This window comes from Bos grunniens, chromosome 1 (genome assembly GCF_055505025.1).
Source record: "Bos grunniens cultivar Pamir isolate PY7600 chromosome 1, Bosgru_T2T1.0, whole genome shotgun sequence".
Classification (NCBI taxonomy): Eukaryota; Metazoa; Chordata; class Mammalia; order Artiodactyla; family Bovidae; genus Bos; species Bos grunniens.
In genome coordinates, this window is record NC_141165.1 from 22549501 (window position 1) to 22693257 (window position 143757).

A 143757-nucleotide genomic window follows, 5' to 3' on the forward strand; every position below is an offset into this window, starting at 1 on the left:
GAATAGAATTCACTTTTGGAAAGTACACAACGCATGCACTTAACACGATCAGCTCTCCCTCACTTCACTCCCTCAGGGATCTAACTGTGATAAGGAAGAACAAATCCGACTCCATATTGGATCTATTTCTTTTACTTTAATCTTTGTATTCTACTGCTTTCCCCACAAGTTAAGGATGTTGCCTATAGCCTGAAACATACAGGATAGCCCATCCTCAAGGCTCTGACTTTCAAAGGTGTAACATGTTTCCATTAGTAGAGAGATAAAAAGTTGCAGAACAGAAAATAACATTAGTTTTGTTGCAGGTTTACATAAACATCATGACTTGACTTAGGCAGACAGCAACAAGAACAAAGGATTCCAGCACCAAGGAGTTTGTAACAACCAACCACACCTCCCCCCCTTTTAAAATAAGGTGAAGTGAAAGTGAAAGTTTCTCAGTCTGTCTGTGTCTTTGTGACCCAGTGGATTATGTAGTCTCCAGGCCAGAATACTGGAGTGGGTAGCGTCCCCTTCTCCAGGAGATCTTCCCAACCCATGGATCGAACCCAGGTCTCCCACATTGCTTGCGGATTCTTTACCAGCTGAGCTATCAGGGAAGCTCTTTTAATATAAAAGAAATCTGAATTCTAACTTGAGTAAGATGGTCATTTGGGACACTAGTCCACCATCTTTTCAGTCTGCTGGCTTTCTGGAAAGTCACTATTCCTTGCCCTAACAACTTCTGTATTTATTGACCTGTCGTGAAGTGAAGAGTAGGAGCTTGGACTCCCTAACATAGCCAGTACCTTGTTGATGAACATTTAGATAATCTCAAGTTTTATATCTATACAGACAATGCTATAATAAACACTGGATGACTAAAAGTATCTTGACATTCTTTAATGACTATATGCAAGGGATAAGTTCCTAGTAGTGATATTGCTAGAATAATGAATATGGGCATTTTATTTTTTGATCTTTTTTTTTGGTGCCAATTTGCCCTGTAAAAAATTTGTACATTTCATTCTCAATAGCAGGTTATCAGAGTGTTTCATTCTTTGCTAGCTTTTTAATAGTAGGCATTATCAGGCTCTCTGAGTACTGCCAGTCTGGATAGGTGACAGTATCGTTGCTTTCACATGAGTTTCTTCAGCTGAGTGTATGGCTTAGTATCATTTCCTGTGTTTACTGGCCCTCTGAATGTCTTTTTCCTGGTTCCCTATCTATGTCCTTGGCTTCAGGTGACCTGCGTCCTTCTGTGCCTTCTCCAGTTGTCTCCTCTCTCCTGCGTCCTCTGCCTTTCCCCTGTATACTCACATCTACACTCGTCCTTGTGGCATTTTATTTTTATCTCACATTTTCCAACTGTTGGTCTTTTCACTCTGCCTTCAAGAAAATGTTTTCCACCATTATCTCGCCAACATTCAGCTTGCTTTTAAAAAAAAATGTATAAACAAAATGTGGTTTATCCAGTTTATAGATAGCACTGTCCTGCAATTTCTTACTCCTGATACCCTTTCCTGAACATTTTAGCAGTGTTTTTTTTGGTATGTACCTCTGTATTTTTTAACTCTTTGTATTTCTCAATCCAGACATTTATCTTGATTTCCTGTCATGGAAGATGAAGAGTTAACCGTACTACCATCTCCCCCATTCTCTCCATCCTGCTGCAACAGTTGTGCCCGACTTTTGGTTAATATATTAGTTGCTTTTTGAGATAAATATGTGAGTGTAGTTCATGGCTGAGTTAAAGTGTACATTATTATTATATTTCTTTTGTTGCTTCCCCTGGAATTAATAATTACCTTAAAAATCTTTTTCTTGACTTTAGTTTTACATGCATCTTTAATTAATGAGTTTTATTTTTAGCTGCACTGGATCCTTACTGCTATGCACAGGTTTTCTCTAGCTGTGGTGAGTGGAGGCTACTCCCTAGTTGCAGTGAGCAGGCTTCTCATTGCAGTGGCTTCTCTTGCTGTGGAACTTGGACTCTGGAGAACAGGCTCAGTACTTGTGGAGCCTGGGCTTAGTGGCCCTGTGGCATCTTCCCAGACCAGGGGTTGAACCTGTGTCCCCTGCATTGGCAGGCAGATTCTCAAGCACTGGAGCACCAGGGAAGCCCTACATTCATGTCATTTTAAAATTTATTTTTAGTTTAAGGATAATTACAATATTGTGTTGGTTTCTGCCATACATCAACATGGATCAGCCATAGGTATACATATGTCTCCTCCCTCTTGAGCCTACCTCCCACCCCTCTAGGTTGTCACAGAGCACTCATAGAGCTCTCTGAGCCTACATACATCTTTAACCAAAGCCTTCTAAACCCTCCAAAAAAAAAAAAAAAAAAAAACTGCAAATGCCTTCTGAATTTGGAAGAGCCCTTTTCCATGGAATGGCTCCTTCCTTTGTTTCTCTCCCTCTTGAGGTTTGAGGACAGAACCAGGAAAGACAGGATCAGGGCTCTCGGGGAGGAATGAGAGTCAGGAAAGAAACAGATTTCTGGTTTTTCTTCCTGGGGCCTAGGAAGGGGAAAACAGATCCACAGCAATCTGGAACTGGAGCTTCAGGGGTCAGCTGTCTGAACTCAAAGTGTCTCTACAGACATGGTACTTTCAATGGTGGGTGGTTCCCGATCCATCTCCCACACCAGCCCATGCCCAAGCTGAATAGCCGTGCTGGACCTTTACAGGAGGGCTTGTAACCCTATAGCAGTGTCAGTGTTTCATATTAGCTCCAGCGAGGTTGCATTTATCTAAGAATGGTATGTTGAGGGTAGAGGGGTATGTGATGAGTCATGCTTGGTGGAGGCAGACGTGAACCAAAGGCAGCCCTTAATGTCTCCAGCTGGGCAAATGGGATGGGACAAGTGGAGCAGAGAGAGACCAAGTCATGATGAGGGGGAAGTTTAACCTGGGCAAAGCACTTCCCTGACCACAGCACCTTCCTTTCCTACCCCTGCTCAGCACAGAACAGGTGTTTAATAAGTAATATAAATCCTAAGCAATGTGAGCTCAGGGCACCTCTCAAGGCTGTTGGCATGTTAGAAGTTTGTAATTTGGAGGCAGGATGGGGAGCACAGTAACAAGCGGTCCATGAATTTTGATATAATTTTATTCAATGAGTTGTAGGAGGACCAAGAGGGGCCCAGAAGGGCTCACTAGGACTTGGCGATCTCTTTTGGGACACCAGCCCCTCCTTTCTCCACCAGCAAACCCTTCTTTCTGCAGGTGGGCAGGGGGACTCTCAGAAGTTGCTAGTTTTGAACAGAACCAAATTTTAGCTGAATGCAATCCCAGAGATGAGGTAGGGGTAATTGAAAGACTGCACCTCAGAATTTCCCCTGGCTTTATCTGGATTGTGCAGGCCCCAGCACTTTCCAAAAATGCTGGGCAGTGACACACTTCTGGCAGGGCACCTGAGCAGAGAAGTCTTTACTCTGCCTGGTCTGGCTTTGTGCACTTTACAGGATTCTGTCCTGATGGCTGCAGGGAATGCAATCATTAGTCCCCAGGCCACCAGTCTAGACTGACCCACTGACATCCCTGTTGTTTGGCCCTGATCTCTATCTGAAAGTGTCCTGTGTCTCGTCCTGTGTCCTGGCTCATTTAGATAACCTTGCCCAGCTCATAGTAGGTGATCAATAAGTAATTGTTGTGTGACTCAATACTCCCCATCCTCTCTCAGAGCTGAGCTTACAGTGTGATTAGAGGAATAGGTGACACTGGCTTCCCCTTTGCCAGCACTGCTCCCCCACACACTGCCCCCCGCCGCCCCAGAAGGAACCCTGAGCATCTTCCAGAGCTCTCTGCCTTTCTACTGCAGCTGTGCTTGCACACACACACACACACACACACACACACACATACACACACAGAAGCTGATGCTCACCATCACTGCCCAGGACAGTCACTGCTCATTTGTGTCTCTTAGCACAGAAACACAAGAGTTCCTGCTCATGGTTTCCCATCTCCCTCCAGGGCTTCCCCCAGAGATATTTTCCAAGTGTTTTTAAATGTCTAGAGGCATTCACATCAATCAATGATATTACAGCACAGTTCTTCCTATGTGCTCAGTATTTTTCCCTACTTTTCACTCAGCATCTCATTTACTCCTAGCAACAACTCCAATACTCAGAGAAGTTAATTTGCCTGGGACACAGAGGAACACAGAGAGAGAGCCAGGTCTTCCCTGCCCGTGTCTGTGCGATTAACTACACCACAAGACTTGAATACCGCAGCCGGGGTTCAGCAAGTGTTAACAGCAGGAGGTATGCTGAGGTTCTAAGGCACTCGTGTCCCAACCACCAGGGGCCGCTGTTTCCCCGTGCTCCGGTCAGGAACCCGGCCGCAGTTCCAGACTCATCCAGTTCGTCCTCTATAGAACACACACCGGGCTTGGACTTGTGAGCCCAAGGGCGTCCCCCAGACTCTCAGAGACCAGCCCTCAGCACAAACTTCAGGCTGCATGCAACCCAGGTAGACAAAGGGAGCGCCGTGGAGGTTAACCATTGCGGATGGTACAGCAGATGTCTAAACTGGAGAATGTGATGCCTCTGCTCTCTTGCGATTTCTTGCCAGTGGTTTCAAGGGGCATGGCTAGTGTCAGGTTCTCTTCCAGAGAGAGGAAGGTTGGCTTTCAGAGATGTGGGCCCCTGGGGTGGGAGAATCCACAGTTAGACCCCTGGTCTCCAAATTGGGGTATTCATGGTGATCTGTTGGAGGTCCAGGGAGAAAATACTAGTTTATGTATTTATTTATACTTTTAATCTAAAAGAAAGAATGTAGTTTCACTAACATTTGATATCCAAATTGGTGGTGGGTCTCTCACTTGGATGGATGTCAAATAGCCCTTTGTCAGCAAAGCATGTGTGACAGGGGTTATGTGTCCCTGTTAGGCTGAACTTATAGAGTGTATTATGTACTTTACCCAAAGTCTTTATAGTATGGACAAGTAGCTTTTAATAATTCCCTAGAAAGAAACCAGAGTCTGAAGGTAACACAAATGATACCTGTACAGGTGACCCAGAGAAAGAGAAATGACTGAGCTGTCACTCAGCTCCTCGTATGAGGCCTTAGATGTATGTGACATAAAAACAAGGACAAACCATTCAGATCTGACAAGACATCATTCTCCCAAACCCAAACCTGTCAAAACCATTTAAATGATGTCTATTATAATTTATAGGGAGCTCTGCTATAATAGCAAACATACCTGGGCCTTGATGTCAGTAGTATTAGGGGTGGGAGTACAGCCACATGGCATATCAAGGGTACAGGCAAAAGCATGTTTGGAGGCTGAGGACCAGATCAAAAGGGCCTAGAGATCCCCAGTGTGTGCCACTTGCTGAGAGTGCCACATTCCTGGCCTCACGGTTCTCAGGGTTTGCTGTGGACCAAGGGCCTAAGCACTGGGTTTTGTAAGACTGTTGCTGACATTGCTCAAGGCCACTCATTGGAACGATGACACTTTGGGGTTTGGTTCTGATTCCTGCTGAGGCATTTCAAATCAGGTGGGTTTTGTTTGTTCTTGGTCTGCTTCACGAGTGCCCAATTCCTGTAACAGAAGGAGGAGGAAGGGGAAATGGGAGCCTTCTGTGGGTGACCCTCTTCTGGGCTCACTGGAGTAGACCTACTTTCTGGGACACCGTGCACAGTGGAGAGGCTTCCCCCTCAGTCCCAGACCACATGTACTTCCTTTCAAGGCCATAAGATTTAAAAAAAAAAAAAAAAATCAAGGGATTTGTCCAAATCTTGACATAGGGAGAGTTCATTCTAAGTGGACTCATGGATGCATGGTCACCTGTATCAGTTATTATCAGGGTGAACTTCCCTGGTGATCCAGTGGTTAAGAATCTGCCTTGCAATGCAGAGGATACGGGTTCGATCTCTGGTCAGGGAACTAAGATCCCACATGCTGTGGAGAAACCAAGCCCATGTGCTACAACTAAGACCCAGCCCAGCCAAGTGCAGTTCAAGGACTGATGACATCAGGATTCTTTAGGATGACTTGGAAACATGGAGATCCAGTGTCCCACCTGAGGCCTCCTGACTCAGAATCTGTGAGTGGACTGGAAAAAAAAGCATTTAAAATATACCCTCGTCCCCACTCCCACCAAGTGATGATTCTAAAGCACACTCATATTTTAAAAACTTTACTCCACATAATAATATTTTTGAAAACTGTAGTTTTCCAAAGGGCTTATGATCTGAATTCATTTTTCTCAATATGGGATAGGTAGGACCTGGTAGCCTTCTGTTGATTTTAAGCCCAAGGGTGGAATGAGGCTCACAGGAGGTCAATCACCCACCTAAATGTACAGGATGGGAACTGCCCAGTTCTGCTGCACACATTAAACTCACAGGGTGGAGAGGAGTGAGATGACAGTCCACACATCAGTGAAGGGGATGCTGGCTTCAAGTAATTCCATGGGAAGCAGAAAATTCTGGGGGCAAATTCAGTCCTAAAACCATATCCCATTACAGGTCCAGAGGGAAATACAAAGTCACTCATCTTTAGAAAGTGACCTCAGAACTCAAGCTTTAAAGTCTGGCCGATCTAACCGTGTGACCAGCAAAATCCATGGAGATTCTTTAGCAAAATCTAGCACAACGCAACCCACTCCAGTACTCTTGCCTGGAAAATCCCATGGACGGAGGAGCCTGCTGGGCTGCAGTCCGTGGGGTCGCAAAGAGTCGGGCACGACTGAGCGACTTCACTTTCACTTTGCACTTACATGCCTTGGAGAAGGAAATGGCAACCCACTCCAGTATTCTTGCCTGGAAAATCCCAGGGACAGAGGAGCCTAGTGGGCTGCCGTCTATGGGGTCACACAGAGTCTGACATGACTGAAGCGACTTAGCAGCAGCAGCAGCACAATGCATGATGGCCTCACAATACTGAGTCTAGAGTAGAGGCAAGAATTAGAGCTCCCTCTGAGGTTCGTGACATTGTACAAGAGACAGGGATCAAGACCATCCCCATGGAAAAGAAATGCAAAAAAGCAAAATGGCTGTCTGGGGAGGCCTTACAAATAGCTGTGAAAAGAAGAGAAACGAAAAGCAAAGGAGAAAGGAAAGATATAAGCATCTGAATGCAGAGTTCCAAAGCATAGCAAGAAGAGATAAGAAAGCCTTCCTCAGTGGTCAATGCAAAGAAATAGAGGAAAACAACAGAATGGGAAAGACTAGAGATCTCTTCAAGAAAATTAGAGCTACCAAGGGAACATTTCATGCAAAGATGGGCTTGATAAAGGACAGAAATGGTATGGACCTAACAGAAGCAGAAGATATTAAGAAGAGGTGGCAAGAATACACAGAAGAACTGTACAAAAAAGATCTTCATGACCCAGATAATCACGATGGTGTGATCACTCACCTAGAGCCAGATATCCTGGAATGTGAAGTCAAGTGGGCCTTAGAAAGCATCACTACAAACAAAGCTAGTGGAGGTGATAGAATTCCTGTTGAGCTATTTCAAATCCTGAAAGATGATGCTGTGAAAGTGCTGCACTCAATATGCCAGCCAATTTGGAAAACTCAGCAGTGGCCACAGGACTGGAAAAGGTCAGTTTTCATTCCAATCCCAAAGAAAGGCAATGCCAAAGAATGCTCAAACTACCACACAATTGCACTCATCTCACACGCTAGTAAAGTCATGCTCAAAATTCTCCAAGCCAGGCTTCAGCAATACGTGAACTGTGAACTTCCTGATGTTCAAGCTGGTTTTAGAAAAGGCAGAGGAACCAGAGACCAAATTGCCAACATCCGCTGGATCATGGAAAAAGCAAGAGAGTTCCAGAAAAACATCTATTTCTGCTTTATTGACTATGCCAAAGCCTTTGACTATGTGGATCACAATAAACTGTGGAAAATTCTGAAGGAGATGGGAATACCAGACCACCTGACCTGCCTCTTGAGAAATCTGTATGCAGGTCAAGAAGCAACAGTTAGAACTGGACATGGAACAACAGACTTGTTCCAAATAGTAAAAGGAGTACATCAAGGCTGTATATTGTCACCCTGCTTATTTAACTTATATGCAGAGTACATCATGAGCAATGCTGGGCTGGAAGAAGCACAAGCTGGAATCAAGATTGCCGGGGGAAATATCAATAACCTCAGATATGCAGATGACACCACCCTTATGGCAGAAAGTGAAGAAAAACTAAAAAGCCTCTTGATGAAGGTGAAAGAGGAGAGTGAAAAAGTTGGCTTAAAACTCAACATTCAGAAAACAAAGATCATGGCATCTGGTCCCGTAACTTCATGGGAAATAGATGGGGAAACAGTGGAAACACTGTCAGACTTTATTTTGGGGGGCTCCAAAATCATTGCAGATGGTGACTGCAGCCATGAAATTAAAAGACACTTACTCCTTGGAAGAAAAGTTATGACCAACCTAGATAGCATATTGAAAAGCAGAGACATTACTTTGCCAACAAAGGTTCGTCTAGTCAAGGCCATGGTTTTTCCAGTGGTCATGTATGGATGTGAGAGTTGGACTGTGAAGAAAGCTGAGCGCCGAAGAATTGATGCTTTTGAACTGTGGTGTTAGAGAAGACTCTTGAGAATCCCTTGGACAGCAAGGAGATCCAACCAGTCCATTCTGAAGGAGATCAGCCCTGGGATTTCTTTGGAAGGAATGATGCTAAAGCTGAAACTCCAGTACTTTGGCCACCTCATGCGAAGAGTTGACTCATTGGAAAAGACTCTGATGCTAGGAGGGATTGGGGGCAGGAGGAGAAGGGGACGACAGAGGATGAGATGGCTGGATGGCATCACTGACTCGATGGACGTGAGTCTGAGTGAACTCCGGGAGTTGGTGATGAACAGGGTGGCCGGTGTGCTGCGATTCAGGGGGTCGCAAAGAGTTGGACACGACTGGGCGACTGAACTGAACTGAACTTCTGGCAGAGCCTCCCTCCAACCCCCTCACCTCCCCACCATCCATCCCTTCCACCTCCCACTCCCACAAATAAGACCCTCCTGCCCATGCTCTGCCCAGCCTTCCTCTGCTTTGCTGCTCATCACATTGCACTGTACTGGATGGATTGGCATCTCTCTCCCTCAGTGGACAGTAAGTCTCCTGGGGTAGGTCCTGAGTCAGTTTGTGAAGAACAGAGCATTCTTCACAGGTTTGTGAAGTGAATAGACTCATCACTGGGTCTTTTGCATCCTTCAGGAATACCTCAAGCTCCTCACACTCCACCGAGACAGAACTCTGGCACTGCCATTCAAGGAACTGCTGGGGTGTTGTGACAGTCTGGAACATCCATTTTCTGTGTCAGGGGAAGAGGCAGACCTGGAGCTGGGGCTGCCATCTCAAACCAGAGCTGCAGGGCCACCAGCCACCTTGTCTACCACTCTGGGCCTACCTCCTGGCCAGGTAAAAAGGGACCACAGTGTTTTCCTCCCTTGAGAGGCTGAGAAAACAACTGAGCAAGGTAAGCCAGCTCTCAAGGTCAAGGTAAGCTAGCAATCAAGGCCAAGCTCCAATCCAGTGCCCCTGTGCCCTGCCCTTTCTTACAGCTGAGGTGCTGGCCAACGAGAGTTTGGTTTCCGCTTTCCCATCTTTCCTGGCAACATTCACAACCCTCTCTGATGGTGAGCAATGCAAGTTCCAGGCATGCCTTCTTTCATTACTGGCTGCTCAGGTGTCACTTTAACTACAGGGTGAGTGCCTAACCGGTAATGGGCTGATAAACATGCAAATTTCCATATGCAAACAATGTGAGGGTGCAGCTTCTTTCCCACTAAGAAGGATACCTACAACAAGCTGAGAAAGTTGGGTGTGAGCCCATGCCTTCCTGGCATTGTCCAGCATTCCATTGACCAGGTATCTGGGGAAACAAGCTGCCTGTCCCCTCAGGCAGAAGTGAGTAAACAGCACACACTTCTCTTCTTCAAGACCCTGGAGGGTGACTTAAACAGGTATAGCCCAGTCCTGGTTCTGGGTATAAGCCCTTTTTTTGCTTACCTGTTTCAGTCATGTTTTGAGGTTACTGCAGTTTGTGTGTGTGTTAGGTTCCTACACCATCGTGGAAACCCTCAGCCCAGTGGCTTTCCACTTTCTTGGGGCCTCGGCTCCCAGGGATCCTTCTTATGAGGCAGTGGTGCTTTTTCCAGTAGAGGCCAAGGTACAGACCTACAGACCCAGGCCCATTTTCTCACAGCTTTCAACTTAGGGCCACCTTTTCTTTCCCCAAGCCCTTAGTGGAGCAGTGGGAGGTGACTCGGCAGGGGTGAGGCCCTTCATCTTGGTCTCTGGCCCTGATGGTGCCAGTTGGGCCAGCTGGGAGGAGACCGCACACACGGGTGGGAAATTCCCACAGAGGCACCCATCAGACGCAGGTCAAGACGGGCTCCCTGGGGACAGGATGGGAAGCCAGGAGAGGAAGCCACCCCGGAGTTAGGATTTTGCGAAGGCTCTGGGGAGCCATTCCTTTCTTCTGATTTGACTGGCAGCACAAACAAAAACCAAAAGCGCTTTGGAGTCCTAATCAGTTTCCGGAAGCAGGCAGCTTCCCGGGGAAGATAAAGGAGGGGATTCTAGGATCCAAAGGGCGGGCTGGGTTCAGGCCTGGAGAACCGGGGAGGAGGCGGGGAGGACGGGCAGGGGGCCGGGAATAGAGGGCAGGGCCCCGGGTCCCGCCTCTGGCCGCCGGCACCGCCAGGGGGCGCCCTCTCAGGCTGTGGTCCAGTGTCCAGCAGGCAGGGCCTGGGGGCGGGGCCGGGGCTGGTGAGGCGGGGCCCGGGCCGTGTTCCCGCCCAACCCGAGGAATGCGGCCTTTGTCTTGTCCCGCGTCCGCATTCCTGTCTGCGCAGAAATGTGAACAGGGTGTACACTGCGCGCCCTAAACGCAGAAGTTCGGTCCCCTCCCGTTGGAGAACGCTTGGCAGCGGCTTCGGGGGAGGGCCCCCTCTCTGCCATCCCCCAGAACCTGTAACACGTCCGGCTGGAGGACAGGGTACTGACGGCTGCCAGGCCAGCGGGGACTCAACACCAGCCCCAGGGTAGCGTGCTTTGAGACCAGATGTGGTTTAGAAAAGAAGGGAAACCCGATGTAGTCCACTGTGGCACGGAGAAGGCAGGGGAAGGGGTGGAAGGGAAGATGGAATCCACCAGCCTCAAGGGACAGAGTTCAGACCCTAGATTTGCCAACTTTAGGGCATACTGTGGCTGGTAAGGGTTGAAGAGAGGAAGGGAAAAGCAGATCTAGTTTGGGATCAGGTGCTCTTTGACAAGCCAGGGAGGGACTAAATATCCAAGAGTCAAGGCTATTGTTTTTCCAGTGGTCATGTTGGACTATAAAGAAAGAGTTGGACTATAAAGAAAGCTGAGCACCGAAGAATTGATGCTTTTGAACTGTGGTGTTGGAGAAGACTCTTGAGAGTCCCTTGGACTGCAAGGAGATCCAACCAGTCCATCCTAAAGATCAGTCCTGGGTGGTCATTGGAAGGACTGATGTTGAAGCTGAAACTCCAATACTTTGGCCACCTGATGCGAAGAGCTGACTCATTGGAAAAGACCCTGATGCTGGGAAAGATTGAGGGCAGGAGGAGAAGGAGACAACAGAGGATGAGATGGTTGGATGGCATCACCAGCTCGATGGACATGGGTTTGGGTGAACTCTGAGAGTTGGTGATGGACAGGGAGGCCTGGCGTGCTGTGGTTCATGGAGTCACAAAGAGTCGGACACGACTGAGCGGCTGAACTGAAGCATTTAATTCATTCACCAAATATTTACTGAGCTGTGACAGTCCCTGAGCTAAATTTTGGGGGCACAGAGGTGAACAAGGCACCTCCTGTCCTTTAGGAGCTGACATTCAGATTCTAGAGACAGTTGCTGAAACACCCAGAGAGGGAAGAAGCCAAGGGTGTTGGGAAACATAAAAGAATAACCCAGATTGGGAGATCTTGGAAGGCTTCCAGGAGGAAGCTGCCAAGTGACCTGAAACGCCAATAGGAGTTAGCCCAAAAGATGGGTGAACCGCGTTCTAGAAAGAGGGAGCCTTGTGTTTGGAGGGTTTAGGGAAGAGCATGCGTGCTTAGTTGCTTCAGTCACATCTGACTCTTTGTGACCCCATGGACCACAGCCCACCAGACTCCTTTGTCCATGGGGTTCTCCCAGTAAAAATATCGGAGTGGGTTACCATGTCCTCCTCCAGGGAATCTTCCAGACCCAGGCATCAAACCTGCGTCTCTTGCATTGCAGGTGGATTCTTCACTTCTTGAGCCACCGGGGAAACCCCTGAAGGAAAAGCATGTGATCCAAACAGCCCCCTGAGCCTGCCTACCAGACCACCATCAGCAGCTGCCAGACTACCAGCTGAGTCACAACAAGGATCCGGGTTACACCTCCGTTGAACTCATGACATTGGTTGGTATATGGAGCCCCCGTTTTACAGAAGGCACAGTAGTGGGCCTGTATAGACTCAACATGATGCTTTGGAGTATTGTGAGATAAAGCCCAGAAAGGGTCTAGATGGCACCTAGTACCTGGTAGGTACTCAGTAAATACTGGCTGGTTTTCAGCGCCCTCCCTGATTCACCGGGAGATGAGCCTGGTGTGGTTGGTCATCACAAAGTTCCTTGGAAACATCTAAGGCACCTGGTGCTGTGGGTGCAGAGGACTGGGAGCAGAGAAGGGCCTCGCCTGGAGGTGTGTTGTGGGAACATGGCCTATGAGTGAGGATAGGAAGGTCAGGGCCAGGAAGGCTGCACTTGGGCAGGAGTCCAGAAAAGGAGTGATAAGAGCCAGATAAGAGCTGAAGGGGGAGAGAACAGAAAGCAGTGCTGGGAGATAGAGACTAAAGAGGCCAATGACCAGACTCAAGCTGATAGGCTGCAGGGTGGGCCCAAGGCCCCAAACCCACGGTTAGATCCCCACCTAGTATGGGTCAGAATGGAGCTGAGTACCGAAGGCCAACTGGGATCATAGCCAGTGCATCCCCAATGTCCCTGAGTGATGGAACAAGAACATTTATTCAGAAATTCCTGAGCCTCCCTCCCAGGAATCCTCCAGGACCTAAATTCTTCTGTACAGAGGAAAAGTGCAGGCCTTGGAATGGCCTCTCCAGCATTGTTCCTTGGCAAACGCCGGAAGATGGGTTTCCTGTAGCTTTGTTGTGCTGACATCCGAATCCGGACCCCTTCCCCAGTCTTTGCGGTGGGGGAAGGGAGGCAGAGGCTCAAGCAGTCGATGGAAAATAAACACGCACCTTTGCTCTTCTGACTTACTTCACGTTCTTAGAATTTCCTCTCTGAGCTCTGGTTTTGTTAGTTTAAAACTCCACACATTGGTCAGGGCTGGGAAAATCCCTTGTTGCCTTGGAGAGATAGCTCCACACCAGGGGCAGAGCACAGTTCCAGCGCCTCGGGAGAAGGGCCAGCAGGCCTTCATCCTGGTGTCAGCGAGCTCCTGGTTCTCCTGGTTCAGCGAGGGAGACGCTCACAGCTGGGTGTAGAGTTTCCTTTTGCCACCAACTCATTCATTCATTCTTTCAATATTTATTGAGCACTACGATGTGTCCTGCACTGTGGTGGATACTGGATGAACTGGAAACATTGAAAATAATCTTAGGGGAAGATGCCATAATCAAGATGAGTAATATTAGGGGACTTCCCTGGTGGTTCAGTGGTTAGCAACCTGCTTGCCAGTGCAGGGGACATGGGTTTGATCCCTGGTCCAGGAGATACCACATGCTGCAGAGCAGCTAAGCCCATGAACTGCAACCACTGAGCCCACACTCTGCAGTAACTGAAGTCACCACACTGAGACGCTTGCATACAGCAATGAAGATGCGTTGCAGCCAAAAATAAATAAGATGAATAATGTTTTAATGCGATATTTTTAAAAAATAAAAATCAATCCGTGGTGAACAAAATAGTAGAATTTTAAATAAAGACAGAATTAGTAACATTTTAAATAAAGACAGAATTAGTAACATTTTTGTGTTGGGCTACATTGGAATTTGGGCCATGTGGGAAAGGAAGAATCAGTAATAGTGATCACAGGTTCAGAACTGAATACAGCAATGGCAGAATATCATACAAGTATTGAAATATCTCATGAAGTTTGCTTGTCAACATAGAAAAAACTCATGATATATTGTTGAGTGAAAAATAAGTTACAGAACCATATATAAAATATAAAGTATGGAGAAGGAAACGGCAACCCACTCCAGTACTCTTGCCTGGAAAATTCCATGGATGGAGGAACCTTGTAGGCTACAGTCCATGGGGTCGCAAAGAGTCGGACACATTGGAGTGACTTCACTTTCACTTTTCGTATAAAGTATGGTCCTGTTAAAAATATATCCAGGACAGGAAACTATAGTCAGAACTATGGTTTTTCCAGTAGTCATGTATAGTTTTTCCAGGATATGAGAGTTGGACCATAAAGAAGGCTGAGCGCTGAAGAATCGATGCTTTTGAATTGTGGTGTTGAAGAAGACTCTTGACAGTCCCTTGAACTGCAAGGAGATCAAACCAGTCAATTTTAAAAGAAATCAACACTGAATATTCATTGGAAGGACTGATGCTGAAGCTCTAATTCTTTGGCCACATGATGCCAAGAGCCGACTCATTGGAAAAGAGCCTGATGCTGGGAAAGATTGAAGGCAAAAGGAGAAAGGGGTGGCAGAGGATGTAATGGTTAGATAGAATCACTGACTTGATGGTCATGAATTTGAACAAACTTTGGGATATAGTAGAGGACAGAGGAGTCTGGTGTGCTGTAGTCCATGGGGTCGGAAAGAGTTGGACATGATTTAGCGATTGAACAACAAATGGAAACTCTAAGTGCATATGTCAAGATGTTAATTGCTTTCTCTTTTATTTTCTCTCTTATGGCCTTCTTTTTGTTTGTCTGTGCTTTTGTTTTTGGTTAACAGTAATACTTATATAATTAAAGATATTTCAAAAAACAAAAGAATTGTAGCAGAGCACAGGCTGTACAGTCAGCCCCTTTCTCGATGCTGGCAAGAGGGCTGAGCCAGGATTACCACTCCCACTTTCTAGATGAGGAGGCTGAGGCTCAGTGAGGTGGGGGGACTCGAAGAAAAGTACCCACTGGGGCCTGGTGGAACCAGCCCTTGCATGCTGCCCTCCTGGGATTTTAATCACCCACAGCCCTGTGTGCTGGGTCTCTTGCCTCCCAGCTTCTTCCAAACAGAAACCTCTTAGCCTTTCTTCTTCTTGGCCAGCCGTTCCTGCATTGACCTACCTCTTCCACTGACGCTTTCTCAACTGAGAGCATAACTGTAGGAAGAAAACCTGCAAGAAATATCTGGGTGGATATGGCTGGCCCTCTCTGGGCTTGTGAGGGACTGAGTAAGGGAATGAGAAAGTATTTCCAGTGTCATGTTTTTCTCTCTGGCACAGACACACCCCACAGATTGGCATGAATCATAAGTAATTCTCTGAGGCCCCCGTCTGTCTGGAAATGCCTGGTGGTATTTCCCAGAGTTCAGAAGCCATCAGTCCTTCATGCCAGCAAACTTGCTTATTCCTCACGCAGCCGCAAACCTCTGACCGCCCCCTGGGGAGGGCACTGAGGGGCGAGGGCCCTGGGGCAGAGGTGTCACTTCTGGAGCCTGTGGCCACCCTGGAGTTATGCTTGCACAAGCCTCAGAGCCGAGACCTTCCTGACTCAGTAGTCTGACTGTGTTACGCATGGTACCTGTGGAGCCAAAAGAGAGGCGCGCTCTCTCTCTGCTAAGAAACAGGTTTCTAGGCTCTAGGCTACTCTTAGCAGTGTGTGGTCTCTGCTTGTCTATTGAATGCCATGAAAAAAGGGCACCCTTGCTTCTCAGTGTGGGTGTGCCAGATTGCATTTCTCAAAGATGGCTGTGACAACGCTCCCCTTGAAGCTAACTATGGCTATGTCGCTAAGTTATGGCAATAACGTGTAAGTGGAATTATGGTGTAGAAATTTCTGGAAAATTTCTTTCAACGAGAGATGGAATGCCCTTCTGGTCTCTTTTTCCATACTGCAGCCTGTGCTATGGGATAGGGTGGCTGGAGCTCTAGCAGCCTTCTTCGACCATGAAGAGTTAGGGTAGGGGAAAGCTTTATCAAATGCAAGAAACCCAGAAGTTATGAAAGAAAAGATGAACATGTTTGACTTGATTACAACTTTGCGTGGCAAAAGATAACACAAAGACAACAGATAGATTTGTCCTGGTTTATAAACCAGAACAAAGGGAGCAAAGAGTTTTTACAAACTGACAAGAAAAAGATAAATGATCAAATAGAAATATTAGCAATTTATTCAAGAGCAATTCTAAAGAGTCAAAAGATATGAAAAATCACTAGTAGTTAGCAAAGTAGTTAAATCAGCCCAAAAATAAAAATGAAAATTATTATTAATAGCTACTGCTTGTGGACCTGCAGAGAAAGAGTATTCACATACATCATTAGTAGAAATGTTCATTTTTATACCATTTCTAAAAGATCAATCTGTCAGTATCAATTAAAAATTATTATATAAAATTAGCAATTTGATATATTATGACTTATATAAATTATATGTGTATAAATATATTTTGACTGCCAATCTATTCTTTATCATCTGTCTTCAAATATCTGCACAAGATGATGATAATTATTGTAGCACTTATCAAGTTATTCCATAGTCCATGGAATCAAAGTGAATGCCTATTTGTAGGTTGAGTAAGTACATCCACATCTAAGAAAGCTGTGCAGCCATTTAAAAGAATGAAATAGAGAAACGCCATGATGAATTTTCATTCAGTTCAATTCAGTTCAGTCGCTCAGTCATGTCCGACTCTCTGCGATCCCATGAATCACAGCACGCCAGGCCTCCCTGTCCATCACCAACTCCTGGAGTTCACTCAGACTCAAGTCCATCGAGTCAGTGATGCCATCCAGCCATCTCATCCTCTGTCATCCCCTTCTCCTCTTGCTCCCAATTCCCCCCAGCATCAGAGTCTTTTCCAATGAGTCAACTCTTCGCATGAGGTGGCCAAAGTACTGAAGTTTCAACTTTAGCATCATTCCTTCCAAAGAAATCCCAGGGCTGATCTCCTTCAGAATGGACTGGTTGGATCTCCTTGCAGTCCAAGGGACTCTCGAGTCTTCTCCAACACTACAGTTCAAAATCATCAATTCTTCGGCACTCAGCCTTCTTTACAGTTCAACTCTCACATCCATACATGACCACAGGAAAAACCATAGCCTTGACTAGACGAACCTTTGTTGGCATTGATAAATAAGAAAGGCAAGATGAAGAAAAGCATTTACAGCATTTAGGGGAAACAACAACTTAAAAAAAAAAATATATATATATATATATATGTGTGTGTGCTTATATGTTATATAACCAGGTTGGGCTTCCCTAGTGGCTCAGAGGTTAAAGCGTCTGCCTCCAATGTGGGAGACCCGGGTTCAATCCCTGGGTTGGGAAGGTCCCCTGGAGAAGGAAATGGCAACCCACTCCAGTATTCTTGCCTGGAGAATCCCATGGACTGAGGAGCCTGGTAGGCTACAGTCCGCGGGTTTCCAAAGAGTCAGACATGACTGAGCGACTTCACTCTCACTTTTCACTTTCATGCTTATATGTTATATGTATGCTTTGTTTGGGTCCTTCAAGAGTCAGTCCCCAAAACAGTATTAGACTTCAAGTTTATTGGGAAAAACTCCTGTGAGTGAAAATTGGGGAGTTTACTGAAGGAGACTGGTAAGGTGCATTTTAAAGAAAGATTTGGCAACTCAGATGGGTGTCCTTGAGTCAAAGTCCCAAGTTCCTGGAGTACGGAATCCTGAGAATAGGTCTGCCTCAGTGTCCCTGCCTTGACAGTTCAGCAACTGGGGAAGCCTGGCCTCAGTGCAAACACTACAGTCAGAGGTCTGAAGGCACAGTCCTCTGCTGTCACTTGTTCACACATGTGGATATGCTTGTGTATGTGTGTGTCTACATATGGATATCTGTGCATGTATGTATACATGTAGATGTGTGTGTATATATACATGTATATACACTTTGTAGATGTGTGTACACCTAGGCATAGAGACAAGTATGGCATAGAAACAAGATATGTAATAGGTTGTTATAAAGGTTATGGGAAGGTATCCTACCAAAAAAAAAAGAAAGAAAGAAAAGAAAAAATTGCACTATGCGACATCTGAAGAAGCATCTCAGTTTCAACCTGTTTAAAAAATGAATTCCTGAGCTAGCCCTCCTCCACTGATCAAACCTGGCTCTTCCTGAAGCCCTCCTCCATTTCTGACTCTTGTTTGTCTGTAGTTGACCTGTTTTCTTCCTGCAGGAAGCCTTTAGAATCTTCTCTTGCCCCTTATTCTGAAATCTCAGCACCGCTTGTCTTGCTGTGAGCCTGTCCTCATTTACTGCACCGGGTACTTGACAGCACTTAACACGCATCCTTCCGCTCAAGGAAATTCTCCTGTGATATTTTTACCCATCATTTCCTTCTCTCCATTTCCTCTGTACTTCCTTTGCTCATTGGTCTCTGAGCCTCCAAATTTTCTCGTCTTTTTCTCTCCTGTCCTTTTTCTTTAGTCTCTCTGGATGATTTTCTCATCTCCAAATCTTCCTATTAAATCTTATCTGTTTTTATTTAGAATCACAGTTTTAATTTCTAAGATGTTTCTTCTCTGTCTTTAAAAAATATTCTGATCTAATTTAGCAGAAGCCATTTTCTCATCACTTTCACTTTATTATTTTTATTGACGTTTTCTTCTTCTCTGTGCCTTATCTGTTGTCTGCTTTACTCTGCCTTTTTTTACATTTAATTAATTAATTAACTTTTGTCAGCTGTGTCTTCCCTGCTGTGCGAGAGCTTTCTCTCATTGCAGCAAGCAGGGTCTATTTTTGCTGTGGTGCATGAGCTTCTCACTGGGTGCTTAGCTGGAGCTTTGCGTCACTGGAGAGTGATGGGGGATTCAAGGGTCTGTTGGGGGAGCCCCAGAAGTCAGTTTCTGTGGGTCTTTCCTCTAAGGCTTTTTAGTCCCTTTTGAGAATGATATAATCTGCCTTTGGTGGTAGTGGTTGGGGATATAGAGGAAAGGGGTTGTGGGCTCCTCCTTCACACTTGGACTCTCATCCAATGCCCTGTTTAAGTGCTGGATCCCCCTTTGCCCTCTGTCATGCCCTGGTGCCCCCTGAATCTGGAGTCCCTAGGGTTTAACTTCCCAGTTTGCTCTGGGTGAGAGAGAAGCTAGCCTGCTGCTAGTGGGGAGGGAGGCAGGGTCTCACTGCTGGTTCCCTGCTTTCCACTCCAGTCCCTCCTGCAGTGCCCGTGTTCTGAGAAACCAGGAAGCTTCTGGTGGGCAGGTCTCTCCGGACTGGCACTCGGCTTTTACTTTGCTCATCTGGCACTTACTTTTCCTCTTTTATAAACACACTAACATCTTTGCTCTGTTAGTTTCTCCCCTCTCCCTTCTTCCATCTACGGGTGGGACTATATATATGATTTTATATTTAGATATATATGTATACATATACCATGTATATATATATGGGATAGATCATACACTATATATGTGGGATACACACACATATGTGGGATATACCACACACACACATATATAGATGGGATATATCATATCCTATATATATGGGATATCCATCAGTTTAGCTCAGTTCAGTTCAGTCACTCAATTGTGTCCAACTCTTTGCAACCCCATGAAACACAGCATGCCAGGCCTCCCTGTCCATCACCAGCTCCTGGAGTCCACCCAAACCCATGTCCATCAAGTTGATGATGCCATCCAACCGTCTCATCCTCTGTTGTCTCCTTCTCCTCCTGCCCTCAATCTTTCCCAGCATCAGGGTCTTTTCCAATGAGTCAGCTCTTCGCGTCAGGTGGCCAAAGTATTGTAGTTTCAGCTTCAACATCAGTCCTTCCAATGAACACCCAGGACTGATCTCCTTTAGGATGGACTGGTTGGATCTCCTTGCAGTCCAAGGGACTCTCAAGAGTCTTCTCCAACACCACAGTTCAAAAGCATCAATTCTTCATAGTCAGCTTTCTTCATAGTCCAACTCTCACATCCATACATGACCACAGGAAAAACCATAGCCTGACTAGACAGACCTTTGTTGGCAAAGTAATGTCTCTGCTTTTTAATATGCTGTCTAGGTTGGTCATAACTTTCCTTCCAAGGAGTAAGTGTCTTTTAATTTCATGGCTGCAATCGCCATCTTCAGTGATTTTGGAGCCCAGAAAAATAAAGTCAGCCACTGTTTCCACTGTTTCCCCATCTACCTGCCATGAAGTGATGGGACCGGATGCCATGAACTTAGTTTTCTGAATGCTGAGCTTTAAGCCAACTTTTTCACTCTCCTCTTTCACTTTCATCAAGAGGCTCTTTAGTTCTTCTTCACTTTCTACCTTAAGCGTGGTGTCATCTGCATATCTGAGGTTATTGATATTTCTCCCAGCAACCTTGATTCCAGCTTGTGCTTCCTCCAGCCCAGCGGTTCTCATGATGTACTCTGCATAGAAGTTAAATAAGCAGGATGACAATATACAGCCTTGACGTACTCCTTTTCCTATTTGGAACCAGTCTGTTGTTCCGTGTCCAGTTCTAACTGTTGCTTCCTGACCTGCATACAAATTTCTCAAGAGGCAGCTCAGGTGGTCTGGTATGGCCATCTCTTTAAGAATTTTCCACAGTTTATTGTGATCCACACAGTCAAAGGCTTTGGCGTAGTCAATAAAGCAGAAATAGATGTTTTTCTGGAACTCTCTTGCTTTTTACATGATCCAGCGGATGTTGGCAATTTGATCTCTGGTTCCTCTGCTTTTTCTAAAACCAGCTTGAACATCTGGAAGTTCATGGTTCACATATTACTGAAGCCTGGCTTGGAGACTTTTGAGCATGACTTTACTAGCGTATGAGATGAATGCAACTGTGCGGTAGTTTGAGCATTTTTTGGCATTGCCTTTCTTTGGGATTGGAATGAACACTGGCCCTATCCATACACATGTATAGTCCTGCAGTCTGCATCTTCACTCATTGCCAGGCCATGGGCATTGTCCTGTGCTGCACGCTCAGGTCTTGGATGTATTAAACTATCCCCTTACCACGTCCACATGCAGGATCTTGTTCAGAATCTTCAGCCCTGAACCAGGGCTGCTGGGAGCTTCCTGTGTGTCTGGGGTGGTGTTCTTGAGCCTCAGTTTTCAGGACCCTGCTGCTCCCAGCTGGGTTGGAGGCCTTCATACCATGTCTCTGCTAGGAAGTGTTCGATGGAGTTGGAGAGTGGCTCTTGCCCTTCTGGGAGAGCATAGGTGTGCAGCAGGGTGCTGGTGAAGGACCTGGCTTCCCTGCCAATCGGCCCATCACAGTGCCTGATGCTGAGTCACTCCCATTATCTCCACTTTTCTAGGGAGGAGGCCTCGCCACCTGCCTAGGGCAGCACCCTGAGTCAGAGATGAGGCTCCTGTCCCACCTGCCTCCACTCTCCAGCCCCGATTCCCAGGTCTGAGTTCTGGGCAGGCTGCCACAGACATGCCAGAGAAAGGGCAGGCAGGCTGTAAGGTGGCCTGACAGCCTGGGCTGAGAAGGTCTTCAATGGCATTTATTTGTTTCTTGAATAAGTAGGATATCCATAGACTCTTCACATTCTTGGATTTGAACATGGTGAGATGTCCCTCACATTTCTGTAGCACAGCCAAGAAGCTCTTCATTAGAGCAAACTGGTGCTAGTTTCTTGTGTATTCTTAAAGAGATACTTCAAAGAGGAAAAAGGGTTGGAGAAAATCCACACTTCCTTCTCTGGAACCCCTGGGGGCAGATGAGTTTGAGATTTCGGAATTCAGAATTTACAAAGGTAATGTGTATATGTCACATCCCCAGCAGAGTCTGTGATAAAACACATGAAGATTTTAATAAAAGAGATGTTATCAGCCTTAAGTCAGTTCAAATTTTGCTACCAAATGTATTTGTGCCAAATTTCCTAAAACGAACAGAAGCTTATTTTTTTTTAGAGAGTTTTGAATTTCAAAATTGTGGATAAGTGTATTTGGACTTGTGCTTATACAACTCATTTAAAAGCTTATGGTAGTATCCTACACACACGGGATCAGTACAAAGGAGCTTCTTTGCATCTGCATGGTATTCCATTCTACACATGCACCAATCAGTTTAGTCTTTTAAAGGACATTTGGGTTGTTTGCAGTTTTCTTCCCAGCTGCACCAATACTGCAGTGAATACACTGTGTACTCATTTAGCACATGTGCAAGCATATCTGTAGGATAATTTCCTAGCAGTGAAATTGCTGGGTCAATAAATAATAGTGTTAGTTAACATTTGCATGGCAGTTACTAAGAGTGGGGCACTAGAGTGGGTGCTTTACAGTTACTAATATATTTTAATTCTCTTGAGCATCTCCAAAGGTAGGTACTATTATCATCCCATTTTACAGATGAGAAAAACTGAGGCACAGAAAAGTAGGCTACCTGAACAGCTAAGATTCAAACCAAATTTCTGGGACTCCAGTTCATTCTCTTAATTGTTCTGTTCTACTGCCTTTTGAAGATCATGGGAATTTGCCACTTAGGAGGGTGTTGCCAAATCACCTTCCGAACAGTGTGACCAATCTCCATTCTCACCAGCAGGGTGAGTGCCCTATCTCCACGCCAACGCTGTGCTGAATCAGATGTTTTGATCTTTGCCAATCTGATAGGTGAAAATGGTGTCTCTGTATAGTCATAATTTGAATTTCTTTTACTGTGAGTCAGGTTGAGCATCTCTTCATCTAAGGGCCATTCATACTTATTTTCCTATGAGCCATCCATTCATATCTTTTGCTCATTTTTCTGTTTGGTTATGTCTATGACTTTTGTTGAGTTTTTTTATGTCTTGGGAGGATGAATTTCTCGGTGATTCCAGTTACACAGAGCATTTCCCAGGTACTTGTTCATCTTTTGATTTTGCATGTGGCAAATTTGGGGCAGAATATTGTGAGGAGGTGAATGAAGGAAAAGCCTTCGGTGCTGAGAAGTGGAGGGAGGGGGAAGACAAAACAGATTCTCGGAGGAGGGGAGGAAGGTGATGGCGAGACTGAATGGACTGCTTGTGGAGACTGAAGCCAGGCCTCAGGTATGATCCACTCAGACCAGCAGATGGGAGGAAGAGGGACTCCATGGCAGATGCAGAGATGTCTCTTCAAGAAAGGACTGTCTGATGGCAAGGCTATGGTCAGCTCAAAGCTGTAGAACTGTGGACTTCTCCTGGGTTCACCCAATTTTCAGAACAAGTTTAAGGTCTCCTTGGGGTGGCCTTGGCAAACGACTGAGCGAGGTGGTGGTACAAGGGCCCAGGCATTTTCAAGCTTCCCCCACCAACCCTGGACAACCCTGGGCTCTTCTGGCCCCTGGTGGGCTGGCAGAGAATGCTAGGTCTGCCCTGAAGTCTGGAAGCTCCGATCGTGTTTCTCTCCCTTCTTTTAGAGGCTTTATCTCCTCTGCCACACTTCCCCTATAAATCACCTTGCATTCCTAACTCTATCTCAGCATCAGCTCCCTGGAAAACATTTGCAGTCCAGACTCCTGAAATTTTCTGGTAAAAATTGACGTAAAACTTTAGAATTCAAGACCTATTCCTCAGTTTAAAAAATTTCACTGAAATGCATTTCATACCTAAGTCTAAAGATTTGTTTGTTTTCTATTTGGTGGTGACTTGTAAGTGTCCTTCGGATTGGACATAAAGCAAACATCTTGGCCTGTGGTTGAAGACAGTTGGGTCTGCCAACACCTGGGTGGGGGTTTCTGACCTCAGCTCAAAGGCTGGAGAGGCAGTGTGGAGTGGCTGGCAGACCAGAGGTCTGGGGTGACTGACCAGGTAGGCCAGGACCTCTGGACAGGTCTTTGGAGTAAGGAATGTGGGAGCACCTCCATCACTGGCCCCAGGTCTGAGAACACATCATGCAGGATGTGGGGCTCAGAACAGGCTTCCCCAGCAGCCACAGGAGGACCTGAGCGTGCTGCCCTCATGGGCAGCCTCTCTCTGGCCCAGCCATCTCTCCTGGGCCTGCTGTCATGTCCTGACTGGCGTCCTACCCTCTGCATGGTGCCAGAGTGACCCATTATACTACATCTTGGCCTTAAACTTTGGATGTTAAAACCTGGAGTTCATCTGCCTGACCTGCAATTCAAGGCCCTTCATACACTGGCCATGCTCCTCCTTTCCAGTCACTTTTTAACCACCCCCATCCTTCATTCCACAGTCACAGGACCACTGGCCAGTCTGAAAAACCCAATTAGTCTCTCTGCCTGAAACACCCTCTCCTTCTGTCTCTACCCTTTAAGGCCAAGCTGATATATCAGCTCCTCAGATGTGAATTCCAGGGAAAGAGATAAAGGAGATAGAAAAGTGTGGCTTCCATTTGCATGTTCAAATTTCCTTAAGAGACTGCAGTAAATATTCACAGAGCTCTCAATTAGAAAACCTCTCTCCCCTACCTACTAACCCACAGAACTGCCACGTCTTCTCAGTGTGGAGCCTGGACCACATGCGAGTTGGGTTATATGGATTACACATTCATTCCTGGAAGACAGTCTAACAGGCAGTTCTTGGCCATTCTTCCCATTTTCATTGGCTGTGGGCCACCCCTGTTTCCTCCTTAGCCACAATCATTGATCAACATTAAAACCACTAATTTGTGTCAAATTTCGCCACCAAGATTGCCTGAAATGTTACAATGCAATAGCATATAAGTCAGCCTGAAAACACTTGCTGAGCATGTAATATGGGTGATGAACGGTGGTAGGTGGAAGGTCAGTGGGTTACCAGGAAGCATAATATGCAACCAATGACCTGCTCCTGTGGTAACAGATTGCCCCATTTGTGGGCATAGCAAATATCAGTCAACCAATGGCTATGTGTGGTAGGTGACACAGGTCCTGAGGGACAGTGGAGGCAGCCGGGGAGCACCTCCCACAGGAGGGGGGGTGTTGAGATGGTTTTGAAGAGTGACTGTCTTCTCACTCTTAGCGAGGAGGGCCTCTCAGGAGACAGTGGCTCCATGAATGACTCAGGAAGATCCCTGCTTATTTTGTTTGATGAGCCTGGGATGCATCAGATATCTCTATAAAGCACTGGTTGTCAACCATGGCTAATATTTTAATTACTTGGAAGCTTGAAAAAATGCTGGTATCTGGGTCTCACCTCCAAGGAGCTTGGCTGAATTGGCCTGGGGTGTGGCCCAGGTGTTGGGAATTTAGAAAGCTATCGTGGTGATGTATGGTGTGTAAAGCAGGGAAGCATCCTGAAAATGTGATGCAGGCTGAGCACCTGGGCTGCACAGCAGTTCAGGCAGTGCAGGCTGTCAGCCCTTCAACCCGCAGGCACACACCTGTTGCTGGCACTTCTGAGGCATGCCGCTCATTTCAGCCTCCTGGACAGTGGCCACTCCAGGGAGGGGCCCGGGGCTTAAATCCAACTCACACACCTGGTTCCCAGAAATATTTCTCTACCAGCTTCACGGTAAGCAGTCACGGTTGTCGAACAGGCTGTGAGCTGCTGGGCTTTCCCTCTGCCCTCAGTGCCTCTCCCCTGGAGGCTTCCTGAAGCCCTGAAGCTGCAGCCGTCGGGGACTCAGCTCCCAGGACAGCCCTCCTGAAAGGTTTCCCACAGACACGTCTACGTTCACAGGCTGGGCAGGGGTCTGGCTTGGACCACGGAGGTGGTGCCAGAGCGGGTTTCTCTCCCTGTGTTTCCTGGCACGGAGCAGGGCCTGAATAAACTCCAGCTTGCCGTTTGAGGCTCTCTCCACTCAGTGGTCTCAAGAATGCTGTTCCTCATTTCAGAGAATTCTGTAGGTGTGGCTGGTGGCCGCCAGTCAGCATGCCAGGTGAGGACCGGGCGCCAGTCCCAGGTTCGAGCCAAGGAGGCCACTGCCCTGCTTCCTTTCAGCAGCTCATCCGCGTGTCCAAGCAACCGCAGGAAAGGGCGCAGAGGGGTGACGTCATGACTTTCTGATAAGAGAGATTGCTATATGCTGGGGTTTACAATCAAGGTGAGAGATGAAATGCCTTAGCTCAGAAGCCTTTTTATCTAGTTATTTATTTTAAAGTAACCTTGATTTTGTTTTTAAATGATACATGTTCCTTGTTAAAAGAAAAAAATGCAAAGGGCAACACACCCAGAACACATTGAAATCCCACTGGCTCAAGCCAGTCTTTTTTAACACTTGGTGAGCAACTTCGAAGGTCAGTGCTGCTGGTACTGGTGTATGCGCTGGGCAGGGGCATGAAGAACTTGACCTCTGAAAGCCCTCTCAGTCCTGGGTCTGCTTCAGTGATGGCGATAGCCACGTAGCCCCCCTAGAGACCTCCCACTACCCTGCCTTCTTGGGAAGAATGTCCAGCGTGCCCAAACCGGAACCAGTCCAGGCAGAGAGGATGCCGAGCTGGTGGCTCATCTTCCTCGGGTCTGGTCGGAGCAGCCTCCTGGCAGTCATATGCAGTCAGCTCCCTTGCCTCACAGTCCTCCAGCTATGCTAAGAATGCGAGCCATTTCCCATGGGGCTGGCAACTGAGAAGCAGTTCTGAGCCCAACCTCCCCAAGTATCTGCTTTGCAAACAGATAAAGCAGGGAAGCATCCTGAAAATGTGATCTTAGGCCCTTCACCTTAGGCAGTGTGCACATCTGCTTGCCTGCCAAGAGTGTTTCTGCTTTGAGAGTCCATCATGGAGTTGTTAGGGAGCCAGCTTGGGATGTGGTGTGTTCTCCAAGGGGTCAGAGAACAGAGAACTTTCTGGACAGAGCCTCTCAGGAAAATGAGGACCAAGTAATGACCCAGGCTTTTTGCAGAGGTCTGGCTTCTGTTCCTATTTTGGGGTAATTCAGGTGCCTTTTCGGAGAAGGCAATGGCACCCACTGCAGTACTCTTGCCTGGAAAATCCCATGGATGGAGGAGCCTGGTAGGCTGCAGTCCATGGGGTCATGAAGAGTCGGACATGACTGAGCGACTTCACTTTCACGCATTGGAAAAGGAAATGGTAACCCACTCCAGTGTTCTTGCCTAGAGAATCCCAGGGATGTCTGAGCTGCCTTCACTGCATTAAGAAGCCACCTGGAACAGCCTTTGGCCTGCCCAGTTCACAGCACCCTCTTTTGTGACCTGATGGGGTGGGGCAGTGGCAGGGCTTGGCAGATTGTGAGGGGGGCAGAAGACTTGACTTTCTGAGTTGCTCTCACCTTCTGAGAGGCTCTAGCATGCCTTGCTGCACCACTGCAGGTATGACTGGACCCCAGTGACCTACATAACCTTCCAGACGTAGGGCAGGGGGGAGTCCTGACTCATTCCAGGGGAGTCTGACTTGGGAAGGGTAAAGGGTGGGGAGAATTGATAATTCTGAGATGTTGAAACAACCTCAGTGTTCAGGGATGGCTCAGAATCATGATATGTCCACAGGTTGGACAGATCATGTAAAAATCATTATTGTAAATACTATTTAACAACATTGCAAATGTTCATGATACAATGCTAGGTGAATAAAAGGAAGAGATGCATATTTTTGACACACCAAAAAGAAGAGACTAAAAAGGGATTAAATAAATAACAGTGACTACCATGGCTATTATGGATATCATTCTTTTAAAAGAAGGGAGTGGCTTTAAAGTCAGACAGATCTGAACTATTGGCTTAGTTATAGTTCTCATTAGAAGTGACCTTGGCAGTTAGCTTATTATCTCTGAGACTGGTTCCTCATCTGTAAAATGGGCATAAAAATTCCTGCCTTACAAGATTCCTGTGAAGATAAATCAGATGATGCATTTCCTTCCTTCTTGCCTTCTTTCCTCCTCTCCCTCTCTCCCTCCCCCTGCATATTTCTCACTAACACAGCACCCTGCAATTACCCACAAAGAATTCCACCACTGAGTCATCGTTAGATCTGCCTGGTGCTCTCTCTCTTAGAGAAGTGCATCTGCCTGTTTGTGCTCAAGCAGAGCTGGAGCCCACATGCTCTGATAAGGAAGGACTAGAGTCCAGACCACCAGGGACTGGGGAGGTCTGTTTTGTCTTTGCTTTCAGAGCTGCAACCCTACCTCTGGCCCCCAAGTAAAGTTATAAAGGCCGTAGGGTTTGAAACAGGGGTTTGGGACCAATCTCTTGCAGCTCGGCTGACACCATACACTGAAATGATCCCGTTCCCTTCTCTTCTGTTGGGCTGTAGCCAGATTCATGGTTCCCAAAGCAGGTGCCCCGGAGGGCAAAGACTATTTCCAGTGGCAAGTGGACATTCATGTTTCATTTCAAGCAGTAATATAATGGTATAACAGAAGTGACAGAAAACTGAACTAACACAAAGGGAAACATTGCATTAATAATAGTTGGGGTTGTACCCAGATATGTCAAATACCAAGAAGGAGCCAGGGAATGACTGAAGCTTGGGGGCCACTCCCTGCCCTCTTGCATCTATCTTCCAATTCTGACTCAGCTTTGTCTCTTCCAGTATCTGCCCTGACTCCCTCTCACTACAGCAGAGAGATCTTCCTAGAAGGAAACCTTTGCTACAAGGCGGTACCCTCAGGAAGAAGTCTGGACTGCTCCTTGGCAAGGCCTCCGAGGCCTTCTAGGATGGTTTCTACCTGTCCTGTGAGTTTCTCTGCCCATCTCATGACCTCCTCTGCCACCGTCATCCTTTTCCACTTTAGATTCCTATACATGGATCTCCAAACCCAGCCTTCCAGCTGCATCTCTGAGTCTTGGGATGTGTTGACTCCCCTTCCTGTAACATCCTTTCTTTCTGTCTTAAGAGCTACTATTCAATCTTCCAAGCCTTTTCAATGGTCTCTTTCCTCTGTGAAACTGGTCTATTGCAAAGGGTTAAGCCCACTTCTATCTTGAAAACCATTTTATGACAGGGAGCCCAGAGCTGCTGCTTCCCTGACTGTCTCCTCAAAGAGGAGGGCTCTGTGGGCCCTGAACTTTTAGTTCAGGGTTCTGGAACTTTGTACATTAGTGGGTATATGACAGGTGCTCCTGTACAATGTCACATGACAATGTACATGACATTGTACAGGAGGCAGTGATCAAAACCATCCCCAAGAAAAAGAAATGCAAAAAGGCAAATTGGTTGTCTGAGGAGGCCTGAAAAATAGCTGAGAAAAAAGAGAAGCAAAAGACAAAGGAGAAATAGAAAGATATGCCCATCTGAATGCAGAGTTCCAAAGAATAGCAAGGAGAGATAAGAAAGCCTTCCTCAGTGATCAATGCAAAGAAATAGAGGAAAACAATAGGATGGGAAAGACTAGAGATCTCTTCAAGAAAATTAGAGATACCAAGAGAATATTTCATGCAAAGATGGGCACAGTAAAGGACAGAAATGGTATGGACCTAACCGAAGCAGAAGATATTAAGAAGAGGTGGCAAGAATACACAGAAGAACTATACAAAAAAGACCTTCATGACACAGATAATCACGATGGTGTGATCACTCACCTAGAGCCAGACATCCTGGAAAGCGAAGTCAAGTGGTCCTTAGGAAGCATCACTACGAACAAAGCTGGGGAGGTGAGGGAATTCCAGTTGAGCTGTTTCTAATCCTACAAGATGATGCTGTGAAAGTGCTGCACTCAATATGCCAGCAAATTTAGAAAACTCAGCAGTGGCCATCAGCCTGGAAAAGGTCAGTTTTCATGCCAATCCCAAAAAATGGCAATGCCAAAGAATGTTCAAACTACTGCACAATTGCACTCATCTCACACACTAGCAAAGTAATATTCAAAGTTCTCCTAGCCAGGCTTCAACAGTACATGAACCGTGAACTTCCAGATGTTCAAGCTGGTTTTAGAAAAGGCAGAGGAACCAGAGATCAAATTGCCAACATGTATTGGATTATCGAAAAAGCAAGAGAGTTCCAGAAAAACATCTATTTCTGCTTTATTGACTATGCCAAAGCCTTTGACTGTGTGGATCACAACAAACTGTGAAAAATTCTTCAAGAGATGGGAATATCAGACCATCTGACCTGCCTCCTGAGAAATCTGTATGCAGGCCAAGAAGCAACAATTTGAATTGGACATAGAGCAACAGAGTGGTTCCAAATTGAGAAATGAGTATGTCAAAGCTGTATATTGTCACCCTACTTATTTAACTTATATGCAGAGTACATCATGAGAAATACCAGGCTGAGTGAAGCACAAGCTGGAATCAAGATTGCTGGGAGAAATATCAATAAGCTCAGATATGCAGATGACACCACCCTTATAGTAGAAAGCGAGGAAGAACTAAAGAGCCTCTTGATGAAAGTGAAAGAGGAGAGTGAAAAGTTGGCTTAAAACTCAACATTTAGAAAACTAAGATCATGGCATCCGGTCTCATCACTTCATGGCAAATAGATGGGGAAACAATGGAAACAGTGAAAGACTTTATTTTTGGGGGCTCCGAAATCACTGCAGATGGTGACTGCAGCCATGAAATTAAAAGACGCTTGCTCCTTGGAAGAAAAGCTATGACCAACCTAGACAGCATATTATTTTGCCAATAAAGATCTGTCTAGTAAAAGCTATGGTTTTTCCAATAGTCATGTATGGATATGAGAGTTGGACTTTAAAAAAGTTGAGTGCTGAAGAACTGATACTTTTGAACTGTGGTGTTGGAGAAGACTCTTGAGAGTCCCTTGGACTGCAAGGAGATCCAACCAGTCCATCGTAAAGGAGATCAGTCCTGGGTGTTCATTGGAAGGACTGATGCTGAAGCTGAAACTCCAACACTTTGGCCACCTGGTGCAAAGAACGGACTCATTTGAAAAGACCCTGATGCTGGGCAGGACTGAAGGCGGGAGGAGAAGGGGACAACAGAGGATGAGATGGTTGGATGGCATACTGACTCGACGGACATGAGTTTGAGTAAGCTCTGGGAGCTGGTGATGGACAGGGAAGCCTAGAGTGCTGTGATCCATGGGGTCACAAACAGTCGGACAGGACCGAGTGACTGAACTGAACTGAACTGAGCTGACAGGTGCTCAATATTAAAAATATACAATAATTCAGCTACTACTTATGAAGTGTTCTCCATGTATTATCTCATTTAATCCTCACAGCCTCCTTCAGAGAAAGAAACTATTGACACATCCATCTTAGACATGAATCTCAGAGATGTAACTCATTTGTTGCAAAGCTGAGAAGTGGCAGGATTCGAGCCCAGGCTGCCTGACTTTTGTGCTGGGCCCTTAGCTCATCACCATCTGCAGTCAGAGCTGCCCCTTGGTGGGGTGCACCAGGCAGGTCTCTGGCCCTACTTGGGTCATGGGGCTCCTTCTGGCCACCAGGTGTGGCCACAGCCCCCAGGGCTGGAACACTCAGGCTCTTGGGCTACTCTATAAACAGCACTAGGAAAAGCAAGAGAAAGGAGAAAACAGAGTTGAGTCAGATGCCTTGTGGAATTTCTAACCTTTTTTGAATTCTGGGAAGAGAAAATAAATGGCCATGCTTATTCCAAGTATGTGAAACTAATAAGGGGCTACCTACTGTTCACATGTAAAAATTTCTGCCAGTTGACACCTGCAAGCTAGAGGCCAGGAATCTGAGACCCAGATGCTCTGATCTGGGGCACCAGGATCCCGGGGCTGGCAGCTGGCCAAGAGGGAGGAAGCAAGAAGGGAAAGGAGTGGACAGGACAGTCCTCCCAGCCCTGGCATTTCCTGCCGGAAGAATGTGGTCCTTGTCTCTGGAATGTGTGTGGCCCCTCCTGCAAGGAAGGGGAAGTGAATGGCCACCTCCCTCCAAGCCTCCACTCTGGCTGGGCTCCCTTGCTCTTGGGGGCACTGGGGTGTCTAGTCCAGCCCCGCTCCTCAGCAACCCTCTCTGAGAAGAGGTCCCGCCAGTCAGAGCTCCAGAGAAACACTGGGAAGGGCAGTTCATTAGCTATCTTCAAGCACGTGCACATCCATGAGTTCAGTCAATGAACATTTATTCCTTCATTTGATGTGTGTCCTGGGGCTGGATGTAATGACAGATATTGAGGAGTTGGAGGCATCTGGGAAGGTCTAGATTGAAGGTTTTCACATGCACGTGCTGGGCCCCACCTAATCTAGGAATTGGGACTTTTGGAGAGAGGTCTGGGCCTGAAGAATTTGAAAAACTCCTCAAATAATATGGAGCAGAATGTCTGGCTCAGATACAATGACCAGATTGGAAGCATTTCTGTTCACATTCCTATCTCTCTGGAAAGGTGGAGGCATGATCTCAGGCTTGAATTCATTCATTCATTCATTCCACTGGTATTTAGTTTAGTTTTTTTTTTTTTTTTTAACTTAAGCTTATTTATTTTTAAGTAATGTAAGTAATATATAAATCCATTCTTATTGTTAAAAAACCAATCCAGAGTGCCAAAGAACTCAAATAGAAAATTTCCAGGACTTCCCCGGTGCTCCAGTTGCTGACTCTGAGGTCCCAATGGAGGCGGCCCAGGTTCAAGCCCTGGTCAGGGAGCTAGACCTCACACACTGCACCTGAGAGTTCGCATGCTCCAACTAAAGCTCCCGCATGCCACAACTAAGACCCAGCACAGCCACATAAATAAAATATTTTTTAAAAAGAAAATTCCCTTTTTACTCCGTCACAACCATACTCCCCTCCCTGGAGATACTGTCATCAGTACACTGAGCACCTTTTAGACACATCTCTAAGCTTGGAGAGGTATGTCACACACACATGTCTGTGTGTATAGATAGTACATATACCAACACCTCGTGTTCTTATGTTTTTATTTATTTATTTATTTGGCCATGCCACCCTGCCTGTGGGATCTTAGTTCCCTGACCAGGGATCGAACCTGAGCCCTCGGCAGTGAGGCCCCAACCACCGGGCCACCAGGGAATTCTCTATTTGTATATACCTGGAATAAGGTGCTTTTTCTATAAAACAGGATATTCACTGGTGTTTACTATTTATTGAACGCTAGGCCTGGGGTCGCAGATTGATCCTGGTTCTCTGGGGCTCTCACAGTGTGAGGGCCCATTGAGCCACCCCTCTCCTCTGCAGAGCTCCCTACTTCGTTCTCATAAAAGCCAAAATCCTTACAGTGAGCTGGTGATCGAGACCCATAGAGTGTCTTCCTTTGTACCTCCCCCACTGCCCCAGCCCTGCTCAGGCCTTTGTTCTAGTGGCACCTTCCACTGCCAAGCTCCTCCCTGAGGTCGCCTCTGCTGACTACCCAAGGCTACCGCTTGCCCCCACCCGAGCACTGCTCTCCCGGCTCTTCAGCTTCTGCTTGCCTTAGCACAGACCACCTCCTAATGTCTTCTGTTGTTCGCTTACTTATTGTGAATAGTACTCTTGGTGTAAGTCTCTCTCCCGCCCTGATGGAATGCAAGCACCCAGAGGGCAGTGTCTTTGCTTTTCAAGGATCCAGACTAGTACCTGGCATAGAATGGGTGTTCAGTAAATATTTGTTGAGTGAATTAAGCAAATAATAACACAGATAAGTATAAAATTACTAATGTGGTAAGTGCTGGCTAGAAAGAATGAGCAAAATTATCTCTGAGCTTGTCTCCACTCTATAATTTTACTTCTGTATTTCTTTGAAATGTCATTCCGTGTTTACAATTATCCCATGTGGTCCAGACTGCTCTTTTCTATTTTTGTTATCGCTGTGTTTTTCCCATAGCTCAGGCCGCAGGCAGGGGAAGTATGTGAAGACTCAAAGGTCTCTCCGCTGCCCCAGGGTTCCTGGGAGCGAGGGCAGCAGGGGACCGGTGGGTGGCCAGCGGCCAGTCACGTATTCAGGCGGAACCAGTCACAGAGGCTGTCTAGAGGGAAGAGATAATGGGATTTTAGAACAATTGTAAAAATACCTAACATGCCAGCAGGGAATGGCTCAGTGGGTTCAAGAGGTGCTAAGGCTTCTGAGCCCCTCTTGGAAGCCAAGGAAGCCAAGGGAAGGAGAATTCCAAAGAAAGTGCTCCAGGGTGTCAGTTATTACGTGTGTCTGTGTGCATGTACTTGTGAAACAGAAGCTGACCCCATGACCCCACTCCTAGAACCCAGCAGAAATCAGAAAAGCCACCCCTCTGTAACAGAGGGAGAATCACATCCAAGGCCTAAACCATCAGAGAAAGGATGTCATGCAGAGCCCTGGAGGGAGCTAGCCCCGCCCCTGTTCTGGCACAGAGAGTAGAGGGGACAGCAGCCTTAGCTCAGCCACATGGACACCTAACCGTCCTAGGGATGGGGTGCGGGCAGCAGGGCAGTGAATTCTGAGTCTCTCAGGCCCCTATCTTCTGTCTCCCCCATCTCTGCAGGTGGCCTTTGGCATTTGCCTGTTATGAGTGAAGCAAGTGCTAGGCATCCTGGTCAGGGTGCCAGTACATGAGGGCCAGTCTTTGGTCTGGTTGATGTGCCCCTTTCCCAGAGAGGCAGAGACAGGCTCCAGGAAAGCTGGGATGAAGAGCGGGCTGGCCCATAGAGAGCACGCCTTCCTGTGTGCTCTGGAGCAGGGGCCATCCCCAGCCTTCTCTCCATGCCCACATGCCGTGGTGTCCCAGAGCTGTTGTGTGCTGTGCTCAGTCACTTCAGTCACGTCTGACTCTTTGCGACCCCATGGACTGCAGCCCACCAGGCTCCTCTGTCCATGGGATTCTCCAGGCAAGAATACTGGAGTGGGCTGCCATGCCCTCCTCCAGGGGATCTTGCCAACCCAGGGATCAAACCCTCATCTGCATTGCAGGTGGATTCTTTACCTGCTGAGCCACCAGGGAAACTTACCCCATCCCCATGTCATCTGAACAAAGAGCCGCCTTCCAGGAAGCAGGCGTTTCCTGGGGTCCGAGCTGTCCTGGCCACCCTCTTTCCAGGCCACCTAGTACCCCTTGGCCCTCTGCTCTCTAGGGCAGGAACCTTGGGAAAGCCAAGCACACAGTTCTCTGCCAGGGCGATGGGAGGCCACCTCTGGTCCATGGGGGCTTATGGAGACCAAGACACCAGGCCAAGGAGGCTGTAGGAGGGGGCCAAGGTCAGAGGTGACATGACTGGGTCACAGCTGACATACTCCAGCAGGTGTGGGATGGGGGTCAAAGACAGTGACTGAGGTCACATGGTGGGGATGATGGGGGTGCAGATCCCAGGAGCCCATGGAAGGAAGAAAAGCTGGACATCCTTCTGCTGGGAACGATTCCAGGCCGGAATTGTGTGTGGATCCATCGAGTCAGCCCTAGCTCAAGCCCCTTCTGTGGTTCTGATACCCCCAGATCCAAGTCCAGGTCCCTCATGACAGCCTTCAAAACCCAAGCACAGGCACGCACTCTCTCTCCTAGCCTCCCCCCCGCTTCTCATCACCGCAGCTTCTTCCTTGGCACTTCCTCTCCTGTCACTCATCCCTCATTGTAAAGTGTCGCCGCTTCCCAGAAACCTTTCCCGAACATGCCAGTGTCCTCGGTGACCTGGAATGGCTCTTCCATCTGGGAGTGTCCCTTCTCTAACCAGAGATAGGCCGTGCGCACAGAGTGGAAGGCTGGGCCCAGGGAGCCCGGCTTTCCCATTCTCCTCTGCCCAAGTTCATGTACCAAGTCTCTCAAACACAAGGACAACACCAGAGTGAAAATGAGTGCAAACAAATCATAAGGCAGGGAGACTTCCAGAGCCCAGTCCCTGACTGTACCGTCCAGACCAGCAGGCCCCAGGGTGGCCCCTTGGAGACAGCGGCTCTGGCAGGGACAAAAGGATTCCGTGCCAAATGCATTTCAGAATCTCTCCATGCTCTACATCCCTTATGCCCATTAGCACATTAAAGGCTCTGAAAAGTCCTGCAAGAAAGTGCCTGTTGTTGTTGAAGTCCATGCTTCTCAAGTTGATGAGACCAGGGGCTCTGCTGTGTGCCTGCGAGAACCAAAGGGTGAGGCCCATTAACATTGCCCAGGGTTCCTTCCACCACCTGCCTGATGCCACCACCTGACTTCAGGCAAGTTCCTTGGATGCTCTGAGCCTCAGGTGTCTATTAGCAGAATAAGTTTTCCTCATGTGGTCAGTGAGAGTGAGTCCAGGTTTGGCTGGGAGTTCCAGGAGGATGCACTGTGGGCTCCTGTGGGTCTAGCCTTGTTATGGTCTAGGACTCACAGGGAAGAAGCAGGGGTCTGGAGTGCTCTGGAGGGCATGGTCCTCAGGATTAGGTCCAGGAACCCCCTTCTGACCCACCCAGTGGGTATCTGAACAAAGAGCCCCCTTCTAGGCAGCCAGCATTTCCCTTTCTCCAGGCCATCTAGTACCCCTTTGCCCTCTGCTCTCTGGCCATGTAGAATGGCTGCTGGCCCCCCCATACACAGCTCTCCCCTCTCACCCCAGCCACCCACCTTCTGCTCTCACACCCCTTCTCTTACTGGCCAGTCCAACCTACAGGCCTCAGCTGAGCCACTCTTCCTCTGTGAGATTTTCCTGCTTCCCCCAGATCATGGGTCTCTGCCTTGGGTTCCTGTAGAATCTCTGCTTCCCTTCACCAGCTTCATGAATGCTTGCTCCACCTGTTGTGTTTTTTTTTAATCAGCTGCCTCCAGCCGGCTTGAACTCCTCTGAGGCAGGTCTGCCACACCATCTGTGGCCAGCACAACAGTAGAGGAGGTGCTGAAATGCTGCTTGGACTGGTGAATCCCTCTCACCCACTCTGGGCCTGTTCTCGAATTCTCCTCCTTCCTCCGGCAGGAGCTGGAGACCATGTCAGCCTGCTTCTGCTGAAAGTGATGACTCACCTGTCCCCGTGTCAGCAGCAGGTGGTGAGAAGCCCCTCCCAGGAGCATGGAGGAAGTGCCGCAGACTGTGGCTGGGCCTGTCATGGGGAGCAAGGGGGCGCTGGGTGGGAGGTGCCTGTGTAGAGGGGAAAGGGTGGGAGCCCACCTCTGCCCTGAGCATCTCCTTGGTTTCTGCCAGCAGGGGCTGTGCAGAGGGGCAGTGGGGGTGGCTTTCATCTGAGATGGGGCCTGGGCATCCCTGGCAGATCATGGAGGAGGAAGCTCAGCCCAGACTGCCCGACACGCATGGGATCAGTGAGCCACTGGAAGTTGGTGAGGAGCCAAGGCCCAGTCATCCCCTCCTTAAGCCGGGGTGGGTGGCAAAGTTGATGCAGGACAGGGCCCTGGGGCCTTCTAGCTATGCCAGGTGGGCCCAATGGGCAGTCAAGGCAGGAAGGCAGGGCAGGATGGGCAGGCATGCAGGCCAGGCCCAGTGCCTTGGGGAGTCAGTGACCTGCTAAGAGCCTCCTTTCTGGGTGAGGCCTGAGGGCTACGCTTCCCCCCATGCCTGGGGATCCTAGGTCCGTGTGACCCTGGGCTTGGTGGCCCCCACGGTCAGTGTCTAGCAGGGAATCTCCCATGGGTAACTTGCCCGCTGGGGCCCCTGGCTGTCTTTCCCAGCCCTCTGGTAGGTCAGTGTTGGGAACTTAGGGACAGAGCTGCCAAAGAAATACCAGGGTGACCAGCACTGTGGACCTTGAAGTGGGGATGGCCGGGCTGCAGAATGGGTCTCTAGCTCCTCCTAAGATGCAATCTGACCCCGCCATCCTCTGCCTTGCGTCCTTCCCTGTGCCCTCTAGGCGGGCAGGGTGACAGGAAACCCTTGCCCTCTGTGATGCAGTCTTGACACTGTCTAGCCTCACTTCCAGGAAAGAGCCCTCTTCCTAGGATCTGCTCTTCACACTGCTCGCCTCTCACTTTTCTTCACCTGTGAACCACTTCTGTATTCCTCTGCCCTGAAGGCTAGGCGCCGGCACTCAGTTCAGTCCTGTGTGCACTGCACTTGCTGCTCCAGGACCATGACTCTGATTCCCATCTGGTTCCTCCATGCAGCCCCACAGCTCCCACCGGCCGCCAGCTCAGTGCACCGCTAAGGGGGCCCACAGGTCACACTCTTGACCAAAGTGGTAAGGATCCCCCAGGAGGTTCTCCACAATATCTTCTCAGCCTGCAGGCACGTGTGCCCATTCACCTACTTGAGCAACTGGCTCTACTTGGGCCAGGGACCACCTGGCTCCACAAGGAGCCACTTACCCAACCTTCCTAAGTGTGGAATTCTCACTCCTGCTCCCGGGGGCTCCCTGAGTCTAGCTGTGGGTTCTTGTTCATGATGTCCAGGCAAGATCGTGTGGTTTATATTAGGGCAACTGAACAACAACAACAACAGGGGGCCTAGGTTGAAGAAGGTTGAAAAGTAGACCCTAGGAGGAGAGTTCTTCCTTGGACAGACAAAGTTAAACACTGCATCCGTGAGTGAATGAATAAATGAATGAGCCAAGAGCAACACACGTTTCTGAAGATGATGGTGAAACTTGCAAATCAATGGTTTTGCTCAGGGAGTGCTGGCTGGCTACTCAGAGAAGCTGAGACACTGAGAAGCTGAGAAGCAGAGAAGTCATCCACGTGGAAACCTCTTCTCCACACTGGCTGCAGTCACTGCACAGCTGGGTCACTGCCACCTGGGACGCAGACACTCACATCTCCTGCTCAGCCATCTAGGGATGGCTCCAGGTCTGCCAGGCATGTTGCTTACGGCTTTCGTTGAAATGAAGATGCAGGGTGTGTGTGTGTGTGTGTGTGTGTGTGTGTGTGTGTTCTGGTGCACATAGAAGTAGTTACATATGCTTAGAAAATATAATAAAGTAAAAAGAAGAAAATAAAAATTACCTGTAACTTTATCTTCTAGAGATGGCCACAGTCAACATTGGTTTGTAAATCCTTAGTCTCCTTGTTTATACACATTTTGACATACTCTACGGGCTGCTGTGTGTCCTATGTATTCCACTCAAGAATATGCCATGGACTTTTTCTGTCAGTAACCATAGGTCTGTTTATTCAGCATGTGTTTATTGAATACCCTCTGCGTGTCAGACACATGCAACTGTGCAGTGACGAAAATGCCAGTGTTCTCAGTCCCTGTCCTCGTGAAGTTTGCAGCCTAGCAGGGGACACAGGCCTCAAGAAAGTAAATACACAAATACTTTTTTGATTTTCTATTTCGGGACCATTTTAGAATTACAGAGGACTTGCAAAATGAAGCAGAGTTCTCAAATATCCATCACCCAGCTCAGCTTCCCCTGATATTGACATCTCCCACAACTATTATTATAGTTTTGAAGACCAAGAAGTTAATATTGGTTCAGTTCAGTTCAGTTCAGTTCAGTTGCTCAGTCGTGTCCAACTCTTTGCGACCCCATAAATCGCAGCACACCAGGCCTCCCTGTCCATCACCAACTCCCAGAGTTCACTCAGACTCACGTCCATCAAGTCAGTGATGCCATCCAGCCATCTCATCCTCTGTTGTCCCCTTCTCCTCCTGCCCCCAATCCCTCCCAGCATCAGAGTCTTTTCCAATGAGTCAACTCTTCACATGAGGTGGCCAAAGTACTGGAGTTTCAGCTTTAGCATCATTCCTTCCAAAGAAATCTCAGGGCTGATCTCCTTCAGAATGGACTGGTTGGATCTCCTTGCAGTCCAAGGGACTCTCAAGAGTCTTCTCTAACACCACAGTCCAAAAGCATCAATTCTTCGGTGCTCAGCTTTCTTCACAGTCCAACTCTCACAACCATACATGACCACAAAAAAAACCATAGCCTTGACTAGACGGATCTTTGTTGGCAAAATAATGTCTCTGCTTTTCAATATGCTATCTAGGTTGGTCATAACTTTTCTTCCAAGGAATAAATGCCTTTTAATTTCCTGGCTGCAGCCACCATCTGCAGTGATTTTGGAGCCCAGAAAAAATAAGTCTGACACTGTTTCCACTGTTTCCCCATCTATTTCCCATGAAGTGATGGGACCAGATGCCATGATCTTCGTTTTCTGAATGTTGAGCTTTAAGCCAACTTTTTCACTCTTCTCTTTCACTTTCATCAAGAGGCTTTTTAGTTCCTCTTCACTTTCTGCCATAAGGGTGGTGTCACCTGCATATTGGTTCAGTACCTATTAAAAAGCAGAGATATTACTTTGCTGACAAAGGTCTGTCTAGTAAAAGCTATGGTTTTTCCAGTAGTTGTGTATGGATGTGAGAGTTGGACTATAAAGAAAGCTGAGCATGGAAGAATTGATGCTTTTGAACTGTGGTGTTGGAGAAGACTCTTGAGAGTCCCTTGGACTACAAGGAGATCCAATCAGCCAATCTGAAAGGAAATCAGTTCTGAATATTCATTGGAAGGATGGATGCTGGAGCTGAAGCTCCAATCCTTTGACCACCTGATGCAAAGAACTGACTCATTTGAAAAGATCCTCATGCTGAGCAAGATTGAAGGCAGGAGGAGAAGGGGACAACAGAGGATGCGATGGTTGGATACCATCACCGACTGATGGACATGAGTTTGAGCAACTGGGAGCTGGTGATGGACAGGGAAGCCTGGTGTGCTTCAGTCCATGGGATTGCAAAGAGTTGGACACGACTGAGCGACTGAACTGAACTGAACTGAACTATCTAGTACATACATTCTTATTCTGTTTTTTTTCTGTTTCAGGATTTAACCCAGTGTCTCATGTTATATTTAGTTGTCATTTTTCCTTAATCACCTCCAATCTGCGACAGTTTTTAGTCCTTCCTGATCTTGAGACTTTTTAAGACTACTGGTTACTTTTTGAAGGTCTCTTAATTTGGGTTTGTCTGATACTTTCTGACAATTAGATTGAATTTATGTGATCATAAAGGATGCCACAGGGGTGGCGTGTCCTTCTCTGTGCGTGGTATCAGGAGGTGCATGATCACAGTGTCTTATTACTAAGGATGTCAATCTTTTTTTTTCACTTAGATACATTAAAAATCTGCCAGGTTTCTCCACTCCAATTTTTCTATTTCTCCTTTGTCATTCATAAAAATTTGGTTTTGGAAGAGAATTTTGAAACTATGTTAATAACATGTTTCTTCTTTTAACTTTTGCCCACTAAGGTTAATATCTAGGGGTGGATCTTGCCTATGGAGATCTGGTGTTCTAATAGTAGTTTTGTATTTCCTCATTCCTTCTATATTTAGCAAGTAGAATTCTTCTGTAAGGGAGAGTTGTCACAAATACTTCTTCTATGACAGCAGTGAAGAGTTTTACAAGAACGCAATGAGAATAGAAGAGAGTGACTTAACTTAGTCGGGGGCAGTCAGTGAAGTCTGCCCTGGGGAGGTGATATTTGAGAAATTCCTGCAGGATCAAAACAACTTACCAGGGCTCACGGGATGTTTCAGGCACAGGGAATAGCATGAACAAGCGATTTACTCCCAAAGCTGAAGGAGACTATATATATTGCCTGATTAACTTTGGCCAGATAGGAACCTTGGCCAAATTGCCTGATTAACTTTGGCCAGATAGGAACCTTGGCCAAATTGCCTGATTAACTTTGGCCAGATAGGAACCTTGGCCGTCTGGAGATGCTTCCTCAGTTGAGGGGAGCACTACTCTTTACTCCAGCAAAGCCTTCCCAGGTGGAAATGAGGGCCTAGAATCGCCAGAATTTCTGGTATTCAAGAGAAGCTAGACATTGGGACTTTTTTTTTTCCATAAAAATTTTCTTTTTAATGTTGGCAAGTAATCCCATTCTCCTTAAAAGTCAAATGAAACCTATGAGCTATCAGAGTTTTGGACTTTTTTTATAAGACTTTATTATTTTACAGCAATGTTTGGCTCACAGCAATATTGAGGGGAAGGTACAGAGATGTCCCATATGCACCCTGCCCCCACCCCCACACACAGCTTCCTCATTATCAGTGCCCCTCACCACAGAGGTATGCCTGTTTTTATCTGTTGAACATACACTGATACGTCATGACCACCCTAAGTCTCAGTTGTACATTAGGGTCCACTCTTGGTGTTGTACACTCTATGGGTTTTGACAAGTATAAGATAATCCATATTCACCGTACGGAGTAGTGTCATTGCCCTAAAAATCCTGTGTTCTGTCTCTTTACCCCTTCCCTCTCCCTTCCCTTCCAGCCCCAGCTGTCAGTTTTCACCCTTACATGGCTGAATCATAATTTACTTATCTCTATCCTATGGCTGGACCTTGAACTTATTTTCACTTTTTCACCGTTGACAACCTTGGCACCTTCTCTAGCTATGAAGGTTTGCTCTAAATAGTCACCTGTAGCCTCTTCATTCCCACACCCATGGCTTTTCTAGGCCTGTTCTCCTCCAACCCTCCATGCCTGAGACTTCTGTCCTAACTCTATGGTACTTTCATTCAAGCCAGAGTTGACTGAGACCACCCCGGAGTTCACACCATTAGTAGAATCTGTGAGGTGATCTGGGATGTGGTCCTTAGAAGGTCCTTAGCTCTCACCTGGGTAGAGGGGCACTACTGGTCCTGTCTTGGGGGCATTTCAGGCTGGAGCTCTGGCCTGGCTAATTATGCTGCTCTGCTTCCTGGAAGAGCAGGGCCCAAGGCCAGCTCTGCAAGTGTTCTGGTTGTTGAAAGGGCAGCAAATACATTCCTGGTAGATTCACCGAATTGCTTTGATAAGACTGGTATGGGGGAGATAAGGAGTTTAGGCCTGATGCCAGAATCCAGAGAAGAATTCCCAGCACACAAGAAGGAAGAACTTGGGGTCCACTCTTTGAGCTGGCAGGCAGGGCCCATTGCCCCAGCTTTCTGGACATGCCCTGCTTTCTTCCACTGGTGCCCTCCTGAGCCTTGGTGTTGTGCCTGGGCTGTTCTTATGGTGTGTGTCAAAAGCCAGCCAATACAGGTAAGGGGGTGGCAAAAAGAAGGGCACCTTTCCTTTCCCCTAAAACTCCTAGTGAGACAGGAAAAAAAACTTTCTTTCCTGCTTGTTTTGAAGAAGGCTTCATCTGTGTCCAGGTAAGAGGTGAGAGTGGAGCCCTGATGACAGCTCCTATGTGGTGAGGTGGGGGATACATCATTTTCTTTGGTCTTAGATTGGTCCAAGTGGCACCTACTGGAGGATTTTTGAAATTATGAATAGAATAAAGCTACAAGATAGTCTGGCTGTCAGTGGACTTCCTTCTAGAATAAATTTTAAAGTTTAAAAAATGACCATAGAAATAACAATGTCCCCATTTACCAAACGCCTATTCTATGCCAGAACTAAGAGCTCTTCATGCATTATCTCATTTAACCCACATGCCAGCCCTGTGTTCAGGATGAGTTTAAAAACCTACTCAGAAGCTGTACTAAAGCCAGATCTGTGAGTGGTGACAGGCTTGGCTGCCACAGCATCCAGAAATACCCACCTGGATCACAGTGGATAAGACCCCACTGTCCACTGCATACCCATTCATCTGCCTTGCATATGCTCTTGGCAGCCCTAGGACATATGCCACCACCCTGGGTCCTCGCCATGTTTCCCTTCTTTGAGAAGGGACTTCCCATGGAGGGAGGATTCTGGAATAAGTTTCTAGAAGCTTCTGCCCCCCCTAAGTCTGGGCCCCCAGGTGAGGTACTCTTGACTGATGGACCAAGCCACCCAATGGGAAGGGCTTCATTCTAGGTTTTGATTTTTCATAGTCTCCACTGCCTCTGTTATTTGTAAGGATAATGCATATTCAGACATTTGTAATAATATAATGGTCGCTATTTCTAACAAGAGCCTTCATGCTTTTCAGATCCTATGCTTTATAGATTCATTTCTTGGGGCTCAGTAGGTACTCACTGCACCTGGCCCTGCTTGAGGGACTGGGAATACTGCAATGATATGGCCCCAGCCTTGCTGCTAAGTCACTTCAGTCGTGTCCGACTCTGTGCGACCCCATAGACGGCAGCCCACCAGGGTCCCCCGTCCCTGGGATTCTCCAGGCAAGAACACTGGAGTGGGTTGCCATTTCCTTCTCCAATACATGAAAGTGAAAAGTGAAAGTGAAGTCGATCAGTCATGTCTGACTCTTCACGACCCCATGGACTACAGCCTACCAGGCTCTTCTGTCCATGGGATTTTCCAGGCAAGAGTACTGGAGTGGGATGCCATCACCTTCTCCGCCTTGCTGGACATATATTCCTGAGGGGAAAATCCTCAATGAAATACTAACAAAATGAATCCATATAAAAAGATTGTATACTATGAACAAGTGGGATTTATCCCAGGAATGCAAGCTTAGTTTAGGATCTAGAAATCAATGTCATTCTCCATATCAATAGATTTCATGACAAAAATTGTATGATCATTTCAATATTTGCAGAAAATGCCTTTGATAAAATTTAACACTCTCTTATGATAAAAGCACACAACAAACCAGAAATAGAAAGGAACTTCCTGAACTTGATAAAAGGCATCTCCAAAACCTCATACCTAGTATCATACTTAATGGTAAAAAATTAAATGCTTTCCCCCTAAGATCAAGAGAAGGATATCTACTCTCATTGCTTCTAGTCAGTATTGTGCTGGAAGTTGTAGCCAGAGCAATTAGGCAAGAAAATTAAATGCAAGGCATCCAGATTGGAAAGGAAAACGTGAAAATATCTCTATTATAAATGATATAATCTTGTATATAGACAATTCTAAGGAATCCACTAAAAATGCATAATAATAAATTACTGTATACAACCAGGGTGCCAGTCCCCTGACACACAATCTCCAGGGCTGCATGAAAGTGAAAGTGAAGTCGCTCAGTCGTGTCCGACTCTTTGCGACCCCGTGGACTGTAGCCTACCAGGCTCCTCTCTCCATGGGATTCTCCAACCAAGAGTACTGGAGTGGGTTGTCCTTTCCTTCTCCAGGGGGTCTTCCCGACCCAGGGATCGAACCTGGGTCTCCCACATTCCAGGCAGACGTTTTAACCTCTGAGCCACCAGGGAAGCCCAAAACCTAACCAAAGGGTTGGAATAAAAGGAAACATCTACTTAACACCTTCTTCCCCATGACAACTGGGTTTTCCCTAGGTCTGTTCCAGTCGACCTTCGGCTCCAGAATGTAGGCTGGCACTTCACATCATGGTGACCTGCATGTTGGGAATGCATAGGCTGTCTGCTCTTGGCTTTGAGTCGGCTCCTGGGAGCTCTGACATACTCCTGCCCAAACCTGACCCCACTTTGGCCTTGTCCTCCTGAAGGCCAGGTGGTAAGGGGACAGGCTTGCTGTTTGCTCCTGTGGAGCTGTGTTGGCAGGGCCACCTGAACACATGGATGATCTTTGTCCCATCTGTCTGTCTGCCACTCACTGCAGACTCCAGGTGTTTGCTCCTAGTAGAAATTCTCTTGGAGAAGAGTGGGTCTGGGTTCAGGGAGCATGTGTGCGTTTCTGGAAGTGTGTCTGTGGTGTGCATGTTGGTATGGATGTGGGCCCACAAGACTGTGCATGTGTGTGTGTCTTCAAGTGTGTGTAAAAGTGTGCATGCTCACATTAGTGTACCTGAAGGTTTATGCAGGATGTTGGTGGGCACAGGTGCATGTGGCTAAGCCTGTGAGTATACTTCAAATCTGGGTGTGTATTTGGTGTGGAAGTGTGTATATATGACTGGGTGAGCATTTATGGGTGTGAAAGTGTGTTCACCAAGAGAACACATATCCACATGTCTCCACGTGTTCACTGCCACATACCCTGAGCTCAGATGCAGAAACAAATCAGAAGAACCTTTCCTGCAGTCATGGCCCTGCACTTTTGTGGACGCAGGAGTGGGGCTCAGATCACCTCCTAGGCTGGAAGCACCTCTTTTGTAGGCTACAGTCCATGGGGTCGCAAAGAGTCGGACATGACTGAGCGACTTCACTTTCACTTTCATGCAGCCCTGGAGATTGCAAAGCTGGAAGTGGATGCACTGAGCCTGGCCAAAAGAATGTCCTGTGGCTGGTGTGGAGAGCTGGCTCGTGGAGGAAGAGAGTCCTAAAAAAGGAGAGGAGATCATTTACAGGGAAACTGTGCTCCATTAGGATCACAGTGGCTTCAGGGAGGCTCCTCCTGGGCTCAAGATGGATGCTGAGAGGGTGTGGATCACCCCAGGCCTACCTTAGGGGAGACACTACTCGTGGAGCTATAGATCCTGTGAGGATTCAGGGTCATCTGTGGGGATCCCCATTTTCCTCCCTTATAATGCCCCCTCACTTCCTGCCCTCTACCCCTTACCCCTCAAGAAGGCTTCAACCAAAGTCCAGACTTCAGACACATGTGTGGCTCTCCCCCTCACCTCCTTCAAATCTTTGCTCAGATATTAGTTTCTCAATAGCCACCCCTTTGGGGCTTCCCTTGTGGCTCAGCTGACAAAGAATCTGCCTGCGACATGGGAGACCTGGGTTAGATCCCGGGGTTGTGAAGATCCCCTGGAGAAGGAAAAGGCTACCCCCTCCAGTATTTTGGCTTGGATAATTCCGTGGACTGTATCGTCCATGGGGTCACAAAGACTCAGACACGACTGAGCGATTTTCACTCAAATTAGTCAACTGCCCTACTTTCAGCTACTCATCTCTCTTGCCCTCCTGTTTTTCCCAAAGCTTTGTCAGCTTCTCATACAGTGTGACCAGCAGCAGGAGCAGATGTGAGTGTAGACATGGAAAGTAAACATTTAGAGACGTCTATAGATACTTCAGAATCTGTAGCAATTTGACATTGTCTAGAAATCAAAATGCAGATTGAAAAAAAAATAAACTAGCTTTTTGCACAGAGGATTTAAGAATCATTGTTCTAACACACTCTATAAAATGTATTCAGTTTTCTGTTCGTCTTCCTCTCAGCCCATCCCTGCTTCAACGAGAGCTTTCAACAAAGCACAGGGCAGGTGCTTTGTCTGCTTCCTTCCCCACTTTCTCCCAGGACCTAGAATAGTGTCTGGCACATAGTGGGGGCTTGATGGATATGTGTTGAATAAGTGAATGTGGCAGAGTTGGAATGAGCGGGTGAAGCGTCATCAGCTAAACATGGGCGGGAGGGCAGCAATGCTCCCTGAGCCCCATCCCTACCTGCTGGCCATGAGCACAGGGCTATGGTCTGATCTCTTGTGAGTTTTATTGGGACTTCAGTATCACAGGGCATGGCTGGGAGCTGCCATCCTGATCAGAAGATTTCCACCCTGCCCTTACCCAGAAGAAGCCTGGGGCTGGCAGGGCCAGGCAGGAGCAGTTCTCTTGGAGGTGGGCGAGGTTCAGTTCTACCAGCTGTTCCCACGGCTGGGCTCGTGGCCTGCAGTGCCTGGGCCTGCCTCATGGGCCAGCCATCCTGCAGGGCTGGTTCTGGGCTCACACACCCATAGCTGCCTGCCTAGCTACTCCCCTCCACCTTGGCCTGAGCCCTCAGGCTCAACCTCTCCTTCTCTGACCCCGAGACTCCACCCACAGAATCTTTTTCGTCCTCCTCTAGCTCCAGAATGGTGGTGGTGGGTAGGGACGGAGGGGGGGTGACTGTCTACAGTCATACCTCCCTGAACGCACCCAATCTCATCAGAATGGTGGTGGGTCTGGCCCAGGAGGAGGGGGCATGGGTCCTCTGGCCAAAACATCTTGGGGATGTCCAGGCAGTGTTCAGGGCCACTTGTGACCTCAGCACGGGAACAGGAGGAACCTCTGTGTAGTTAAAAACATCAGTTAAACCTTCTTACCTGCTCCCTCTTGACCAGCAGAGCCACAGACTAATGTCTGCTAGCAAGGGTCCCACAGTCTGCAGGTTTCACCTCTCTTCCCTTTCCTTGTCCTGGGAAACACACAGGATGCTGTGGAGGGGGAGGCTACAGGAATAAGTGATGCTCAAGCTTGGTTTTGATGTTTAGCTTTTGAGCTAAACAGTCCAAGGGAAGAGAAAGGAAATGAGAAAGGCATTCCAGAGAAATGGAATAGGGTGGGCCAAGGCCCGTTGCTGAGAGAGACCACAGTGCCCTCGGAACCACAGAGCCATTGCTTGTATGGCTGGGTGTGCAAGGAAAATGGTGGAATCCAGAGCCAGGAAGGTAGACTGGAGCCAGTTCTCATTTAGTCAACATCTTTGACCATCCCTGTGTTCAGCTCAGGATGGGATATAATGATAAAAGAGGTGCTGGGAGCATAAGGATGTTTGGACACACAATTTGCCTTGTTCATCCCTGGATCCCCAGTGCCCACCCCAGTGCTGGGAACAAGGAGGGCACTCAGTAAACATCTGTAACATGAATGAATGAACCAATGAAGTGATGGCCAGGTCACTCACCGTGAAATAGGTTAAAGAAAAGTCAGTTTTGCTGAGGCAGAGAACCCAAGCCTTAGAGAAGATTCTCTGGGAAGGAGGATCATTTTTATTTTCGAGAAGGTTGCTGTAGTTTTTCACAGTGAACCTCAACTGTGGCTTATGCAGTTAAGTCACTCCACGGTTACGATTTTGGTGTTTTTGCCACTGATGCAACAAGCTGTGAGGATTTCCACAGAACATTGCGTCAAGCAAGCGAAGCCTGCAGAGGAGGGATGGGGCAGGGCCTTCTGGAGCTGGAAAAGAAGCCACATTGAGGCAGGGAACTGTCTATTGTTGCCCAACCACACCTGGAATGTGGCCCCAGGTAGGAGCCTTTGGACTCAACAAGAGGAGTTTATCGGAGGACAGCTCGTGACTTTTGGCCAGCTCAGAATCGAAAGCGGATAGTCAGGCCCTGCACCGTCAAGTCTCGTGGCTCTCCAACCAACTGCAGATGTCCATGTGTCCCCACCCCACCCCATAGCGACACCAACTCTGGCAGGAGGCTGGAGCTCTGCTTGGTGGGTGAGAGCAGCAGGTGGACATGGACCAGCCATGGGTCTGGTCTTCTGCACGCTGGTCAGCCCTGTTGTACAGGAGCTATGGTGACATCTCCCCACTGGAACTCCAGGCCCCTTGGTAGTGGTCACCTTTGCCCCAGCGGGAGGGATGCAGTAAGAAAGGGGACCCAAAAGCAGCCATTCCTTGTGCCCTGGGGTTGGAATAACTGCAGCTTCATTGATCCCCAGCTCCAAGCTTTGTCAGGGAGAACAAGGATGAGCCCAAATTGAATCATGGCACCTCCCAGAGCACTATTTCTTTGAGGTGATGATGCTCAGATGCAGATTGATTGGGAAGTTAATGAAGCCTATGCCTTGAGGTGCTCACTTGAACAAGCCCCTTCGAAGACTCTAGACCTCTCTTTCTCTTTGCCATTTTTCATTCTTCTTCCTAAAGAGGATCTCCCCAAATTATATAAACTTCAGGTCCCACAAAACTGGACCTACCCCTGCCAGTGCTCCTTGACTCTGGAAAACCTTAAGCAGACAGCGGGTGCCTGGGGGCTCGGGCTCACAGGTCTTCTGCCCGAATCTCAGGCCAGGAGGTCTGTCACGCAGCCTGGGTGTCAGATGGCCGAGGGCTCCAGCTCAGAGCAGGTAGTGACTTCTTTGTAGCCCAGGGAAGGTGTGTTGGAATCACCGGGCCAGCCCAGTGGAAGGAGACTGTCAGCTATAGAAAGATCAAAGTGTCGTCTTGAGAAGAAGGAACCGACAAGTATGAATGCACCAGATCAAACAGCACTTCTCTTTGCGTCCATATGGTCCCCTGCTGGGGCATTTGGTGTTGACCCATGGCTGACTGCTGGTTTAGAACAGATGCTGTGATATAAGATACCCTGAACTGTATGCTTTGAAAGGGTGGATTTTACGGCATGTGAATTATATCTTCATATTAATAATAACAAAGAATACTGAGAGCTCAGTGGCTGTGGAGCTTTCCTGCTGGCTTGGCCCTAGAGGGCACAGCTTGGTGCTGGGGCTTTCTGGGCTGCTTCCTGAGGCATCACACACAAGGACAAGTGTTCAGGGACTGCGACATCCTAGCCGGGTCCTCACTGAGCTGGGGGACAAGAAGCTGGTACCGCAGACAAGGTTCCTGTCCGGCTTGGGTCCCTGGGGCTGGTGGAGGGGCTTCAGCCACTTCTGGGCTCCTGGGGTCCCCTTTTGCTGCCCCCATCTTGGCATATTAACCAAGCCCTCTAAGCCTGCTGCCGACACTGCTGGGGACGGGGAAGAGTTAACCATTAACTCGGAGGTGAGAGAAAGGAGAGGGTTGGGACAGCACCCATAGGCAGCCTTCCGGCCCTCTGGGGCGGTGGGGGCCCCTCCTGAGCTCCCAGCCCTGTTGGCCAAGGTGCTGAGTGGGGGCTGGGCGGGCAGAGCAGAGCTGTCCCTCAGAGAGGAACTGGGCCTCTAAGAGCTCAGCAGAGACACCAGTGGGACTCAGGGACTGGCCTCATCATGGCCCAGGCCCCCTTGTCACTGGTGCCCAGGCACGTGGGCAGACACTCCCCTCCCCAGGGCAAGCCCCCCTTCCCCCCACCCACACCAGCCCATGGCTCACCTGTTCCACAGCTTTGCCAGGCTGCCTTTCTTTCTATCTTTCTTTCCTCTTTTTTTTTTTTTTAAACTTTATTTGGCTGCTCTGGGTCTTAGTTGCAGCACATAAGATCTTTGATCTTTGTTGAAGCAGGTGGGATCCAGTTCCCTGACCAGGGATCGAACCCAGGTCCCCTGTATTGGGAGCTTAGAGCTCTAGCGACTGGACCATCAGGGAAATCCCTAGGCTGTATTTAAATGGCAGTGAGAAGTTCGCCCAAACCCTTTCCTGAGAAGACATGGCTCTTCACCCCATCTGGTGACCCTGTCACTGGACACTGTGGTGACCCAGGAAGGACACCAGCCAGAAATAGATGTCCTTCATGTCTTTCTCTGTGGGACAGACTCAGGCACTTACATGCATAGACTCATATACACACACATGTATGTATGCCAGGTACACTGGTTTCTTTGACCGCCTGGTCTATGCAGAGGAAAAACTAAAGTGACTCTTGATGGACTGAATTCTTGCAAAAGGCCCTAAAGATGCTTTGCAAGCCCCTGACCAAGGTGCTGGGGATGGGATGGTGCCCTCATCAGGCCTTACTGCACTGGGTCTGAGGTGCCCTTCAGGGCTCTTTTGGGGGCAGGTGGAGGTGGACAGGAACCTCGTTGCCAGGCTGTTATTTGCACACAGGTGCAGCTGTTTTGCCTGGATACACCTTAGCAAATGTTTCTGTGGGCTGGTGTGGCCAGAAGCAGATGGGAGCAGCGGCTCTGCTCTTCAGGCCACCTCCAAGGACCAGGCCTGCATCTGAGGAGGGCAACCTACTCACACTCCACACAGCAAATCCTAATCTAGGGAGAGACGGGCATCTGTGCTGCCTGCCTGGTGGGAGGTGGCCTCGGGGGCTGGGGTGGAAGCATGGACATGCGGTGCCTTGTGTTGGGCCATGCTATCAGAAAAGTTGCTAAAAAGTCCTTGGATGTTCCCAATTCCTCTATCTGTTTGGTTCCATCACTTTTTGGCAGGTAAGGCTGGCTCAGGAGGTCAATCTCTAGGATCCTGCCTCAGATACTCATCAATGAATGCTGAGGGCAGGAAGAGAGATGCAGATGTAAAGAACAGACATGGACACAGTGGCGGGAGAGGGTGGGATGAACTGAGAGAGTAGGGTTGACATATATGTACTATGTGCACGCTCAGTCGCGTCCGACTCTGCAGCCCCACAGACCATAGCCTGCCAGTCTCCTTTAGCCATGGAATTTTCCAGGTAAAAATATTGGAGTGGATTGCCATGCCCTTCTCCAGGGGATCTTCTCAACCCAGGGACTGAACTTGTATCTCTTGTGTCTCCTGCATTGGCAGGTGGACTTTTTTACCACTGTGCCATCTGGGAAGCCCCCACATATACATTACCATGTATAAAATATATAACTAGTGGGAAGCCGCTGTATAGCACAGGGAGCTCAGCTTGGTGGTCTGTGATGACATAGAGGGGTGGGGTCGGGGGGCTGGGAGAGGATGTATATATATAGCTTATGTGCAGAGTACATAAGCTATGTGTACTTATGTGCAGAGTACATCATGAGAAATGCCGGGCCGGATGAAGCTTATGTGCAGAGTACATCATGCGAAATGACAGGCTGGATGAAGCACAAGCTGGACTCAAGATTGCCAAGAGAAATATTAATAACCTCAGATATGCAGATGACACCACCCTTATGGCAGAAAGTGAAGAGGAACTGAAGAGCCTCTTGATGAAAGTGAAAGAGGAGAGTGAAAAAGCTGGCTTAAAACTCAACATTCAGAAAACTAAGATCATGGCATCTGGTCCCATCACTTCATGGCAAATAGATGGGAAACAATGGAAACAGTGAGAGACTTTAATTCTCTTGGGCTCCAAAATCACTGCCGATGGTCACTGCAGCCATGAAATTAAAAGACGCTTGCTCCTTGGAAGAAAAGCTGTGACAAACCTAGACAGCATGTTAAAAAGCAGAGCCATCACTTTGTCAACAAAGGTCTATCTAGTCAAAACTTTTTCCAATAGTCATGTGTGGATGTGAGAGTTGGATGATAAAGAAAGCTGAATGCCTAAGAATTGATGCTTTTTGAACTATGGTGCAGAAGATTCTTGAGAGTCCCTTGGACAGTAAGGAGATCAAACCAGTTGATCCTAAAGGAAATCAGTCCTAAATACTCATTGGAAGGACTGATGCTGAAGCTGAAGCTCCAATACTTTGGCCACCTGATGCGAAGAACTGAGTCATTGGAAAAGACCCTATGCTGGGAAAGATTGAAGGCAGAAGGGGATGACAGAGGATGACATGGTTGGATGGCATCACCAAGTTGACAGACATGAGTTTGAGCAAGCTCCGAGAGTTGGTGATAGAGAGGAAAGCCTGGCGTGCTGCAGTCCATGGGGTCGCAAAGAGTTGTACACAACTGAGCGACTGAACCGGAGAAGGCAATGGCACCCCACTCCAGTACTCTTGCCTGGAAAATCCCATGGACAGAGGAGCCTGGTAGGCTACAGTCCATGGGGTCGCTAAGAGTCGTACACGACTGAGCGACTTCACTTTCACTTTTCACTTTCATGCATTAGAGAAGGAAATGGCAACCCACTCCAGTGTTCTTGCCTGGAGAATCCCAAAGACGGGGAAGCCTGGTGGGCTGCCGTCCATTAGGTCACACAGAGTCAGACACGACTGAAGCGACTTAGCAGCAGCAGCAGAGCGACTGAACTAAAGTGAACTGAAAGCTGATTCGTGTTGTATGGCAGAAACTAGCACAACATGGTAAAGCAATTATCCTCCAATTAAAAAAAAAAAAAACAAAAACCAAAAACAACATGGCTGCCGAGTCCCTACACCTACCCTGAAAATACTTCACTCATGGCCATGGCAGTGACTGTTCCCATCACTGGCCTGTCTGGCTGCCCATTGCCTGCCAGCCCACATCCTGGTGGGGAACCTTAGTGTGCCAACCGGCCCACAGAGGAAGGGGCTTTGTTTCTGATACAAGGATGGTTTTCTTTTGTGGATTGGAGTGGTATGCTTTGCTGGGCCTGGGGCAGGAGTGGTAATGCCACAGCTTGGGAAGGAGGCAGTGCCCCAAACTATGTCATGCACATGAAGACCCTCTGCCAGTGTACACACAGCAAAGAATGCTGTCTCTTCACTGGTCCTAGACAAGGACTCTGTGCTGGGTGGGGGGAGGGAAGGATACAGCCACCTTCGGACACCTTGGCCTACTGTGGAGTAACCACAGCATATGGCCAAACAAAGCTGTTTAGGACAAAGCTACCTGAGGAGGGTGCCCCTCTGCCGGACCCTCCCAGACTGAAAGAAATGTTCTCTGGAAAGTGGAAAGCCAACCATACCCTCATTCCAACCCTCCTCTTCATGCAGCCTCACAAAATTTACAGGAATTTTGGATCCTTGAAGAGATTACACTGTGTATCCTCCAAGCTTTGCAATTAAGGAGGGACCTGCCTTGCCCCAAGGTTTCCCACTACCAGAAAATGGAAACCAGCACCCTTCACTCCTCTCTTATGAGAGACAGCAGTTACTGAGCTGGCGGCCTATGGACATACTCTGGTCAGGTTAAGAACCAAGGCACCCAGGAGCACAGCGTGGACGAGTAGGGGGTGCAGCTCGATGTTGAGAGTGGTCCAGTGACTGACATGGGAGCCCCCTCCCGAAGTCCCTTCCCTCTCTCCTTTACCCCTCAGTGCAGTCTCTCACTTGTACAAACACAGTGCTTTTAATTAAAAAAAAAAAAAAATTTTTAATTAAAATACTGTTATACCCAGTGGAATGCAGCAGCAATCCTGGTACAGGGTGGCATAACGAAACAGCCATGTTTACATTTTAAATATTCACGATAACTTAAACATACAGACACACATCATGGTCTTTGGCAGAAAATGTTCACAGCACAAAAAAATACTTTAAAAAGAAATACCAAATATTAATCCAAAATATATTAAGTTGTTTTTTTTTTCTTTCACAATATTTTTTTGCCTTTTTCTCTCTTTTTTTCTTTTTGTTTTGTAAACAATGCACATGAACCAAATGCATTTTTCAGTTTTACAGAGGGGTAGGGGGATTTTAAAAAAATATGCAATTGTCCAGCAAATGCGAATGTTTAAAAAGGAAACTTGAGGAACCATAGCAATAAAATAACACATACAAAAACCTAAAAACAGTAAAAGAAAAACAAAAACAAAGACTCAAGGAGAACTAAAAACAGCCGAGACAAACCACTAAAACCCACCAGTCACTCATGGGGCTGAGTTGGGAGACTCTTTAAGACCAGAAGTAAAAGTCACTGCTACTGGCAGGCTGCCCTCGGACACTTCACTCCAGTTCCCAAGCGCTGGCCCTGTTTCAGGGTGCTGCGCACTGGCGCTTGAGGAGCCAGCCTCAGGGCGCCATGCTGTGACAGGGGCTCCATTCAGAGGACCATCTGAGTCATGTCTTACAGCTCATGGACTAGTTTTCACCAGCATAGCTCCCTCTCCCAGTGCCTCCAGGGGGAACAAAGACTCTGATGAGAACAAGGCCATCTCTCCAGTTTCCTTTCAGAGAACTGGTGCTGGGAAGCCCACCATGCAGATCTGTGGTGGCGGACTTCATCTAGCTCAGGGTTCATAACCAAACTGACGAGATGTCCCAGGGACAGGAGCTGTGGAGCCGTTTCAAGAGGCTGGTGGTGGTGAGGCCCCTTGGGCATTTCAAACAGGGCTCAAGATGGGGAAAAAGCAGCCAGTATCCCGTGGATCAAGCAGTAACAAAATCCATGGACCAAGGACTTGAGAAGGGGAGATAGCTGGGAGGAACCGAGGCAGCAGGGCTGGGAGCACGGAATGAGGGGTGAATCTGAAGCAGCCCACTTCAATCTTCTGTTTCACAAGAAAGGGAATTATGTACAAACTGCACGGCACATCCCAGTCCTCTCCACAGTGCGGGTGACGCTGTGGCCTCTGCAGGACTCACACGCTCAACAGGCCGCCAAGATTCAGGTCTGGGTGATCCCCAGGAGGCAGTGAGGAGCTGAGGAGCAGATGGAGTTGGAGGGACCACACTGAGCCAGGCCTATTAAACCAGTCCACCTGGAGTCCATGGGCAGCCATCCTGGGAAATCAGCCGCCAAATCAACACATCCCCTCCCTCCCTGCCCAAGTGCGCAGTGTGGGTGCACTACTCCCTTCTGAGCTTTCAATTGCTACCCTGGCAGCAAGCCAGGTAAAGGCCCAGTCCTCATGCTGCATAGGCCCAGGAGGAGCATGGGGCTAAGGAACAGGGTCTTCTGGGGGGACGGGTGCTCACAGTTCCCCTCTCCCATGCAGCATCCTGATGGAATGGCCGTGTGGCAGAGGGCAGCAGGAAATGGTTCAGAGTCCCCACGGCACCACCTCCTTCAGATCAATATCTCCACCATGTCGGAAAAGTCCTGGACTCTGGATGTAGCAATAGAATCTGGAGAGATAAGAGGCCAGGCACAGGGCAACGAGGGTTACTAGACTGCCCTTTTAAATCTGGTAACATTTTAAAGATAGGCTCTGTCTTCACCAGCTTTTAACATTTTAAAGATAGGTTCTGTCTTCACCAGCTTTTCCCACCTCCGCTGCCCAGGTCCCCATAACTTGCCCAACCAGTCCCCAGCTCTCCATCCAGACCACCAGCCTCCCCAGTGGAAGACGCAAATATTTAAAACTAGGAACTGGTTGGAGGGCTTGGAGGGAGGGTGGAGAGCCCTGAGGGAGGGAGGCTGCCACATTCTTTTCATGCCTGTGGTTTTCTGAGCCAGTGAGGGATAGGCAACTATGCAAAGGTTAATGTGAAAGAGAGCAAACACATTCAATGGCATCTTCTTAAATTTCTCCTTCCGGGACTCTTAAAACAAAGTCTTCTAATTTGGGAGTGCCAAGCTCCACTATCTTAATTGCTCAGATTGGCCATTAAAGATGTTTAAGGAAGACTTCTTAAGAGGAGATAAAGGGCTTCCCAGGTAGATCTGTTTGTAATTAGGGTTTCCAGTTCTCCTACTCCTATATCCACCAGCTCTCCCCCCGGTACTGAGGTAGGTCCCACATTCTGCTCACCCTCCCTGTGCAGGGACCCCGTGGAGTGTGGGCAATGAGTCGGGGTGGGATTCACACCCCAGGGTGCCCTCAGTGCCCCACAAAAGTTGGAGGAGACTTACCCAGTGAAGCTGTTCTCTGGCCACTGCTGCACCCCAAAAGGCTGTCAGGCTCCAGGCTGTCCGGGGGGCCATCAGTCTGGGTGCTCCCATCCCTGCTCCCATGTTTGGTATGGGCAGCGAGGGGAGCCACAGCCACAGGCTCCTCCAGCGGGGCCCTGTCTGCTAGGAAGGCAGGAGTTTCAGTTGCTGCCCTGTCCACAATTTGTAGCCCCCATGAAGAATACCCTAACTTAACGACAGACACCTCCTGGGGATGCTAGTTGCTCTTGATTTGCAAGAACTTTGATTACACTCCTGTTTCCAAACAGGATTGGGTTCCAAAAGCTTGGAGTGGAAGAAGCTTTCTTAAAAGGTTGTAGATTAAATAAATCTTAAAACAGTAAGGATTCCTCTATTTCTGTGGCGTCTGCTTAGGAGGAGAAGTGGAAGTGCTGGCCCAGAAGGTACCTCTGCAGGGGAAGCTTATTTTAACTTTGATAGTGAGTGGCTGGGACCAGGGTGGTGGAATTTCCAGAAACGGGGGCTAAAGCCTGCCTTGTCACACCAGGGGACAGCTGCGGGCTACAAGGTCACTAGAGCCAGAGTGTAAGCCGGCTCCCCTGGGTGAGGAGTTGGGACGCCTAGCTCCTCCAAGCTTCAGTTCTGGAAGGAAAGGCCTGAGAACAACCTAGGCTCTGCTGCCCACCCACCTCCTCTCACCTGCAGCCAGTTGGGCAGAGGCATCCACCTGCCGCTCGCTGGAGGAGTGTCCTTGCCAGCCCTGGGTCCCCGCTGCTGCAGCCACGAAGATAGATGGCACTGACTTGGCAGGCCTCAGGGAGCCCGGGGTGACCTTGCCAGGGTCTTTCCTGGAGCGCTGCTGAAGGACCTTGATCACGGCATCCTTCTCCAGGATCTGAGCATGGAGCACCTTTAACCTGAGGGGTGAGAGGCCATGTTTACATCTTCAGACCCACAGATCCTGTGGCCTCTGCCCTCCCCGCCTCGTGGAAGTTGGAGGGAAAGCCTTCCTTAAAGCCAGGCTGGGGTCTCCTGGCCTTGCAGTAGGGGCCAGGATGGGGCCTTCAGAAGTGCCATCAGAGCTCTGCAATGGGATGCTTTGAAAACTACCAGTGCATGAGAGGCTGGGCCGCTCCCACACTGGCAAACCCAGGGGTAGGTTCTGGGTTCATGTGATGACGGTAGTGGCACAAACCCTGTCCTGGAGGGCCATCCCCAGGGCTGTTGATCAAGGGAGCTAAGTCGATTGCTTGTGTTTTTGAGCCAGGAAGAAGTCAAATGGAAATCTTGTGGGGCCTCTGAGTTGTCTCTGGAGAGAAAATACCAGCTCCCCGCAGGCCAGGGGCCTAGGCCACATTCATTCTGGGGTGGTACCTGGCATGTACGGTAGGAAAGTCTAATTCTCTGATTTACATGGTGGGAGTGAGGGAGCAGGTAGACTCCTGGAGCCTTGGGTATCATCCAAGAGTGGAGTCTCCTGGGCAAACCAACGACTCAGTTGGCACCTCTGAGAAAGAATAGCCTGTAATGCCAGCTGGGCCGAAAGCAGGGGGTCAGCTCAGAAGTAGGAGGGATTGTTAGGCTGGGCGGAGTGAGGGGTGTTTATCATGGATTAAGGACCAGGCAAAGAAAAGAAATGAAGGCACTCAGTCGTGTCCAACTCTGTGACCCCATGGACTGTAGCCTGCCAGGCTCCTCTGTCCATGGAATTCTCTAGGCCAGAATACCAGAGTGGGTTGCCATTTCCTTCTTTCTCCAGGGGATCTTCAAAACCCAGGGATTGAACCCCAGTCTCCTGCACTGCAGGCAGACTCTTAACCGTCTGAGCCACCAGGGAAGACCTAAGGCCCAGGCAAGGGCTGGACAAATCCCACCCTACTCCCACCCCCTGCCCCAGGTACCCGGCCTGCAGTGTCCAACCTGCTTTCCATCTCCTGATGCCTGTGGCCGCCGGTGAGCAGGCCCTCATTGAAGCTGCTGCTGGGCGAGGGCTGGGGCGAGTGCCGGATGAGAGTGGTGTCACGCTGGGCGGCGGCCGTGGCGGCCGCATCCATGGCGAACTGCCTCATGGCACGTTCCTCCAAGTACTTCTGTTCCCACTTGGTCATGTCAGCTTCCAGTGCCAGCACCTGCTCCTCCTTCTCCCGCAACTGCTCTGACAGCCGCAGTGCGCTGAGCTCTGGGGTCCCACCACTGCCACCGCCACCTCCGGGGGTGCCTGCCTGTCTCTGCAGAGAGAGGGGTATCGTGATCAGGGGTGGAGGGTGGCGTGTGTTGGCCGCAGATCCTCACTGCCATGTGAGGAATCTCACTGAGGCCAGTGCTTGGTCAGCTGGCATCACGCACTCTGCATAGCCTGCTTCCAGCCGGAGACAAAGGGGAGCCACAGGGCCCCACAGCCTTGCCCCAAATCCTGTGGCCAAGGGTGCAGAGGAGATTGGGTTTGCTTTTGCATAGTGACCATATACATTGTCCTCCAAACTGGGGAAGGGGTGACTTAATGACACGGGAAAACTGGTATAAACTAGGACGGACGCCGGCAATCCAGGAGCTCTGGTCACCCTACCTCTGTGGGAAGGGTGAGGCTAGGAGTGGAGACAGAACTCTATCTGGTCTGTAAACACGAGAGCTATTTACACAGACCAAAGTGAGGATAAAGGCCCAGGATCTGGGCGACTATCTTCCCCACCCCCGATCTCAGGGAGACATGTAAGAGCTGGCTAGTCCCCTCCATCACAGCTCCTAAGAGACTTTCTCCAGAGAAAGGGACAAAGTCCAAGGGCGCCAATCCCGGCTGCTGCTGAGGATAGAGGCCCAAGGCTTGAGTCCCTGAGGTCGGCACCTGGCCAAGAGGCAAGGCCTCTGCTGAGACTGATGGGCCAGGAGGGGACTTCCGCAAGATTGGCCCAGGTGGTCCTAACTTTCCAAGAGGGCTTGGCCTGGATCTCAACAGGGGCTCCTGGGGTCTTCCCAGCTCACCTGCTGTGCACGAAGGGCCTTGAGTTCTTGCTCCAGGCGCGTCCGCAGACGTAGCTCCAGCTGCTCACGCTTCTCGCAGGCAGCCTGCAGCTGCCCCAGGGCCTGCTGTAGCCGCTCCACCTTCTCCACGTAGGCCTGCTTCTTCCGCAGCTCCTCCTCAGCTCTTGCCGCACGGCCCTGCGCATTGCTCAGGGCCTGCTCCAGCAGCTCGGCCCGCCGCCGCTGGTCCTCGATGGCTCCGCGCAGCAGTGCCATCTCCCGCTCTAGCTTCTCCTGCTCCTGCTGCTGCTCATAGCCTGCAGCGAGAGAGGGAGGGGCCCGGTCAGGGACGGCAGCTCCCTCACTGCCCCACAGAGCATCCACCATGTGCCACGCTCTGTGCTGACCGCTGCTCAAGCTTGACCGCATCTTCTCAGTAACACAGGAGTTAGGTACCCTTATTAACCCCATTGTATGGGCCAGGAAACTGAAGTTCAGGCTAAGGCCTGAGCAAACGGGAATGTCAGACCGGGGCCCTTGCAGTGATGACTGGGCCACACTGCTCCTCTGCTGGGACACGGCCTTGCCAGGAGAGAGCCCGAGATACTGTCCACCTGCGCTGGGTGTCACCGTCTCCAAAACACATTCACAACTTCCCTCCAGGCTCATAGTGATACTAGAGACTGGGCAGGCAGGAACCGCAATGCCCATCTCCAGATGAGAAAACAGAGGCGCAGGTGGACTGTCACGTGGTCATCATCCAAGTGGAAGAAGCACCGTGTGCTGCCCCAGGCGTCAGGCATCTACACATCTGATTCCCCTGAAGCCTCCAATGACAGTCCGGGATCTGTGATCCCCACCTTAAAGAGGAGGAATCATAGGAGGTGAATGGTGCTACCAGGCGGGGATCAAAGTTAGCCTGCCTCTGAAGAACCAGGCTGCTTGGCTATGGCGTGAGGCCCTTGTAGTCAGAGGCCTCAGAGCTTATTCTGTGAAACCAGGCACCCCCACCCCCACCCCTAGTGTGCAGGCTGCCTGCCTTGCTGGAAGGCAGAGGGGGACCTGTCATGGGGCCTGCCCGATGGACTCAAAGGCACCATCTCTAGAGCAGCACTGTCAGAGCAGAGTGGAATTTTCTGCTGTAACGGACTTGCTCTACACTGTGCCAAGCAGGGCAGCAGCCACTAGGCACATGTGGCCAGTGAGCACTTGCAATGTGGCTAGTGCCAGGGAGGAGTCAAAGTTTTCATTTTATTTCATTTTAATTAATTTTAATCTTTGGGCCACGTGTGGCTAAATACCTATCAGAGAGGACAGTATAGACTCTGGAACAGAAGAGAATTACAGGCCCTGGGGCAGAGAAGGAGGCCCACCCAGGTCAGCTCTGGTTCACTGTGAATTTTTGAAGGCTGGGCCCAGGCCCACCTCATTCTTTGGGGTGAAGGGAAAAGTTAGTGAAACTCAGTAACACTGGGCCTCTCATCCTGAGCTGGCCTGACACCTGAATGGGGTGGAGGGGGCAGGCAGGAGTGCTGACTGGGACTTTGGACCCAGAGACAATGGCCCTGTCCTGAGAGGCTTCACAGAGATGGACAGCTTATAGAGTTAGCCGGAGGCTGGCAGCTCATCCCAGTCTTAGATGGTCCCATCTTACAGCCTCAGAATCTGGGGTTCGGGTGAGAAGAAACTGCCCAAGGGGGACTCGGCTGGGAGAACCAGGCCTCAGGACTCATGGCCAGATGCCCAGGGTGGGCAGGGCCTGACCAGAGCTGGGAGTCTGTACTGCTTGCCTAGTAGGAAAGCAAACAGCACTGGTGATAGGGGCCACGCTCTCCTACAAGCACTGACTCTGGAAAAAAGGTGAGCTCAACCACAGACATTTTCTCTGAGGATTCTGGTTTCCTGAGGATTCTTGCTTCTGGATGTCAGGAGCAAGGAAGGGTAGTTTGGCTTTCCTCAGCCCTTGGGGAGGGTATCAAGGACCCAGCCTTTGGTTTCCAGAAGGTTCCTGCTGCTTTGCACACCTCTAATGCCCTGGTGGCTTCCCTGGTGGTTCGGACAGTAAAGAATCAGCCTAAAATGCAGGAGACTCAAGTTTGATCCCTGAGTCAGGAAGGTGCCCTGGAGAAGGAATGGCAACCCACTCCATTATTCTTGCCTGGGAAATCCCATGGACAGAAGAGCCTGGCTGGCTACAGTCTATGGGATCGCAAATAGTCATAAGCGACTGAGCAACTAACACTTTGACTTTGAAGGCCCTGGTAGAGCTCGGAGGCTTGAGACCTTGGCCATCCCCAGCCACCAAGATAAAACTCTGGGGGTTGGGTGCCGCCGCCTCCAGGCTGGGGTGGGGGCAGATTCGGGAGACACAGAGTGGGGCCATGTGCTGGGGAGCAGTGGAGGGAGCAGGAGGCCTTCCATGGGGGAAGCGAGGCCCCACCAGCAAGTCCCAGTCCCTTTGTCCCACTGTCCCTCCTCCCGCAGCGTGGCGGGCGGGGCGCAGGCAGGAGTGTGGGGGGAGGGGGAGGCGCGCGCAGCGGAACAGCCCGGGCTCAGGAATGCCCGGCATCCAGGTCACCCGCCGCTACGAGATTAATGGCTCCAGCCCAGAGCCAAGAACAGCCTCACTCCCCAGGGAGCGGAAACGCCTCCAGGCTGGCCAGCCCCGGGCCCCTCCCCTGCCTGCTCCCAGGAACCCGCCGTGACTTCCTTTCTTTGGCAAAGCCTGGCCCCATTCTGCCCCTTTCCTGCAACCCATCCTCTCCCGACAATGAGGAGACCCCCCCAGGGCTATCCCCACTCCCCAGCCCTTACCACCATCTCCTCTCTCCCAGAGACCTCAGTCATCTTCTGCTACCTCCTGCCCATCCTCAACCCTCAGCCCTTCACCACTGGGGGCCACCCTGTCCAGGCCTGAGCCCTGCTTGAACGAGGTAGGTGCTGCTAGCCAGAGCAGCTTCAAGTTGCTTCTCTGCTTCCAGACACCTCCAACCATCTAGCTTAGGCTCAGTAAGCTTTTGGAGGGGTTCCTCCTTCCTAGAAGGCACCCTTGCCCAGACACCAGCTGGCCCAGTGCACTCCTTGCAAACACTCAAACATCACTATAGCAGGCAGTAAGCGCATACAGGAGGAGCTTATCAATAACCGCCTCTCTGATAGCTACAGCTTCTTCCTACTATTGAGTTGGTGGCTTCCTTTGTTCCCCCTTCCTTCAAACTGCTTCCACCTCCACTGGAACTATCCTGCTGCTGCTTCACCTACCACCCCACAAAACCTCTCTCTTAGGGTGCTGGGGAACCCCGCCCCCCCCCATCACTGTCCTCCAGGGCCAGGCCATGCTTGCTCCCTGGAATCCATGGTGGGAAGACCCTGCTCCTTCCTCAAGCTCCCCACCTCTCTTGACCTCATCCTGGCACCTTCCTGACCTGTTCCTGCTCTGCTGCACACCTGCCAGGGGCTCGGCACGGCTGTGCTAGGGAACAAATGAGTGAGTGCATGGGCCAGTCAACAATGAACTCATCCGCTCTTCAAGAAGCCTTTGACTATCCTTTTTAGGGGATCCTCCTGACCTCCTTCTTTAGGCTGCCCTGTTCATGAAGCTCCATTTTCGGCTGGTGCCAACACTTGTTATGGCCCAGCCTCACCATGCTCCCCAGCTTTCCACATGTCCACCCCCCGGGAGACTCAGACTCTACCTTCTCTCTCATCCCACCTGTTTCCAGAGTGCTCAGCTCTCCTCAACTGCTTCTAAAGGACACCAAACTGATGGTCAGCACATCTCCCCAGCTGTCCCTCTACCCACTGATCTTCCCAGTACACAGGGAACCAGATCCCGCTCCCCTTGGGAAGCCGCCCCTCCCCCGAGTCCAGTCCAGGGATGGGTGCATAGTGGGCATTCAGTAAACCCACACTCCAAGCCCTGCTTTGGCAGAAGAGGAGCTGTCCTGGTTCCACCAGCCACACCTCTGCTTGGGCTCCTGAGTGGGCCCTCTACTTACTCTGAGCCAGCAGCTTGGCCACCATGTCCTGACTGCCTGCCTGGGCCTCTTGCGACTTGCTTGCCAGGCGGCGGTTTGCAGATTCTAATCTTTCTGTTTCAAATGAAGAAAAGACGTTTTAAGGAAAAAGGTTTGAGTACAGGTGGTGCACCCCCCCCCCCAACCAGGGAACTATCTGTCAGGCTGCATTCTCCAAGCTGGGGGTGGGCTCATAGGGAAGCCCCGAGTCACCCTGGGCCACATGGGTGAGAGCTCCAGGAGGGGCCCCAAGGTCTAGAACACAGAGACAAGCATCTCTCTATCAAGGTGGCCCCCAAGGAGTCTCAGCCTAGTCCCCTTTGAATTGATTTGTACTGTTTTTGCAAAGGCAAGAGACTCTGAGTGATGTCCTACAACAGTGGAATCAAGCTGTCCATAGGTGGTCCCTGCCCCTCCACCTGCATGAGCGGTCCTCACCTCTAAGATCCCGGTTGAAGTCCTGCAGCCGCCTCATCTCACTGTCCATCTTGTTCCTCATGGTCTTCTCCAGGGCCTCTCTCTTGGAAGAGGCCCTTGTTAGGCTCTCGTGGGCCTCGGAGAGCCTCTGGATTTCGCTCTCCAGCTGCAAGAGGCAGAGAGAAGAGCTGGAGAAAAGGAAGAGCTCCCGGGGTGGCAATGGCATCAAAGTCCCCTCCTTAGGCCAGGGCTGATCGCTGACTCTCCATCAGAAAGGGTGAGAGAGAAGATACAAAGCCACAGCAGAAAACCCACCTAGCCTGAGTGGGACAGGCTGCAGCCTGTAGCCTCCAGAGAGGGACCAAACTGCTGGAACAGGCAACCCAGGGTCCCTTCAACTGTCCCAAGGTCCTGAGTGAACACAAGGCCACGTTCTCTGGAAGGGGCTGCCTCCAGGGTGACCGAGGGCAGCTTCCTGGTGCCTAGTGTCCAGAAAGAAGCATTTTCCTTTTGTTTGGCTTCTAGTGAGAAATTTGAGCACAATGGACCAGGATCAGGCACTGAGGCTCCAACCATGGTCTGGGCGGTGGGGAGGGGGGGGAGGTGGGGGGTGGGGGGGGTAGTGGACCTATCTTGGAGACCATGGGACAGTCACAGAAAGCCTAAGGCTACCTGCTAAGGCTGAGTGCACAGCTGGTGCCCCTTCACTAAGAAGGGAGCACCAGATCCAGCCTGAGCTGCCTGGAGTATGTGCCTCTCCAGCCATCCCCCCACAGGGCCAGCCTGGCCCCTGATGCCCCACCCACTTGGCAGCTGGCAGGTTCCGCACGTGCTCCTAGCTGGCCTGTGATTCCAATAAGTCGCTCGTTTTTTGCCAAGAGGAGGGGCTTTCCCTGTGACCAGGGCTGGCCTGGAACAGACTTGCTGTTGTGTGGGGGATACAAAGGGCTCTCTGTGGGAGGTGTCCACGGGAGGGGGCGTGTGCAGGGAAAGGGTGCGACCATGAGGGAGTCGGTGAATGGGCTCTTTCTAACCACCACTGGGCAGCAACTGCTCGTGCTCTGGGCCTGCTCTGCCGGCTGCTCCCCAGCTGTCTGGAGTCAGCCAGGGAGGGGTGTAGGAGGGATGAGGGAGGCCCCGAGGGGCAGCTGAGAAGCCCAGCCAGACCAGCCTTCAGACTCCTCTGCCTCCCTTCTGACAGCCCCCTCCCTGGTCAGCCCTGTTGGGGTTCCCTTCTTGCCCACCCTGCTTCTCTGAGGCCTCAGCAGGGCCTACCTTCTCGATGCGGCCAGCCTTCTCCGCCGTGCTCTCCAGCTCCCTCTGCAATCTCTCATTGTCCCTCTGCAGCCTGGCGTTCTCCCTTAGCACAGTCTCCATCTGAGCCAGATGGGTGCTGCCCGAGGTGGCCAAAGAGGCCTGGGTGCTTGCCGGGCCCTCCACCCCAGGAGGGCTGAGGGCGGCCAGGTGTGGGGGCGGGTGGCGCTCCTGAGGCTGCTGCAAGTATTGGTACTGCTGCTGCTGCTGCGGGAGGAACACAGGGGGCACCTGGGCCTGCAGGATCCTAGGGGACAGAAGAGACGGTCCTCAGAGCCCACGGAGCCACAGAGAATTGCCCCAGCCCTCCCGGGCAGACAGCTTTCCTGCAGCATTAGGCAGTGACCTCTGGGGAAGGCCTTTCCACGTGGTGTCCCCAAGACCCTCAAGGGCCAGGGAAGCAGGGCTGCAGGGCATTACCATCAGCACACTTATTTCATGCCCAGCCTCCTGTGGCCCATGCTTTGGGGATCAGCCTGAATAGTCCCAGCCATAGGCAGCTCTTTTTGAATCTGGAGGTCACACTCATCATGACTGAAACTCACAACCTTCCAGGCCCCCTACCCTGTGTCTGTTCCCACTGCTGGTGTCAGGCCCTCTGTGCACACCTGCCCACGCAGCACACTTGCTTTTTCTCCCTCTTATTTTGAGTCCCATCACCCCTTGAAGAAACATTTTTAGAAGACTGTGGCTAAGGTTAGAGTGGTGAGACAGATGTCAGGCTGAGTCTGGGCTCCAGAGTCTGACAGATCAGGCATTCAAATTCTGGCTCCAGTGTTTGAGTCCGTGGTGCATGGGACCATGCTCAGTCAGGAGGGTGAGAGTCTCTAGCCTCAGGCACGTTGTCAGGGCCACATCTGCCTGGCAGATTGCTGGGCCTGCAGTGGGCATCTCCACAGTGACAGCCCACCCTCTGTCTCTTCTAGTGGAGACCACAGCCTATTCTCTGCTTAAAGAGTAAATGTGACCCAAAGAGTGGATTATCCAGGGTGAAGGAGCCACCTGTGAACTATTACAATAGCCTGAGGTTAGGGACAGTGCTCTCCTGGCTTCTGGTACTGGGGTCCCATGTCATGGTCTTCACCCTCAAGGTCCCACGTCAAGGGAAGGAGCATGTGAGGTCACACAGCTTTTCTGGGGCCCTGTGGCTCCAGATGTAAGAGAACTAGACTGCCTCAGTTTCACCAGGAGCTTTCCAAAGTCCCAGAAGCCGCAGACGAATCCATCGCCTCAGAACCCATGCCTGCCCTTCCCCTCATCCCTCCCCTTCATCCTTCCCCCTCCTGACTCCAGCTCCCCTGCTCTTCTTAGACCCAAAGCTAAGTCCCGCCCAGCAAACAATCTTCACCAGATTAGCTGAAGGAGAAGCTGGCAGATGTATTTCTTTTCCTGCCCAAGGTAGAGCTTCCAGTGAGAGCTGAGAGGGCACCCCACTGCAATTTGCAAACTCTCCCTGTGCTGCTCAGTGTGGCACCTCGGGGTGGTTCCCTCCAACTCGCTCCCCTGCTCCGGGCCAGGCAGACACAAATGGCATTCTTTGGGGATGACTGGGCTCTCAGAAAGAATAGAGCCTCCTTTCCTTCACACTTGCTCCCCCCCAACACACACACACTTTTTTTGTTCTCCTGCAAACAGTCGACTTCCTTTCCACGACATTATCTTTTCCTGACAGGGCTCAATAAGCATGGTCCAAAGAAGAAACCACGACTCAGCTTCTGAAACTCTTCCAGGACCAAGCCCTGAGAAGGGAGGTGAGGCAGGGGGGCCTTGAGGCTGGCAAAACCCCACAGGCTCAGTCCTCTGGCACCTCCATTCCAGAGCCATCACGTCACTCATTTCTCGAGAGCAGAGAAAGGCATCTTTCCCGGGCAAGGCTGCACGGTTGCAAAGCAGGTGACTAAACGAGGACTCAGCAGGCATGAAGAAAACCGGATTTGAACCTTGGGGCACCAGAGGAAGGGGGTCTAAGAGGCTTCAGGCCCCTCCACTGGGGTTTCCTGGACCCCTGTGTGTGGGGTGGGGGGCGGGGGGAATTAAGGGCGTGTGAAAAGGGTGTGTGCCAGCTTCTCAGGAGAAGACCCTGGGCCAAACGAGAGCCTCATTTCTAGGAACCTTATTTCTGAAAACTCTCTGGGCTTCCTGCCCCTCCTGGGCATCCCTGCTTCCATTCATGCCCCTAGAATCCATTCTCTACAAGCAACAGAGGAACCTTTTTGAAAAGGGACTCCAAATCACATCCTCTAAAGGCTTCCCTTCGCTCTCAGCATTAAAAGCTGAGTTCCCTACTCCCGCAGCTACTCTGGAGCCTCCACATAAAGGGGCTCACCTGGAACAAGAACCTTCTCCCAGGCTCCTGCCCCATGGACCACACAAAAGAACATGAACTGAAATGAATGGCAGTGCCAGGGTAGCTCCTGCCCCTGGGTAGGAGAGGCGCGATCTCTACGGAGGCCATCTGGTCCTTTCTTCCTTGCCTCCACTTAGGAATGCCTCCCCAAAATCACGGACAGCAAAGAAGAAAAGACTTCTTCTGTTTTTAGAAGCCTCCAGAGGAGGTCCCACCTTCTTCCCACTTAACTTGAGAAAGATTCCCAACTCTAGTCCTTGCAAGTTCTTTCTGAAATCTAACCTTTAGCCCCCTGCTCTAATTGACAGCCTCTGAGGACCCTAGTTACTTTAAGGCTACAGCCAATTAAGCAATGGTGTCTGTCTCCAAATTAAAGCAAGGGATGCTGCTAAGTTCTCACGTGACCCTGGCTAAATCCCTCTTTCCTTCCAGCATTAGCTCCCATCTTGGGAGGGAGAGGGTATCATCGGCCTTCCTCTGGAGCTCACCAGCCTCCTGGAGGCTCTTCACCCTGGGAAAACTACACTGGAAGGAAGTCAAGAGCCTAAAGACCAAGGTGGGCAGTTACCTGACTTCTGCATGCTGGAAGTGTGGACTGCCACGGGCACGGTACCGCGGGTCAGTGACGGCAGAGGTGGTCTCGTGAGCTAGCATGACGTGTGGGTACTGAGGTGGAGGTCCTCGCGGCTCCGGGCCCTCGGCAGTGGGGGCGCCCCTGGCTGGGGGGCCCTGCTGGTTGCGGGCCAGCTGGGGGAAGCTGTGAGAGGCACTCATGTGGCTGGGGGTGCGGGCCCCGTTCCTCTCCAGGGACAGCTGCAGGAGTCGCTCGCTCAGGGAGCGCACGTGCCCGTGCCTCAGCTCGCGCAGGGCCTCATCCTGCCTCCGGCTGCCTCCCGGGGGCCCACGGGGATCCCGGTCCCCCACGTGTGGCCAGGGCCCCGCCTGCTGGGAGGCATAGTACTGTGAGTGGGCTTTGGCCTCCTCATAGGTGGGCAGCTCCTCGCCCTTGCCTGGCTGCGGGCACAGGCGGTAGAGGCCGTTCTCTGCCAGGTGGGTCTCGGTGCCCTGGTGCTCCTGGCCCTGGGGTTCCTGTCTCGTGGCCTGCTGCAGCACCTGACTGTCCTCTGGTGCCATGATCTCCATGGGGGCCTGGGGGCTTCCTGTGCCCCCAGCCCCGGCCCCACCGCGCAGGGCCTGTTGCTGGATGGCCAGCAGCGTGCGGGTCTCAGTCAGGTTGCCATAGCGCAGCTGTTCCTGGATGAGGCGGTGCAGGACCGTACCTGAGGAGTCTTCCAGCGTCCTCATGCTCCCTGGGCTTGCACACACCCACCTGGACAAAGGCCAGTGGCACCTGGCCCCAGAGCACCTGAGGAGGAGAGAAAGAAGAGCACTCAGTGGGAGGACATGGGAAAGACGGGGACTTTCCATTGCTGTCTGGTTAAGGGAAAGGCGATGGAGGGGCACACATGCCCGTCAGACTGCCAATGCTGCAACCTACTGATTAAGGCAAGTCACCTAACTTCTGAGCCTCAGTTTCTCCATCGGAAACACAGAAACAATGCTAGCTTCATGGAGTTGAGAATTAAGAGGCAATGGCTATTGAGCTCCCACTGAGCTGTAAATCCTTGGCAAAAGACTGCCATTATAATCACATTCATGGAGACTTACTGTGCTTAGAGATAGATACCAGGAACCTAGATACCAGGAACCTCAGGCTCCTGTAGTCAGCTTCCCATCAGAGAGCCTGATAAGTAAGTCCAGGGCAGGCCTAGTTCATCTTTAAACACTAAGCTCTTGTGTCTCCTGCATTAGCAGGCAGATATTTTACCACTGCACCACCTCTACTTTATCACAGGCGATAAAGCATGAGTCCCGCCCAGTAGAGGTGGTAAAGAGGTGTCCATATCTGTCTGCTAATGCAGGAGACACAAGAGACGTGGGATGGATCCCTGAGTTAGGAAGATTCCCTGGAGTAGGAAATGGCAACCCACTCCAGTATTCTTGCCTGAAAAATCCCAGGGACAGAGGAGCCTGGTGGGCTACAATCCACAGGGTTGCAAAGAATTGGACACAACTGAGCATGCATGCATGCACGCACCAGCCCGGTAGAAGCCCTAGGCAAACAGCCCCCACAGCATGAAGCATGCCTGAACCATGGCGTTGGCACAGCTAACTCACAACCCTTTACCCTGCTGAGCCCTCTCTGTCATGGGATAACCTTGGCAGTCACTCTGCAAGGTGAACAGGAAGGAGAAAATGCATCTGGATTGGTGAATAAGGGATGAGAGATGAGACAGACTACACTAAGAGTGGTTTTGCAAAAGGAGGGGAAAAGGTGCCACCCATCAAGGTTTGTGGGCCAGGCACAGAGTCTGTGCACTGACAGCGCGCACGTGCTCCAGGAGAAAGAAAGGGTGGCACGGTGTTTGTCCCTGATTTTATGATCACCACCCCAGCCACACACACACTTGCTCCTTGGAAGTGCCTGATGGTCCTCTAGGTACGAGAGGATGGGCACTCAGCATCTTGACATGGGTAAGACTGCTTGAGTTGACTGAAGGAGTGCGGGAGCTGCAGGCACCTGGGGCTGGTGACTCTTCCTAAGCTGCAGGGAGACTGTCTCCTGAGGGAGGTGTTCCCTTCTGAGCCTGCGCTCCCAGTGGCTCATGGCCTGGAAGGCTGCCCGCCTCACCTGGCTTCCTTTCCACAGCCTTCTCCAACACAAACCTCCAAACTGGGATTCAGGGAAGACCAAACAAAACCCACACCTCCACAGGTCCTGTGTATATAGGAGGACAGTGGGAGGAGTGTGGCCCCTCCTCTGCCACAGAGCTAGCCCCAATGCCCGGCTCCAGTTAGGGCTTGGCTGGCTGGCAGAGCAGCCATTCCCAACCCACTCCCTCCTCCCAGCTGCCCAGAACTGGGGAGAGGGAGATGGGTCTGGAGGACATCTCGGTGTTCAGACTTCCCGGGACCCCATCATCCCTCCCCACCCCACCCCCACACACACATGCACAGGGGGCACACACATACACGGGGCGCACGCGCGCGCGCACACACACACACTCACAGAGAAGATGCAAGACTCTAGAGTTACCCGAGGCAAAACAAACAGGAATCAGTTGGCCCTAGCGTTTCATCCACGGGGCATTTCCTAACTTAAACACTGTCTGGGCTGACTCCAGCCGAGAAGGACCGGAGAATGCAGTTTTCCGGACAGATTCCAGCCCTCCTCCTCCCCCAACAGTGTGCCTGGGAGCAGGGAACACTTTCCGCGCCTTTCATTCCTCGTTTGTCTCAGTCAAATCTCTCAGATGCACACAGCTAAGCCGTCACTAAAATCCGCGCCCCCGACCCGGATCGTGCATCCCTGCTGCGCTAGCGCGCGGGGCTCTCCGAAACACCCGCTTCGAAGCAACCACACAACTCCGGCCTTTACCTTGGCTCACTCTGGCCCAAGGAACCAAATCGAGGGTCTTTAAGTCAGATCGCACCCCAGCCAGGGATCCCGCCCTACCCGGACTCCTGGCTGACCACGAGCACCCTGCGGCCGCCGCAGCGCCTGGAGCGTACGACGGTAACCGTGGTCCGGAGAGGTCTTTAAGCGTCGTGGATCCGCCTCCCCCCTCCCTCCCGAGCCCTCTTTGTTTTCCAAATGCCCCAGCGCTGACGTCACCGGGCTGGACGGCAGGCTGCATTCTTTCTAAGTGAGAGCCAGACCGTGGCTCCGGAGAGGATTTTCCAAGGAAGACAAAGAGGAATTCTTGGGCTAGTTAGGGAGGAAAGACACCTGTAACACCCCCCACCCCCCGCCCCAACACACACACCAAACCAAATTAGCCCCCAGGCCCTGCAACTTGAGCTCCAAGCGGCGCCTCCTTCCCAGATCCGCGCTCCCAGACACCCACTCCTATCTGCCCACGGGCTGTCCCCTCCTTCAGCCCCAGCGGACCCGCGCCGCCTGCGAGAGCTCCCAGGGGACCTGCAAGGCGCCCCCGGACGGAGCTGTCCTCGCCCCGCCGGTTGCGGGCAAAGGCGCACCGCTCCTGGAGGACTCAGGGTCCGCTCTGCTTCTGCTCCCTCTCCCGGAAAAGGCCGGGCTGGAGCGCGTCTCTGCGGCCCCGTGCGCTCCCCGAAGCGCCAAGAGGCCTTTCTTACCGCTGCGACCCGCGAGTGCTCCGAGCGGTCAAATCCGACGGCCCGGCCCGGCTCAGCTCAGCTCGGCGGCAGAGGTGTGCTCTCGGCTGAGGCGCCGACGCTCTGGCGGCTCAGCCCCAGCGCGCAGCCCCAGGGTCGGCCCGCGCCGGAGGCGGCTGCTATGCCAGGAATGTGAGAGTTTCAGGTTCCCCCTCGGGATCAAAGCGAACCACAAATAACCTCGTAGCGCGCCGCCCTCCTCCGCTCTCCGCCTCCTCCAGCTCCCTCCTCCCCGCCCCCGCCTTCCTCCGGGAAGGCGGCGCTGTGGACCTGGCCGTCCCGGCCTCCTAGACTCTCTGCGCCCCTCCCCGGCCAGCGACCCCCACTCTCAGGAGCTGCTGGAATCCATCTAGGCCCCTTACCGCCCTCAGCCCCGTACCCAGCCTTCCTCTCACTCCTCCAGCTCCACCGGCTGGTTGACACCGAGAATATACGTGGCATGCCCTCGAGAGAGACCCTGGGTGTTGCTGCTGGACGTGGTTGGGGGTGAGAGGGGCTGTGTGTGTGTTGTACAGTGAGGGAAGACTGGAAAGATGTCCATATCTGCCCAATCCAGACCGTGCCCCAAGCGAAGAGACGACTCTAGCTTCCAGCCGGGAGCCTCGCTGGTTGTCGCCGGCGGCAACCTTTGAATTGCACTTTTATTGTTTACAAACACCTTCGCCTGCCCTTTTCGGAACTGTCTCCACAGGAAGTGTGAATCTGGGATGGAAAAATCTTCCGGCTAATTTGACCCACTTTACCAGCTGAATCACCCGCCGCCAGGCGATGTGTCCAGCTCTTCCCAAAGAAGGTAGTAAGGGGCACCCCTTTATGGAGAGGGCAGGGTGTGCCAGCACCCGCTTACCGCTTGGTCATTCCGCCAGCCCTTCCAGTCATCCTCCCAGGGATTTTTTTTTTTTTTTTAATCATCCCTGTCTTATAAATGAGGAAACCAAGGCTCAGAGAGATTAATTAGCTTGCCAAGGGTCACACAGAGAGGAAGTGATGAAGCCAGGTAACCAGTGGGCGGCTGGGCTTCTCATTCCCAAAACTTTTCCGTGGCCACCAGAATCCAGGTTACCTCGGTGGACAGGGAGCTCTCCTCTCTCCATCTGCTCTTTCTCTTTTTTGATCTCTTCGTTTCCCTCCACACCCCTGTCAGCCAGCGGCCCTCTCTTAGGTCCACTGTTGTTGCTCTTGCTCTTCCTCTTCTGGATGGAATTCTGTCCTCTGACCCTTCCTCCCCAACCTTTGGCACTAGGCTGGTTCATCTGCACCGGTGGAAACCCCTTCTTCAGAAAGCCTGCTCTGCCAGACCCTCTCCACCTGCAGGCACTTCCCCAGCTCTGTGTGCCATTCCTGGGCCCTGACCACACTGGGTCTCTCAACACCTCTATGTGTAAAGCCCAGGCCCCTGTCCACCCTGAGAATCAGGGCTGACTTTCACCCCCAGCCAGGTCCTCTCTACGTCCCCTCACTGTGGAGTTTGCAATTGCCAGATCCACTGGAGGGGACTGGGACAAGAAAACTTGAGAAGTTCAAAGAGCTATTTGCTAGCCAGGGACATTGTTAATTTTTAATAAAACTCTCCCCCAAAATGTGTGTGTGTGTGTGTGTGTGTGATTTACTTGGAAGCCAAATATTGTATCTCAAACACAAGAGTACCTTGTTTTAGTGTGCTATGCTTTATTGCACTTCACAGATTCTGCATTTTTCGCAAATTGAAGGTTTGTGGTAACCTTTCATTGTACCATTTTTTTCCAGCAGCATTTGCTCACATTGTGTCTGTGGGTAATTCCAGCAATAGTTCAACTTTTATTATGTTTGTTATGGTAATGTGTGATTTTTGGTATTGCTATTGCAAAAAGATTATGACTTGCTGAAGGCTCAGATGATGAACAATACAGTGTTCTTTAATTAAGGTTTGTACATTGTTCAGTCCAGTTCGGTTCAATTGCTCAGTCATGTCCGACTCTTTGCGACCTCATGGGCTGCAGCACGCCTGTCTTCCCTGTTTATCACCAACTCCCGGAGCTTGCTCAAACTCATGTCCATCGAGTTGGTGATGCCATCCAACCATCTTTTCCTTTGTCGTCCCCTTCTCCAACTGCCTTCACAATCTTTCCCAGCATCAGGGTCTTTTCCAGTCATTCAGTTCTTCGCATCAGGTGGCAAAGTATTGGAGTTTCAGCTTCAGCATCAGTCCTTCCAATGAATATTCAGGACTGATTTCCTTTAGGATGAACTGGTTGAATCTCCTTGCTGTCCTAAGGATTGTCAAGAGTCTTCTCCAACACCACAGTTCAAAAGCATCAACTGTTCGGTGCTCAGCTTTCTTTATAGTCCAACTCTCACATCCATACATGACAACTAGAAAAACTATAGCTTTGACTAGACGGACCTTTGTTGGCAAAGTAATATCTCTGCTTTTTAATATGCTGTCTAGGTTTGTCATAACTTTTCTTCCAAGGAGCAAGCGTCTTTAAATCATGGCTGCAGACACCAATGCAGTGATTTTGGAGCCCAAGAAAATAAAGTCTCTCACTGTTTCCATTGTTTCGTCATCAATTTGCCATGAAGTGATGGGACTGGATGCCATGATCTTAATTTTTTGAATGTTGAGTTGTAAGCCAGCGTTTTCATTGTTAATTTAGACAATGCTATTGCAACACAGCAGGCAGCAGTATCATGGAAACATAACTTTTACCTGCTCTGGGAAACCAAAGAATTTGTTTTATTGCAGTATTCACTTTACTGTGGTGGTCTAGAATGGAACCTGCAGTATTTTCAAGGTATTCCTGAAGTGACTGGCTGAGAAAAATGAAAGAGTATGTTATTTGTACCGAGTTAGGAGATATTTGACCATCCAAGGACCACTTCACCAAGAGGAGCTGTGGCCCATGTGCTACTGTCCTAACTGGATACACTAGGTGTGAATTTTAGAAATGAAAAGAAAGAAAAAAGAGGTCCCCAGGTGGCCTCTTACCCTGTGGACAGCATTCTTCTTGGGAACACTTGGTGGAGGTGTGAGAGTGGGTGTGGGCACGTGCACTCTGGTTACAAAATCAGGGAAAAGGTTGCATAGATCAGTTCTGTGTTTCAGGAGCATTTGGGCTGACTGGACAAAAAGCTTTGCAAACGTTCTTGAAATGGTTGCAGAAAGGGTCTGCTCAAGGTGCCTGGAGTTGGGAGGTACATCTTGGATTGAGCAAGCTCACAGTAGCCCCAAAAGGGACCCCTTGACTGCTTACCTCTGTGTTCCTGAAACAGGATCTGAAGAGGGCTCCCAAAACCTGGATGGGAAATTTACACACATTTTTCTTCTTGTTTTGGCCTTCTCTTTGCATGGGAAGGATGGAGGGCAGGGCCTCCCAGGCAGGGCAGGGCAAAGAGCAGGGGCCTCAGTGGAGCCTGCCTGAGCTGGCAGCCACATCTGGCTCTGCAGGATGGTTGGGTAAGAGGGTCATCACAGCTCAGATATGCTGGAGGCAGGTGTGCACAGATGGGTACTAGGCTGGCTGGCCAGCCAACACACAGCAAGGAAAGAGAGGGTCACCTGGGAAGTCAGTGCTTTCTAACCCCCAACTTTGTCCCTCTCTGTCCACACTGACCTCTCTCCCTTCACCCCTCTTCCTGCAGGCAATGATTGTCCCCAGGTGACAGTGTGGCGGGCTTGGCCCAGAATCCTGCAAAGAAAAGATGCAGAGGTGACCCAGTTCTCAGAGTGAGCCAGGCTTGATGCCTTTGCTCTGGAGAGTGCAGCTCCCAGAGGTGTGGCTGGCTCTCAGGTGTGTACATAGCTTAGGTGAACACACCCTCATCCGTACAGAGCCTGGGCCTGGGCTCGGGCCTGAGTCTGTGCGTGTGATATGGACTCAGTCTGGCCCTGCAGCGGTGCTGCACTGCACCCCACAGAAAAAAATAAAGGCAAGTTCTGAGTTAGACTCTAGCCGCCTGGGTCTCCCATTGAGCTGAGAAGGGAATGGTCCCCTTTCTTCCCAAATGGTTGATTGGTGGAGGAGGGGCACCAACATCAAAACAAGACCTCTAGTTGTGAAATCCTCCCTTCTGGACACTTCCTTTGACAGGTTATGGGGCGCAAGATGCCCACCAGAATCTGGAGCAGGGAACAAATTCCCAAGAAGAGCATGGACACTGGGATGGAAGTTCCCATTTCTACTTCCGAGAGTTAAGCTGGGGGCCTTCTTCTCTTTGTCTTTTGCAAGTCACCGTGGTCTACTTTCTGATCCATGCTCCACCCTCCCCCACCCCAGGTTTCCCTCCAACTCTCTCCTTTCCCCACCACCCCTCCTTCTACTTCAGGCATCAGGCCCAAATCTTCATCAGGCACCAGTTGCTTCACTTGGTCCGTGTCTTTGTTGTTTTATTTTTTTTTAATTAAATCCGGCATTAAATTAAATGCCATGCATGGCATGCAGGATCTTAGTCTCCAACCAGGGATCAAACACACGCCCCTTCCAATGGAAGCATGGAGTCTTAACCATTGGACTGCTGGGGGAGTGCTGGAACAGTTTTGAAATTAGACCCCACAATGATTGAGGTAAGAGGGTGTAGTCCTAAAAACTGAAGAAGCCCCGACTTTCCAAATTACACACACCCTTGAGCCCCTGACCTCCCTCCGTGTCCCTTGGCTTTGGAAGCTCCTGCAGGCCCAGGGCTGAGATGACTCCTGTGGGCAGTGAAGGCCCACTGAGAGGGGAACTTTGAACCCCGCCTCCATGTACTCCCCCTGCTTAGGGGTCTATAACTGCCCAGAACCTCCACCAGTGCCACCCTATTATTGTGAATAAATAGTAAACTGCAGGAGTCTACTCCTCAGTGTATTCTTATCTGGGCAGCCCTTAGGTTGAGGGAGGTGATGGGGTGGAGGTCTCAGAACTGGTGTATTTGAAGGAGGGCAGATCATTTTGAAATGTCAGCTTCACCCCAGACACATGCAGAGTTACCTAGTTCTGAGTAGGTACTGATTTGGTAGACGCTCACCACTGGTTGGAAAGACCCTCTTGGTCAGAGGCCACAGGCAATGGGAGGAGGCCCCAGGATTTGCAAGTTTCCTTGTAGAAAAGAGCCCTGGCAGGTTTCTGTGTCTGCTGGGGCAGGGCCAGTGTGATGGAAGGGTGCCCCCTAGTGAGCCTCATCCCTGGCTGCTGGGGACAGCTCTGCCCAGGGCTCCCAAGGTGGACCTGGGGTCCCAGAGGGTCAGTGGGGATGTTGGCGACAAGGTTTTATCCCCGGGACATGTACCTCCCAGGCCCCTCTAAGAAAGAATTAATGGCTCCAGTTGTGCTTCTGAGCTTTCCCTCCATTTCAGCCTCTCCTGTTGCTTTTCCATATCTTTAATACAATAATATCATTGACATTGGGAAAATACCTTTTATTTATTCACCCATTCACTCTTCTATTTATCTCTTTTGTCTTATATTTCATGCATTCATTCAACAAATATTGTCCGAGCACCTGCTCTAAGCCAAGCCCCCTGAATCGAAGGGCCTCCATCCTTGCAGAGCTCATGGGTCACTGGAGGCAGGGGAGAAAGAGGCCAGTACATTGCAGAGAAGAGAGTTCTGGAGGAGAGGATCTGGGCACGAGGAGGAAGTCAGGCAGCTTTCCACAAGGAGGTGCTTCTCACACTGAATGCTGAAGGCCAGGATGGCCTGCGAGGTCTTGTCCAGCCCGGCATCTGGAGAACCTTCACTAGAAGCAAAGACTCCCTGGTTCACCAAAACAAGCAGGAGGAGTTAAGCCCTTTATGGGTGGTTTTTGACTCCCAGCCACCCATATGTCCCTGCCCAGGAGTGATCCTGGGAGGGAGGGACAACAAAGGGACATGAGAAAACTTTGGCCGGGGGACTACCTATGTTCACTATCTTGATTATGGTGTGCGTATACCCACGTTTATCAAAGTGGTCCTTTTATTTACTTGTTTTTAAATACTTTGTTATTTTATTATTTTTGGTGGTGCTGAGTCTTTGTTGCTACACGTGGGCTTCCTCTAGTTGTGGAGAGCAGGGGCTTCTCTTGTTGCAGAACATAGGCTCCAGATGTACAGGCTTCAGTAGCCGCAGCACATGAGCTTGGGAGTTGTGGCTCCCAGGCTCTAGAGCGCAGGCTCAGTAGTTATGGCACCTGGGCTTAGTTCCTCCACTGCATGTGGAATCTTCCCGGACCAGGGAACAAACCCTGGTCCCCTGCATTGGCAGGTGGATTATTATCCCCTGTACCACCAGGCAAGTCAAGTATACCTCCATAAAAAAGAAAAAATTTTCAGAAGTCAAATAGTAGTACAATGAAAGAAGCAGTGCCCTCTTGTACTTTTCCCCACGGAATTTCATTCCCAAGAGACAACCACTTTCAAGTCTTCTAGATTTTCTGAATTTACACCTAAATTTCTAAAAAAATCTATTTCAGGGTGTTTCTGTTTTAAGTGCTGCTTATCTACTTTCTACCACTTCTTTCTCACCACGTACACACACAGACATGCTTCTCTCTTTCATCCTCCACATGGTGACATGACATTTTGGTCAAATTACTATCCAGTGTTTATGTTATTGTGGCTAAGTAAACATTGTTAATAGCTGAATCGTCTACTGTTCCATGATTACAGTTTCTTGCTTATACAACTCTTGTTTTTCTTGGAGTGAAATACTGGCTTATTTTTTCATTTTCTTGGCATACTATATATTTGTGCCCAAATGGATAAACAGAACCCTCCTCAAGTGACGATAGACCCATAGGTGTTCTATCGGGTCCGTTTGGCCTTGGTGACATCCCTCCTGGAGAGCTGGGGTGGGCTGCTCTCTAGTCCCACTTTCATCCTGAGATCCCCTTTCGTCTTCATTGCAGCTCTCCACTCACTTCTCATTTGTTTGGTTCCTTGTTTTCTGGATTTCTTGTCTTCATCTTCTGGTAGCTTCCTACAAATGGGACTGTTGGGAGGCAAATTTTTTTTTAAGCATTTTCTGTCTCAAACGGTCTCTGTTCTGCCCTCATATACTACTGATGGTTGGTTGGGTATAAATTCTAGGTTAGAAATGCTTTATCCTGTGCTTTTTGACAATGGTGCTTCATTTTCCCCTTGCTTCCAGTGTTGTTATTGAGAAAAATGATGTGATTCTGAGTACTGATCTCTGGATAGAAGCTTTTTTCTCTGTGGAAGCTTCTAGCATTTTCTCAGCATGCCTGATGTCCTGATGTTTTGCAGGGATGTTTTTCTTCTTTGTGCTTGCCTTTGATGGGCCCATCACTCTGACACCTCAAGTAACTAAGCCCTGGGAAATTTTCTCAAATGATTTTGTTGTTATTTTCCTCCAGTTTCCTCTTTTGGGGGAACTCCAGTTATTTAAATATTAGAACTTTCAAAATGCTTCTCTAATTTTTAAATTCTTTTTTCCTATTGCCTTCATTTTTTGGGGAAATTTCCACCCCTTTATATTTCAGCCCTTCTATATTTGTGCTGTCATTTCTAATTTTCAAGAGCTGTTCCTTATCCCGTGTTCCCTTTCACAACATCATCCTCTCGTTACAAGAATTAACCATCTTCTCTTCTCCCTCTGGAAGTGGTGATTATAATGAAAATTGTTTTTCTTTTTCCCATCTCCACATTATCTCTGTTTCCTTGGAGTTTTTCTTCTTCCTTTTTTTTTTTTCTGTTTGTTTCTTTTGGTCTCTTTTTTTGTAGTTAATGCTTCCCTCAAATGACTCTGAATCTTGGCTGTCCAGTCCTATTTAAGAGGGAGGCATTTAACAGCTGAAGGAAACCCCATGTGGATGCAGAGCTGGTTTCTTGGCAGGTCTCAGATCAAGGATGGGATACGATTCTGGCCCTGATGTGGGGGCCCTCAAAGTATCAGAATATGTAGGTCAGTTCCTTTGAACCAGTCAGTTTCCTAGAGAAGGATCCTCTGAATTTCCTGCCTGGAGGCTGGCTGCCTGGCTGCCTGTGTTTTGAGAGCAGAACAAAGAAAGAGGGGCTGGGGAGTTGGGGTAGCCAGACTCCTGGGCTATGGAAGCCTTTGGTGTCTCCATCTGGTGGCAAGGATGGGGCAGGGAAGAGGTACTGAGGAAGGTGCAGCTCTCTTCTCATGGTAAAGGAGAGGGATCTCCTTTCACAAGACCTTCATCCCACCTGCCTGGTTTCTGCCTCCTCCGGCCCCTGTCTTGGAGATACTGGAGGCTCCATTTGCTAAGATTAAGTCTCCACTGAGCTTGCTTCTTTCCCTCCCTGAACACTCAACAGTGGGGAGAAAGCTAAAATCTCATCTATCTGCTTTCCATTCCAGAATCTTGTTGACATCATTCTCTTGCTCTCTGCTCCAGCTTTCTTTCACTGAGAGCTTAGGCTTTTCCCTTTCAGGTGTTTTTTCTGTCCAGGAGGTAGGGCCTGGGGTAGAGCCAGGGTGAAGGTGCTGGTCTCTCCTTCTTCTTAGTTTGGCTGGACTGGGTCTCTTCTTGGTTTTTCTCATAGAGATGGTTCATTCCAGGCCATGTTGGGACTGGTGTGTGCACTTGGGGTAGGAAGCTGGCAAGCTCAGGGTTGTTGAGCTGGTTCTACAACTTCAAGGCTTGCTTTCCCTGCTGTGGGCTGTATATCCCTGTACATCCGCCCAGGATAAGCTGGGGTGGGAGTGCTTCTGTGAGGTGAGTTCTCCCCTTGACACACGGGGCTCTGCTACTCAGGCCCGGCAGGTCTACAGCCACGACCTTGGACTGGAAGACTCAAGGCTTGGAGTTTCAGAGTTGCAGCTCTGGGAGATGGATGATCCTCCTTCAGATACCACTTCTTCCCAAACCCAGGTCTCTGGGCGCAGGCTGGCCTGGAGCTGTCCTTGCTCTCAGCCTGGCCCCTCTCCTCTTGGTGTAGTCATGGGAGAGGGTGGAGGACACTGCCACTCCCAGGCCCATCTTCACTGCCTCAAGAGGGCAAAGTCTCTGCTCTTACAGTCCTGTTGGAAAGGTTCTATTGTTTCACTGGGTAGGGGATGGAGAATCACTTGGGAAACACCACAATATCTGGCTTATTTCATGCAAGAGGCTCTCAGGGTGTGCTGTGTGGGTGCTGACCCTTGGGGTGCTCCGCGAGCTGTCAAATGTGCCAGAGAGACTCCATAAACATCCTTCCTTCATAGAGATACACAGTGGCATCACCCGTGTGGAGTCTGAGAAACCTCTGCAGGAAAGAAACCATATATCTTTGTTTAAGGCCCCCACATGATTTCCCTGGTGGCTCAGACGGTAAAGTGTCTGTCTACAATGCCGGAGACCCTGGTTCGATCCCTGGGTCGGGAGGATCCCCAGGAGAAGGAAATGGCAGCCCACTCCAGTACTATTGCCTGGAAAATCCCATGGACAGAGGAGCCTGGTAGGCTACAGTCCGTGGGGTCGCAAAAAGTCAGACACGACTGAGCGACTCCACTTTCCACTTTTTAAGGCCCCCATATGGGTGAGGACAGGCTGAAAAAAATTAGACTGGCCTGAAAAGATACCATGCAGTGGAGAACTGGAACATCCACTCTATCATCCTGGTGGGAAATGAGATGGTGCCGGAGTTGGAGACAGTGAAGAATGTAGCCATATTGAGGCTAGTTCTTGGCTACACTCTGTTGGAAGCCTGGTGGGTCTTGGCTTTCCGGCATGCTTTTTTCAGACCCTTTTGGAAGATCCCTCCCCAAAGCAGCTAGATCCAAATGGCTGGTGCTGGAAGAAAAAGGGAATCTGGCCCCAGGACAAAGAAGTCATTTTGGAGAGGTGAATGGAGAGTGTTTTCTCTGCGGGAAGCAGAGACAGAAGGACATCAGCTGTGGGGAGGAGATGGCAGGAAGATGGAGAGGCAGGGCCCTGGGTCAGGCAGATCAGTTATTGTTTCTGGACAAAATCATACCGGGATTATCAGTAAGATGTAATATAAAGCATACAAGAACATGTATAACATATAGCAAACTTAAACCATTTTGATGTATGTCTTGTCACGTGCTCGCAATCAGTTGCGTCTAGTTCTTTGCTACTTTTTGGACCATAGCCCATCAGGCTCCTCTGTCCATAGGATTTTTCAGGCAAGAATGCGAAGTGGGTTGCCATTGCCTTCTCTAAGGCATCTTTCTGACCCAGGGATTGAAGCCATGTCTTCTGTGCCTCCTGCATTGGCAGGCAGATTCTTTACCACTGTTTGACCTGGGAAGGATAGTTTCCAGTTTGGGGTTATTATAAATAAAGCTGCTATGCATACTCAGATACAAGTCTTTTATGGACACACACTTTTATTTCCCTTGGGTGAGTAGCTAAAAATGAAATTGCTGGGTGTGTGGAAAGCATGTGTTTAACTTAATAAGATACCACCATAGTCTTCCAACGTGCTGAAGCATTTTACATTCCCACCACAAATGTATGAGATGTCCAGTTATTCCACATCTGTCTGCAGTTGGTACTATCAGCCTTTAAAATTTTACTCATTCTAGTGGCTTCATAATGTTGTCTCATCGTAATTTTAGTTTGCAACACTCTGATGAACAGTGATGTTGAATATCTTTTCATACGCTTATTTGCCATCATACGTCTTTTATGAAGTGTCTGTTCAAATGTTTGGCCTGATTAAAAATTGTTTTTCTTTTTATTGAATTTTAAGAGTTCTTTATTCTGCATACAATTTTTTTTATGAAAGATATATTTTGCTAATATTTTCTCCCAGTCTGTGGCTTGACTTTCCTTTTGAGTTGGAGATGGACCACAAACTCTCTGGGTGACCTTGGACAAGTGACTTAACTTCCCTAAGTCTCGGTTTCCTCATATGTTAAATAAGAATAAAAACGGTACTTAACCATAGATTCGTTATGAGAATTCATTCATAATAAGATAAGAAGTGCCTGGCACTGCCTGGGACATAGTGGGATACTGCTTTCAGGGGACATTCACTCTTCCAAGCATGACGATGAGGCAAGAATCACCATCTAGATACCCATGGACACCACTAATAAACTTGACAGGAGCCAGGCTACATGACCGTGGGCCTAGGAGAGGCTGGGTGGGCTCCATCTGGTGTGTGGAGGAATACTCTAGGCCAGTGGCCTTGAAATATTTTCTCACATATACCCAACAATTTTCAACATTTTTTATGTCCAGCAGGTTTTAAAGTCAACATTTAAGTTTGTATCAGTTTAGGTAGTTCCAACTGATGTGATTTTCAGTACAAACAATATTTAAAAATAAGGCTGATCAAAAAAAAAAAAAAAAAAGACTGCTCAATTTCTTTTTTAAATGTGTCATGTGGGATCTAAATATTATGATAGTTTGACACACAGAAATATGCATTAGGAAAAAAAATTACATGACAAGTCCTTTTTTAAAAAATCAGAAATTCTAGTTAGTTCTTTTCTTCTTGAAATTATATTTCCATTCTCTTTTCCACAGAAAATTTTCTCTTCTAATATATGTTTAAGCTAGAAAATCTTTGTATCTCTTTTCAATAAAAATATAAATTAGAGTTTTTAAATGTATATAGTAAAAATAATTTAATTAATTGATTGATTGATTTCTGGCTGTGCTGGCTTTTCTCTAGCTGAGGTGAGTGGGGGCTACTCTCTAGTTGCAGTGGGCACACGAGCTTCAGGAGTTGTGGCGTGCAGGCTCAGTAGCTGTGGCTCCTGGGCTCCAGAGCACAGGCCTGGTAGTTGTGGAGCACAGGCTTAGTTGCTCTGCATCTTGTGGGATCTTCCAGAACCAGAGATTGAACCCATGTCAGGGAAGCCCTTTTATTTATGTTTTTATTGAAGGGATAAATTAGGAATCTGGTATTAACAGATACACTCTACCATATATAAAATAAACAACAAGGACCTACAGTATACCAGAGGGAACTATGTTCAATATCTTGTAAGAATCTATAATGAAAAAGAAAAAATATGTATAACTGAATCACTTTGCTGATACATATGAAACATTGTAAACCTACTATATGTCAACTAAAAATTTTTTTCCAAAAAATTTGAAACATTTAAAAATTATCTGTGATTATGAGGTTCTAGGAATTAAGTATTTCTATTCTGAATTGTTATTATTATGATTATGATTAGCATATGATTGATCAAAACATATGTTACATATTTTGACAAATAATTATTAAACAAAATAACATTTTATTGGAAATCTATTTCTCAATGATACAAACCTATTTCTCAATACAAATAATTATTACACAAAGTAACATTTTATTGGAGATCTACTTTTTAATGATACAACTTAAGTGTTCTCTTATTTGGAGTTCTGACACCAGGGGATCAATGTACTTGAGTGAGCCTGCTTTGCCCAGTGGAGAGGGTGAGAGTGAGAAGGGAGGAAGGGAAGGAGTCCAGCAGGGCATCTCTATCACAGGAGTCACAGGTAGACCGGTTTTAAGAGGTTGTACAAGTAAGCCGAAGATCAGGAAACTGGTTCTGTCAAAATGCTGGTGCCCTCATAGTTCTTGGCAAGTCCATAGGCACCCTGGGAATGTGCGTAGGTTTGCAGCAGGCCAATGTAGATTACACAGAGGCCTGTTTGGCCTGCGTCCCATGCCTTCTGATGCAGACATCTGATGCATAGGGTGAGTGTGTGTCTGGAGGTGAGTAGGGTGTGAGTGTGCGATATGAGGTGTCTGTTTAAGGAGGCAATAGTGCAGTAACACACAAGTAGAATGAAGAAATGATACACAATAAAATGATCGGCATCTTATATCAATGTTGCCTCCTCAGCAAATCGAATAGCAACAAATTTTTCCCCCAGAGATTTTTTTTTTAAATGCATAGAAAAAGAATCCATATGGGTTCTTCATTTATATAAAAGGCAACCGTCGAATTAGCCTTTTCTAAGAGAAAGGTAGCTGTGGAGGTCAATTTTATGTGTTTGCTTACCTAGGCTATAGTACCCAGTTATTTCACCAGACAACAGTCTAGATGCTGCTGGGAGGGTATTCTGAAGTGATTAACATTTAAATCAGTACACTTCAAGTAAGACAGATTGGGCTTCTCTGGTGTCTCAGATGGTAAGGAATCTGCCTACAATGCAGGAGACCTGGGTTTGATCCCTGGATTGGGAAGAGCCCCTGGAGAAGGGAATGACTATCCACTCCAGTATTCTTGCCTGGAGAATTCCCATGGACAGAGGAACCTGGCAGGCTACAGTCCATGGAGTCATAAAGAGTCTGAGCTGAGTGACTAACACATGTTTTCAAAGCAGATTACTTTCCATTATGTAAGCAGGTATCATTACATTAGTTGAAGATCCTAAGAGAAAAGATTGAGAACGCCAGAAAAGGAAGGAATTTTGCTTCCAGAGTGCCTTCAATGGACAATATCAAATCTTACTGGAATTTCCAAAGTGCCAGCCTAATCTACAGATCTTGACTTGTCAGCCCCCACAATTGTGTTAGTCAATTTCTTAAAATAAATCAATTTCTCTCTTTCTCTCACCACACACACATCTTATTGGTTATGTTTCTTTGGAGAACCCTGACTAATACAGTAACCAATTCATTGGATTTTCACGTTATAGGAACCTTGTCCTCCCCCAGGGAGACTTTGTGAGAAAAGAATAAATTTCTTGTTTTTGTAACTTGGGATTTATTATTGCTGCTGGTGAAGTGAAAGTGAAAGTCCAGTACCTTGCGACTCCATGGGCTATATAGGCTTGTACTATAAGGCTTGTGCTCAGTCGTGTCCAACTCTTTGGGGCCCCATGGACTGTAGCCCATCAGGCTCCTCTGTCCATGGAATTTTCCAGGCAAGAATACTGGAGCTGCTCCAGAGGATCTTCCCGACCCAAGGATTGAACCTGGGTCTCTCATGTCTCCTGCATTGGCAGGAGGATTCCTTTACCATCAGCGGCACCTGGGAAGAATACACTAATTAAATCTACTATTTGCTGGACACTAAAGATAATATTCACCTCAAAGGTTTTTTTGTGATAATTTAATGAAATCTTCTACATGAGAGAGTGGTTTGGCTACACAGTCTCTCATGAGGTTGCAGTCAAGATGTTGTCGGGGTTGCAACCTTCGGAGGTATTGACCAGGGCTGGAGGATACTAAGTCAGTGATATGAGTCCTCAGACCTCCTCCCCTTGGTCTCTCTCTTCTTTGAACATGCATCTCCTGGGGCCACCCTGAGTGTCTCCTTTCTTTGCCTGGGAGACCCAATGTGTCCTTAAGGACTCAACTTGGTGATGACTGGGAGGAAGTCTACTGACTTCTTGAAAAAGCCACCTGCCTACTGGGAGGGATCCCATTCTCTAAGTTGCTAAATATGAATAGCTTTACTGCCAGCTTCTATTTTATTTAAAGATATTTATTTATTTGGCAGTGCTGGGTCTTAGTTTGGGCTTGTAGGATCTTCAGTTGTGGCATGAAAACTCTTAGCTGAGACATGTGGGATTTAGTTCCCTGACCAGGGATTGAATCTGGGCCCCCTGCCTTGAGAGCAGGAAGTCTTAGCCACTGGGCCAGTAGGGAAGTCCCTGCCGCCAGCTTTTAGGTAGACATGTATGAACCCTTTGTTCATGCTTTTTATTGCTTTCCTTCTATGCTGCTGCTGCTGCTACTAAGTTGCTTCAGTCGTGGCCGACTCTGGGACCCCATAGACAGCAGCCCACCAGGCTCCTCCATCCCTGGGATTCTCCAGGCAAGAACACTGGAGTGGGTTGCCATTTCCTTCTCCAATGCATGCATGCATGCTAAGTCGCTTCAGTCGTGTCCAACTCTGGGTAACCCCATGGACAGCAGCCCACCAGGCTCCTCTGTCCACAGGATTCTCTAGGCAAGAATGCTGGAGTGGGTTGCCATTTCCTTCTCCATTTCCTTCTACAGCCACCATTGGTGACACGGTGCGACTCACTGGCAGGGCCCTGCGCCCAGCTGCAGGCACTGTCATCTGCATCTGCAGTAGGTGCCGGTTTAGAATTGCCCCCTACGCTCTCTCCACAGGCCCTGGCTCCACTGAGGTGGAGCTGGACCCTCCCACCTGGTCCGCTGTGCCTGGAGAGACCCCTCTCTTCACACCTTAAACAGCATTTCAGTGAACTTGTTCTTGTGCCATCTTCTCATTGGCCACCTTGCAAAGGCAGGGACGTGGGTCTTACTCATGTCTTGGCACCTGGCACTTAGGAGATGCCTGGTAAACACCCACTTTTCTCCAGTTCTGTGCTTTCATCCCGGTCCACACACCACCTTCTCCCTCTTGGCTCTGCGATCACATCCTCACTCACGGCCTCACTTCCACTCCTGCCCCCTTCAACCGAGTCTCCCTACTGCAGCTGGAGTGACCTTTCAGAGACATGACTTAGATCACAGTAGCTCCTCTCCTGAAAACCTGCTTGTTCCCTTCACAGCAGCCAGTGATTTCCTTACCACCTCATGCTTTGTGTGTTAGATGGTTTCGTCATTGTCAATCTTCCCCCAGGAAAATGTAAACTCGATAGGGAAGGACTGTTTTCCTGCACTGCCTTATTCTTGATGCCTAGCACAGTGCCCAGTACAAAACAGCTGACTTATAAATATTTGTTGGATCAATGCACACAAAGAAGAAAGGGCAAGAGGAAAAGAAGAAAGGGAGAAGAGAGAGGGAAGGCTAACAGATCAGGTAAGGAAAAATGGGATGAGGCAGGAAGGGCAAAACCACATCATAGTGGTTATGAGCCAGGGCTTTTGCATCAGTACAGTCTTGAGCCTGTGACCATCTCACTTCCTCAGCCCCTTGCCTGTGAAGAGGAGTTACCCTCACTGGGCTGTAGTGATAAATGGGAGGGGGAGAGAAGAGAGAGAACTTTGGGTCTCCTTTCCTGTGCAGTGACTTGAGAATCCCCTCTCTCCCTCCATTCAGGGGGGTGGAGCACTGAGGAGCATCCTACTGATCGGATGTCTTCATGGCCTGGCCCATGCTGTGGTCCAGCTCCTGGAGGCTGACACCGCCTGTTTACAATAAGCAGATTAGAGGGACTGAGCAGGGTCCAGCTGGGGTTCCCTAGGAGAGTCCCCTGCACATTCCAGACCCTTTCCTTTGAGTTAGGGTTTATAAAGGCGCTACCAAGAAAATGTCTGCTCGGCAGCCTCCTTACCAGGAGGAGCAAGGGCCTAGGGAGCGAGGTCCAGGGGAGCAGTTGAAGGGGGGCGGGGGCGGGTGGAGGGGGGGATGGGGCCGAGGTGAGGGCTGAGGCTCTAGTCTCTGCAGCTGCAAAGCCCTGAGTGCTGAGACCTGGCCCACTGTTCCCTGTATCTATGCTGCCACTGGGCCCCGGGACCCACAGAACCCACCAGTGCTGCATCAGAGGAGGAGGGACACGCTTAGCTCAGGGATCCGTAACTTCCTAAGGCTATTTCTCTTTACTTTTTTCCTCACTTGCTTTAACCCCTGCTCTTTCTGGGATGTTGGCCTGATGGGCAGTCCCTGGAGATCGGATGGGTGAGTTTGTGATGTGCCAGGAACATCAACTCGGGGAGCCTCCTCCCCACTTACTGGCTTTGCCACCTTTTCCAAAAGACAAGCCTCCTTCTCATCTTGTGTAAAAAAGCATCACAATAGCACCCACCTCATACTTAGGGTTGTTCTGAGCATTAAATGGAACCATCTTTGTAATGGCCGCCAGAACGTAACAATTACTCTCACCACAGAGTAGTTCTGTAAATTCTCACCTTCCCCCACTCTGCAGGGGGACCACCCATATGCCCAGTTGCCCCTCCCCACTCCAGTATTCTTGTCTAGAGAATTCCATGGATAGTGGAGTCTGGCAGGCTACAGTTCATGGGGTTGCAAAGAGTCTCACGTGCCTGAGCAATTAACACTTTCACTTTTTTCCCTTTTCAAGACTTAGGGGCAGTTCTGAAGCAAGCAACACTCTCAACCAAAGTCAAACACTAGGACAAGTTGTATTTTCCAGAATATTTCCTCTTGCTCTGCCAGGAGTGGGTTGAAACATTTTGCCTACATCATTTATCTCCTTCCATCTCCGTGCTGATCTTTTATCAATGATCCCCTCTCAGTATGATCTTCCCTAATTATAATGAATAATCATTATATAAACTGCAACCTACCCCATTCCCCGTCCTCTATCCTCCATTTCCCCCCCCTCCATCAACTTATTACCATTCTACATGCAACTGATCTAACTTATGTATTTGCTTATCATTTCTTTCTCCCACTAGAATGTGAACTGAAAGAAGCCAGGGAGCTTTGTCTGTTTTGCTCATTGCTGCATCACTGCTGGCTAAACAGTGTTTGGCATGTAGAAGAAGTTCTAGAAAATATTTGGTGAATGGATGCAATGAATTGATGGACATTAGTTTTTGCCATGGGAAGATCTCTGTTTTTTTTTTTTAAATGATTGTTAACAACTTATAAGAAATCACTCCCCCACTCCCAATTCATTTAAGTTGTTTATAAAGTACCATGGGCTTTCCTGGTAGCCCAGCTTGTAAAGAATCCACCTGCAATGCAGGAGATCCCAGTTTGATTCCTGGGTCTGGAACATCCCCTGGAGAAGGGATAGGCTACTCAATCATGGACTTCCCTGGTGGCTCAGATGGTAAAGAAACCACTTGCAATGTGGAAGACCTGGGTTTGATCCCTGGGTTGGGAAGAAAGACCCCCTGGAGGAGGACATGGCAACCCACACTAGTATTCTTGCCTGGAGAATCCCCATGGACAGAGGAGCCTGGCAGGCTACAGTCCATGGAGTCTCAAAGAGTCGGACATGACTGAGCCACTAAGCACATCATAAAGCACCAAAGCAACATCCCTCTGGGAAGGAGAGACAGGCACTTATGAGGTATTCGTGTTGCTGGTCCAAATCCATTAAACTCCGCTTCAGTCTGATTGGTCAAGTGGCCTCTGCTCCTGCAGTGAAGCAACCCTGTGCTCATTAGAGGTTTTACATGGTACACAACCCTGTGATTTTAACTGGTTTAAGGTTAGTATCCGACACCGGGTGGGTTTTGCAGATGTAATGTCTTCAACCTTACATATCAGGAATTATGCTTAGTCAGGAGCATTGGACACCACACACAAAGTGACTGCAACTTAAATTAGGGATCTTTCTTTCACAAAGCATGATGTTGGAGGTGTGTCGTCTAGGGCTGCTATGGTAGCTGCACAGCATATTTAGTGTCTCAGGTTCCTTTTATCTTTATGCTCCTCCATCCTTTGCCCACAGCTTCTAGCCTCAGCATCGTGGTTGCGATTTGACCACTGAGGCTCCAGTTATCAAGTCAGCCTCCCAATAATTAAGAGGGTTAAGGTTAAGGGGAGTGAGGCAAAGGGGTACATGTTCCCTGAGTCAGCCTTTCTTTAAAAATATCCAATTTGATAAACTTTCATCTTAATTGGAACATTTAGCTCAGTTATATTTAATAAAATTACTAATATCTTTGAGTTTAAATCTATCATTTCATTATCAGTGTTTTATTTGTTTCACTTGTTTTTGTTTCTTTTTTCCTCCTTTCTTGCTTTCTGAACACTTTTTATTATTCCATCCCATTTAACTTATTAATTATGTATTCTTTTATTGTTTTTTAGTGATCAGCTTAGAGATTACAATATGTACACTTAACTTATTAAAGTTTGATGTAAATGAATACTTTTAAAATTTCCAGGACAATGCAAATATATTAGTGCACTTTGGTGGTTCAATTGCTAAGTGGTATCCAATTCTTGAGACCCCATGGACTGCAACCCCATGGAGGCCAGGCTCCTCTGTCCACGGGGATTCTCCAGGCAAGAATACTGGAGTGGGTTGCCTTCTCCTTCTCCAGGGGATCTTCTGGACCCAGGGATTGAACCCAGGTCTCCTGCACTGCAGGCAGATTTAGTACGCTTTTGTTAATTTTAATTACTCCCCTCCCATCTTTTGTGCTCTAATTGTCATGTATTTTAATTCCATGTATACTTTAATAACATGGCATTGTTATTATTTTCTTATATATTATCAACATTAATTTAGTTTTACCATATATTTACCCTTTCCATTGCTCTCTATTCCTTCCTTCATCCCTATGCTTCCACCTGGAGTCATTTTCCTTTTGCTCTCTAAATGTTCCTTGATGACAAAATCTCCCTGTTTTAATTGATTGGAAATGTCTTTATTTTGTCCTTCTTCCCTGTCTGGAGAAGTAAAGTGCTCTTGGCTGCCAAGGTAAGACCCCTGTAGAGCCAGGCTGTCCTGGACAGCATGGGCAGGATAGAAAGTTCATCCCTTTTTCTTGGGTGGGACAGGCATCGAGTAAAGCCAGTGTTGGACAGAAGTCAGAGGCAGGCATTTGATTCTAACTAGGGCCAAGGGTCAGATCTCACTGTGGTCAGATCTGGACAGGAGAGCTGCACTTGGCACCCTGTCTCACAGATCCGCATCTCCACTGGACAGCTCGGGGGTCCAGCCTCACTCCAGGTGGGGTGGGAAGGAGAACCACACCCAAACATCCACTTTCACACACAATGGGATAACTTTATCAGGCTTACTTTCTTCTCAGAGCAACTCAAAATCATTTTGTAAGCTGCTCTCCCCTTGGAGTCCTCAGATAAACCTAAGGGCTGCATGGATAGCAGTGAATGGTCATCATGTCCCTGTCTCCAGCCAGCTCTCACCCACTAGCATGGCTCTGGATGGATGTCTTAGACCTTCAGGGAGTCTGGTCAAATGTGAATTGGTAGCTGAACCCAGGGATGCCAAAGTGAATGGGGCAGTTCAGGTCTTTTCCAGATGTATCCCTTTGGCCCAGGGTCCCAGCCACCCAATCTATATTCCATATTCTGTGTCGAGTCAGAAAGTCATTCCAGGGTGGAGTAGGGGGTGGGATGGAGAGGCACAGACAGTTCTTTCCTCCCCTTCCTCCCCTAGGGCTTTCCTGGTGGCTCAGTGGTAAAGAATCTGCCTGCAATGCAGGAGACCAGCGTTTGATCCCTGGGTCAGAAAGATCCCTGGGTCAGAAAGATCCCCTGGAGAAGGAAATGGCAATCTACTCCAGTATTCTTGCTTGGGAAATCCCATAGACAGAGGAGGTTGGCCTCCATGGGGTTGCAAAGAGTCAGACATCACTGAGTGTCTAACGCTTGCACTCCACTTTCACTTTTCCTCTCCTCAAAATCACAGAAGCCCCACCTGCCAAGGTGAGTAACTGCCTATATTGAGGTCCTAGGAAACAAACAAAACAAAAACACAGCTTAGCTCTGTCTGGACCTGGAGCTCTCTCTGGGGCAGGAGGAGAGTTGGAGGGCATTTCTGGTGGGATGCTTGTGTTCAGTTATTTTTCTTCAGGGTAAAAAGAGAAGCTTAAAGCCTTTCCTTCTCTGTTATTTTGCTGAGCAAAACAAGAATGTATTCTAGACTGTTCCCTCTGAAAGGAAGACTTTTCCCTGAGGTAGGCTGTGGCTCATGCTTTCACTGCTGATCTCTGCTCAAATGCCGCCTTCTCAGGAAGATCTTTCCAAATACCCTACAACTACTGTAATCCCACCCACCACCTACCCAAAACCCTGGCGATTTCCCATTCCCCTTCACTGCTTTGCTTTTCCCTGTCACTAGGACTTGTTTATCATCTGCCTCCCCTCACCAGGCTGTTAGTTACATGAGTGCAGAGTTTTATGTATGTTTTGTCCTCTGCTATGTCCCAGAACCAAGAATGATGTTGACACATCGTTGGTGTATGAATTATGTGTTGCTTCATAACAAATTACCCACAAAGTTAGTGACTTCAGATAACATTTACTGTCTTGCAGCTACTATGGTCAGGACTCTGGAGGCAGTTTGGCTGGATCCTCTGGCTGGATCTCTCACTAGGCTGCCATCAATGTGTTGGCCAGAGTCTGCCCTCATAGGATATCTCAAAGTGGGGCAGCTGACCTCATTAGAGTGAATAAGCAAGGAGAACCACAGAGAGTGTGAGCAAGGTGGAAGCGACCATCTTTTGTAAACTCATGTTGGCTGTGATGTCCCATCACTTTTTGCTGCATTTTACTCATTAGAAGCAAGTCTCTGGGCTTCTCTGGTGGCTCAGTGGTAAAGACTCTGCGTGCCAATGCAGGAGATGTGAGTTTAATCCCTGGTCCAGAAAGATCCTCTGGAGAAGGAAGTGGCAACCCACTCCAGTATTCTTGCCTGGAAAAACCCCATGGACAGAGGAGCCTGGCAGGCTACAGTCCACGGGGTTGCAGAAAGTCGGGCCCAACTTAGAGACTGAAAAACAACGAGAAGTTGCTAGGTCCAGTGTACACTCAAGGAGAAGGGATTACACAAGAATATAAATGCCAGGAAGTGGGGTCACTGGGAGCCACTGTAGAAACTGCCAACCACATTTGACTTTCAATTAGTGTTTGTTGATTTGTTTTCTTTTTTTGGCCAAATCGAGTGGCTTTGGGATCTTAGTTCCCCAACCAGGGATTGAACCTGCACCTTTGTCAGTGAAAGAGTGGAGTCTTAACCGCTGGACCGCAAGGGAATCCTTGTGTTTGGATGAATGAATGAATCTGGATAAATGGAGAGGGAGCACAGAGATAGGCAGGGGCACACTGGTATTAAGAACTTGTGTTGGGACCTGGATGTCAGAGGACTTGTCAGTCTCCACTTGCCACTTGCTTCATTTGCAAGATCGGTTAACTTCTACTCTGATTCCACCCTCCTCATTCACTCAAAACTGCTTGTGTGCCTATGACATACAAACAGCAGGGCAATTCATTCTTTAGAGAGATGGAGAAACTGGACAGCTTACACACTGGGCTCAGAGGTTTGTGAATTGCTTTCAGAGGAAAGGCTGGGGGAATTTGTTAATTTTGGGAAAAGCACATTTTTTCCCACTTGCACAACTCAAATAAGTCTGAACCCTCCCAAGCTGGAATTTTCCAAACCATTTTCATTTCTCAGACTAGAGAGGGGGAAATTTGGAGAAAGCAAAGTCTTATTTTTAAGGGAGAAATGAGCTAGATTTGTGGCATAACTTTTGTGTGCTCAGCATGAGCTTGCATCTCAGGGAGGGACACCCAAGACGGTTAGAGGGACCAGGCTAACTGTAGGGGAATAACCGTGAATCAAAGGGACCGTGTTGCCTCAGCTGAGGCTCAGATGCTGCGTGCTGTTGGAAATCAAGAAGAGTATCTTCATAGAGCTGCCATGGGCAGGGAGGGGTTCTGGAAACAGGTGGGTTACAGCTTCAACTTTGTGTACGAAAAAAATTTTTTTCTTTTAGTTTTCTTTTTTTAAATTGAAGAGTAGTTGCTTTACGATGTTGTGGTTGTCTCTGCTGTGCACCAACACAAATCAATCATAATTATATATATTCCCTCCCACTGGAGCCTCCCTCCTCCAGCCTCCGAAAAATGTTTGAATGGGAAGAGGGCATTTGAGATGAGGAGTGGCATGGAAGAAAAGGCAAAGAAATGGAAACCTGTGTGTCATGATCACGGGCAGAGAAGCAGGCCTGAATAAGTGGAAGGTATGTGGTAACAACTCAGGAAATAATGAGACTGTGGGCCATGACCTGTCTGAATTTAGGAGGTAGGGTTAGTGGGATGAGTCTTGGCAGAGAGATGAGAACAGTACTCAGTTCTAGGGGTAATTAGTTCAGCACTGGGCTCAGGGATGGGCAGCCCCAGGAATATGCTGTGATGGGGCAGGTGGGGGAAGGGGACTGCCATGATGCCGTCCTCCTGCCCAGGAAAAGCAGCTGAGAATGTGAGCAGGCCTTGGGTACAGCTGCTGGGGGAACAACAAAGTTTACCCTGATTCCTTGTTGTCTGTTCTAAGATCAGGGTGAAAATCATCACAGGAGAGAAGAGGGCTTGTCACACCAGAGCTCCTGTGTAACTCCACCCCTTCCCCTCCTAGCTCCACCCACAACCCCTTCCTCTCTCCTTGTCTCCTCTCCTGTCTCTGCTTTATTTTTCTCCCCGGCACTTACAGCCATGTGACACTTGTATGTTTATTACTTGTCCTGTATATGGTCTGTTTTCCCAAGTGGACTGTAAGCTCCATGACGGCTAGGATTCCCAGAGACAAGAGCACTTGGCAAGTGGTAATACTCAATACACGTTGAATGGAAAACAGCTTACTACAAAGTGAAAGCTCAGCTAATAGATTGATTTGCTCAGAAGGACAGGGTGCTGGGTCTGCCTTTTGCCCACAGCCAGGGCAGCTGCACAGGCATGTATGTGTGTCAAGACCTGAAAAGAAGAGTTTGCCCTTGTAGGGAAAAGCCCCACCTTTGTCTACGTGCCAGAGACGGTGCAGGTGACACAGCTTCCGCCAAGGTCACACTGCTGTCCCCTGCTTTGACTGCCCCTAACAGCTTAACTTCCCCTGTCTCCAAGGTTGGGACATCTACTAGGTTGGAGCCCTGTACCAGCCTGCACCACCTCCCCAGTTGCCTGTCGGAGTTCCTTCTCCTGGGTCTCCTCCTGCCAGCCTCCATGGTGCCAGGACTGTCTTTGTGTGAAACCCTGGCTGGAAAGGGGCAGAACTGGGGTTTTCTCTTCCCCACATCCATCCATCCCAAGTCCCAATAAGCATCAAGAAAAATGACTGTTGGTGGTGTTTCAGAGGCTCCATGACCCTGTAAAATATGCTTCATTTTTCTCAGAAAATGAGCCATTTTTTTTTCTCTTATGTTTTCATATGGTGCCCAGAAGTCCCTGGATTTCCTGGAATTTATATGAAGAATTCCAGCTATTCCAGCCATCATTTTCACACACATAGCTCCTGCCAACAGACTTCGGCCATCTGGGGGCTGCGGCGGGGGTGGGGTGAGTTTGGCACCCCAGCCTAGAGATCTGGCGAGGGCTTCTTTGCTGATTCTGTGCGTGCTCTTGAGTGTCTAAAAAAGAGAGATTTGTTGAGGCCTCATTGGCATATGATAAACTACACTGAACAGTGAGTTAAATGTTGACTTAATATACACACCACGAAATCGTCCACTGCCGTCAAGGGAGTAAATATCACCACTGAAGTTTCCTTGTGTGCTTTACAGCCCCGCCCTCCTCCCCAGCAACCACTGATCTGAGACCGTTCCTCGTCTGGTGTCTTTCAGTCTGGTGTCTTTCACTCACCATAATTCTCTTGAGATTCATCCAGCGGTTGTGTGTCTTAACAGTTCATCTTCTTTCATTCTAGGTCATATTCCATTGTATGGGATGGACCAAGACTTGTTTATTGATTTATCTTTCAGTCGACTTTGTTTCCCACCACCCCCAGCTCTTGGGTATTATAAATAAGGCTGCTATGAACATTTGTATACAAGTGTTTCTATGTATATATATTCCCTTTTCTCCTGGGTAGTCACCTCGGAGAGGAGTGGCTGGTTAATATGCTTAATTTTTAAAGAAACTGCCATACTGTTTCCCAAAGTGGTTGTACTATTTAACTTTCTTACCCACAATGTATGAGAGTTATCAATCAGTTCCTCCACGCCACCGCTAACATTGGTGTGGCAGCCCTTTCTAACTGTAGCTGTTTTAAGAGGCATGTAGCAAGGAGATCCAACCAGTCTATTCTGAAGGAGATCAGCCCTGGGTGTTCTTTGGAAGGAATGATGCTAAAGCTGAAACTCCAATACTTTGGCCACCTCATGCGAAGAGCTGACTCATTGAAAAAGGCTCTGATGTTGGGAGGGATTGGGGGCAGGAGGAGAAGGGGACAACAGAGGATGAGATGGCTGGATGGCATCACTGACTCGATGGACGTGAGTCTGAGTGAACTCTGGGAGTTGGTGATGGACAGGGAGGCCTGGCGTGCTGCGATTCATGGGGTCGCAAAGAGTCGGACATGACTGAGCGACTGAACTGAACTGAACTGAGCACTATCTCATTGTAGTTTTCATTTAAATTTTCTTCATGACTACTGCAGTTGAACATCTTTTCATGAGTTTATTTGCCAACTGTTTCTTCTTGTGAAATGTCTATTTGAACATATTGCCTCCTTTCATTAAAAATTTTTTTTTTTTATTGTTGAGTTTGAGGATTCTTAGGGCTTTCCTGGTGGTAAAAGAATCTGCCTGCAATGCAGGAGACCTGGTTCGATCTCTGGGTCTGGACGATCCCATGGAAAAGGGAATGGCAACCCACTCCAGTATTCTTGCCTGCAGAATGCCATGGACAGAAGAGCCTTGTGGGCTACAGTCTGTGGGGCTGCAAAGAGTCGGACACGACTAAGTGACTAACACTTTGGGGATTCCTTATATACTCTGTTTTTGTTTTTACTTATTTATTTAGCCATGTGGCTCACGGGATTTTGCACTCAACAGTGAAAGCACAGAGTCCACTGGACCACCAAGGAATTCTCTATTCTAGATACAAGTGCTTTATCAGAGGTATGTTTGGCCAATGTTTTCTTCTGGTATGTGCCTTGTCTTCTCCTTCTCTTGACAGTGTCTTGAAGAATAAAAGCTTTTACTTTTGATATAATCCAATTTATCCAGTTATTTAGTTATGGATTGTGCTTTTGGTTTTATAGTTAAGAAACCGACAGACAAAAATTCATGAAGATTTACTCCTTTATTTACTTTTAGCTTTCTTCTAAGAGTTGTATGGTTTTAGCTCTTATGTTAAGGTCAATGGTCCATTTTGAGTTAATTTTTATTAATAGGGGTGCAGGAAGTGCTCCAGTTACTTTCCTTTCTTAGCTCTCCCTTCTTCTCCATCTTCATAGTCTTCCTTTTGCATATACAAATCCAGTTGTTCCAACATTATATATTGAAAAGGCTGTCCTTTCTCCACTGCATTACATTTGTCCTTCGTTAAAAATCAGTTGTTCATATATGAATAGATTTATTTCTGGATTCTGGATTCTCTATTCTGTTTAACTGATTTATTTATTTTTGCACCAATACTATGTTGTTTTTATATACTGCAGTTTTATAATAATTTCTGAAATCAGGTGTTAGTCCTCCAGCTTTTAACCTCTTCTTTGGGGTTGTTTTGGGTCTTCTAAGTTGTTTGTTAGCACAGAGAAATAAGAAAGCCTTCCTCAGTGATCAATGCAAAGAAATAGAGGACAACAAGAGGATGGGAAAGACTAGAGATCTCTTCAAGAAAATTAGAGATACCAAGGGAACATTGCATGCAAAGATGAGCACAATAAAGGACAGAAATGGTATGGACCTAACAGAAGCAGAAGATATTAAAAAGAGGTGGCAGGGATACACAGAAGAACTATACAAAAAAGATCTTCATGACCCAGATAACCACGGTGGTGTGATCACTCACCTAGAGCCAGACATCCCGGAGTGTGAAGTCAAGTGGGCCTTGGAAAGCATCACTATGAACAAAGCTAGTGGAGGTGATGGAATTCCAGTTGAGCTATTTCAAATCCTGAAAGATGATGCTGTGAAAGTGCTGCACTCAATATGCCAGCAAATTTGGAAAACTCAGCAGTGACCACAGGACTGGAAAATGTCAGTTTTCATGCCAATCCTGAAGAAAGTCAATGCCAAAGGATGTTCAAACTACTGCACAACTATACTTATCTTGCTGCTGCTGCTGCTGCTAAGTTGCGGCAGTCGTGTCCGACTCTGTGCGACCCAATAGACGGCAGCCCAACAGGCTCCCCCATCCCTGGGATTCTCCAGGTAAGAACACTGGAGTGGGTTGCCATTTCCTTCTCCAATGCATGAAAGTGAAAAGTGAAAGTGAAGTCACTCAGTCGTGTCCAACTCTTAGCGACCCCATGGACTATAGCCTACCAGGCTCCTCCATTCATGGGATTTTCCAGGCAAGACTACTGGAGTGGGGTGCCATTGCCTTCTCCGACACTTATCTTACATACTAGCAAAGTAATACTGAAAATTCTCCAGGCTAGTCTTCAACAGTACATAAACCGTGAACTTGCAGATGTTCAAGTTGGATATAGAAAAGGCAGAGGAACCAGAGATCAAATTGCTAACATCCATTGGATCATCAAAAAAGCAAGGAGTTCCAGAAAAACATCTACTTCTGCTTTATTGACTATGCCAAAACCTTTGACTGTGTGGATCACAACAAACTGGAAAATTCTTCAAGAGATGGGAATACCAGACCACCTGACCTGTCTCCTGAGAAGTATGTATGCAGATCAAAAAGCAACAGTTAAAACTGGACATGGAACAACAGACTGGTTCCAAATCGGAAAAGGAGTACATCAAGGCCGTATATTGTCATCCTGCTTATTTAACTTATAGGCAGAGTACATCATGTGAAATGCCAGGCTGAATGAAGCACAAGCTGGAATCAAGATTGCCGGGAGAAATATCAATAACCTCAAATATGCAGATGACACCACCCTTATGGCAGAAAGTGAAGAAGAACTAAAAAGCCTCTTGATGAAAGTGAAAGAGAAGAGTGAAAAAGTTGGCTTAAAACTCAACATTCAGAAAACTAAGAGTATGGCATCTGGTCCCATCACTTCATGGCAAATAGATGGGGAAACAATGGAAACAGTGACAGACTTAATTTTTGGGGGCTTCAAAATCACTGCAGATGGTGACTGCACCATGAAATGAAAAGACGCTTGCTCTTTGAAAAAAAGCTATGACAAACATAGACAGCATATTAAAAAGCAGAGATAATACTTTGTCAATGAAGGTCAATCTAGTCAAAGCTATAGTTTTTTTCATGCATGGATGTGAAGTCATGCATGGATGTGAAGAGTTGGATTGTAAAGAAAGCTGAGCGCTGAAGAATTGATGCTTTTGAACTGTGGTGTTGGAGAAGACTTTTGAGAATCCCTTGACTGTAAGGAGATCAGACCAGTCAATCATAAAAGAAATCAGTCCTGAATATTCACTGGAAGGACTGATGCTGAAGCTGAAGCCCCAACATTTGGCCACCTGATGTGAAGAACTGTCTCATTTGAAAAGACCCTGATGCTGGAAAAGATTGAATTCAGGAAGAGAAGGGGACTACAGAGGATGAGATGGTTGGATGGCATCACCGACTTGATGGACATGAGTATGAGTAAGCTCTGGGAGTTGGTGATGGACAGGGAAGCCTGGTGTGCTGCAGTCCATGGGGTCACAAAGAGTTGGACATGACAGTGACTGAACTGAACTGAGGTTTTTTGTATTTCCATTGGGTTTTAGGTGCAGTTTGTCAATTTATATATATTTTTAATGCCTTTCAAACTTATGATTGTGATTGTCTGAATCTATAGCTTTTAGATATTTTACATTACTTTCTCCCTGAGCTTCAACTTCCTCTTCTGTCATGTCAGGATGGTAATTCCCACATGGCAAGGAAATTGGGAGTTCCATATGGGCTAATACAACTTCTGACATACTGCCTGGAGCAAAATAAAACTACAAGATGTCAGTTCTTTTAAACCTTGTCATATGACAAAACCTTGCATCTTTTACTCCAAACCTTCCCTGTGAATTTCTTTTTGTTATTTTCGGAAATTTCATCATCGCATCCTGCAGTGAATATTACTTTTTTCTTTGCCTTCTCTCTTTTAAGTGGCTTCAAAAACAATGTATTAAGGATCATTTTAGTTTTAATCACCATCACTCTGCTGGAGTTCCACAATCAACCTGACTGAATTCTTCCTCTCTAGGTTTGGTTCTCTCCAAAGTTACCTGAGCTCCAGTCTATTAGTTAAGAATGTGTTCAGCTACATGCAACAGTGAATTTGATTAATCATGGTTAAACAAATAGGGGTTTATTTCACTCATGTAACAAAAAGACTGGAGGTAGGGGGTTGCTTGTTTTGGTTCAGATGGTTACCAATGTGACCAGAATCCTAAAGGGTTTCCTTCTTTCTGATCTGCCATGCTTAACCTGATGACTTTCACCCTTGGGCTTGTTTTCTCATGGTCACAAGATGACTGCCAGGTGTGCAGCTAGCATATCACTTTAGGGCAGGAAGAAGGATTTGGGAGACGTAGAAAGTTTCTCAGAATACTTCCTTCCGATTTCTGCTTGCTTGCTTGGGCCAGCTCTCCCTGATGGTGCCACGCTCCAAGGCAGGACTGAGAACTGGACACTCAGTTCATGGACTTCTGGTCACACTGTGAGGTGGAACTGTTTATCCTGGCATCTTGTTTGGAAGGATTCAGAGGTCAAATGCTCTTCCGACACACTGTGATGCAGGATTCCAAGGCTATGTGATTTTGAAGAAAGAAGGTTACAGAAATCAAGCCCTGAGCCTTTGGAGTGGGAGCACTGACCCCAAGACCCTAGACTACCAGAGAACTAACCCTCAGTTCAGTTCAGTTCAGTTGCTCAGTCGTGTCCGACTCTTTGCGACCCCATGAATTGCAGCACGCCAGGCCTCCCTGTCCATCACCAGCTCCTGGAGTTCACTCAAACTAACGTCCATCGAGTCGGTGATGCCATCTAGCCATCTCATCCTCTGTTGTCCCCTTTTCCTCCTGGTCCCAATCCCTCCCAGCATCAGAGTCTTTTCCAATGAGTCAACTCTTCGCATGAGGTGGCCAAAGTATTGGAGTTTCAGCTTTAGCATCATTCCTTCCAAAGAAATCCCAGGGCTGATCTCCTTCAGAATGGACTGGTTGGATCTCCTTGCAGTCCAAGGGACTCTCAAGAGTCTTTTCCAACACCACAGTTCAAAAGCATCAATTCTTTGGTGCTCAGCTTTCCTCACAGTCCAACTCTCACATCAATACATGACCACTGAAAAACCCATAGTTTTGACTAGATGGACCTTTGTTGGCAAAGTAATGTCTCTGCTTTTGAATATGCTATCTAGGTTGGTCATAACTTTCCTCCAAGGAGTAAACGTCTTTTAATTTTATGGCTGCAATGAACTAACCCTAGGGAGTATCAAATAGTGAGATCTCACACAAAGGAACCCACTTGAATTCAAGACCCGGCATCACCTAACCACCAGTGACACTGTGCAGGATGCCTCACCTAAACAACAAACAAAACAAAAATACAAACCTAATCATCAGCAGACAGAATTATCATGTCAGCCAGCCTTGCCCATCAGGGGAAAAATAAACCAACAAAAACTCAGCACAAATCTCTCCCTATATGTAGCTTACACAAACCACTGGACAAATCTTAGGAGGGCAGAAACCAAAAGAAAAAGAATTCAACCTTGAAGCCTGGGAAAAGGAGACCTCAAACACAGTAAGTTTAAAAAAATAATGAAAAGGCAGAGAAATACTACAAAAATGAAGGAACAAACTAGAAACACAGAAGTCCAAATAAATGAAGAGGAAATAGGCAAACTACCTGAAAAAAAATTCAGAATAATGATGGTGAAGATGATCAAAAACCTTGAAAACAAAATGGAGAAAATGCAAGAATCAATTAACAAAGACCTAGAAGAATTAAAGAATCAACATACAGAGACAAACAACACAATTACTGAAATTAAAAATACTCTAGAAGGAATTAATAGAATATCTGAAGCAGAAGAATGAATCAGTTAGCTGGAAGATAAAATGGTGGAAATAACTTCTGAAGAGCAGAATAAAGTAAAAAGAATGAAAAGAATTGAGAATAGTCTCAGAGACCTCTGGGAGAATATCAAACATACCAACATTCAAACTATAGGGTTCCCAGAGGAGGAAGAGAAAAAGAAAGGGTATGAGAAAATTTTTGAAGAGATTATAGTTGAAAATTTCCCCGACATGGAAAAGGAAATATTTGATCAAGTCCAAGAGGCAGGAAGAGTCCCATACATGGTAAACCCAAGGAGAAACACACCAAGAAACACACCAACACACATACTAATCAAACTAACAAAGACTAAACACAAAGAAAGAATATTAAAAGCAGCAAGGGAGAAGCAAGAAGTAACATACAAGAGAAACCCCATATGTTTAACAGTTGATCTTTCAGCAGAAACTCTGCAGGCCAGAAGGGAATAGCAGAATATATTTAAAGTACTGAAAGGGAAAAATCTACAACCAAGATTACTGTACCCAGCAAGGATCTCATTCAAAATTGGTGGAGAAATAAAAAGTTTTTCAGACAAGCAAAAGTTAAGAGAATTCAGTACCACCAAACCAGCTTTACAACAAATGTTAAAGGGGCTTATATAGTCAAGAAATACAAGAGAAGAAAAAAGATCTACGAAATCAACCCCAAACAATTAAGAAAATGGCAATAGGAACATGTATATCAGTAATTACTTTAAATGTAAATGGATTAAATGTTCCAGCCAAAAGACACAGACTGGCTGAATGGATACAAAAACAAGACCCATATATATGCTGTCTACAAGAAACCCACTTTGGACCTAAAGACATGTGTAGACTGAAAGTGAGAGGATGGAAAAATATATTCCGTGCAAATGGGAAGCAAAAGAAAGCTGGAGTAGCAATCCTCATATCAGACAAACAGATATTAAAATAAAGAAGATGACAAGAGATCAGAAAGGACACTAGGTAATGATCAAGGGATCAATCCAGGAGGAAGACATAACAATTATAAACATCTATTCACCCAACATAGGACCACCTCAATACATAAGACAAACACTGATAGACATAAAAGGAGAAATGGACAGTAACACAATAATAGTAGGAGACTTTAACACCCCTCTCACACCAATGGACAGATTATCAAAACAGAAAATTAAGGAAACACAAGTCTTAAATGATATGTTAGATGAGATGGATCTCATTGATATCTTCGGGACATTCCATCCAAATGCAGAAGAATACACCTTTTTCTCAAGTGCACATGGAACATTCTCCAGGATAGACCACATCTTGGGTCACAAATTAAACCTCAGTAAATTTAAGAAAATTGAAATTCTATCAAGCATCTTCTCCAACCACAATGCTATGAGACTAGATACCAATTATAAGAAAAAAAAAAAACTGTAAGAAACACAGAAACATGGAGATTAAACAACACATTTCTAAATAACCAACAGGTTACTGAAGAAATCAAAAGGGAAATAAAAAAAAAAATGACAATGAAAACAATACAACTCAAAACCTATGGGATGTACCAAAAGCAGTCCTAAGAGGGAAGTTTATAGCAACACAATCCTACCCCAAGAAACAAGAAAACCATTGAACAGACAATCTAATTTTTCACCTAAAACAACTGGAAAAAGAAGAACAAAAGACTCCCAAAATTAGTAGAAGGAAAGAAATCATAAAGATCCAAGAAGAAATAAGTGAAAAAGAAATGAAAGAAACAATAGTAAAGATTAATAAAACTAAAAGCTGGTTCTTTGAGAAGATAAACAAAATTGACAAGCCTTTATCTAGACTCATCAAGAAAAAAAAGAGAGAAGAATCAAATCAACAAAATTAGAAATGGAAAAGGAGGACTACATCAGACAGTGCAGAAATACAAAGGATTATAAAAGGTTATTATGAACAACTATATGGCAATAAAATGGATAACCTGGAAGAAATGGATAGATTCTTAGAAAAGTTCAATCTTCCAAGACTGAACCGGGGAGATTTAGAACTTATGAACAACCCAATTACAAGCACTGAAATTGAAGCTGTGATAAAAAATCTCCCCCAAAACAAAAGCCCAAGACCAGATGGCTTCACAGGAGAACTCCATCAAACATTTAGAGAAGAGCTAATGCATACCCTTCTAAAACACTTTCAAAAAATTGCAGAGGAAGGAACACTTCCAAACTCATTCTACAAGGCCACCATCACCCTGATACCAAAACCAGACAAAGACAACACAAAAAAAGAAAACTACAGACCAATATTACATAGATGCAAAAATCCTCAACAAAATTTTAGCATACAGAACTCAGCAACACATCAAAAAGCTCATACACCATGATCAAGTTGGGTTTATTCCAGGAATGCAAGGATTCTTCAATAAATGCAAATCAATCAATGTGGTACACCATATTAACAAGTTGAAAGATAAAAACCATATGATAATCTCAACAGATGAAGAAAAAGCCTTTCACAAAATTCAGCACCCATTTATGATTTAAACTTTTCAAAAAATGAGCATAGAAGGAACCTACCTCAACATAGTAAAGGCCATATATGATAAGCCTACAACAAACATTATTCTCAATGGTGAAAAACTGAAGGCATTCTTCCTAAGATCAGAAACAAGACAAATGTGTCCACTTTAACCACTATTATTCAACATAGTTCTGGCGGTCCTAGCTACAGCAATCAGAGAAGAAAAAGAAACAAAAGGAATCCAGATAGGAAAAGAGGAAGTAAAGCTCTCACTGTGTGCAGACGACATGATACTGTACATTGAAAACCCTAAAGATAATATCAGAAAATTACTTGAGCTAATCAGTGAATTTAGCAAAGTTGTAGGATACAAAATCAATACACAGAAATCACTTGCATTTCTATATACTAACAATGAAAAATCAGAAAAAGAAATTAAGGAATCAATCCCATTCACCACTTCAACAAAAGGAATTAAATATTTAGCAATAAACTTACCTATTAAGGAGATTAAAGAACTGTACACGGAGCCAGTCATCCTGGAATGTGAAGTCAAGTGGGCCTTAGAAAGCATCACCATGAACAAAGCTAGTGGACGTGATGGAATTCCAGTTGAGCTATTTCAAATCCTGAAAGATGATGCTGTGAAAGTGCTACATTCAATATGCCAGCAAATCTGGAAACTCAGCAGGGGCCACAGGACTGGAAAAGGTCAGTTTTCATCCCAATCCCAAAGAAAGGCAATGCCAAAAAATGCTCAAACTACTGTACAATTGCATTCATCTCACATGCTACTAAAGTAATGCTCAAAATTCTCCAAGCCAGGCTTCAGCAATACATGAACCGTGAACTTCCAGATGTTTAAGTTGGTTTTAGAAAAGGCAGAGGAACCAGAGATCAAATTGCCAACATCTGCTTGATCATGGAAAAAGCAAGAGAGTTCCAGAAAAACATCTATTTCTGCTTTATTGACTATGCCAAAGCCTTTGACTGTGTGGATCACAATAAACTGTAGAAAATTCTGAAAGAGATGGGAATACCAGACCATCTGACCTGCCTCTTGAGAAACCTATATGCAGGTCAGGAAGCAACAGTTAGAACTGGACATGGAACAACAGACTGGTTCCAAATAGGAAAAGGAGTATGTCAAGGCTTATTTAACTTATATGCAGAGTACATCATGAGAAATGCTGGGCTGGAAGAAGCACAAGCTGGAATCAAGATTGCTGGGAGAAATATCAATAACCTCAGATATGCAGATGATACCACCCTTATGGCAGAAAGTGAAGAGGAACTAAAAAGCCTCTTGATGAAAGTGAAAGTGGAGAGTGAAAAACTTGGCTTAAAGCTTAACATCCAGAAAACGAAGATCATGGCATCCGGTCCCATCACTTCATGGGAAATAGATGGGGAAACAGTGGAAACAGTGTCAGACTTTATTTTTGGGGGGCTCCAAAATCACTGCAGATAGTGATTGCAGCCATGAAATTAAAAGACACTTACTCCTTGGAAGGCAAGTTATGACCAATCTAGATAGCATATTCAAAAGCAGAGACATTACTTTGCCAACAAAGGTCTGTCTAGTCAAGCCTATGGTTTTTCCAGTGGTCATGTATGGATGTGAGAGTTGAACTGTGAAGAAAGATGAGCATGGAAAAATTGATGCTTTTGAACTGTGGTGTTGGAAAAGACTCTTGAGAGTCCCTTGGACTGCAAGGAGATCCAACCAGTCCATCCTAAAGGAGATCAGTCCTGGGTGTTCATTGGAAGGACTGATGTTGAAGCTGAAACTCGAATACTTTGGCCACCTCATGAGAAGAGTTGACTCACTGGAAAAGACTCTGATGCTGGGAGGGATTGGAGGCAGGAGGAGAAGGGGACGACAGAGGCTGAGATGGCTGGATGGCATCACTGACTCGATGGACATGAGTTTGAGTGAATTCCGGGAGCTGGTGATAGACAGGGAGGCCTGGTGTGCTGCGATTCACGGGGTTGCAAAGAGTCAGACACGACTGAGGGACTGAACTGAACTGAACTGAACTGAATGAAAAAAATCAAAGATGATAGAAACAAATGGAAAGACATTCCATGTTCCTGGGCAGGAAGAAACAATATTGTGAAAATGACTATACTACCAAATGCAATCTACAGATTCAGTGCAATCCCTATCAAATCACCCATGGCATTTTTCACAGAACTAGAACAAAAAGTTTCACCATTCATATGGAAACACAAAAGACCCTGAATAGCCAAAGCAGTCTTAAGAAAGAAGAATGGAGCTGAAGGAATCAACCTTTCTGACTTCAGATTATACTACAAAGCTACAGTCATCAAGACAGTATGGTACTGGCACAAAAACAGAAATATAGGCCAATGGAACAAGATAGAAAGCCAAGAAATAAACCCATGCACCTATGGGTACCTTATTTTTGACAAAGGAGGTAAGAATATACAATGGGGCAAAGACAGCCTCTTCAATAAATGGTGCTGGGAAAACTGGACAGCCATATGCAAAAGAATGAAATTAGAATACTTCCTAACACCATACACAAAGAAAAACTCAAAATGGATTAAAGACCTAAATGTAAAACCAGAAACTATAAAACTCTTAGAGGAAAACATAGGCATAACCCTCGATGACATAAATCAAAGCAAGATCCTCTATGACCCACATCCTAGGGTAACGGAAAAAAAAACAAAGGTAAACAAGTGGGACCTGATTAAACTTAAAAGCTTTTGCACAGCAAAAGAAACTACAAGCAAGGTGAAAAGACAACCATCAGAATGGGAGAAAATAATAGCAAAGGAAAAAACTGACAAAGGATTAATTTCCAAAATACACAAGAAGCTCATGCAACTCAATGCCAGAAAAACAAACAACCCAATCAAAAAGTGGGGGGAAAGACCTAGACAGACATTTCTCCAAAGAAGACATACAGATGGCTAACAAACACATGAAAAGATGCTCAACATCACTCATTATTAGAGAAATGCAAATCAAAACTACAATGAGATAACACGTCACACTGGTCAGAATGGCCATCATAAAAGTCTACAAACAATAAATGCTGGAGAGGGTATGGAGAAAAGGATATGCTCTTACACTGTTGGTGGGAACGTAAATTGATATAGCCACTATGGAAGAAGGTATGGAGATGCCTTAAAAAACTAGGAATAAAACCACCATATGACCTAGGCATAAGCCCTGAGGAAGTCAAAACTGAAAAAGATGCATGTACCTTATTATTTACTGCAGCACTATTTACAATGGCTAGAACATGAAAGCAACCTAGATGTTGTTCATCGACAGATGAATGGATAAAGAAGTTCTGGTACAGATACACAGTGGAATAATCAGTTCAGTTCAGTCGCTCAGTCGTGTCTGACTCTTTCCAACCCCATGAATTGCAGCACGCCAGGCCTCCCAGTCCATCACCAACTCCCAGAGTTCACTCAAACTCGGGTCCATCGAGTCGGTGATGCCATTCAGCCATCTCATCCTCTGTTGTCCCCTTTTCCTCCTGCCCCCACTCCCTCCCAGTATCAGAGTCTTTTCCAATGAGTCAACTCTTCTCATGAGGTGGCCAAAGTACAGGAGTTTCACTCAGCCATAAAAAGGAACACATTTGAGTCAGTTCTGATGAGGTGGATGAACCTAGAACCTATTATACAGAGTGAAGTGAGTCAGAATGAGAAAGATAAATATAGTATTCTAACACATACATACGGAATCTAGAAAAATGGTACTGAAGAATTTATTTACAGGACAGCAAGGGAGAAATATCAATAACCTTAGATATGCAGATGACACCACCCTTATGGCAGAAAGTGAAGAAGAACTAAAGAGCCTCTTGATGAAAGTGAAAGAGGAGAGTGAAAAAGTTGGCTTAAAGCCAACATTCAGGAAACTAAGATCATGGCATCTGGTCCCATCACTTCATGGGAAATAGATGGGGAAACAGTGTCAGAGTTTATTTTTTTGGGCTCCAAAATCACTGCAGATGGTGACTGCAGCCAGGAAATTAAAAGACGCTTACTCCTTGGAAGGAAAGTTATGACCAACCTTGATAGCATATTCAAAAGCAGACACATTACTTTGCCAACAAAGGTCCATCTAGTCAAGGGGTTCATGGGATCACAAAGAGTTGGACATGACTGAGCGACTGAACTGAACTGAACTGAATGAAGAAACAGACATAGAGAATAGATTTATGGAGATGCGGAGAGGGGAGGAGACAGTAAGATGTATGGAAAGAGTAACATGGAAACTTATATTACTGTATGTAAAATAGATAGCCAACGGGAATTTGCTGTATGGCTCAGGAAGCTCTAACAGGGGCTCTGTATCAATCTAGAGGGGTGGGATGGGGTGGGAGACGGGAGGGAGGTTCAAAAGGGAGGGGATATATGTATACCTATGGCTGATTCATGTTGAGGTTTAATTGAAAACAACAAAATTCTGTAAAGCAATTATCCTTCAATAAAAAAATAAATTAAAATAAAAATAAAAGTTCTTAGTAGACTCTTGCTTCTTTTGCATTGTCCAGAATAGGCTCATGTGGCCATCCCTAGTTGCAAGGGAGTCTAGGTCTTCAGGGAATAGAATTTTTGTGACCCATCACCAGGCTGGACACATTCTTACCTTACACAAGGCTGGGGTTCTAGTAGCAGACATGTAGAGAATGGGTATTAGGTAAACAATGGACACTGTCTTTTACACTTAGCTTTCTTACCTGAAAGTGGAAATAATGATGAAGTTATGGGATAAGATGAGGATAAGATCAGGTACTTAATTCCTGGCCCATGTTAAGTGCTGAGTAAAAGGTAGATATTATTTTCATTGTAATTACTATCATCCTTGACAGGGTCCAAGAATTCTTTCATTACTCATAAAGTCCATTTGATCCCCCAATGAAATTAGCTCTTCCCTCTGGGCAAGAAATGTGTCCCTCCCTCCGTCCTCTTCTTCTGACTATAAGGCATGGCTGCAGTAGATATTTAAGAGCGTTCAGCATGTTCTAAGCAGTGGTGTTGTCACAGAGAACAAGGCAGATACAGCTCCAGGCCTCATGGGAAACAAGCAATAAAAAACAAACAAACAGGGGTGGTTACAGTTAGTGATGAGTGGTACACAGGAAATAAACAGAGAGGAAAGCGAGCTGGAGGACTTAGAGGAAGTCTCTTGGATAACGCAGCCTGGGAAAGCCTCTCATGGGCCTGAGACTTCAAGGATGAGGTGGAGTCTCCAAGAGAAGCGTATTCTGGGCCAAGAAAATAGCAACAGCAAAGTTCTGAAGACATGGAAGGGTTGGTAGTCTTGAGGATGCTGGAAAGGGGTCAGACTGCCCAGAGCTCCATGAGAGTGGAGGAAGGGAAAGTATGAGACTGCAGGTGAAGGCCAGCAGAGGCAGGCTTCGTCAGGTACGGGTACAGAGTGTAGATTTCATTTTAAGTGCAGTGTGGAGCCACTGAAAACTTTTAAGTATGGGAGAGAAGTGATCTAAGTTTTCAGATGATTGCTCTGGCTGTTCATTCATTCACTCATACAGTCAAGCACTATCCACTGAGCACCAAGCAATGTGTTAAGTGCCAGGAGTAGAAATAAAGCTGTGAATAAAACAAAAATTCCTGCCCTTAGGTGATGTATCATCCAATTTTTCAGGGATTTCTTGGGAAGTGGTCATTTCAGTGCTAAAATAGAGAGTCTTAGGCAAACTGGGATGGCCATGATACATGGAGCATACCTAATTCCCACTGCTGCTGCTGCTGCTAAGTCACTTCAGTCGTGTCCGACTCTGTGCAACCCCATAGACGGCAGCCCACCAGGCTCCCCCGTCCCTGGGATTCTCCAGGCAAGGACACTGGAGTGGGTTGCCATTGCCTTCTCCAATGCATGAAACTGAAGAGTGAAAGTGAAGTCACTCGGTCGTGTCTGACTCTTAGTGACCCCATGGACTGCAGCCTACCAGCTTCCTCCGTCCATGGGATTTTCCAGGCAAGAGTACTGGAGTGGGGTGCCATTGCCTTCTAGAGATGAAAAATAAGCAAACAAATGAGTGAACAGTATCTCTGGTTTGATGGTGATAAGGAAGGGGATCTGAAAGTTTGGGTGGGGGTGATGTTTTAGATAAGGTGGCCAGGAGGAGTTTTCCTGTGAAGGTGATACAAGAGGACTAGCAGTGTAGGAGTTTTAGGGAGCAGCATTCAAGGTAGAGGGAGCAGCAAGTACAAAGACCCCAAGGCCATTGTGTGTCTGCTGGTGTTTGCAGAGCAGTAAAGAGGGCAGTGTGGCTGGAGCAGAATGTATGAGGGCCAGCGTATTAGGGAGTGAAGTCGGAGATGTGGGGGAGTGAAGGCAGGTAGAACTTTGTAGACCATTACAAGAAGTTTGCTTTGATTTGAGATGAGACCCATCAGAGGTTGGGAACAGAAAGGTGACATCATCTAATCCACAGGTTGTAAGTATCACCCTCATTTCTGTGTTGGGAGAAGACTGAAGGGGGCAAAAGGAGAGCAGAGAGAGCAGTTGTGAAACTATGGAAGTCCTACAGGTGAGGAATGCTGGGGATCTGGACCAGAAGAGTATATATTGAGGCAGCATCATGGGTTGAATGTGGTGACAGGGGGCAAGGGAGAAAGTGGGTAAAATGTGATTCTCTGCCTTTTATCTGAGCAAGAAGGTAGAAGAGGGGACCACTGCTGATGTCAGGTTTGGGGTAGGAGCAGGGAGCCTAGAGTCCCACTTGGAGAAATGTGTGAGATCTATAAGTAGAGATGTTGGAGGGAGAGAGGTTGTAGGAACTTAACCTCTGTTGTAGGGGGTTTGCATTTAGAGACTTGAACTTAGGAGATGGCTGTGGACTGGAATGTAAGTTAAGGAATCCTTAGCTGCATAGCATTTAAAGCCATGGGGATGGGTGTTCCTTAGGAAGGGAATGTAGAGAGAAGAGATTGAAATATTGCTCCCAATTCTTTGCTCCATCGTATTACATACCATTGCCATTATTTCGCAGTGAGCATGACTCCCTCTTGACTTTGGATTGGGCCATATGACTTATTTTGGGCTTCCCTTTTGGCTCAGTGGTAAAGATTCTGCCTGCAATGCAGGAGTCACAGGAGCAACTTAGCATACACGCATATGACTTTTGGCCAATAAGATGTTAGCAGATATCATGCTTTTGTACTTTTGCTTAAAACTCATGCTTCTATCATGGCCAGAAGAGCATGCCCTAAGGAGTTGGACACCTCAGCCTAAGCCTCAGGGTAAGATACATGGAACAGACTGTGTGTTAGTTGCTCAGTCGTGTTCAATTCTTTGGGACCCCATGGACTGTAGCCTGCCAGGCTGCTCTGTCCTTGCAACTCTCCAGGCAAGAATACTGGAGTAGGTAGTCATTCTCTTCTCCAGGGGATCTTCCTAACCCAGGGATCAAACATGGGTCTCCTGCATTGCAGGCAGATTTTTTACCATGTGAGCCACTAAGGAGGCCCACAAGGAACAGAATGGGCTCACAATTCATAACCTCAAGCAAAGCTGCAGCTGGCCTGCAAGTGCTGAAGAAGAAAGAAATGCTTATTGTCATAAATATTTTGTGGTTGTTTGTTATGCAGTGTAAGCTGACTGACACATCTCCTTTCAGCCCCTGGTAACCATTTCAAAGTAACTCCAGCTCTCCTCCACACTGGAACAGCCTATAGCCTTCCCACTGCCAAATCTTTCCTTCTTTCGTTCAAGATCTTCAAATCCTATCCCTTTGGACTTTGCTCAACAAAGCGAGGGGGGTAAGAATAGTGCTTTGTTTCTAGTAGTCATGACTTGCCAGCACACAGCACTCCAGAGGGCCTGGGGTGCTTTTTGCACATTCTCATTTGGTCCTGCAATCTCATGCAGCAGATGTTCTTATCATCTTACTGAGGAGGCAGCCAAGGTTCAGAGAGGAAAGTCTTGCACTGAGTCCCATAGCTGGAGGCAAGACAGGAGACCAGCAGCTGAGATGGAGGCTTAGGCTTTTCTGGGGCCAAGCAAAAACCAAACATTGGCATTCTGGGAACACGGTGGAGGGGAGACTTGTTTTTCACTGAATAACCATTTGTTCTTGTGGAATCCTGTACCCTGTGCATGCATTATCTACACACACACACACACACACACACACACAAGCACATACACACAGCCCAGGAATAATCAGCAATATTAACACATTTTTTAAAAAGAACCATTAAAATAATTTGTTTTGGGGGATGGAAAAGAGGATTCTGGGAAGCACACTTTTTGTTTCCAGTTCTTTCTGAGGGAGGAGACCTCACGTGCAGTATCTACTATCTCCACTCTCAGTTCTGATTCCTCCCCACCAGGCCTTCCTTTGGATGGAGTGTTAGGAGCTGGAAGCACTGAAAGTTCTGGAGGAAGAGAGCCCTGCTCTGCACGGGATTATGTCCTGCCTTGTGTGAACATGCTTCCCAGTGGCTTGGAACTTCTGGGGTACTGGCACCCCCCTTTCTTGGCAGCAGAGTCAAGGGACTGACACCTTTTGAACAGCCAGCCTGGAGGGCCTCCACCTGAGAGAGCAGTCCCAAATCTCCCTCTACCTTAAGGCTTGACACTCCTCTTTGCATGGAGATGCCAGGTAGTAATAGCAACCTAAATGGAATCTGGATGCCATTGGTTTTAAATCCAGAGAGATAAAGTCCACTTCGGTCCATGGTTCCCCTGTTCTGGTTTTCCATCTATGAAAAAAGGTGATGTGCTTGTTGTGTGAAGGAGAGGAGAGTGTGCCTGGGTGGGAGAAGGTGCCTAGGAGGGAGGGTGGATGATTAGAATCTTTGGGGGATAAGGTAGTAGTTTGTTTTTGTTTGTTTGTTTGTTTTGGTTTGGTTTTGGTCTGGGTACGCTGAAGTATTTGAAACTTCCAGTAACTTAAGGGAAGATGTGAGATACTAAATAAATGTGGATACAGAGAAGATGCTGGGGCAGCAGGCTGGCAGGCAGGATGTGAAAGGGTGGCATTTGCAGCTATAGAAAAGAGAAACTCTTCTTTCAAGTCTGTGTCCCAAGAGATCCAGACAATTAGGGGTAAACTTGGGAGGATCAGACAAGCAGACAAAACCTGTATCTGCATTTGAAACGGCCTCCCAGGGGCTCTGGGGGAGCCTAGCGGCGGGATCTGCTGGCTAACCAGGCTCCTACAGTCCTGATACCATCCCAGAAAACCCAAGCAGAGGGCAGACCCTGGGTGTCCGGGTGCAGGAAGGGCCCCCAAAGAGACCTTGTGCCCAAAGCTGGAGTGGGCGGGTGCGGGCGAATGCCCCCGGGCTTGGCTATTTGGTTCAAGGTCACCTCCAAACGGGATTGGAATAAGTACTCCTTGTTTGCCTCTCGCCCCAGCTAAGCTCGGGTCCCCTTGGGTGTCGTCCAGGACGCCAGGCGCGGCTGCTTACAATGGCGCTCAGACGACAGATGGCGCGCGGGGCGGGGCGGGGAAGGGAGGGCCGGGCAGGTGTGCGGCGGGGCAATGGGGGTGGGGACGCGCAGCCGCTGCGCCAGCCGCAGGCTGATCTCTCAATAGATTGCAACACGCCCGCTGCAGGCGACCCCAGTCCAACCCAGCCCGGGAACAAAAGCCGAATTCTCCGAGCACCCCGATTCACCCCCTTCTCCCAGGTTTGGCCACGCGCCAGCCAGGCTCGCGGATCCGCGTGCGCCTGACGGCTGGCGTAGGGGCCAGAGCCTCTTGTGCGCTGGGGTACACGTGCACGCATGGATACACACACACACACACGCTCAGGCTCACGCGGGGATCTGTGCCAGTGAGTGCTTGCAAAGGTCACAGGTGTGCGATGCCCGTGCCTAGAGCACACTGGCTTTCTTCCCTGGTATGCAAGCCAACTTCGGAGAGAAGAGGCGTTTTCGCTTTGCTCGCCGAGCTCAGTATCAGAAACTGCGGGACTGGGAGTCTCAGGCAGGGCAGCGACACAGAGCGTCCCGAATCGGAGTTGGGAGGCCGGAAGCCTGGCCCTGGCTCTGCCTCGCCGAGGGGCCTAGTCGTGGGCTCGGTGAGAACCTTCTCAAGAGTTCGCCTGTCCCCCGACTCTCTAGCCCGGAGGCCCTGGCAGCTGCTGTTACCCGTCCCCTCTCTGCGCTCCTTCCTAAACGAAGGGAATCAACAGCAGCCCTTTCTGCCTATCTCCTCAGGCTCGAAGTTTTCCTGTGGTCGGGGAAGCACTTTGTGAGCTAAGTAGAGTGTTCAGTTCTTCGGGGAATCTTCCGAATCCTCGGGAGACTCTGAGCATGTGGGCAAGTCCATTGCAAAAGCAGTCAGGACACAGTGCAGGAAATGCCAGGACCCTTAGAGCTCATGGCAGCTGCGTGACCTCGGGCTGTGACAGTTTAATGTGTGTGTGTGTGTGTGAGCGCGCGCGCGCCTGCGCGCGCTCGTGACTTTGAGAGGTCTGGTGTGTACCAGCAGGGCCTCTTATTTCTTTTTAAAATTTTATTTGTTTATGTGTTTTTGCCTGTGCTCCGTCTTTCTTGCTCTGCAGGCTTTCTCTAATCGCGGTGGGCTGGAGGAGGGAACACTACTACTGCTTATGGTGCTGGGGCTTCTCTCGGCGGGGCTTCTCTTGCTGCAGAGCGAAGGCTCAAGGAGCCCCCCACTCAGTTGTGCTGCAGGGGCTTAGTTGCCCCGCTGCATGCGGAATCTTCCCAGACCAGCCATGGAATTCGTGTCCCTGCATGGGCAGGTGGATTCTTACCACTGAGCCACCAGGCATGTCCCAGCAGGGCCTCTTAGAGGTGCTACAGTGACCCCACTCCCTGACGGTGTGGACAAGTATTAATGAACATTACAGAACAAAAGAAACGTGTGAGGCACTTATTTTGGAAAGAATTCCTCCCTGTGTTCAAGGCATATTGGACTCTGAGGTCCTCATTAGCCCAGATGCCTCTATGGACAGGGTGCCCTGTGAGAAGTCCCTTATGATGGTGACAACTCCTGTCCAATCTTGCTGCCATCTCAGTTGTATTATATCTAAAACATAATGTCTGCCTCCTTGCTTTCTTGAACTTTCTGCCTCCATTTTGAGGTCTGTCTATGTATATGTTATATATATGTACCATACCTACACAGTAAACACATGAAATATATATATAATCATCATAAACAAATAATATATTTTGTTTTACCATGCAGTATGTCCCAGGCTTTGTCATTCACATACCACCTTTGTGATTTCTGTCATATCATGTATTGCCTGTGAGATTATTTACTTAGTAAGTTTCTGTTAATTCTCTTGCTCTTTTAAACTACATTTATTTTAAAGGGATATTTTAGAGGTGATTCTGGGGACATGGTAAGTTGAGTATGGTTCCCTTTTCAACCATTTCCAAATGAATTTCTCTCTTTTAACAGTTGTAGGGACTACTGAAAAGAATGAGGGCTAGTTCTCCCCAGTCAGTTCATCAAATATTGGGGAGCCTTGAAAAGTCCAAGAAGTGGTGGAGCCTGGGAAGAGTTTGCATCTCAGAGACCTGTGGATGCCCAGGGGAAGGCTGAAACTGGGCCGGATGAAGACACTTGGACCCCTCATCCCAGCAACTAAGAAGTTGCTGAACCAGTGGACTTAGTTTTCTTGTTCCTGAGGCTGGAGACACCAAGGAACCCAGACCAGGAAAGCAAGTTCCAGATGTCCCCGCAGGAGTTGGGCAGCATGCTTGCGTCTATGCTGCCTTGATTGAGACAGAGCCCTTTCCCCCTTTTCCACCAGTAGAATGCCTATCCCTTAGGCTGCCCCACATTTCGACCTGAGCCCCTGGGAGCTGGCAGAGAAAGGAAAGACAAACAAAACATGCATCAATGAAACAGAGCTGCTGAAAGAGGCAGATAACAACTTTAAAAAAAGTAACAAGCACTATAGATATTTAAATATAGCAAAAGGAGTGTTTGTGGAGCTTTAACAAATGTGATTTTCTAACTACACACTTCAGTTGATGAGTTGAAGGAGAAAATGGTCACTACTGAGATTCAGATAAGTAGCAGGGAAAATCAAACAGCCAGCAAATACCTCAGAACACAGAACAAAAATATAGAGATGGAAGTTAAGGAAAAGGTCAGTCTGAAGGTAAATCTACTGACCTAACATATGAATGATAGGACTTCTAGAAGGAGAGAAAGGAATAGATGAAAGAAATAATAAATATAATAGAACAACATTGCCCTGAGCTGAAGGAAGACTTGCCCTTGCAAGGTGGAAAGGATTCGATGAGTTTCAGGCTGAACTGACAAGAACCTAGGCATGTTTCTGAACTCTAAAGAGGAAAGTGTCACAAGGTCCATGCAATGACCTCAACATAATTATAAAGAGAAAAGAATCATGTTGGCAGTAGAATTCCCATTGACACTACAAGCTAGAAGCTAGTGAAACTGACTCTGTAGGACTGTGCCTGATCAAGTGATCCACCTGTTCCGGAAAAAGATATATTTAAGGCTAAACCCCATCTGATGAAAATATTCAAAGAAAGATGCTCCTGGACCATGAATAAACCCAGAGAAAATGAAACGGAAAAATAGAATAGAACTTTCAAATTAATAATGGGAAAAATGAAAGCCAGGTTTCATTTATAAAGAAAAATAAAATGGATGGGTTTCAACACAGGCTACAGGTCTGTGGATCAGCTATGGATTGGCTGGGCTTGGTTAGGCTTGGCTTCAGGCTACAGGTTGGGGTTAGCTCTGCTCCCTCATTCAATGGCCAATGATCCCCAGTTAAATGGTTTCCTCAAGGAGGAGGACAGTATGGAAAGGAGCCGAGTCAAACCAGGGATGAATGTGGCATATGCTGTGTTTGCTCACCTTTCACCAAAGTCACTCATCAGGCTAAGGGCAATGGGATGACTGTGTCTACTCCATCCTTACTGAAGCCATGGCTAAGATGGGGGAAAGGCGGGGGTAAGTGGGGAGGAAGAGAACCACGTGCAGATAATACTGTTTACTTGCCAGCATAAGCTGAATACCAAACTTTACTTTTTTATTTTAATTAATCAATTAATTAATTTTGGCCACACAGCATGGCATGTGAGATATTAGTTCCCCGACCAGGATTGAACCCATGCCCCCTATAGTGGAAGCATGGTGTCTTAACCACTAGACCACCAGGGAAGTCCCCCAAACTTTACTTTTTAAAACAAAAGCAAAAACTCTGAATAAAATATTAGCAATTAATAGAAATATTCTCTATCTTGACCTGAGTGGTGGGTATGTAAGTATTTTAGCTGTTCACTTAGGATTTGTGCTCCTTTTTTGTGATATTCTTCAAGAAAAAGCCTAAATATATATTAGAAAATTAAAAGACCAGACAACAGACAGATCTGTGAATAAAGAATACATGGTTTGTTATTGAAGGTCATTGAAGGTTTTAAACAGCTTCCTAAAAGGTACGCTTCATGAGATCAGAGATTTTGTTTCTGTTTATTGCTGTGGACTTAAATAATGCCCATGACATAGTAATCTGTCTATAAGTTTTGCCGCTGATGATGAAATGAAGTAACAAATAGATTGCACCAAAATATAATACAGTTTGACCAAGTAGATTTTTTTCCCCAGGAATAAGTATCAGGAACTCCATTCATATAGTTTATTAATATCAGCTGGTTAAAGGGGGAAAATTGTGGGATCATATTATCTGAATAGACAGTGCAAGGACTTGGTAAATTCAACAACCATACTAAAATTTGTTCATAGTAAACTTGAAATAGAAACTGCTTAAATATTTAAATAGAATACTCATCAACATCTAATAGGAAATGATATTCTAAATAGTGAAACACAGATAATTTCAATTAAAATTAGAAACTTGACAGGGGTACTTGCTGTCATCATTGCTCTTCAAAATTACTTTGGAGGTTCTAACAAATGCAATAATACAAGAATATGGAATAATTGCTATAAACAATTAGAAAAAGAGAAATAAAGCTATCTTTTTTTTTCTTTCTGTTTATATTAGAGTTCACTCAGAAAATTCAAAGACTAGGAAAAAACCTGCTGGAATTAATAGGATAATTTGGAAAGGGTTTTGTAGTGATACAGAATGTCATAATGGTCTTTCTTTATTTCAGCAATAAACGCCTAGATATAGAAGTAGGAGAAAAATTTCAATGCAAGTGTGGCAAGAGATATGTAGTGCCTGCAGTAAATTTAGCACAAAAATCACAAGGTCTATTTATAGGAATTTCTGAAATCTTATTTAAAGATGTTCTTAGTTGAGAAGGCAATATTATAAACTATCAGTTCTTCTAAAATTAATATTTAAATATAAAACTTAAATTTCCATGAGGATTTTTGATTTGGACAAAATTATAGTAATGATTATGAAGAACAGCATAATGCCAGAGAATTGGCCAAAAAGTTAATATCTGAATATGACAATAGCCCTTACAAATTGATAAGTAAAATAAAACCTAATTTTTTAAAACAGGGGCAAAGGATATGAAAAGGAAGTTTAGAATGGTCAAGGAACAAAAGAGAGGATACTGAAAATAGGAGCCATCAAGGGAATGCAAATTAAACTAAAAATGAAATAGCACTTTTTGTTTATTTGACACCAAATTTTAAAAGATACAGCACTGATGGCTGGAGGAGGTTCAGGAAAGCGGTACTATCATATGGGGTGGAAATGTGAGTTTGGGGGACTATAATCTATGGACATCTATTAAAATAAAAATACAGTTCCTCTTTGACCAGCAGTCTCACTCCTGAGGGTCTACCCCTTAGTTATTAAACCATGACTGTGTTAAAATACTTATATAAAGATGTTTATAGCGGTATTGTTTATAGCAGTGTTGTTTACAAAAACCATGAATGTGTCAAAATACGTATACGAGGATGTTTATAGCAGTGTTGTTTACGAATCAGTGTGAACGTTCATCAGTGGGCGAGTGATTGGAAGAACTGAGACACATCTGGCTACAGAATATACATGGTACATACAGTTTCTGAAACAATGAATTAGATGGCAGTGGACTTGAAGAAATTTCCAAGAGGTGTTTTTGAATAAGAAAAGCAAAATACAGGCCAGCGTATACAACCGTATTACTTTTATGTGGAGCAAACAGTGACAAAGTCCTTCTATGAATGAAAATTTTTTTAAAAAAGAGAAAAAACTATCATGTTAAATAAAAAAATGAATAAGTAAAAACGGAAAGAAAGAAGACCCCTTTTGTCCCCGCTAATAGTCAGAGGTGTTTATCTGCATCTAGTCTATTTCTGCTGAGAATCTGGATAGATTACAAAGCCGTGTGAGTAAGTAAGAGTTCATTTGCAGGGCATCTGCTTGAACTGATTATCATTAATTCAACATTTGCAACTGGCTTAGATTTTTCCTTGGTCCATTCTAATATTTGGAAAGGTTAATCCTAACAGTTTTGCTTAAAGCACACTCCTGACCCGAACCCCTGCTTTCCACCCTACAATTTAAAAAAAAAAAAAAAAACCTGAAAGGAAGCTATTAATATATTTTCACTATAAGTAGAAAACTGCTGCTAAGTCACTTCAGTTGTGTCCGACTCGGTGCGACCCCATAGACAGCAGCCCACCAGGCTCCCCAGTCCCTGGGATTCTCCAGGCAAGAACACTGGAGTGGGTTGCCATTTCCTTCTCCAATGAATGAAAGTGAAAAGTGAAAGTGAAGTCACTCAGTTGTGTCCGACTCTTCGTGACCCCATGGACTGCAGCCTTCCAGGTTCCTCTGTCCATGGGATTTTCCAGGCAAGAGTACTGGAGTGGGGTGCCATTGCCTTCTCCAAAGTAGAAAACTAGATACAGTTAAATAGAAGGTAGAAGAAAAAGTAAAAATAATAAAATCAAAATAAAGTTATTAAACATCAGCTTCTATTGCCACAAGGCTCAGGCTCAGTCTATAATAAAGGACAATGAAGTCATTACAGAGGTGTAAAGGCTCAGCAGCACTAAACTAAGACTTTCTATGCTCCAGTACTAAAGATTGAAAAGATAATTGCAAAGGATTCTTTCCGTGCTTGCTTTAACGTCGTTTGATACTATGCTCTTGTGCCACCTAAAATCCCTGGTGTCATAGCTCCAGCACGTGGGCAAATGCTGATTTAGTCTAATCTTCACTTCCTCAATTGGAAAATCAACCCCAGGAAAGATGGGTGCCTCATACAAGGTCAACACCTGAAAAGATGTGTGCCTCGTACAAGGTCAAACACCTGGGCAGAGGCATGTCCTTCTATCTCACCAGGCTGGCTCTTCTTGAAGAAGCAGATCCCTCTAGAAATTTCAAAGAAGCAGCAAAATTAAGAGATGACATTCAATTCTATTCCTTGCTGGTTATGGAAAATAACTCCTTACTCCCTTCCTTTCAGTTACTTAGAAAAATAATCTTGTTGCCACAAAAATTAAAATAGATGTTCAAAGGGTAGCATGGAATATGTAAGGGTTCTTGGAGGAGAAAAATGTTCGTCAAGAAACTATTTAAAATGCTTTGTCTTGTTTCTCAGGGCGGGGAAGGAATTTAAGAATAGAACTCACGGAAGCAAGGGTTCCAAATGGAATAGAGCAGTCGGTAATTACAATGTGATGGGTAATTACGTCTTTCCAGGAAGTGCCTAAATTACAGGGCAAGTGTCAGGTCCCTGCTGCTTCCTCCTGAGAAGAATAATTCAGGCCAGAAAAATAAAGTTCTGGCCGGTAGGCATTTGAAACCTGGGCACACCTAGACCATGGCAAGGCAGCTTTGTGTCAGGGGCTCACTGCTGCCCCCTCCTTCCTTTAGCCCCTTGTCTGGGGGGTTGAGGGGACCCTGTCTCTGATGTCCACTCCCTTCCCTGACCAATCCCAATAGTGAGGGTGGCGCCCTGCACCCCCTTCCTCTCAGCCTTCTCTTTAGCACTAAGAGATGAAAATGGTGGAAAGTCAACACTGGTGAGGTCATGGAGAAGGGGCAGCCGTAAAATAGCAGCAGATCCTGGTTCCCCTCTCCTCTGCACAAAGGCACCTTTCATTTCCTTGGAAAAATCCACCATGGGCCCTGGTGAAGAAATGGTCTTCCCCAGGACTTCTGTTTACTCAGCTCTTGCCTGGGAGGCCAGGCCTGGCTGACACAAATGCCATCTTTTTTAAGCCATACTGACCTCAAACTGGCAGAGTGGAGAAATAAGTGTTTGTATGAGGGGATCCCACAGGGAAGGTCCATGGAATTTTCCTGCAGCCATTTTGACTACAACTGTAGCAGCTGTTAAACACACAGTTGCTTTGACACACAGGGCTGTTTTGACTCAGCCTAAAAGCCAACCATTAAACTTTAGGCTTTAAAAAAAAGGCCAAGTCCACAGACACCCCATCCAGCTCCTAAGCCTCACCCCTTGGGTGGGTGAATCAGGAATGGAGTGAGGATTATAAGTCTGTTGGACACATTGATTGATGATTTTAAGAAAGCGTTCTACACTTAGACATAACCTATCAAAGTGTAAAGAAAGGAGTATAAGAATGGTCCCTCAAAGCATCTCACTTCTCATCCAGCTCCACTCTTGCCCTTCCCCTTTCTCACATTGCCCCCTGTGTTGATTTTTGTCCCTGCCCCCATTTAAACTCCTCAGCAGCAGGCACCACTTCTTCTGAACAGCAAATGGTAACAGCTGCTTGGTACATGCTTATTTGACTAATGGAATAAAATATGCTGACATTCAGTTGGGTCTTTACCCACATCTCCAGAAGAAAAGATAATAAGTGAAGTAAGGTCTCTAGACCAGTGGTTTCTTCAAACTCTTTGACCATAGTCTATGATCAAAAAATCTAAAGCATTCTCTACTACAATCCAGTGTAGTACAACCTCTCTCTCTCCCTCACACACACACACTCACACTTAATATTAAAAGTTTGATATGATAAAACTTAATCTCACTTTGCTATTTTCTATTCTGTGCCATTTTGTTCTCCTTGGTTTCATTTTCAAAAATGCTTGACCGCTCTTCGTTCAGTTGATTCACCTGATAGGTGGTGACCCACAATATGAAAACACCAGTCTTGACCCTAGCTGGACCTGGCTGGACCCACTCCTGGTGGGTCCTGCTCAGCAGGGTACCAGCCTCGTGTGTCATTGCTCAGGGCTCACTCACCTCCCTGGAGGTGCAGAAGAAGGAGTTGCACCGTGTGCTTCTGAGCATATGTTGGCTTCGCATCCTCACTGGCCCCTCTACCTGTGTAGGTAACTGGTGCTCAGTGGACTTTGTGGGATAGGTGGGTAGGCTGAATGTTCTATGCCAATGTAAAGTTCGGGCCTGCTATGCCAGTCAGGGTACAGCTGGGAAACGGGAAACTGCATTGGGTATTTCAACAGATGGGAATTAACATAGGAAATTGCTAATATAGCTATTGAAGGGGCTGACAAAAAGGTGCCATGAGGTAACTCAGAGATAAAGTCAAGCAGTTAAGTGGTTCCTAAGCTGACTCCTTTTCTTGGGCTCCAAAATCACTGTGGACAGTGACTACGGCCATGAAATTATATCAATCCTTGGAGAAAAGCTATGACAAGCCTATTGCTATTGCTAAGTCACTTCAATCGTGTCCGACTCTGTGTGACCCCATAGACGGCAGCCCACCAGGCTTCCCTGTCCCTGGGATTCTCCAGGCAAGAACACAGGAGTGGGTTGTCATTTCCTTCTCCAATGCATAAAAGTGAAAAGTGAAAGTGAAGTTGCTCAGTTGTGTCGGACCCTCAGCGACCCCATGGACTGAAGCCTTCCAGGCTCCTCAATCCGTGGGATTTTCTATGCAAGAGTACTGGAGTGGGGTGCCGTTGCCTTCTCCGATGACAAGCCTAGACAGTGCATTAAAAAGCAGAGACATCATTTTGCCAACAAAGTTCCACATCATCAAACCTATGGTTTTTCCAGTAGTTATGTATGGATGTGAGAGTTGGACCATAAAGAAGGCTGAGTGCCATAGAATTGATGCTTTTGAATTGTGGTGCTGGAGAAGACTCTTAAGAGTCTTGGACTGCAAGGGGATCAAACAAGTCAACCCTAAATAAAATCAACCCTGAATATTCCTCAGAAGAACTGATGCTGGAGCTGAAGTTCTAATACTTTGGCCACCTGATGCAAAGAACCACCTCATTGGAAAAGACCCTGATTCTGGAAAAGATAGAGGGCAGGAGGAGAAGGGTGTGACAGGGGATGAGGTGGTTGAATGGCATCATCAACTCAATGGACATGAGTTTGAGCAGATTCTGAGAGATAGTGAAAGACAGGGAAGTTTGTGTGCTACAGCTCATGGGGTGGCAAAGAGTTGAACAAGACTGAATGACTGAACAAGAAAGTTGGCTGAGTGGTTCTTAAGCTGGCTGGTTTGCTGCATGTCCATTGATTTTCCTGGCAAGGAGACAATGAGATTTAGACAAGTGGATTTAGACAGTTTACTTCTCACAGCACAGCAGGTCTCATGAGCTTCATAATTTCATCCATTTCCCTTGTCTTGTAGTCCACATTCTGTCCATTGCTATAATAAAGAGAGAGTGACCAAAAAAAGGAAAGGAAGGGGAGAGCTTCCTGCAGGGAGAAGGGCAGGGAGAGGACAGGAAGCCATGCTCAGCCACCCAAGGCCCCTTTTCGGTGGCCCCTTCCTTCCTGCTAGGATCCCTACCTGCCCTCTCCTCAGTGCTCATCCTCACTCCCTCCATGGTCCTACTTCTCAGTCCTTGATTTTTTAAGCTACTTTATTGAGGTATGATTGACATGTAAAAAGCTGTACGTATTTCAAGTATACACCTCGATGAGTTTGGGAATATGTGTACACCCGTGAAACCATCACCACCATCAGGGAATAATTATATCTATCACCTTCCAAGCATTCGTCCTGCCCCCTTTATCATGATTTTTATGTGTATGGTAAGTAGACTTAACATAAGATCTATTTCCTTACAAAATTCTAAATATACAATGTATATTGTTAGCTATGGTGTTATGCTATCTAGTAGATTTCCAGAATTTATTTATTTTGCATACCTGAAACTTTATACCCTTTGACCATAACCTTCCCATTGCCCCATCCCCTCAACCTCTGACAACCACCATTTTACTCTCTGTTTCTATGAATTTTACTATTTTAGATCCTACCTGTAAATGAGCTCATACAGTGTTTGTCTTTCTATATCCAGCTTATTTCACTTAACATGATGACCTCAGAGTACATTGTATTAGTCAGGGTTCTTCAGAGAAACAGAACCAACAGGATACACACACACACACACACACACACACACACACATATTGGAGAAGGCAATGGCACCCCACTCCAGTACTCTTGCCTGGAAAATCCCATGGACGGAGGAGCCTGGTAGGCTGCAGTCCATGGGGTCGCTAGGAGTCAGACACGACTGAGCGACTTCACTTTCACTTTTCACTTTCATGCATTGGAGGAAATGGCAACCCACTCCAGTGCTCTTGCCTGGAGAATCCCATGGACAGAGGAGCCTGGTGGGCTGCTGTCTATGGGGTCGGACACAGAGTCGGACACGACTGAAGCGACTTAGCAGCAGTAGCATACACACATATACGTGAGATATATAGATACATATAACAGGAGATGTACATACATATAAGATACATTTCATAGATACGTATAAGAGGACGTTTCAATGGGAATTGGTGCATGTAGTTATGCAGGCCAAGAAGTCCCACAATCTACCATCTTCAAGGTAGAGAACTAAGAAGGCCTGTGGTGTAATTCAGTCCAAGTCTGTCTGAAGGGCTGAGAACCCAGAGGCCACAAAGACCCAAGAACCAGGACTCTGATGAGCAAGGGCAGGAGAAGCTGAATGATGTCTCAGCTCAAGAAGAGACAGCATGTGAGCCCTCCCTTCACCTTTTTTGTTCCAGTTGGGCCTTCAGGAGATTAAAATATGACTGCCAACATTGCTGAGGGCATATCTCTTTACTCAGTCTACTCAGTCAAATGCTGATCTCTCTTGGAAATACCCTCATGGACATATCCAGAAATAATGTCTTACCAGTTATCTGGGCATTCCTTTAGCCTAACCAAGTTGACACGTAAAGTTAACCATTATATCTTCTATATCCTTGTTGCAAATAGGAGAGTTCTTTCTTTTTTAAGGCTAAATAAGATTCCGTTGTATGGATATACCACATTTTCTCTATCTGTCCATTTGTTGGTGAATACCTAGGTTGTTTCCATATCTTGGCTATTGGGAATCTCAGCCCGACCACCATGATGCTCCTCATGACCTGGACTTTGGACTAGAAAACTCCTGCCATTACATGTGAAAAATAGAGGAAGAGGGAATTTGGTACCCAAGACCTCTGGATAAGGTCCAAGTGTTACAAAGAAGACATTGTTTAGCACGTCAGAGCTAGAAGGGATCTTAATCACCACCTAATTAAAGCCTTCATTTCACGGAGAAGGAGGCTGGACTCAGCTGCTCAGGGACACCCTTAGATCTTCAGGTTTCCCTGGCATACCCTTGCCCACCGTTGCAGAGCTTTCCTTCCCAATCTGGGCTGGCCAGCCCTCTGGCACCGGGCCCTGTCTAGGGCAGTTGTGCCACTGATGTCATCTGCTCTTGCTTCCCACAGTCCTTGTACCGTGCTCTCTCTCCTTGCGGGGAAGGATGGTGGCAAGCCCTGGGTTCAAATCTCTGACAGTTCCTTGCTGAGTGACCTTGAGCATCATTTCACTTCTCTGAGACCAAACTTCCTTGCTCTGAAAATGAGGATCTATTTTTTTTAATGGTGTGGTACAGACTAGATGAAATAATGTTTATGCCTAAGACAGCTATGGCACCATGGAAAGAAGTTAGAAGACTTGGGTTCAATTTCCTGATTTGCTAGTTGTCTGAACTTGGGCAAAGTTGTAGCTTCCCTGACCTCAGCATATTGATCTCTAAAATGGGAATAATAATCCCTCTCAAAAACAATTGTTATGATGATGATTTTATTCATCCACTCATTGAGCAAATATTTATTAAACTATGAACTACTATGTGCCAAATTCCATTCTAGATGCTAGGAAAGAAGCCGTGATTAAGACCTACAGAACTTGTCATGGAATTTGTATTCTATTGGGAGACACAAATAATAAGCAAGTGAATAGATGCACACATAATCTAATATTCTGAAGTGAAAAGTACTATGAAAAATGAGTGTGAGAGAGAGATTGTAGGAAGGCAGTTGGTAAATTGTTGTTTTTTAGTCACTGAGTCATGTCCAACTTTTTGTGACCCCATGACTGTAGCCCATCAGGTCCCTCTGACCATGGGATTTCCCAGGAAAAAACACTGGAGTGGGTTGCCATTTCCTTCTCCAGGGGATCTTCCCAACCCAGAGATTGAACCCAGGTCTCCTGCATTAGCAGGCATATTCTTTACCACTGAGCCACCAGAGAAGCCCTACTTGGTAAATTACAGAACACCAAATAATTGCCTGGCATTTAGTAAGTGCTCAATAAATGCTAAATTACCTCTTGTCTTCATTTCTGATTTCTACCTTCCGTAGTCATTTCCACACCCACTGTTTTTCTCAGGATGCCCACAATCCCACTTTGAGCATCCTCACCATTTCTATCAACCATCCACCCAGCCACATTATGTTTCTTCTCACACTCCACCCCTTGCAGCCCCTGGACCAGGTACTGGGCACTCAGTGACTGCAGGGCATCAGTGACGTAGGAAGTCTGGTGCACAGCCGCAGAAAGGCAAGGAATCAGAGGCACAGGATGTAGCCCGGAGCATCCTCCTCTGTGCTGCACAGCTGCTTATGCCCTGGGGACTTGCCCTTTTAGGACTGGGAGATCTTTATGAACAAATTTTCAGTTTAGTAATGAAGAGATTCTCTGAAAATACCACAGTGATTATCAAGGATCAAGACTGTCTCTTTTAAATTTATTTGTAATAGTGAAGTTTAACATCATTAATTAATTGATCTTATTCACTAAAGAGTATAAAAAGCAATTCCAAAATATAGAGCAAAAACAAGGGAAAAAACTTAAAATAATTTTTTATGTGAAAAAAGGCAAGGCAAGGAAATTCAAGAAGTCCATCATGTTTTTTTTTTTTTTTTCATTTGTAAATACATACTCTGTCCCCTTTCACTCTCTGCCTTTGTTATGATTAGCTCCAGGTGTGAAGTGCTTGTCTATTCTGCGGAGAGTTCAAGGTCAGGAAGGTTCTTGATTAATTCTGTTCGGGGTTTCAGAGGGACAGTTCACCTTTTTTGGGAGAGAAGAGTTTAAAATAATCTTCCTTCAGTGGCAAAGCCTCCCTTTTGCCCTTATCTTCCTCCTAGAGCCCCCATCTGAAGCCCCTTCTCTGAGGCAGGCACCTACATTTCATCTCTGAGCAAGGCTAGGTGTCAGCACTGGAGGCCATGTAGGAGTGAGGACCCAGAGATCCTCTCTCAGGGAGACATATTCTTAGATCCAGCTCAGGCTTTCACCACTAATATGACTGGTATGACCAGGCCTCAGTTTCCCCACATATAAAATGAGGGAGCAGGCATATATCAGCCTCCCCCAACTGTTATCCACTAACTGCAGGCTCATGAGATGCTCTGGGGACAGCAGCACATTGGACCACAAGCTCTTGAGCCACTCCCGCCTGCGGGAGCCCCTGGGGAGGCCTGCAGCTGAAGGTCAGCTCTCATTGCAACCAGCCCAGCCACCCACACACTTGGCTGGGACCAGAGCCCTTTCCTGCCAGGTGCCTGTGGGCTGCTCTCTGGGAAGAGCCGGCAGTGGGTTTCTAGAGGCCTTTCCCAGTCAGAGCACAGGGCTGTGAGGCTCTGGGTCCCCTCCCTGACCTGTGGCCTGTGGTCATGTCCTGCCTCCCGGAGCTGCTTCGGCTGCAGCGGGCCCGATTCTCTGCAGGCTGGTGGTTATGGGCAGGACCCACTGGGTGCACAGCCGCAGCCGTGAGCAAGCGGGGCTTCATTGCTGCAGCCCCAGACAGGCTGCCTCATCCTGCCCCTCCTCACACCCTCCCTCAGCTTTTCCCAGATTCCCTGGGGCAAGTGAGACTCATGGTGATGCTCAGGATAAACCGTGGAAGGGCAGGTCAGCTTTGCCGGGTGGAGCCCACATCAGGGTCACCAGCAGGCTTCGAGAAATGGAAGGGAGGCATGGCCGGCAGAGCAGCTGAGTTAGTTTGGTTCCCTTCCCATTCTTCTTGGCTCCAGAAAGAGGTGACAAATGAACCATCCTTGGTGAAGGAGAGGAAAGGCAGTGCACAAAGACCCTGGGATTGAGGCCGAGGTGGCCAAGGTCAGGCAGGGGGAGCTGGTGACCTCAGTGCTGTGCGGGGTCGACCAGGAGTCCAGCTGGCACAGCCGCAGGAGCTGGTTGGGAGGTCTGGCTGGAGTGTAAGCCTGAGTCATCCTGGGATGGCGGAATCCAGGGGAGTCACCCCTGTGAGTGATGATCACCTTGAGGAAGGATGTCATGGATGTATGTGTCTGGAAGGTGAGTCAGGGACCCACAGAACAGAGGTCTCAGCAGTCCTGGGAATGGCTTCCTCTGTTGCCTTGTTCTGATGTGTTTTCTCTCCTGAGTGACTTCAAAGGAATGAAAGCTTCACAAATGATGTTTCTACAGCAAAATGAGCGGGTGTGCATCAGCGCTCGGAGATTGTGCAATTAGAGGTTGATAACGCTCCTCTCCCTCCCTCCCTCCCTCCTGGCTTCCATCGTATCTGTATGCATCTTTCAGATATTTACTAAACAACTACCACATGCAGGCATGTGACTGGGAACAGAGAGATGATCAAGACACGAATGCTCCCTGCTCTCACATCCCCTGTGCCTAGCGCAGGAGAAGGACACGAAACAATCCTAGATAATCACCAACAACCTGGACCTAGTCTGGGGGGCTCTGAATGCCTCTAACAGGGGCCTTGGCAGAACTGGAGGGCCGGGGAGGACAGCACACTGAAGAGGAGACAGAAAGGGAGGAACGTTCCTGGGAAGTGTGCTCCAAGCAGAGGGGCAGAGGAAGTGGAGACTTTGAGAAACAGTGTGGTCAGTGGACCTGAGAAAGGGGAGTGACGGCAGGGGCAGGAGTCAGGCCAGGCAGGGCCTGGGGCTGCGCTGAGGATGCTGGGATTTATCCTAAGAGCAATTCTCAGGCAGGGGAGGGCAGAGGATGGCTCTGTAGGGTGGCTGTGAGATCCTGCTGGTGGACTCTTCTGACCCCACCATCAGTCACACCCGTGGAAGGGTGCGAGCTCATGATCAGGGAGAGGCTCAGGACTGGGTGTTCTGCTCCAGGAGGCTGGCTTCCAGGTGTCATCCTGCCCAGACCCACGGTGGGTGACTGTGGGCAGATGCTTCAGTCCCCCTTACTGTAAAGTGGCTTGAGTATGACTTGGATCAGTGTGTTGAATTTCCATGGATAAATGATTGTAGGAGGCAGGGGGAAGCCTTCTGCTGTTTCAGTGGAGAGTCTAGGCCCAAACAGAGGATACTGACAGCCCTGCTCCAGCCAGCAAACTCTGGGGTCATAGAACATAGCTGTCTCTTCCTTGTGAGGTGGTACCTTACTCCAGGAATTGGAGAAATCCCAAGGAAGAACCAAGTAGTTCCCAGATACTTTGATATAGGAAGGACTCCAAGCTTTGGAGTCAGAAAGGACTTGGACTTGCTTTCTGGATCTGCCTCTAGCCGTGTGGCCTTGAGCAGATCACTTAATGTCTCTGAGCCACACGTCCTCATCTGTGACATGGGGACAGTTGCAACAAGTTGCAACGCTTACCAGTTGTTTCAAGGCTTATAGATGGTGTTTGTAAGTAGTGGAGGTGGGGAATATTCTGAGAGAGGGGGCTTCTCACCTGCACTCCTAGAAAGGAGATGCTTCCTCTGTCATCAGAGCCCTGCAACAGTCCTTCATCCATCAGCCATCACTGCCAGGAAGTCCCGCCCTGTCTCTCTCTGCATGGTAGCTGGAGCTCATCTCCCTTGATGTATCCTAAGTCGAGCCTGGCAGAATCTGGGCTCCATCCCCAGAGAGAGGCACCTAGACTGCCGGCCACCTACAGGACCATTCTCCTCCTTGCCCCCTCAGAGTTCATGGAGACAGAAAGTGCTGGTCCCACTGAATCCAGTGCAGGAGAGCTGCCTGGATTGAACCCTGTCAATGCAGGCACAGAAACTAACCCCTCATCCCTATCTTTGGGCCACACGCCAACACCTACGCCTGCAGCTCTAAGCCTTCCCAGGACCAGCACAGGAGAGACCCACCCTGAGATGAGCAGGGGGCCAGGATGAGGATATGGGGTTTCTGGGGCTGCAAACACACACAGACATATGCACCAACATGGACACACATAATTGTGGAACACATACAAAGATGTGTCAGGGGACCCAGAACCTAGAGACCTCCCAGATGATTCAGTCCATGAACTGAACACATAATTGTGTAACACACACAAAGATGTGTTAGGGGACCCAGAACCTAGAGACCCCCCAAATAATTCAGTCCATGAAAATGTTACCTAACTTTTCCAGATTTCAGATCTCCTGTCTGTGAACAGGGATGGTAGTAAGAGGGTAATGTGGTTAAGGTCACACATAAGGTATATAGAACCTGGCAGGGCTCAGAGTGGATGCTCAAATGTTCCTTAGCTGTGATTCATTACAGCTAGAAACCCTCCTAGGACACAGACAGATATGGGAACACCAGGACACCAGATCCGTGGGATCAGATCACAGTTCAGTTCAGTCGCTCAGTCATGTCCGACTCTTTGCGACCCCATGAATTGCAGCACGCCAGGCCTCCCTGTCCATCACCAGCTCCCAGAGTTCACTCAGACTCACGTCCATCGAGTCAGTGATGCCATCCAGCCATCTCATCCTCTGTCGTCCCCTTCTCCTCCTGCCCTCAATCTTTCCCAGCATCAGGGTCTTTTCCAATGAGTCAACTCTTCTCATGAGGTGGCCAAAGTATTGGAGTTTCAGCTTCAGCATCAGTCCTTCCAATGAACACCCAGGACTGATCTCCTTTAGGATGGACTGGTTGGATCTCCTTGCAGTCCAAGGGACTCTCAAGAGTCTTCTCCAACACCACAGTTCAAAAGCATCAATTCTTCGGTGCTCAGCTTTCTTCACAGACAAAATCTCACATCCATACATGACTACTGGAAAAACCATAGCCTTGACTAGACAGACCTTTGTTGACAAAGTAATGTCTCTGCTTTTTAATATGCTATCTAGGTTGGTCATAACTTTCCTTCCAAGGAGTAAGCGTCTTTTAATTTCATGGCTGCAATCACCATCTGCAGTGATTTTGGAGCCCCCCAAAATAAAGTCAGCCACTGTTTCCCCATCTATTTCCCATGAAGTGATGGGACCAGTTGCCATGATCTTAGTTTTCTGAATGTTGAGCTTTAAGCCAACTTTTTCACTCTCCTTCTTCACTTTCATCAAGAGGCTTTTTAGTTCCTCTTCACTTTCTGCCATAAGGGTGGTGTCATCTGTATATCTGAAGATATTGATATTTCTCCCAGCAATCTTGATTCCAGCTTGTGTTTCTTCCAGCCGATCACAGGTATACACATTTCCCAGGTCTGGCCACAGACACAGGTGCAGGGGCCCATCCGAGAGAAGCCCACTGGTGGCCAGTGTGGTGGGGCCCATCTGGTTTGGCCTTGGCCCAGTGAGGCCCGCTCTGTCTCAGTCAGACTGCAGTAAGAAAATAGAATGAGAAAAGAATTTGCCTGGCAACTTCTAATGAGCAGAATTTTGAGACAGAGTGTGGAGGGAGACCAGGGAGAGAATGGTGTGAGGAGGGTCCGAGGGCTGGGCCTGAGACATCAAAACTTCTTTCAAGAGGTCAGTTAGTCAGTTAGGTTGCTTTTAGCTCACAGCTGGGCCTGCTGTGTAGCCCCCACCCCACCCTCTGCCCCTTCAGCGGAAGGTGTATTGCCAGCAGCGTCTGACATGACAGGTGTTTCGAGATGATCCAAGAGAGTGGGTTGTGTCCCCATCTGAGTTACTGCAGGGTAGGTCACTCTTCAAGACTGAGATGAGGAAATTAGAACCTGATGACCAGTACAAAGGGAAGGGGCCTGAGGCCACTTGAAGATGGGGATTGGAGTCGTTTCTATGGCTGGAGGGCTATTCAGGTGACCAACTTTTGAATCATAAACACAGCAGAAATGTAAGCACATAGGTCCAACTCTTGCAAAAACAATATCCCCAGCTGCTAAGGGTGGAGGCGGGGTGTGGGGATTGTGAGGGTTTAGTAAGAGGAAGCTCTGTGAAAGGTGAGTGTGGAACAGAGGGGACACTGCATTGAGGGCAGTCGACCTGAAAGAGGGTTAGACATGAAGGGCTCCTCTAGGAACCTTCTCTCAGTTCACTAAAAGATTTACCATGATCCCACACTACTTACATTTAAAAGGAGTCTGTGAGTGAATAATTAGTCCCTATCATTTTTTTCTTTCAAGGATGAAGTCCTCCCCTCTCCCCCTCCCCTGTAATCTGTGATTAACACGCACTGACTCTGGATGTCAGGGGGGATTAAAGGAGCGGTTAGGCACTTTTGAACAAAAGGTGGCCATCTGGCTGCTGCAGGTTCAAGGGCTGGGGTGGAAGGTGGCAGATGGTTTGGTTTTCTGAAGACAAATTAGGGAATATGGAAGATGACAGATGGGCAGGTGTTGTGAAAGAGTTTTGCCCAGGTGAAACAAAGATTTTTTTTTTCTATTTAAATTTGGGCTAAGCACAAGGATTTCATCACTCTTTATCAACTGCCTTTCAAACTTTGCCCACAAATGCAGGAGGAATCTCTCTATGGCAAATTAATTTTGGAAAGAAACAATAAAAAGAAGAGAAAGGAGAAATTAGGCAGGCCTAGCATCCCTTATCTGCAATTTCAAAATGTACAACAGTTCTGAAAACTGTAAGTTTTTTAAAAACTCATTTGGCAGCACGACCTGACCTAAATTGATCTGCAGCTCTTCATTGTCTTTATCCCATGTAGTACGAACGTTTGGTGCTGAAATACTGATGCATTTGACTACTGAGTCCTGCCGAGCTTCCACTGGGGTTTTACGTAATACAAGTAAAGTATACTATATTAACTTTCTAAAATTCCCAAAGTTCTGGATTCTGAAACACATTTGGACCCAGGGGTTTGTGGATGGGTCCCAGCCACTTCCAGGGACAGCTGAGAATGAGTACTGGGTGGTCTGCCTAGTGGTGGGTCTCAGCCTGGGATGCCCAGGTGAAAGACAGTGGAGGAAAGGCTTCAAGAAAAGGCTGCAACTCTTTGTATGGGTGCACTTGTGAGGGGGTGGGGGACACTTGGGGAGGGGATAGGGACACTTGAGGAGGGGTTGGGGGACACTTATGAGGGGGTAGGGGAGAGGGAAGGGTGGGGGACACTAGGGGAGGGGCTATGGGACACTTGGGGAGAGGGTGAGGACATGGGGAAGAGGTGGGGGACACTAGGGGAGGGGTGGGGGACACTTGGGGAGGGGTGGGGGACACTTGGGAGGGGGTGGAGGGATACCTGGGAAGGGGGAGCAGGGATATACTTGGGGTGGGAAATGGGCATACATTTGGGTTGGGGAAACTGGGGGTTGGTGCATGCCCAGGCTGGTTCTGCTGATTCAAGGATGTGACATTAAGAAAGGAGAGAAGCCCTTAGGAAAGCTGTCTTCCTGTCTGAAGTGATAGTACACTTTGAAATAGTACTAGCAAAGTATTTTGATGGCAGTTTTCTTTTTAACAGACTCTTTAACAAATGTCCACCTGCCAAGCCATTCCCACTCCTTTTACAACACCTTTCGGCAGACTAGGGTGTGGTTTTGCTATTCCCTGACTTGCCTTTTTGTCTCCATCAGGTGGGTCCCAGTCCTGTGTTCCTGCAGTGTCCCTTCCAGGGCAGTGAGGAGGAAGGTAGAGGTGGGAGGGAGCAAGCGGAGCCAAGGGATCATAAATAGATTCCACCTTTCCCATTCTTCTCACTGAGGCATCCCGAGCCACCCCAACAAGAGCAGAAGCTGCAGCCACGGCTACGGAAGTATTGTGTTACCCAGGACCCAGAATCAGGTAAGAGCAGGTGGCTGCAGAGTCAGAGGGGTCCTGATGGCTGGAAGCTCCAGAGCAACTGATGAGAAAGGCTAAACAAGTAAACACCTGGAGAGCTCTCATAATAAAGGAGAAAGCTTGGAGTGTAACTCAAAAAGGAATATCCTGTGTGGTGTTTCTGCAGAGAACCCTGAGTGACTTGCATCTTTAAGAGCAGTTCTGCCATTGATACAAAGGTAAATTCTTAATGATTTCTTGTTGACACGATCAGCAATGGAAGACCTGAATGAGGCTCCAGACCAGTGATTCTTCGGGGGTCACTGTAAACATGCAGCATAAACAGTCCTGTTACAAAGGATGCAGGGCAGCCTCTGGGAGGTCCCCTGCGCAGGGCACAGGAAGAAATGCTCTTGGGCAGGGCTTATCGCCAGGAGAGGCTAAGGCTCTGGGTGGGAACCTGGAGTCCTCTTCACAGACTGAAGAACTTCCTACAGGAGGAAGAATCAGGGAACCAGGACCAATGGAAGGAGTCTCCATAGTCACCTTCTGTCTGCCTCTGTCGAAGGAAGAGTCCTTTGATGGGGTGGGCTCTGGGGAGAAGAGATGGGCTCCTCATCATCGGAGGTGGTGAAGCAGAGGTTGGCAACTCCTGGACAGATGGGCTGCAGAGGGGATTCACGTGTCAGATCGGGGATTAAAATATACAAGTTACTGAAAGAGGATTTCTGAATCCATAGGTGTTATCTCTGGAGCCACTGATTGGCCCCTCCTCAAATCTCAGATTGTGAGTTTCTGAAGCTAGTGGGTAGGCATTGTGTCCCTCAAGCTGCTGAGGAGGAGAGGTTGAGGACCTCTGGGCTGCTGATCTCCCCTGAGGGACTTGGAACAACAAGTACCTGGATAACTAAAGACAAATACTGAGTAAGAGCTTCCTAGGAGGCAATGGCACCCCACTCCAGTACTCTTGCCTGGAAAATCTCATGGAGGGAGGAGCCTGGTAGGGTGCAGTCCATGGAGTCGCTAAGAGTCAGACACGACTGAGCGACTTCACTTTGACTTTTCACTTTCATGCATTGGAGGAGGAAATGGCAACCCACTCCATTGCTCTTGCCTGGAGAATCCCAGGGACGGGGGACCTGTTGGGCTGCCATCTATGGGGTCGCACAGAGTCGGACACGACTGAAGTGACTTACTAGTAGTAGGAGGAGGAGGAGTATTTCAGTCCAGGAAGGGAAGCTCATCTCACATTTGACAACAAGCAGACTTTCTAGGGAGTGGCTTCTTCCCCATGTAAGCAGGGACCCCCAAACCCCACTGCACCCATTGGCCTGGCAAGGGGCTGCTTCTGGTTTGTGGGTGATTGAATACAAAAGATGGGTATCTGCTAATACTTAAAAGCAGGGGAAATGTGGAGCTATCTAATTTATGTCTAGTACCCACTGCCTGTCCCCACTCTAAGCACCATCCAATGGAACTCTTCGCAATAATGGAAATGTTTTCTGATCCAGTATGACAGCCACCACCACAGGTGGCCACTGAGCACTTGGAATGTGGCTAGTGTGAATGAGGAACTGAAATTTTAGTTTCCTTAATCTTCATAGATGTAATTTAAATGCTGCTAAGTCATTCAGATGGTAAAGAATATGCCTGCAATGCAGCAGACCCATGTTCAATCCCTGGGTCAAGAAGATTCCCTGGAGAAGGAAACGGCTACCTACTCCAGTAGGCGGGCAACAGTCCATGGGGTTGCAAAGAGTTGGACATGACTGAGCAACTAATACTTTCACTTTCATTGTCTATTATACCAGACAGCACACTGCTAGACTATCTTATCTGCGGGTTCTTTGTCCATAGATTCAACCAACCTCAGATCAAAAATATTCAGAAAAAAAAATTCCAGAAAGTTCCCAAAAGCAGAACTTGAAATTGCAACTATTCATATACATTTACACTGTGTTAGGCATTAAGATAATTTAAAGTATATGGGAGGATGTGCATAGGTTACATGCAATTAGCACGCCATTTTATATAAGAGACTTGAGTATCCTTGGATTTTAGTATCCCAGGAGGTCCTTGAACCAGGATGGATATCAAGGGACAATTGTATTTATTCTCTGAGAGCAGAATTTCTGTTTTAAAAAAATCTTCCTATCTCCAACTCCTTGGATAATACCAGTAAGTAAGTATTCAATAAACAGATAGTAAATGAAAATGAGGACCTTCTGGGAATTTTCTGGAGAGGGCATGGTTAAAATCTGAAAGCCCAAGAACTGCATTTAGTAGATTAATGTAGAAAGAAAATCAATGGAGATTGTTGGCTGGTTTGTCTGCAGTTTTGTTCTCATCACTGGCTTTGGAAATTGCTGCCATTTAAACCCTAGTTCAGTATGCTTTGACATATGTACACAAATGTATCAGTTCAGTTCAGTCGCTCAGTCACATCTGACTCTTTGCGACTCCATGGACTGCAGCACGCCAGGCCTCCCTGTCCATCATCAACTCCCGGAGTTTACTCAAACTCATGTCCATTGAGTCAGTGATGCCATCCAACCATCTTTTCCTTTGTTGTCTCCTTCTCCTCCTGCCTTCATTCTTTCCCAGCATCAGGGTCTTTTCAAATGAGTCAGTTCTTCGTATCGGGTGGCCAAAGTATTGGAGTTTCAGCTTCAACATCAGTCCTTCCAATGAATATTCAGGACTGAGTTCCTTTAGGATGAACTGGCTGGATCTCCTTGCAGTCCAAGGGACTCTCAAGAGTCTTCTCTGACACCACAGTTCTAAAGCATCAATTCTTTGGCGCTCAGCTTTCTTTATAGTCCAACTCTCACATCCATACATGTATGACTACTGAAAAAACCATAGCTTTGACTAGATGAACCTTTGTTGGCAAAGTAATGTCTCTGCTTTTTAATATGCTGTCCAGGTTGGTCACAACTTTTCTTCCAAGGAGCAAACGTCTTTTAATTTCATGGCTGCAATCACCATCTGCAGTGATTTTGGAGCCCCTCAAAATAAAGTCTGTCTCTGTTTCCATTGTTTCCCCATCTATTTGCCATGAAGTGATAGGACTGGATGCCATGATCTTAGTTTTCTGAATGTTGAACTTTAAGCCAACTTTTTCACTCTCCTCTTTCACTTTCATCAAGAGGCTCTTTAGTTCTTGTTTGCTTTCTGCTATAAGGGTTGTGTCATCTGCATTTCTGAGGTTATTGATATTTCTCCCAGCAATCTTGATTCCATCTTGTGCTTCATCCAGCCCAGCATTTCTCATGGTGTACTCTGCATATAAGTTAAATAAGCAGGGTGACAATATATAGCCTTGACGTACTCCTTTCCTGATTTGGAACCAGTCTGTTGTTCCATGTCCAGTTCTAACTGTTGGTTCTTGACCTGCATACAGATTTCTCAAGAGGCAGGTCAGATGGTCTGGTATTCCCATCTCTTGAAGAATTTTCCAGTTTGTTGTGATCCACACAGTCAAAGGCTTTGTAGTCAATAAAGCAGAAATAAATGCTTTTCTGAAACTCTCTTGCTTTTTTGATGATCCAGCAGATGTTAGCAATATGATCTCTGGTTCCTCTGCCTTTTCTAAATCCAGCCTGAATATCTGGAAGTTCACAGTTCACGTACTGTTGAAGCCTGTCTTGGAGGATTTTGAGCATTACTTTGCTAGTGTGTGAGATGAGTGCAATTGTGTGGTAGTTTTAGCATTCTTTGACATTGCCTTTCTTTGGGATTGGAATGAAAACTGACCTTTTCCAGTCCTGTGGCCACTACTGAGTTTTCCAAATTTGCTGGCATATTGAGTGTAGCACTTTCAGAGCATCATCTTTCAGGATTTGAAATAGCTCAACTGGAATTCCAGTTGTGTCAGGATTCTTTTACTCAAAGCTCTTGAGGTTTATCCTTTTTTGTGATTAGCAGTACTTTGTTCCTTTTTTATTGTTGGCTCTTGTGTCCTATTTTATGGATATGCCATAATGAGCCTATCCTTTCACTTGTAGGGTGTTTACACTTTGCATATTATGAATAAAGCCTTTATGTGGACGTAGGTTTTAATTTCTCTTGAGCAAATACCTGGGCATGGGACTGCTGTTGTAGGATGAGTGTGCCCCTTCATGGATCGTCAGCCTCGTCATGACGAAGGGGCTTAAGTAACTCAGGAAAGCTATAAGCCATTCTGTGCAGGGCCACCCAAGACAGATGGGTCATAGTGGAGAGTTCTGACAAAATGTGGTCCACTGGAGGAGGGAATGGCAAACCTGATTCTGGGAAAGACTGAAGGCAAAAGGAGAAGAGGGCAGCAGAGGATAAGAGGGTTTGATAGCATCACCAACTCAGTGGATGTGAACTTGAGCAAACTCCAGGAGATAGAGGAGGTCAGGGAAGCCCAGCATGCTGCAGTCCACAGGGTTGCAAAGAGTCAGACACAACTTAGGAACTCAACAACTACAACAACAAGGATAAGTGTATGACTAACTTTTCAAAAAGTGCCAAATTATTCTCCAAAGTGTTCGTACCATTTGGTAAGCTCACCAGACATATGTGAGAGTTCTGGTTGCTCCACATTTTTGCTGGTACTTTGCCCATCTTTTTAATTTTAGCCATTCTAAGGGTAAGTTATACCTCTTATTATGGTTTTACTTTGTATCTACTTGGCAATTAATGATGTTAAGCATCATTTCACCTGCCTTTGGTAATTTGTACATCTCCTTTTGTGGTTTCTGTCCAAATCTTTTGTCCTTATTTGTTTTCTTATTATTGAGTTCTTTATATATTTTAGATCTACACTTTTTGTCAAATGTGTGTATTTATCAGATATATTTTCTGCCATGTTGTATATTACCTTGTTGTATTCTTAATAGTGTCTTTTAAGGGTAGAAGTATTTTTAACTTTGATGGACTCCAATTTAATAATCTTATCTTTTATGGTTTGTGCTTTTTGGTATCCTAAGATTTGCCTACCCTAAGATTACACAAATTTGCTCTAAGTTTTCTTTTAGAAATTTTATAGTTTATTCTTTATCTTTATGTCAATGATGCTTTTTTTTTTAGTAAATTTTTGTGTATGCTATGAAATAAGAGTAAAGGCTCTTTTACTTTTTCTTCTTTTTTTTTAAAATATTCTATATTCAGTTGTTCCAGCACCATTTTCCCAAAAACTTCTCTCTCACCATTAAATTACCTTTGCACTTGGTTCAAAAAAACAATGGCCACACATGGATCCATTTCTGGATTCTCTGTTTGGTGCCACTGATTGATACGTATCCTTAATATATGTTAATACCATATTGTCTTGATAATTATAGTATTTAGCAAGTCTTGAAATCAGGTAGGTAAATACTCAAAATTTGTTGTTCATAAAAATATTTTTAACTAGTCTGGATCCTTTGTACTTCCTTATAAATTTTAGATTCAACCCATGAACATCACATTGAATCTGTAGATCAGCTTGGGAAGATTTGATTTCTTAATCATATTAAGTCTTCCAATTCATGTACTCTCCATTCATTTAGTTCTTCTTTAACTTGCTTTAGTGATGTTTTATAGTTTTGAATACATGTCTGCACATTTTGTGTTAAATTTATTCTTAAACACATCATGCTTTTTCATGGTATTTTATAAATGGAATTATAACATTTCTTTTCTAATTTGTATTGATACTATATAGAAATACTTTTGATTGATTTTTGTATATTGACTTCGTATTCTGAGATCTAGAACTTATTAATTCTAGTAACATTTTTGTAGACTCATTAGATTTTTCTATGTATGCATGCATGCTTAGTCACACAGTTGTGTCTGTCTCTTTTCAACCCTATAGACTGTAGCCAGGCTTCTCTGTCCATGGGATTTTCCATCAGTGATGCTATCTAGGACTGCAGTTTTCCTTATGGAAAGATATTTATTTACAAACATTTTTTTAGTAAGCATATAATTATTTAGACTCTTTACTTCTTTTTCTGTTTGGTAAATTGTATTTTTCAAATAATTTGTCTCTTTAAGTTGTCAGATTTATTGGCATAGGGTTGTTCTTAATATTTCCTTTCATCCTTTAATATCTATAGCATCTGTAATGATGTGTCCTCTTTCATTCCTGATATTAGCAATTTTTGTCTTCTCTCTTCTTGGTCAATCTAGCTTGTCAATTTTATTGATGTATATATTTTTTTAAACTAAAGGTTAAAAATTGATGTTCTTATTGTTTGTCCATTTTCTTTGATTTTCACTCTTTTGACTTTGGGTTTAATTTGATCTTCATTTTTTAGCTTCTCAAAGTGGAAGCTTAGATAATTGATTTTAGACTTTTTCAAATATAAAGCTATGAATTTTTCTCCAACTACTGCTCCAGCTACACTGTGCTAATTTTGGTATGTTGTATATTCATTTTCATTCACTCTAAAATATTTTCATGGTTTCTTCTTTGACCCATAGTGTATTAAAAAGTTTATTTTTTAATTTCCAAATATTTGGGGAATTTTTCTCCTAGATATATTTGTTACTGATTTCTAATTTAATTCTGAGTGGGCAGAGAATACAGACTTCAATATATTTATATTTACTGAGACTTGTTTTGTGGCCCAGAATATGGTCTATCCGAGTGAACACTTCATGTGCACTTGAAAAGAATATGTGTTCTGTTGTTTTTGGTGTGAGTGTTCTACAAATGTTATTACATCAAATTGGTTAATTACCGTTCAAATCTTCTAAATACTAGCTGATTTTCTGTCTACTTGTTCTATAAATTAATAGAGAAATGTTGAAATATCCAACTGTAATTAAAGATAAAGTCTAGTTCTCTTTTCAGTTTTGTTAGTTTTTGCTTCAAGCTGCTTGAAGTTTTATTTTTGGGTACATAAATATTTAGGATTGTTATGTCTTCTTGGGAAACTGACCGTTTTATCATTGTGAAGTGTCCATTTTTATCTTTGATAATATTCTTTGAACTAAAGCCTACTTCATTTAATATTAATATAGTATTGTTAGCTTTCTTATAGTTAGTATTTGCATTTTATATCTTTTTCTCTAAAATATCTTTTTGCCTTTGACTTTTATATATCTTTATGATTAAGGTAGGATTCTTACAGACAACATATAATTGGGACTTTAAAAAAAAATCCAGTTGGTATTTCACTTTATCTCCGTTTTTAATTTTTAGCTATATGTCTTTGTTTTATTTTTAATAATTACAACAGGATTTACAATGTATTGCTCTGTCTTTAACTTATCACAGTTTACATTTAAATAATATTAATCACTTTGGGTATAAAATAGAACTTTACAACAATATATATATTTTAGACCTTAATCCTTTGTACTGTTGTTATCATATATTTCACTTCTGTTACAATATATTATTCTTCCTTTGAACAGCTAACTATCTTTTAAATAAAATTTTTAATGTGGAAGAAGTATTTTATATTTACCCACTTATTTGCTATTTTGGGAACTTTCATTCATTTGTGTAGGTACAAGTTTCCATCAGAGTCATTTTCCTTCCATCTAAAAAGGTTCTATTTATATTTATTAAAAAATTCTATTTCTATTTATAAAAATATTATTTTGCAAGGCAGGTCTGTGGACAATGAAGTCCCCTAATTTTTGTTTGAAAATATCTTTATTTCACTTAAAGGTTTTTTTAAATTTATTTTGGCTATACTGTGTCTTCGTTGCTGCACACGGGCTTCCTTTAGTTGCAGAGAGCCGAGCCACCCCTCAGTCGCAGTGCAGTCTTCCGCTGCAGCATCATCTTCTGTTGCAAAGCACAGGTTCTGGAGTACAGGCTCCGTAGCTGAAGCGCACAGGCTTAGTGGCTCTGTCGCATGTGGGATCTTTCCCAACCAAGGATCAAATCCATGCCCCCTGTATTGGCAGGCGGATTCTCAACCACTGAATCACCAGGGAAGTCCTCCACTTTTAGTTTTGAAGTATATTTTCACATCTTATAGAATTCTGATTGATTTGTTTTTTAATTTCAGCAGTTAAAAAATGCCATTTCATTGTCTTCTGGTTCGCATTTTTCCTGAAGATAAATTTATGGGCATTCTCTCTCTCTTTTTTTTAATGTTGTACGTGATTTTTTTCCCCTGTCTGCCTTTAAGATTTACTCCTTATCTTTCGTTTTAGCAATATGCCTTTGGGTTGTTTTATTTGTGTATGCCCTTCTTGGAGATTACTTGAGCTAATTAGACCTATGATTTGAAAAAATGTATCAAATTTGGAAATGTTTCAGGTATTATTTCTATATATGAAGAAATACGTTCAACCACTTGACATGTTTTCATGGCTCACAGGCTCTGCTGATTTTTTTTTCAGTTTTTTTGGGTGTGTTAATGTGTTAGTTTTAGAATTTCTGTTCCATCTTAGAATTCACTTGCATTTTCTTCTGCAGTATTTTATCTGATAATCATTCCATCCACTAAACTTTCATTTCAGATATTATATTTTTATCCCTAGAATTTCTATTTGTTTTTTTTTTAAATCTTGTATCTTTTTCATGATGCCTATTTATTTTAACATTTATAATATCCATTTTAATATAACTATTTGCTTATTCCAAAATTTCTTTTCTAGAAATGCTTCTATTATTGATTTTTTTCTAGTTATGGGTCACATTTTCCTGCATCTTGTATGTCTAGTACATTTTTAGGGGATGCTAGGTAGGCTGCAGCCCATGGGATCGTGAAGAGTCGGACATGACTGAGTGACTTCACTTTCACTTTTCACTTTCATGCATTGGAGAAGGAAATGGCAACCCACTACAGTGTTCTTGGCTGGAGAATCCCAGAGACGGCGGAGCCTGGTGGGCTGCCGTCTATGGGGTCGCACAGAGTCGGACACGACTGAAATGACCTAGCAGCAGCAGCAGCAGGCACTGTTTTGGGCTTCCCTGGTGACTCAGCTGGCAAAGAAACCATCTGCAATGTGGGAGACTTGGGTTCAATCCCTGGGTTGGGAAGATTCCCCTGGAGAAAGGAGTGGCTACCCACTCCAGTATTGTTATAGGGCTTCCCAGGTGGCACTAGTGGTAAAGAACCTGCCTGTCAATGCAAGAGATACAAGAGATGCAGGTTTGAGTCCTGGGTTGGCAAGATTCCCTGGAGGAGGACATAGCAACCCACTCCAGTATTCTTGCCTGCAGAATCCCATGGACAGCGCAGCCTGGTGGGCTAAAATCCATAGCATCGCCAAGTCGGACATTACTGAAGCAACTTAGCACAACACAGCACATAGACATTGTCATAGTTGCTTCTTTGAGAGGATTTTTTTTGTTTGTTTTTCTCTTTAAAGAATATTGAA

The 143757-nt window shown here is 47.0% G+C and overlaps 1 protein-coding gene and 1 long non-coding RNA gene across 8 annotated transcripts; one reads left to right on the top strand and one right to left on the bottom strand.

Moving 5' to 3' along the window:
• Positions 1-10741: 10741 nt before the first annotated feature.
• LOC147379119 (uncharacterized) lies at positions 10742-13223 on the top strand. Of its 2 annotated transcripts, none has more exons than XR_015132253.1 (2): positions 10742-10997; positions 12200-13223. It is a non-coding gene; the product is annotated as an uncharacterized LOC147379119 (long non-coding RNA). The 2 variants fall into 2 exon arrangements; XR_015132254.1 differs by having other exon boundaries at positions 10793-11570.
• Positions 13224-53859: 40636 nt separating this feature from the next.
• Positions 53860-71637, bottom strand: AMOTL2 (angiomotin like 2). Of its 6 annotated transcripts, none has more exons than XM_086316152.1 (10): positions 71534-71637; positions 67944-68741; positions 64990-65275; positions 63736-63880; positions 63280-63372; positions 59303-59598; positions 58244-58551; positions 57023-57240; positions 56324-56482; positions 53860-55596 (listed from the first exon to the last, which is right to left on the bottom strand). In XM_086316152.1, the coding sequence occupies exons 2-10, from the start codon at positions 68678-68680 to the stop codon at positions 55538-55540; spliced, it is 2301 nt and encodes a 766-aa protein (XP_086172278.1). In that variant the 5' UTR covers positions 68681-68741; positions 71534-71637; the 3' UTR covers positions 53860-55537. The 6 variants fall into 6 exon arrangements, with proteins under 6 accessions (XP_086172278.1, XP_086172265.1, XP_086172291.1 ...); XM_086316139.1 differs by having other exon boundaries at positions 56324-56485; XM_086316165.1 differs by lacking the exon at positions 71534-71637 and adding an exon at positions 70893-70994.
• Positions 71638-143757: the final 72120 nt, after the last annotated feature.

What these genes read in the sequence shown, in the direction of transcription:
- AMOTL2 (XM_086316139.1), bottom strand. Translation starts at nt 68,680, where the DNA reads ATGAGGACGCTGGAAGACTCCTCAGGTACGGTCCTGCACCGCCTCATC. An exon ending in AGGCTGGCCGCATCGAGAAG is followed by an intron (nt 63,881 to 64,989) that starts GTAGGCCCTGCT and finishes TGCCTCTTGCAG; the next exon opens with CTGGAGAGCGAAATCCAGAG. An exon ending in CCAGAGAACAGCTTCACTGG is followed by an intron (nt 55,597 to 56,323) that starts GTAAGTCTCCTC and finishes TTATCTCTCCAG; the next exon opens with ATTCTATTGCTACATCCAGA.